The sequence below is a fragment of the Capra hircus genome, chromosome 19 (assembly GCF_001704415.2).
Source record: "Capra hircus breed San Clemente chromosome 19, ASM170441v1, whole genome shotgun sequence".
Classification (NCBI taxonomy): domain Eukaryota; kingdom Metazoa; phylum Chordata; class Mammalia; order Artiodactyla; family Bovidae; genus Capra; species Capra hircus.
Window position 1 is genome coordinate 57,924,931 of NC_030826.1, and position 144,179 is coordinate 58,069,109.

Consider the following 144,179-nt stretch of genomic DNA (forward strand, 5'->3'; position numbering starts at 1 on the left):
AAACAAGACGCAGCTGAGGTGGGGACGCTGTGTTTTCTCTGATATTACTAAGCAACCGTGTCCTAAAATCTCCGGAGCGGGCGACAGAACTTTGTTTACCAGGAAGAAAGCACTTGAAAAGGAGAATATTTGGCGGAAATGCGCTTTGGGATTAGCAGGTTTTTTCTTTCTTTCTTTCTTTCTTTTCTTTTTTTTTTTCTTTTAATGCTGTTTTGTTTCTCTTCTGGGTTGTTCAAGGTACTGACCTAGCACTCAGCGCTCTTTGCCAAGAAACTCTTTCCCTGCCTAATTAGCCTGCGGTATTGTTCGGGGGTTCTGGGAAGGGTGGGGAGGGGGCGAGGCGGCAGGAGGGAGGCAGGACCAATGGGGAGCTGCAGGGAGCCAGCGGGGAGGCGGGGAGGCCCGGCTGGTCATTAGATGCCAAGGTCTTGAAAATCCCTCTGTAATTAATTTTCTCCTGCATTAATTAGAGAAATGTTGGAACGGTCGGGAGAGGGAGGGATTTGTTGCCCCTGGGCTTCTTTTCAGGGCGACTTAAGGGAAAGATGGTAATCTGTTGGAGCGTTGGCTGTGTCCAGGGTTTTCAGGAGACTCTGTTGCCTGTGGGAGGAGAAACCACTTTAAATCAGGGGTTACGGGGATGTTAACTTGGGCTGGAGAATGGGACACACCTCTTCAGAAGCCGGGAGCCTGTGTGTGGACGCTCACTCAAGCCACTGCTTCTCAAACATTCACCCACGGATTCTGAATGCTCGCAAACTCAGCAGAACTCTCCAGAAAGAACTGCATTGCCCCTCTTGCTCCCTCACCCCCAGCCTCACAACTGGTCCCACTCACGTAGGAATTAGAGCATCGGCGGCTTATTGTTGTCCTTCAGTCACTCAGTCATACCCAACTCTTTTGTGACTCCATGGACCGTGCCCACCAGACTCCTCCTTCCAGGGGATTCTCCAGGCAAGAATACTGGAGTGGGCTGCCATGCCCTCCTCCAGGGGATCTTCCTGACCCAGGGATTGAACCTGAGTCTCCTGCGTTGGCAGGCAGGTCCTTTACCACTGAGCCACCTGGGAAGCCCCTCCCTGGCTTGCAGCCCCTCAAATGATTCATTTCTGGCCTGAGCATAAGACACGGGGCTGGGGTAGGTGGCAGGGCCAAGAGGCAGGGGATATATGCTGTCATGCCCCATTCACTTTGTTGTACAGCAGAAACTAACACGACATTGTAAAACAATCATACCCCAATAAAAGTATATATATAAAAAGGGAGGGGCTATATGTCTATGTATGACTGATCCAGTTTGCTATACAGCAGAAACTAGCACAGCATTGTAAAGCAACTATACTCCCATGAAATTTAAGCTAAAAACGAACAGAAAAGGAAAACGGTCATTTTCCGTGTGCTTTTTCTCTGTGTTTAAGCACCTAGCGCCCTGACTCTTGCTAGGAGAGTTTCTAGCCCTGCAAAAGAGAGGGCCTTAAGAAGGTTCTCATCACAGCTCCCGGAGTCTCACGGTCCACAGCTCTGCTATCCCGAGTCCCGATGTGTTGAAAATGACATTCGGAGGCAGGAGGGCAGTGCACTCCTAAAACGGGATGCCAGCTCTCTGGTTTTGTGGGCGGCTTTTATGGAAATTTGAACGGAGCCCAGCTTCTTCTAGACTCCAGTCCCATATGGATTTTATTAATTCAACCAATGGCTTAATAGCTCTGTTGGAGCTTGTGGGCCGCATCCAGCAAGGAGTAAGCCTGAGTCCTCAAACGCGTTCCTGAGGCCAGCACCTTTGGTTAATAATTCGATGGCCATCCCCCAAATAGGGAGGCCACTGAGTTTTAGTCTCCTACTGTTCTCAAAGCAGTCGGATCGGTGAATCAAAGGTCAAGATTTAGGTTCTGGGCTCCAGTGAAGGAGCTTGCTTTGCTGTGTGTTAGTCGCTCAGTGGTTTCTAACTCTTTGTGACCCAGTGGACTCTAGCCCGTCAGGCTTCTCTGTCCATGGGATTTTCCAGGCAAGAGTACTGGGTTGGGTAGCTCTTCCCTTCTCTGGGGGATTTTTCTGACCCAAGGATCGAACCTGCATCTCCTGCATTGGCAGGCAGATTCTTTACCATCTGAGCCACCAGGGAACTCTCCCCCGTCAAAAACAAGACAACACAAACCAACAAAAACCAGGTTGCTAAATAAAAGTAGTAGGTGTCTGGTAGAGAGCCGTGTTATGGGCTGAATGCCCCAAGGATTGGAATAGGAGTTGGTGGCCCAACAGCAGGGTTGTTGGGCCAGTTGGTCTGTGACTCAGCTCTATGGGCTGGATCTAAGGAACCGGACCATGCCACCCAAAACTTGCATGTGCAACCATTATTGCCCACTGTATGCACTGCTTCCTTAGACCTCTCAGACTGGGAGTTTTTGTTAACACCAAAGCTCTGAGAGCTCCCTTCCCAGCACCATTCCGTGGCCATCACCCAGTCTTCCAGCAGTGGGAAGCGTCCTCGCCCCTTTCTCCTCGAGCCGTGTGACTCATCGCTCTTGAGGCGGGGACTGGAGGACCAGAACAACAAGAGCAGTGAGCAGAGCGTGCGGGGTAGGGGGGCGGTTCTTGGCAGGAAATGGCCTTGGGAATTCAGGCGGTCATAGCTGGATGGAATCTCCCGGAAGCTGTCGGCACCCCTGGGAGGCGGCTGTGCCCTCTCTCTTCCCTGGCCCATCCCTGCACATTCTTCACAGCAGCTGTTTCAACTCTCCTCCCTGCTCAGGCCTCCAAGTCCACCCCCATCATTCGCAGATGACTTCACCTCCCGCTCTGCTGCGAGGACCAAGCCACTGGCCTATACTGACTCCAAGTGGCCTGGGAGCCTGGCTGTGCCATCAGGAGTCACGCGCGCGCGCGCACATGTGTGTGTATGTGTGTGTGTGTGTGCGTGCGTGCATGCGTGCACGCGTGTGTGCCTGCACACTCCGTCGTGTCCTGTTCTTTGTGACCCTATGGACTGCAGCCCGCCAGGCTCCTCCATCCGTGGCATTCTCCAGGCAAGAATACTGGAGTGGGTTTCTGTTTCCTTCTCCAGGGGGTCTTCCCGACCGAAGGGCAGAACCTGCTTCTCTTGCATCTCCTGCATTGGCAGGCGGGGTCTTTATCACTAATGCCACCCGGGAGGACCTGAGCTCAAATCTGAACTCTGCCCCTTTTACGGCGGATGGCGGGCCAGGTACTGACCCCTTTCTGGCTCTGTTACCTCCTGTGTAAAATGGGGTTGTCTCTGGAGTTACGTAAACAAAGGCAGGGAACTTCCGTGTCGACAAAAAAGTAATGATCATGACTAGCCGTTGGGAATAACCACCAGCACAGCTATTTCTACCACGACCGCCAACACCATCAGGCTCATTCCCTCTGCCATCTTATCATCCACCCACATCAAGAGGTTCCTGTGGTCCAGCCCCACTTCCTTCCAGCCTCCGCAAAGGTGGGCAGTCCTGCCTCTGGTCTATGGCTGGCCCCTCCACTCACGTGCACGCCATCTGCTCCCGTCTTGTTCCAAACGATTACCTCTGGACTCTCCCAACTCCTTTCTCTCCAGCATCTTCTTCTTGGTATTCACACGTGTTCACGTTCCGCTTAACTCCCCCACGTGCTTCCTTCTCTGGACTCTGCCCTCAAACCACAGTCTTTTCATGGACGGAACTGTCCCAAGACTCATGGTCGCTTCCTGGCCCCGCTTTCTGACTCGCCTCTCCCTCCCAGCCCACTGCAATTTGTCTTCTGCCCCCACTGCTCTGCTGAAGTGGAGCCTTCAGAAGTCTTCCTAATTGCCCTCCTCCGTGCTCCCTCAGTCCTTCGGAAGCATCTGGCTCTGTTGGTCCAAAGGTTCATCCTCCACCCGCTTCTCCCCAGGCATTCCTGAGTCTGCTCCTGCCCCAGTTCTCATCTTTTGCTCCTGAGTCACGATCTTTAGGCCCCGGGGCCTCGTGTGCCCTCAGGGCCATCAGCTCTGCCCTTCCCCGGGTGGTCTCACACACGCCCTCCGCAGCCAGGATTTTCCCCGGAGTCTGCCACGTCCGCGTCTCCACCTCTGACCTCTCCTCAGCCCCAGATTCTCACATTCAGCCCCTGCTCTTCCTTTACCCCACCCATTTAGCATTTCTAGTACTCAGATATCAGCCATTCTGTATGCCTGTTTTAAGAAAACATTGCTTCTTTCTTTCATAAGTATTTTCTTTTAATTGGAGTATAATTACTTTATGATGCTGCTAGCCTCTGCTGTACAGCAAAGTGAATCCACCATATGTAGACATATACCCTCTCCCTGTATGAGCTCCCTCACCCCCCCCACCCCCTAGGTCATCTCTACCCCCTCCCTGTAGGAGCTCCCTCACCCCCCCCACCCCCTAGGTCATCTCTACCCCCTCCCTGTAGGAGCTCCCTCACCCCCCCGCCCCCCAGGTCATCTCAGAGCACCGAGCTGAGCCCCTCTGCTCTACGGCGTCTTCCCACCAGCTATTTATTCACACGTGACAGTGTATCTATGTCAGTCCTAATCCCCCGGTTGATCCCACTCTCTCTCCCCGCTCCATCAGTTCTCTACGTCCGCATCTCTAGTCCTGCGCCGGAACTCGGTTCATCTTTGTCATTTTTCTGGATTCCACATATATGCGTTAATGTGTGATATTTGTTTTTCTCTTTTGACTTACTTCACTCTGTATGATGGACTCTAGATCCATCCACATCTCTCCAGATGACCCAGTTCCCATCCTCTCTATGGCTGAGTAGTGTTCCATTGTGTATATATGTACCACACCGTCTTCATCCACTCACCTATCTGCGAACACTTAGGTTGCTTCCACGTTCTGGCTGTTGTAGATGAGACTGCCCTGAACACTGGGGTATCACCTCACACCAGTCAGAACGGCCATCATCAAAAACCCTACAACCAATAAATGCTGCAGAGAGTGTGGAGAAAAGGGGGCCTTCGTGCGCTGTTGATGGGACTGTAAATTGCAACTACCACTATGGACGTCAGTACAGAGGTTCTTAGAAAGCTGAAAATAGAGCTACCATGTGATCCAGAAACCCCGCGCCTCGGGATATATCTGGAGAATACCCTATGCCTTCTTATTTCTCATACCTTCTCTGCTATATCAAACCACGTGTCTTACTGAATCTGCCTTCAGAGTGGGTCCTTGATCCGTTCGTTTCTATCCATTCCCGCAAGCTCCCTGTCTTCGGAAATTCTTATTACCCACTCAGATACTCAGAGGATAGGCTTTTGAATTGGTCTGTCTGGGTCTAGCCTTTTTTTTTGTTTCACTTTCTGTCTCCCACTGACAGCAAGATGATAGAAACATGAGGTGGCCGTGTAATCTAGTGTCCAAAGGGGAACACTCTGGGGCGTGGAAAGGAACTCTAGGAATAACGACAGGACGGGACTGTCCCGGGCAGACTGAGACGCAGGCTCACGCTGTGAAGATGACTTTCTGAGGATGTCACTTCCCGGTTTCAGAATCTCAGGGCTGCCAACGGTAATCACGGGTCCCCTTCTCAGCACAGTGGATCGCGGATCACCATGAGCCAGCCTCCTTGCTACTTTAGGCTTGACTTCGCTCTGGGTTCTCGGGTGCCTGAGTGTTGAGGCATCGGGAACGCTTCATTGTTTCCCGAGGAGTTCTGTCCCTCCCTGTCTGTCGCCCGAGCTCTAACGGTTCTCCCGCCCAGACGCCTCTCCTGCACCACCATCCTGTCCGTAAGGCTCAAATGCCACATCCTCCCGGAAGCCCTCACTAACGCTAGTGGTTAGAAAGAATTTCCCCCTCTCCTCTGTTCCAACAGCATGTCGTGTGATCATTCACAGAAGCCCAAGGCTGCAGTCATCTGTGTCCATAACCTGAAGACTGGGCACCTGGTGCAGGGCAGGCCAGGAAACCACATCCTTCCCTGCGTCCCCAGAGCTGGTAGCAGCATTTCTCGTCTCAAGAGTGAAGAGGGAATGAGCTGTCCTGAGCACCTGTGCTGTGCCAGGCGTCCCCATGTGGCCCCTTGTTCTGACTCTACGCCTCTGCTGATGGATTCGATCACGGCTCCCACCCCCACCCTTTCTTTTCAGCGAGCTGGGAGTGGGGAGGAACGTGACTGTACCCGGTGAGGACTGTGTGCATACAGGTGAGAGATGGAGGGCTCCAATCCCAAGAGAGGAGGGGACTCTTCAAAGCTTCCTATCACCCTTCTGCATTTACGTACGGGTGCCCAGCTCAGGGTCCGATTGGTCTCTCTGTAAAACTGAGCCCATTAAACAGCATCTCTTTGCCACCCATTGAGCACCGTCTGGGATGCAGCAAACTCAGTGAATCTTCCGTCTCTCTCATTGTTGCAGCCACACGGAGGGTAGAGGAATGGAATCTCAAACTCGTTTAAAGTCCGCAGCCCATTTCCTGCCATCGCTAGGATTTCTCACTTTCTTTATGCCCCGCCCTAACCTCTGCTTGCTGTTCAGTTGCTTAGTCAACCCCATGGACTGCGGTATACTAGGCATCCCTGTCCTTCACCATCTCCCAGAGTTTGGTCAGACTCAAGTCCATTGGGTCGGTGATGCCATCCAACCATCTCATGCTCTGCCGCCCCCTTCTCCTCCTGCCCTCTGAGTGAAGAGCTAAAGTGAATAGTGCAGAAAGACCAGCGTGGGAGGGGACCAAGTGATGCAGAAGAGGGGTCGCCGGTCCGCAGTGGATACACAGGCCCCTGAAGTGTGCCCCCCAGCTGAATGCTTCTGAATAAAAGTTTCAGGACCAGTTGAGCGGCTAATGCGGGACGGGGCTGCACTGCAGAAGCAGTTTCCCTGGTCCTTCCAGGCGGCTCAGCTGTGAGGACTCCGCCTGCAGGAGCTGCAGGAGGCGGGGGTGTGATCCCTGGATCAGGAAGATCTCCTGGAGGAGGAAATGGCAGCCTCGTCCGGTATCTTGGCCTGGGAAATCCCATGGACAAAAAAGCCTGGCAGGCTACAGTCCATCAGGTTGGATAAGACTGAAGAGACTTAGCACTTGTACTAAGGCCCTTCTAGAAGTCTCCCCAACCATGTTTGCTTGAAACTATAGATTTTTGGGGTCTGGTAGAAAATTAGGCCATTCTGTCTATGGGTCATCACAGTAAGGCCAAGGGCTAAAACGGACGCCCTGCCTAATTTATAAATAAAGATTTATTGGAACACAGGCATGCTCACTCATTGTCCTATGGCCTATGGCTGCTTTTGCTGTGCAAGAGCAGAGGTGAGTGTGTGCAGAGAGAGACTGTACGGCCCATGAAATGTAATGTAAAAGGGCCACTATCTGGCCCTTTTAAGAAAAACTCTGCAGCCCTCGACATTTTATTGTTTAGATTCCAGACAATAGGCCACGGCAGGCTGGGACCACGCTGAGTTCCTTAGCAAAACAAGTGTGAGGCCATGAGCGCTCTTACCCAACTCTTTTTATTGTAAAATTATAAAGAAGAAAATAAAAGGCACCCATAATTCTATCACCTTCTAATAAGAACTGTTAATGTTTTGCTGTGTTTGCATCTGGTCTTTCTCTATTTACGTATAAAAGTATATGTAACTGTGTCTTTAAAAACCTACTGTTTCAAGTTTTTCTATCCGGTTGTATATGCTTGTGTTTCCCCTTTTATGGCGACCACTTTGCATGTCCTTGAATGGTTCTCATGAACATGACCTTGCATAGCTTTTTAATAGGTGTCTCAGCACCATTGAACTTCTAGGCAGTTTCTAGTAATTCATAGATCAGAATATTGTGCCCTGGAGCAAATTCCACTGAGCAGAAAGCTTTGTCTGGGTCTTGATGATTTCCTTGAGATAGATTCCCAGAAGTGGAATTGCTGGGTTAAAGGGTAAGGACAATTTTCAGGGTCTTGATAACATATTGCCAAATTGCTTTCCAGAAAGATTGTACCAATTTATGCTCCCACCAGCAAAGTACGAAATTGCCCCCTTACCCTCCTCTCACCAGCATTGAGTACTATCATTAAAAAGAGTTACCAAATTGATAGGCAAAAATTGCATTTTGTTGTTTTGATTTGGATTCCTTTGATTACTGGTGAGGTTGAGCATTTTTTTCATATGTTAAACACTTCTTCATATGTTTATGGCCAAGGGGAATCTTAATAACGGTCTTCAAGTGTGCAAAGGGGTTATTTAGTAGATTGGGACCAGCTGTTCTAGAGAAGAAATGAGAAATGTTGAAACTTCAGCAGGAGAGCACTCGGTTGAAGGTCTTTAGATGGAGAACGATCCTAAGAGTGGTCAGAGGCTGCCCGGAGCCCCTTTCCTGGAGGTGCAAGGAGAGCAGGGCAGCGAGGGAGCCACAGACACAGATAACAGACACGGTGGACTCTGTGGGAGAAGGAGAGGGTGGCGCTAATGCAGAGAGGAGCGCGGAAAAATATACATCGCCACGTGTAAAATAGATAGCCCGTGGGGATTTGCTGTGTGATGCGAGGAGCTCAAACCCTGTGCTCTGTGATAAACCAGAGGCGTGGGATGGGGAGGAAGCTGGGAGGGAGGTTTGAGAGGGACGGGACTCATGTACGTCTGTGGCTGATTCGTGTTGGTATATGGCAGAAACTAACACAATATTGTAAAGAATTATATTCCAATTAAAAAAATTTTTTAATTTAAAAAGGAAAATGGCTACAAGTTGTTGGGTGCTTATAAGTGCTGAAAACATTGCTGATGTTGGCAGATGTTTGCGTTTCAGTTTAGTTGCTCAGTCGTGTCCGACTCTTTGCGACCCCATGAACCGCAGCACGCCAGGCCTCCCTGTTCATCACTGTCTCCCAGAGTTCACTCAGACTCACATCCATCAAGTCCATGATGCCATCCAGCCATCTCATCCTCGGTCGTCCCCTTCTCCTCCTGCCCCCAATCCCTCCCAGCATCGAGTCTTTTCCAATGAGTCAACTCTTCTCATGAGGTGGCCAAAGTACTGGAGTTTCAGCTTTAGCATCATTCACAAAAGCGCTGTGAGAAACACAGGGCTTAAATGTAATTTAGTATTAATTTTCCCAGTAGGATTGAAACCCTCACCCTAAAATCCTGGTTTGATAACCACTCTACTACACCGCCTCTAAGAGAACAGAGTCAATGAATTTTTCCGGCTTAAAGGGTTTTGCAAATTCTTCCTGAGCAAAATGAAGGCAGGGTGGACCTCAGGTCCTGGAATCTGCCAGTAAGACCTATTTTCTCTAGAACAAACCAGGCATAGTTTGCTATCAAGAACCCGCTCGCTACTCTGATGTTTGTGCTTTTTAATTCTTGCTGAATGCCTGAGCTTGCATAGATGGGCTTGTTTCCTTTTCCCCTCATTTTGGTCTTCTGTCTCCACCCTGCTAGGGAGGAACCACAGGTATCCACGGCGTGCCTCTCTCCAAATTGTCCATCTCAGCAACACGTTGGTCAGGTAAGGCTAGGCTTTCTTCCTCCAGCGTCCTCCCCTGGCCTTGGGGATGACGATCAGGGTAACGAAAACCCTCCCTGCACTCTCGCTCTCTTTGCCCAGATCCCCTCTCCACCGCTCGGTCAATGGGAGCTTTGTCTCTGTAAAGAGCAAACCTGAATCCCATGGACCACAGCCATTGTTGTCTGCTGGCTCCTGAGCCATTTGGATTCTGACTCTGTTAGAGATCTTGTAATTTAAACTCCAACCTGCTTATTAGAAATTCAAGGAAATCATCCAATAATATTTAAAAGCTAAGGAAAAGCAGACAGAGCCTTCTGTCCCCCGACCTCTCCTCCTGCACCAGTCTCATACCTTCCCGCATTTTTAGATCCGAGTTCCAAACTCTGCACTGGGGATGTGCACCTCATAAAGGATACAAGGAGTTGCTCAGGTAAGCAGTCTCCAGGGTTAGGAAGACAAGACGGCTGGAGCTTTTTGTTTGTGAGGACAAAGCAAAGGTGTCCACTCTAGGTCTCCTGTCCCCTCAGGTTTTCAGTAGAGAATTTCATCTCATCTTTTAGGTGCTTGATGGTCTTGATCCTGAATGGTCAAACACAAAGGATTGCCCTGACAAGCGCTGCTGTAAAAACCACGATCTTTCATCCTTCCCACCTTTCCATTTTCTGCCTTCTGTCTCTTTGGAGTGCTGGCCCCCGTGAAGTCCTGGGCGTGTGTGTCCCGAGCTGGCGGAGGAGAGCAATGCTGCTTTGTTCATATCATTTTGAGACAACAATTCAAATACTGTCACTCCCGTGATGGGCTTGATTTTGCCCTTGTCTCCTCTGAATGGAAGTGTCTATGCTGTCTCAAATAAGCAAGACTAGATTTGCTATTATGGAAGATCCAGAAGGGTTGATGAAAGCACTCAGCGCTAAAGGAAATCAACCCTGAACGTTCATCATAGGAGGGACTGATGCTGAAGCTGAAGCTCCAGTATTTTGGCCACCTGATGGGAAGGGCTGACTCACTGGGAAAGACTCTGTGTTGGGAAAGACTGAAGGCAAAGGAGAAGGAGACAGCAGAGGATGAGATGGTTAGATAGCATCAACCACTCAACGGATATGAGCTTGAGCAAACTCTGGGAGAGACTGTAGGACAGGGAAGCCTGGTGTGCTGCAGTCCACGGGGCCGCCAAGAGTCGGGCCCGGCCGAGTGACTGAATAACAGCAAGTCTGCTCCAGCAGGGCCTGAATCCGCTCCGCCCACAGGAGGACAGAGGATGCCGTCCCCCGTCTTTTCCTGCAGGTGATGAAACCGAAGGGGCGTGTCCCTCTCCTGCTGCTAACCTCTGAGACTGAGCAGAGCCTTGATCTCCTGACATGATCTCCTTGCAGACCAGGGGGACTCTCGGGCTGAGAGTCTCTAAATAAGCCTAGGCTCTTCAATTTTTTTTTTTCCTGGAAAAATGGGCTTCTCTCTGTTCTGGGATGTGGCAGCACTATTTTTTGGATTTGGGGAAATGGTTGCCTGCGAGTGAGAATGCAATTAAATTACCAGATGGAGGTTTTCAGTTGAGCCACACAATTAAACAGTAAGGGACAGTTAATAGTAATTATTATTCCTCTGACATGTATTATCTCAGAAACCACAAGGCATGGCTGAGTTGAAAGGAATTTAGGTGCAGAGAAAAGGCGCAGTCTACGACCCCAGGGTCAGGTTCAGTGTGGGGGTGTTCCGACTGCTGTTTTCCGGCAGTCAAGGGAGAGGGGCTGGGCACATCTCTTCCTTCATTCACAGTGAAAGGCTGACCCTTAATACAGTGCAGTTATTTATCAAATGTTTGTCTGCAGACACTTTAGTACTGAGCCCTACTGAAAACACAACAAAGAAAAAAAAATTCTCATAAAGCTAAATGTAGTCTGACCCTGCATGCCTGCTAAGTTGCTTCAGTCCTGACTGATGCTATGCGATGCTATGGATCGTAGCTGGCCAGGCGCCCCTGTCCATGCGATTAACCAGGCAAGAGTACTGCAGAGGGCTGCCGTGCCCTCCTCCAGGAGATCTTCCTGACCCAGGGATCGAACCCAGGTGTCTTACATCTGCCTGCGTTAGCCGGTGGGTTCTTTACCACTAGCACCAGCTGGGAAGCCCCCATCTTACCCTGTAACCCAGCGACCACATGCCTGGATATTGACCAAACTGATGTGAAAGCTTCTGCCCTGCACGCGAATGTTAATGGCAGCTTTAGTTATGTTACCCTCACACTGAAAGCAACTTTGATGCCCTTCATAGGCAAATGGATCAGGAAAACTTGATGCTATGGATGATGGGAAATTGCAAGGGTGTGCGAATGATCAGTCCTTTGTGACACCTTGGGCTGCAGCCCGCCGGGCTCCTCTGTCAGTGGCATCGCCCAGGCAAGAGTCCTGGAGCGGGTTGCCATTTCCTCCTCTGGGGGATCTCCCCGACCCAGGGATTAATCCCAAGTTTCCTGCATTGACAGGCAGGTGCTTTGGCACTCAGACACCTGAGGACCCTCGATTGGAATACTATCCAGTGACAAAGAGGGGATGAACTGGCAAGTTACACAAAGATGCGGATGCAGTTTGCTGAGCGAAAAGGATTATTCGGAAAACGAAAGCTGTGTGATCTCATTTTATGATATTCTGGAAAAGGCGAAAATATGAGTGGCACAGAAGAATCAGAGGTTCTTCTCAGAAAGAGAGGAGAGTTGAGTGTGTGAAGCCCAGGGAACGTCTGAGGGTGAGGAAAGAGTTGTGTCTGATGCTGTAGTGGTGTAGACATGTGCCCAAAGCGTAGAACTTTGCAGCACAAAGGCAAACCTTCATGCAGGCAATTGTTAAAAAGCTATTTAGGAAACTGGGGGAATCCCAGGATGGAATGCAGGATGTGACCGAAGAATCTAACTGGATTACAAATGTATGAAACAACGTCCTGGAAAGGCCTGGGAGGAAAAGGTGTGCCCCTGAGTAGCTTTGGAAACGAGTCTCTGAGACTAAAAGCAGTGGGGAAGTAGACAGAATTGTACTCCGCTTCCCGTGGGGGGAGGGCTAGCAGTCCTGACGCTTCAATACTCGGACACTGGAAATGGGCAGTCAAGTATATGGATGAGGGGGTGGTGGGGGGAGACTGGGTTCTCACTTTTGGAAGCACATTTACAGATAAGCAATAGAACCATCCATGGGGTAGTGGATTCGAGCTGGAAATAGCGTGAACTCATGTTTAGCTTAATCTGGACGTGAATGGCTACATACAGGAGCATTTATAAATGTGCGCGCGTATATGTGTCGGGGCTAGCACCCGCGTGCAGACCTCCTCGTCTGTCTGCTGAGCCGGCTTAGAAGGAAGCGCCCCAGTCCAAAGTGCACACCTGATGCCCAGGCCTCTGTGTCTCATACTGCTGCTGCTGCTGCTGCTAAGTCGCTTCAGTCGTGTCCGACTCTGTGCGACCCCAGAGACGGCAGCCCACCACGCTCCCCCGTCCCTGGGATTCTCCAGGCAAGAACACTGGAGTGGGTTGCTATTTCCTTCTCCAGTGCATGAAAGTGAAAAGTGAAAGCGACGTCGCTCAGTCGTGTCTGACTCTTCGCAACCCCGTGGACTGCAAACCACCAGGCTCCTCCGCCCACGGGAGTTTCCAGGCAAGAGCACTGGAGTGGGCTGCCATTGCCTTCTCCAGTTTCTCATACTATCCTCCAGTAAAAAGAACCAGGGCTTCTTGCAGAAAGGGCTGGCTTTAGCACCAGGGCATGGAATACTCAGGGTGATCCTGGAGCACAGAAAATAAGGAAATGATACCAACGACTAAAAGAAAAACTGGGCTTCCCTGGTGGCTCAGACGGTGAAAGCACCTGCCTGAAATGCTGGAGACAGGCGATCCCTGAGTCGGGAATATCCGCTGCAGAAGAGCACGGCAACCCACTGCAGTGTTCTTGCCTGGAGAATCCCATGGACAGAGGAGCCCGGCGGGCCACAGTCCTTGGGGTCACAAAGAGAAGGACACGACTGAGTGACTGAACGACAAAAAAGAAAAGTCAAAATTAAAAGATACATGCATAACCGTGGGGTCAGCCTGGGGAGCATGGGAGCCCAGTGAAAGGGCTCTCCAAGGCCAAAGCTGAGACAATGTGACCAAACGTAAATAGTGTGGCGCTGGATTATACATGTAAATATTCAGGAGTCCATACTGATGCAAGCGAGTGGGTGCGTAGATAATGAAATGGAGGAGGACGAGGATCCTCAGTGCGGAAGAATTCCAAATAATTTATGTAGATATTTTGCCCTTAAAGGGACAGGACTTAGTGATTTCTCTCCAAAGAGCATAGTAAGGGAAGGAGGGGAAAGAGAGACGAAGCGTGGGGACGCCTGAGGACACGACCTCAGCCGGGGGTCAAGGACAGCATCGGCCGTGGGGAGACGCCGGGGGCCGGGCTCTAGACAGGATGTGGTGGGAGTGGAGCTTTGCCTGTGTGGTCTTCTTCTTCTTTTTTTGATATGGACCTTTTTTTTTTTAAGTCTTTATTGAATTTGTTATAATATTTCTGTGTTGTGTTTTGTTTTTTCGGTCCAGAGGCATGTGGGATTTTAGGTCCCCGGCCAGGGACTGAACCTGGACTCCTGGCATTGGAAGGTGGAGGCTTAACCACTGGACCACCAGTAAAGCCCCTATCACTGTGGTCTTCTTTCCCCAAACTTGTAAGCCCAATACAATCACGACAAAAACGTCAGACACGTCAAAATTGAGGGGCATCCTCTGACCCTGCCAACCAGCACCCTTCCAAACCATCAAGGTCGTGAGAAGCAGGGCAAGTCTGAGAGCCACACAGCCCAGAAGAGCGTAGGGAGACAGGGCACCACATGCAATGCAGTGTCCTGGCTGGGACCCTGGGACGGAAAAGGGACAGAGGAAACTGGAGAAATTTAGGGGGCCTTTCTTTAATAACAAGGGCTTCCCAGGTGGTCAGTGGGCACAGAATCTGCCTGCAGCGCAGGGGATGCAGGAAACGCAAGTTTGATTTCCGGGTCAGGAAGGTCCCCTGCAGGAGGGCGTGGCAACCCATCCAGTGTTCTCGCCTGGAGAGTCCCACGGACAGCGGAGCCTGGCGGGCTGCAGTCCCATTTAATAACAAGGTCTCCGTGTTGGTTCATAAATTGTGACAAGCGTTCCACAGGGGTGTAAGGAGCTCCCAAGAGGGGAAACTGGAGTGCGGTGTATGGGAACTCGTGGTACCAATGTCACAACGTTCCTGTAAACTGAAAATTCTTTGAAAATGAAAAGTCATTAAAAGAGACCAGAGAAGATTCTCGCCCTTGAGATGAAAGTCAAGATCAAGGACGTTGATATGAAGTCATAATAAAATACTGAGAACAGATATGATATTGAACTGTCTGAATGAAAAAAAAGTAATGAAATGGATACCACATATCTTATGTCCAACTAAATACAGCAGCTCGTGTAAGCGCCATGAAAACACCACCTCCTCTGCTGGTTTAGCTGCTGTGTTCCCGGCAGGCGACGGGGATGGGGGTCCTGGGGGTGGTGAAGGAGCCGCCACATTAAATATGATTCCACATTTTCTCAGCCGTCCATCAGAAGTGCCATATAGCAATGGAAGCCTTTCTTTCCTCTTCTATTAAATGGGGTGGGGGGACAGGAGCATCCATCACTGTGAGGATAAAATGGGATGATCACGTAGAGCCTTTGTATGTTACCTAAGACAAGGTGAGCAGTGAAAATCCGGGTGGGGGGAGGGTGTGTCCACAGGCCTGGATGCAGAATGTGAGCTGAACCCAGTGTCCTTCAAAACCACACAGTGGTTGTTCCATGAACATCCCCCACGGGGCATCAGGGAGGGCTCGGGCCCAAGGAAACCTGTCAATTCCCAGAGACCTGTCACGGAGTAGAAGCTGTTACTGGTGTTGGTGTTAGCTCCCTGGGGCTATCACCACAAACCGCCCACTGGGGGCTTAAAGCAGTGGTCCCCAACCTTTTTAGCACTAGGGACTTGTTTCATGGAAGACCATTTTTCCATGGACCTGGGGAGAGGGGATGGCTTCGGGATGATTCAAGCTCCTTACATGATTCAAGCTCCTTACATACATAAACATGTATGTTGTTTATGTTATTATGGCATCAGCTCCACCCAAGACTGTCAGGCATTAGATCCCAGAGGTTGGGGACCCTCGGTTTAAACAACAGAAGTGTACTGTCTCAGAGCTCCAGAGGCTGGAAACTGAAGCGGAGATGCCCACGGGGTTGTCTCCTCCTGAGGCCAGAGGGTCAGAGCTCACCGCCCTTCTCTGCCAACCCAGCTCCTTGGGCTGAGACACTCGCTGAAGGCCCACAGAGAAGGCCAGCACTGCCCAGCCTCAAATCTGGCCCGTCTGTCGCCAGACACAGAGACCCAAGCAAAACCGCATTGCTGGCTGTCACCTTGAAAAGGGGACCCTCCCAGGAGAGAAACCTCCAGCACAGAAACCAGAACCACGTGGATCTATACTCGCCGCCACCTCTGAACCTCCCGCAGGGAACTCTGGCTTTTGGCTCGAGGCTGGGCCCGCCAACAGCTTTGCCTCTGAGTTACGTGCCCACCACGTGCAGTGGCAGCATGCAAATAGTTTTGCATTGAGTGTTCGCATTTGCTTAGGTCTCTTCTTGGTCCAGATTAGTTCTCTCTTGCTCTCCTGGCATGCCTCTAACCCGTATCACTTCCTGCTTTGGGACACCTTGGCTGTGGTGCCTCCTGGCTTCTGAATGACCGCTGTTATCTCATGCAAATAAGCGGGGGAGGAGTAACCTGGTGACAGATGGTGGCATCTCGGCAAACTTCCCCTCCTCTGGTCTGTGGGCTCAGCAGTTGGTATATGGATAGTGTGTTAGTCACCCAGTCGTGTCCGATTCTTTGTGGCCCACCACGTCCCTCTGTTCATGGGATTCTCCAGGCAAGAATACGAGAGTGGGCTGCCATTTCCTCCTCCAGGGGATCTTCCTGAACCAGGGATCAAACCCGGGTCTCCTGCATTGCAGGCAGATTCTTTACCATCTCAGCCACCAGGGAAGCTGACCATGCAGATCAAACATCGAAAAATAAATACCTGGTTCCTGCCTATGAAGCTCTGGTTCCTGCTCCCACTTCCACCTCACCATCTTGACTTTTTTTTTCCTCTTTGGCCTTATTGCTAAAGCACTCGCGTATGAGTTTTCTGAAACTCTGCAGCCAATATTTCAGAAAATCACCATATTGTACATTTACATGATTTGGAACAGTTGTCTGAGATTTCATTGTATGTCGCTGTAAACTTCTCTTTTCCAGGGAAAGGCATCTCCAGTTCTTGCAATAAATGTCATCCGGGAAATAAGATTTGATGCTTAAAACTGCATAGAGGAAACTTTCCAGGAAAGGGTGATGCTTCAAGTAGAATATCCCTATGGTAGACTGGGCGTGGTTTGGATAGATGATGCTAGATTCTGGTTTTATAACAGCATTTATTTATTCACTTATTCAATAAATATCTATCGCATGCTTATTATATGCTAGGCATGGAACATTTAGCAGGGAACGAAAGAAACCTGAGATCTGCTTTTAGTGAGGGAGACGGATAATAAATGAATTTGTACTATTCCAGGCATACATGATATGTGCCATGGAAGAAACTAAAGCAGGGAAGAGAGTAGGTGGAGAAACCACAGGACTGTTTCAGGTAGAATGGCCAGAGGAGCCTTCCTGGAGGGTCACAGGAGAGCAAAAACAGAAATATAGAGCAAGCCATTGACACGTTTGCAGGAAGAACCTTCCAGACAAAGGGAACAGAAAATGCCGGGTCTCTGAAGCAGAAACATGCTTAGCACGTTCAAGAAACATCGAGAAGACCAGTGTAGCTGGCGTAGAGTGAATGAGGCAAAATCAGTATGATGTGTTCAGAAAAATCGGTGGCTGTCAGATGACAGAAGACCTTAACAGTCCAAAAAAGGAGGTTGATTGTCATTGTCATTTAAAAATATACCTTTTATCTGTTGTCCTTATGGACTTAGGATGAAGATAACATGGCTTCTTTGTTTTTGCATTTTGGGTATCTAGCATCATCTGAGGACAGAGTGGGTACTTGGAATATTATATATGGAGTGACCTCTTCTGCTTCATTGCTTCTTAGCAATGCTTTTGAACTGTGGTGCTAGAGAAGACTCTTGAGAGTCCTTTGGACAGTAAGGAGATCAAACCAGTCAGTCCTAAAGGAAAACAACCCTGAATACTCACTTGAAGGACTGGTGCTGAAGCTGAAGCTCCAATACTTTGGCCACCTGATGTGAAGAGCTGACTCACTGGAAAAGACCCTGATGCTGGGAAAGATTGAGGGCCGAAGGAGAAGGGGATGACAGAGGATGAGATGGTTGGATGGCATCATTGACTCAATGGACGTGAGTCTGAGCAAACTCTGGGAGATAGTGAAGGACAGGGAAGCCGTCCATGGGGTTGCAGAAAGTCAGACACGACTGAGCGACTGAACAACCGCAAGATGGGAAGGACTTCTCTCCTCCATCTGCTCCTACTGGCCTGTGAGCTCTGAGGAAGGGTGTGGTGGCTGTTAGCAGAAGAATCCAGAAAGCCTTCAGGGTGCAGTTTGTACAGCAGAAACCCATATCACAGATGCCGCCCTTTTGCTATCGTTTCCTTAGAACTCCAGCAATAAATGCAAACAGCTTCCTGAGTATCCTCAACATGCTCTGTTGCCCTGGGTGTGTGTCTGGGGACTCGGGGGAGGGAGTCTGGTTGATTCGAAGGGGAAATATAACAGTCCCATTTTGCATAGGTCAAAAGGTTTTAAAGGACTCTTACCAACTCGTTGGATCCCAACTGCTAGTGTGTGTTTGTGTGTACTTGTAAGGGGATGTTGTTGTTGTTGTTGAGTCCCTGAGTTGTATCCAACTATTTGTGACCCCACGGACTGCAGCACACCAGGCCACCCTGTCTTCCACCATCTCCCAGAGTTTGCTCAAACTCATGTCCACTGAGTTGGTGATGCCATCCAACCATCTCATCCTCTGTCGTCCTCTTCTCCTCCTGACTTCAATCTTTCCCAGCATCAGGGTCTTATCCAATGAGTTGGCTCTTCGCACCAGGTGGTCAAAGTATTGGAATGTCAACGTCAGTCCTTCCAATGAGTATTCAGGGTTGATTTCCTTTAGCATTGACTGGTTTGATCTCCTTGCAGCCCAAGGGACTCTGAAGAAGACTGAGTGCCAAAGAATCGATACTTTCAAGTTGCAGCAAGGAGATGAGCGGAATTGAAATACAGGAACGAAACTTGCATGAAGTCTGTAGTGTATAAGAACCCCCACCCCCCAACCTCAGGGTGACGACTGAGAAACCACAGTCAGCATAAAGCGTTTTGCTTCTTGATTCCTTGAAGGCCCTCTGAGCGCCGGGCGGATGGAGTATGCAGATGACCACTTCCGGGGGGCGGGGGGGGGGCTGGCAGGGTGGAGATGGAGGCACAGGCCACAGATGGTGGACGTCTCTCCTGAATGACTGCGAGAGCCAGCGAGTCTCAGCCTCTAACCAGAAACTGAGATTTATGTCTCGCTGGCTACAAGAGAGAACTGTTTCAAAATCTTCTTCCTCTGTTACAAAACGCCCCCTGGGAGGGTGGTTGGCCGGAGCTGCCACGGTCTTGGTTTCTCGATCTTGGTTTCTCTTTCGTGCTTCTAGGGTTACATGGGGAAAATGAGTCTGTGGGCTCTGGAGGGGTGGGCTTGGGGTCCCGGCCGCCACCCCTGTAGCTGAGAGCTGGCTGCCTCTGGGAACCCGAGGCTCTTCTGCTGGTGCCAGAAGCCCCTGCCTCCCTGTAGAGCCTGCAGATAAATATTCATCTCAGCAGAGAAGCCAGTGCAAAGAAAAAGCAGACCTCTGGCAGAAGTGTGGGGTTTTGTTTGTATGTTTGTTTTTATGTTTTTATTTTATTTTTGTTTTCTGTTGCATAACTTCCTTGATAGAATGCTCAATTTTTTTAACCACAAATAACTATATTGGAGTCCCAGGAAGTTAGAGAATCTTGGCTTGAAGCAGCCTCGCCATCCCCTAGAGGGGTCATTGCCATCGCCTGCGTGCTTTTTTGAGTTGTACCCAATCTTCAGGTCCCTGTGTTAGGGTGATGTCTGGCACTGTTTACTGTTCTCTGATAGCCTGTATTATCATCTGAAGATATTTATATGTTTGCTTGGTGGTTTTTTTGGTGGGGGGACTGTTTTTCTCCCTATCCCTGTTTAGAACACATTTTCCATGAAGACAGAGATTACAACTCTTTTTCAATGTTTTATTTCTAGTACCTACAACAGGACCTGTCTAGAGCAAGTTCTTATCACATATTTTGTGAAAGGATGAACAAATGAACATTAGCTAATATCCGGGCTGAGGGCCAGGTTTGGCCCCTGGGCTGTAGTTTACTAATCCCTATTTGAGACTACCTTAGCCTTCTAAAGCACAGACTCAAAATTTCGTGTTGTTGTAGGTTAGTCGCTAAGTCATGTCCAACTGTTTTGTGATTCCCATGGACTGTAGCTGGCCAGGTTCCCCTGTCCATGGGATTTCCCAGGCTAGAATACCTCTGTGCATGGTGCCATTTCCTTCTCCAGGGATATTCCCGACCTAGGGGTCAAACCCATGCGTCCTGCATTGGCAGATGGGTTCTTTAGAACTGAAGCACCATGGTGGCCCCCAAATCTGCTGTAGGATGTTTTAAAACGCTAATTTCCCGGCCCCCATAGAAGGTCTTTGCCTAAATCCAGGCGAGCACCCAGGAGTCTGTTTTCCCCCCAAGCATCCCAGAATGGGGGGCTATTCTGATATTGGGAACCAGAGAGCCACACATTTAGGAACACTCAGCAGTCACCGGGCTCATCCACCGAGACCATAAGCCTTCCCCAGGGCCCCCAGCTCCAGAGATTTGCCAGACTACCTGGTCCCTTTCGGAGAAGGCAATGGCAACCCACTCCAGTACTCTTGCCTGGAAAATCCCATGGATGGAGGCGCCTGGTAGGCTGTAGTCCATGGGGTCTCGAAGAGTCAGAAACGACTGAGTGACTTCACTTTCACTTTTCACTTTCATGCATTGGAGAAGGAAATGGAAATGGCAACCCACTCCAGTGTTCTTGTCTGGAGAATCCCAGGGACAAGGGGGCCTGGTGGGCTATCGTCTATAGGGTCTCACAGACTCGGACACGACTGGAGTGACTTAGCAGCAGCACCTGGTCCCTTTCATCTTCCTCTCTCAGCTCCTCCTATCATCTCTCTCTCCTTTTCGGCCACACCACGTGGCATGTGGGATCTTAGTCCCCCAGTCAGGGATCAAGCCTCTGCCCCCTGCAGTGGAAGCACGGAGTCTTAACCATTGGACAGCCCGGGACATCTGTCCCTCTGTATTCTCTTATCATCTCTTTAAATCCTTCTCAGACTTTGGTTACTAACTCATACCAGCTTGAGGGGAGTTGCTGGCAGGCCTTTTGGCCGAGAAGATGGGGAGGAGACGGAGCGGCGGGCAGGGCCTTCTTGGTGCCCTGGGGACGGTGGGGGCCTGCCTCTCCTAGAGACTGTTTGGGGAGGGATCTGTGCAGCTTCCGCGGCCCCGCTTACCCACAGGATGGGCTCCGGCTCCCACGAAGGCAACGTTCTGCGCCTGCGTGCGTGCGGCATCCGGGCTTGTTTTCACGGGTGAGGCTCAGTGAGGCTCTTCCAGCTTTCTGCATCACGACGAGATGCTTATCTCCTCGCTCGTCTCCCCGCTCCCGGGTGATGGCCCCTGCAGAGGACCATCTTAATTAACAACATCTCGCTCTTTCATAATTAAATTTGAAGTCGACTTGAGCGAGAGGGCTTGGAGAGCTCGGCGGGCTGTGGGCCAGGGGTCTGAGCCATCATGGAACGGTGGCACCTCCCAGGGCCTGATCCCTGGGACACGTATGTGGATTACAAAGAAATCCCTCTGCACGAGGCTGGGCTAACTCTTCACTCTTGAGTGCGGAGTTTCCAAAGTCCCCGCTGGTCAGGGGCAGAGGGCCTGCCTTCGCTTGCTGAAGATGTGGAGCTTGGGGTTGCGTGGGGCCATGGGACTCAGCACGCCCTGGGCCTTGAGCTGTGATGCCCTAGGTCCTTGTGTCCTGAGGCATGATCCCGCATGGCCCCGGTGGACTGTGTCCCCCCAGTCTTTACTGGAGGATTTTCCCCTAAAGCGACTTAGTATGGATTTACCCAGAATAGAATGTTTGGGGCTAGAAGGGAAAGTACGGAGCACGGAGGTGGGGACGGTCCCTGAGTCTCACGCTGTCTTGTGTTCAGTTGCTCAGCCGTTTCCAGCTCCCCGAGACCCCATGGACAGTAGCCTGGCAGGCTCCTCTGTCCATGGAATTCTCCAGGCAAGAATACTGGAGTGGGTTGCCATGCCCTCCTCCAGGGGAATCTTCCCGACCCAGGGATCGAACCCTCTCCCCCTGCATCTCCTGCATTGGCAGGCAGACTCCACCACGGAGCCACCCGGGAAGCCTGAATTTTCATTCCTTATACCTATTTTTTAAGTTGAAAATGCACATCATACTTTCCTTGCATACGGAAACGTTTCCCTTTTAATTCTTAACCATAAAACCTTAACCTCTGGGGCTTTTATGGAGAAGGCGCAAGGAAGGAGGCGGACCCAGCTCACGGCCACGAGCGTGCAGCTCAGTTGGGGCACGTTGCTGTGTGTGTGTGTTTTTGGCCGCACTGTGTGAGGGTTTTCTCTCCTTGCGGGGTGTCGGCAGTGACTTGTTGCAGAGGACAGGCTCTGAAGTGTGGGCGTCAGTAGTCATGGCTCACAGGCTTAGTTGCTCCGGGGCATGAGGGATCTTCCTGGAGCAGGGATCGAACCTGCGTCTCCTGTATTGGCAGGTGGACTCTCAATCACTGGACCACCATCAGGCGCACACTTTTTAATATCGCCAAATGCACGGCACAACATAGATGCAAGGGAGCGGTCGCTATCTGTACACGCAGAGGGCTGCGGGAGGCACGCATCTGCACAGGGTGGGGAGCGCCCAGCCTTCCTTACGCAGGCATGTGTTTTCCATATGTCGTCTAATCGTTAAGATAACACAGGCAGTCACCACTATCTCCCTGAAGAGGAGGAAACTGAGGCACAGGTTAAGTCATCCGCCCAAGGTTGTGCAGGTGGTAGGTGAGGCAACAGGAAGCAGAGCCCAGGTTGGCCGGATGCCGCGCGAAGTCAGAGTGTGTTAGAGGTGACAGGACGCTTACCCTCGTTGCCACTGGGAAATATCTCCAAGGCGCCCCAGGAGCAAAAGCAGCATTGCCCGCTAGGCTCAGAGGAGGTTCAATCTGGCAGCAAATTATCAGGGCGACCGAGGGCTTTGGGAGATGGAGTTAGCGGACCAGCCTCCAAATTCTGCAGTCACGTTATACAGGGGTGGGGGGGCCACCTTGCCCATCTTCCCCGAGGGCCACACGCAGCGGGAAGAAGCGGCATCTCCAAACGTCACAGTGACATGAACGTGGTGGAAGGGCTTCCCTGGTGGCTCAGACTCTAAAGAATCCACCTGCCAAGCGGCCGCCGAGCCTGTGGTATTTGTCGCAAGAGCCCTAACAAACTAAAGTAACACACATCCTAACGTGAATATGGTTACAGCAATTTCAGGAGCATTTGTGATTTCAAAGAGCGGGAACAAGACAAAGATGCATGATTTTAGAGGAGAGCAGGCAAAACACTCTGAAATTTGGGGGACAGGCATTAGGGGGAGAGCAGCAGATTCTGTAGGCCCCGTGCACGTACGCTCAGTCTTTCAGTGGTGTCTGACTCTTTGTGACCCCGTGACCCCAGGGACTGAAGCCCGCCAGGCTCCTCTGTCCATAGGATTCTTCAGGCAAGAACACTGGAGTGGGTTGCCGTTTCTTCCTCCAGGGGACCTTCCCCACCCAGGGACTGAGCCCCTGGCTCTTTCTTGGCAGGCGGGTTCTTCACCACTGAGCCAATGTGCCCTGGGCATCACTTTATTTCTGCCACTCGCTGCAGGGGGTGGGGAAGCCAGCGTGGCAGCCTCGCCGGCCTCAGGCCCCATCGGACACATTTCCCTCCACATTCGTCCCCTCTGAGACCTCGGTGTGTGTTTAGCAGCTTTAGTTCCAGTATCCTGGAAACTGAGCCGTGCTCACACCACCACCCCAAGCAAGCGGGGCTCCTGAGAGCTGAGACTTCTGGATACAGAGTATTCCTGGTTTCCAGAAGGGGTCACATTCTTCTGAGCAGCTGATGTATGGTGTCCAAGCTTCATTCTCCCTCGTAGTGGGGCCTCTGGGGAGAGCTGCACATTTAAATGGAGGGGAAGCTTAAGTCATTTGGGGAGACCTTTGCTTGTGTCTCTACCTGCTCCTTCTGCTGGACAAGATTGATTCAACTGTTCAGCATTAATTTATTGAGTATCTGGGCTTCCCCAGGTGGCTCAGAGGTAAAGAACCTACCTGCAATGCAGGACATACAGGTTTAATCCCTGCGTTGGGAAGATCCCCTGGAGGATCCCACTCCAGTATTCTTGCCTGGAGAATCCCATGGACCACGGACCCTGGCAGGCTATAGTCCATGGGGTCACAAATCTGATCTCTTTTTCTTTAATCAAAGAGTCGGACATAACTGAGCGACCAGACACCAGCCGCGACGTTGAGCATCTGTCCCGGGCCAGGGACTGGGGAGGCAGTCATGAGCGAACCTGACCCGGAAGCTCATATCCGGGAGGGGGGAGCCACAGGGAAGCCGTGTTGTCGGGTCTGAAGACTCTCCTGAGAGGGGAGTGTCAGCTCCATGCCTCCTGCTCCTCACCTGCTGTCTGTGGTCCTTTACGAGTCTTTTCCCATCAACCTTCAATTATAACCTGAGGCTACAGTGGTCCGGCTGGCAGGCTTCTTCCTGCTCCAGGTACCAGGGAGGCAGTTTTTACTGAAGGTTAGCATCCATGATGATCACGTGGAGAAGGTGTGAAAATGCAGATTCCCTGGCCTTCTGTGTTGTTTTGTCTCTCAGTGATGTCCAACTCTTTTGTGGCCTCCTGGACTGTAGCCCACCAGGCTCCTCTGTCCGTGGGATCCTCCAGTAAGAATACTGGAGTGTGGGTTGCCCTGCCCTCCCCCAGGGGATCTTCTGACCCAGGGATTGAACCCACGTCTCCCACACTGGCAGGTAGATTCTTTACCGCTGAGCCACCTGGGAAGCCTGGCTTGGCCCTTAGAGGCTCTGAGTTAGAGGGCCAGAGGTAGGGTTTAAAAATCTGCCTTTTAAATGAGAATGCTGGAGGAGTGTGGAAATGTGTGCCCTGCAGTTTGAGAGCACTCTCCTAGAGCCAGAGGCCTCTTGCTCTTTTCCTTGGTATTCCCACAAAATGCAATAGGATGCAAAAAATCATGAAAGCTGAAAATAGCAAACAGTGGGGGGAGAAAAATTCTTTTGGTGAAATTAGCAACTCAATTAAATGTTGGTTGAATGGAATTGGATTCCTGTTACTGTAGGTTTTTTGTTTAAAAACTATTTTTTTTCTGAGTAATTTCAGGTTCATAACAGAACTGAGAGGAAGGTCCAGAGATTTCCCAAAGACCCCTTGCACCCCCACAGATGCACGGCCTCCCGCAGGATCCACATCTCCCGCAGAGTGGTACTCTTGTTGAAATTGACAAAGCTACACTGACACACCGTCATCACGTAAAGTCGGCATTCACAACAGGGTTCGCTCTTGGTGGCGTACATCGTATGCATTTGGACAAATGTATAATGACATGTATCTACCATTACAGTGCCATGCAGAACAATTTCAGTTCAGTTCAGTCGCTCAGTCGTGTCTGACTGTTTGTGACCCTATGGACTGCAGCATGCCGGGCTTCTCTGTCCATCACCAGCTCCCAGAGTTTGCTCAAGCTCATGTCCACTGAGTCGGTGATGCCCTCTGACCTCTCATCCTCTGCTGTCCCCTCCTCCTTCTGCCTTCAGTCTTTCCCTGCTCTAAAATTTCACTGCCCTAAAAATCCTCTGTGCTCTGCCTATCCATCCTTCCCTGCTCCCTGACCCCGGCAACCCCTGACCCTTTACTGTCTCTAGTTGTGCCTTTTCCAGAATGCCATGTAGTTAGAACCCTACAATCTGTAGCCTTTTCAGGCTGCCTTCTTTCAGTTAGTAATGTGCGTTCCTCCACATCTGTCTCATGGCTTGGTACTTCATTTCCGTTTAGCACAGAATAATACTGTTGCCTACTTGGATCACAGATGGTTTTCCTATTGCTTGTTTTTAAAGACCTTGAGGTAGAAGGTACCGTGTTTACATCAGCTCTAGGCTCCTTTTTCCTTTCAATAAAAAGTAGAAGATTCACATGTCTCGTGGTATTTGATTGAAAAACTTTCCATCACACTTGAATTTCTTAGGATTAACCACAGGTGCTGAGCCTCACCTGGAACAAGACAACAAGGCAAGTAGATGAGAAGGTCATGGCGGTCACCTGTGTCCATCCTGCGACCGACAGGTGAAGTGGTGGAGAGCTGCTCCGAGGGGAGTGTCCTCACTCTGGAGCTGGTCTTTGGACTCATGTACCAGCGTTTCTGTGTTTGGCTTGGGGACCAAGCAAAGTCTTGCCAGACAACTTAAGGAGCTGTGGGTCTTGGACAAATCCCATGCCCTCTCTGAGCCTTGGTTTGCTTATCCGCAAATCAGTGGTTCCCAAGATCTCCTCTAACTCTGACGTGACACAGCGTGGCCACATCAAAGCCAGCTTATCGCCGTAGCCTCCTTATCCCCATCCAGGCTGCCTCGGTCCTGTTGCCAGCCTCTTTCGGAGACTGGGATGAGACACAGGGAAACCCCACTCAGTGCTTATCGACAGACGGCTCCTTGGTTCTCAGGCTTGCCCGTTCTTCGTCTGGCACACTTCTGAAATATCTGAGTGGGCTGGAAGGAAGGCAACTGGAGACAGTTTCCCCCACCCCTCCGTGGGGATTCCCCCCTCCTCTTCCTGCGTCTCCATTCAGCTGCCAATGCTCAGGGCCCCTGACCCCGGAGCTAACTTCCCACCCACTTCTCGTGACTCATACCTTTCATCACGTCTCAGAAGAGAGGCGCCTGTCACCTCCTTCTCCCTGAGGTTGGAAGGGCCTTGGGCAGAATCTGAGCTGGAACCCAGTGCAGCGGCACCAGGAACCACCCTCGAGCAATTCGTGAAGCTGGGCGGTCTGCTTCCAGCTGAGTCCTGGGCGCGTTGGCCTGCAGGGAGTTTCCTGCTTCCCAGCGCCGTTCCTCCCTTCCTGCTTGAAGCCTTCGAAAGAGGAAGGAAGGCTTTCTCGCTTCTTTGGCCGCTGTCCTCTTTGAGACATGATTCTGAAGGACGCTGAGGATTCTTTGCTTCGGAGGGAAGAAGTCTGTGTTTTTCACTGGCAGTGTGCAGCAGGAATGGGCAGGCTCAGCGCTGGCCTTGAAATGCAGACCACCAGCGTCTCGCCTCCCTCTGCGGGGGCTGACCCTTTTCCTGCGAGGCTTCCGGAGAGGGTCTTCGAGCAAAACCCAACCAGAGCCCTTGCCAATGTGCTTGGGGGAGGAAAGCTTACTTGACATCAGCTTTACAGTGCGTTCCTGTAATTACAGCTCGATGCTAAAGCGCTAAATGGTTATTATTATGAAGCCAGGGTGTTTGCTGCCAAGGCTATAGGAAAGACACCAACACAAGGTTTAGGGAAATCAAGGGTTTTTACTGGATTTGAGACTAAGGAGGGGTGGCGAGAACAAAAGATAGAGGTCTTAGTCATGTATGCAAAGGTACCTTCGACTGCAGAACCTTAGACAGGAGGCAGAGCCGAGACTTAGAAAGTACGTATACAGGTTCAGGTGCCCATTTTCAAGGATTCTGGAATATGTAGGCAGCTTCAATGTTGAAATGTATACTTCCACAAACCCCAACTCAGTTCCAAGTGTTTACACAGCTCACCATGCGCTGGTCATCGTCCCAAGCACGCTACATATATCTGCTCATTCAGTTCAATTTCTGTTGAGTTTCGTCATTTCCAGACTCGTGGAATTTTCACCCAAAGACATCTAGTGAAATCTGGGGTCGCTCCTCCCCAAAAAGAGCTCTTGGCCTGGGGTCAGATCATTCTAGATTCCAGCCCACACTTTCCCTGTTAGCGTCTGCATCTCTGCCTGACGTTTCCAATCCTGGGAATGTTGAACCCAGGACAAGAGCTAGCTCACAGGAATGGGAGGGGGGGACAGCATGGAGAATGGAGAAGGGGGCATAGGAGGGATGGAGAAAGGACCGGGAGCGGAAATCAAGCTCGGAGGGAAGCTGAGGCCAACCCAGTTGAGGTTGTTTCTCCTGAGAGGGACCATCCAAGCAGCAGGAGGGAGACATGTTCTAAACGCTGAGATGTCTGGAGTTTCTGTCTGCGCCACTGCGCCCCTTAGCTTCTTGTGAGCAGGTTCATCTCATGGTGGGGAGCAAGCAGGCACTGATGAGCTAATGCTCCCAGGAACTCGGGAGGAGGGCCCGCCTTTCCAGCCAGGGCAGCGTCTGGATCTTTGGAGGACTGGTTTTGAGGAAGGGCCGGAGTCAGGTTTGATGCAACGTAACCAGGCAACAAACACCCTGGCTCTGCTCAGATGCCGTGAAGTGTCTCCGTCCATCTCTGAGCATCTTCTCTCTCCTTCCTTCCCTGCTTGGCACCGTTCATGCGTTGCTGGTGCTGACTGGAGGGAGCTGATGGTGACGGTCCAGGCATGTCGAGATTCTTCCCAGGAGCCCTTTGTTGCCATGGTCAAAGCAATGCTTCTGCCTGAGTGAGGGGCTAGGGTTGGGGGGCCCCGGGCTGGGTGGAAAGGGCCCTGGGTGAGGTCAAAGCAGAGGATGCCTGTTAACACGGGTCAGAGGTCAAATACTGGGAGGTGGCATCGGAGAACCAGAGGTAGGCCACTTAGGAAAGGTTTGGGATCCCGTAATGATGAAATGGTGCCTCGCTTAGGACAAAGCCAAGGGTGCCTGGGGCAGCCGTGGGGGAAAGCTCTCGGAAGCTGGGGTTTCCTTCACGGTTGCATTTGTGGATGGGTGAAGGGGTCAGAGGGAATGTGGGCAAGTTCTTGTCTCTCTTGTTTCCTTATAAAGGGACGCAGAGGGCTAAATGACACAGTGCATGTGGAGTTCCTGATACAGTGCCTGACGCATTATCAATATTCAATACATTAGCTTTCAGGGTTATGTTTTGTTAATAAATAATTGTTACTAATAAAAACCAGTTGGCTGTTAGACTCAGGTGTGCAAAATAATAGGTAGGTTCTCATTAGTTATCTCTTTTTTCTACACAGTGTTGGTACATAATATCAATAGTGTGTATATAGGTGCTTTCTTAAGACAGAAAACACTTAGTAGGTCAACGGACTAAGAGGTAAAGTGAGGAGAGAGAGAGAGAGAAATAAAGAATGCAGGGAACTTTCAGGGAGGTTATGGAAGAAACGAGCGTGAAGCTATGGATTCACCGGGGGTGGAAGGGCAGGTCTGGTTTGTATTCGAGATACCAGGAAGGAGGTACGGGTCGCGGTACAGGTAGGTTAGGTTCCGAGTGAGGAAGTTTATAGCTGATTGTTTCTTTTTTGTTTTTCAATGAAATAAGAAGCAGGGTCATCGCTATTGGGAAAGATGGCAGCAGGGGCTGAAATGTTGACAGTGTTGCTAGGAGAATGAGGGATGGGACTGATCTGAAAATTCTAGGCGAATTGCTGAGCACCGTGAAGGACTCAGCCAGGATGGGCTCTCGGCTTTGCCCTCCTGCCCACGTGCCGGGTCTGTGAGCAGTTCTCCGGCCTTGCCCAGCCGTCAGGAAGCGGGACCAAAGCAGACCTTTGGTTGGCCTGGTCCAGGAGTGGGGTTGGAAGTGAGAAGACAAGCAGCGTAGCTTTTGTTACTGGCAGAGAGTGGCCATAGCAGATGGGCTTAACGGGGAAGCAAATGACACCAGGAGGGAGGTGACAAACTGGGCGAAGAGGGAGGAGCCCCGGCTTTGCAGAACATGATGAGGTGAGAGCGTGGGCAGAGAGGAAAGCGCTGGAAAGATAGGGCGTTGTGCCAGAGATCTCAGCCTTTAGAATATCAGACCGACGGGGGACCACTCTGGGTGATGGCAAGTCCAGGACGCCCTCAGAAGAGTGGGTTGGGTGGTGAAGAGCAAAGACAGTGAAAAGACACTGAAAGGGAGCTCCAGGAACCAGAACACTCTCGTGTCCACTGGACAAGGAGCCCCTCTGGGATGGCTGAAGGGTTTGTCCAAGAAAGACCCTATAGGGCATGAGAGTGAAGGACCCGGGAACTAAAAGAAAGCAACCTCATCTTAGCGAAGATAACACCCCAATTCTAAAGTCAGGGTTCTTGATAACATGGTCTCCTGGGCAAGCAGGGAGGGTCCCCATTCTCTTCTGACTCCTTGCCTGTTTCTGCCCAGCCACTGGCCGGGGGACCAATGCTGGCTTTTAACAGCAAAGGGGCACAGCTGGCTGTTTCCAGTGTACAGAGAAATGGAAACTTCGACCAGAGCCTCAAGGCTTTGCCCAAAATGACACCCCCGTGGAGCTGACCTCAGTCTGTCCCTTCATCTCTCCGTCCTCCCCACTTGGCTCCCACTTTCGCGTTTAACCTATTGCAGCAAAGCTGGGTCAGCACGGGCCTCCTCCTTGCACGCCCTCCGGAGATTTGGCATTTAATTTGATACAGGGACCTAGAGGGAAATTTTCCACCTTGGCAGAGGGGTATACAAATCAGGAGGGACTGTTTTTCCTGCACAGCAACAAGAGGAATCAAATTATGACTTCTTCTTTCTCCCGTCCAACTCTCTTGCTATTTATGTAGATGTAACGGTTCCGTAAAAATACCTTTAGCTCAGAAAAAGCCCTCTCTTAACCCAAAGCATCCCAAGTTGCTATATTTTTAATTTTAGTAGTAGGTATGCTTTCATCTCTTTCCACTTCCACTTAGAAAAAAGTGGTCTATCAATGCATATACATCCCGCCTCCCTAGGTGTGTCTCATTGGAAAAGACCCTGATGCTGGGAGAGATTGAGGGCAGGAGGAGAAGGGGGCAATGGAAAATGAGATAGTTGGATGGCATCACTGACTCAACGGACGTGAATTCAAGCAAAGTCCGGGAGACGGTGAAGGACAGGGAAGACTTGCATAGCAGTCTATGGGATCGCAAGAAGTCGGATACAGCTTAGTGACTGAACAACAACAAAATTAAAATTTAGTTTTTTAAAAAAAGGATCAGGTCCTGAGATCCCTGGGTTTCATCCCGGCTTTACCATTGGCTGTGTGGCCTCGGGTAAATCTTCAAAACTCTCTGAATGCCAGTTTCTTTATGTGAAAACAAAAGGAAATCATAACCTCTTTATTCAGTTGTCAGGAAGATTAGATTTGACTGCACGCAGCCGGGTAACCGAAATGTAGAAACACGCCAGTTAAGGGAAGATCCTCAGTTCCCATCCACGTAGACGTCCATCCACCCATCTTCTGCCCTCAGGGCATGTGCTTCTGAGATGTTGAGCTACTTAAGACATGCTCCCCAAAGCTGTGGATCAGCTTTTTTGCTCGGTACAAATTAATCTGGAATGGATTTCATGACCAGGACCCATGCTCTGAAAACACTGATTAGTTCAGATGCCCGTGTGGGTGAATGGAAGTTTTGGAGACAGGGTTTTCTCTAGAGCGTAGTCCATCACGTCACTAGAAAACCATCTGGGTAAGAGCTTGACAGGAAGGTCCTCTGTCCTGAAAGCAGGACCCTCCCTGCTTGCCCAGGAGACCATGTTATCAAGTAGTGGTGGCCAGGAGCCTCAGATATGAAGACAAGAACTAGGGCTGGAGCTTACTTCAAGCCCTCACTGTGTTCTGGGCGCTGCGCTAGCTGCTTCCTATTTTTAACATTTTAAAGGTATTTAGTAACATTCCTTTAAGGAATAGGGAAAGTGGGAATCCTGGAGAAAAGGAATTCCGGATAGTCCAGCTTTTAAACTACCTTTGCGTTTTAAAACATGAGTACCGACTGGTTTGTTCAAAGTCGTTTTCTGCAAACAGAATTGAAAGGAACAGGGGTCCCCATAGGTGGGCATGACCCAGGGCCACCTCTGGACCAACGATAGACTATTAAGTCCGAAGAAGTCAGGGATCTCCAACTGTTTGGCTCATCCTTGTACAGTGCTTAGCAGATGATCGGTGATCGATACAGGATTTGATGTCCAGGGCTGCAGCAGCCATTTGGTGACCATGAGGACAAGGGGAGACAATTTCAAGGGAGGTGACCCAGAGCCCTAACACCTCTGAACTGCCAAATTAACCCACTCCGTGACCATCTGTCTCCATCCCTCTTGCTTTACGCATAAATGTCTTCAGTTCAAAGTCATCTTTCCCCAGTGGCTGTTTTTCTAAACGCACGGCCAGAGAGAACCTAACTGACCCAGTCTCTAAACCTGAGCTTGGATGGGTCACCGTCTCAGCTGGGCGATCACTCCTGATGGAACACAACGGCAGCCACCTGTTTCTCAAGGCTATGCTGTGAAATCTGCCAGGACCCCTGGGCTGATCTCTCCCACTTTGAAACTCTCTCTTTGCACGTGAGAGTCGAGTTCCCCACAGTGCCGGTGGCAGAGAATGAGCCTGGCAGTTTTGTGTTTGGTTTGTCAAGGTGCCACGTGGCGCTGGGTGCCAGGGCCATGTTATGTGATCTGAGCCATCTAGCTGACCTGCCTGTTGCTATGGCTCATGCGTGAGGAGCATAGCTGACATTCTTCCCCTCCTGGAGAATTCTACGCAGAAAGACACCTGCCCTGGTCCTCTGGGCATTTCCTCGTTCCTTTTGCGGCTGGATCTGCCATCTCTGAAACCTAAGCTGGGCTCGGGGTTGCGGGGGTGGGTGGTGGCGGGCAAGAGAGCATCAGTGTGTTCTGAGGTTTTATTAGCCAATCGTCAGACAAGACCGTGAATTTCCATAAGCATTCAGGTCAGAGTTGTTGTGAGTACATCTGTGTTGCTTGGAGATCAAGAAGCTCAGTTTGGGGGCTTCCCTAGTGGTCCAGTAGCCAGGACTCTGAGCTTCCAACGCAGGGGGCCTAGGTTCCACCCCTGTTCACATCAGTAGACCCCGCAGGCTGTAATGAAGATCAAAGACCCTGCGGTCTGCACCTAAGACCCAGCACAGCCAAATAAGTGAATACATAAAAGTAAATATTTTTAAAAGAAGTTCAATTTCAATTCCTCAAACATGTCACCCTCATATGGGGCTGGTTGTCTGGGAAGAACCATCTCTTTCCAGTAACCACTGAATCTCCTCTAAGTCAATTCAGTTATATCCTACTCTTTGTGACCCCATGGACTGTAGCCTGCCAGGCTCCCCTGTCCATGGGATTCTCCAGGCAGGAATACTGGAGGAGGCTGCTGCGCCCTCCTCCAGGGGATCTTCCCGATCCAGGGGCTGAATCTGCGTCTCCTGCATTGACAGGTGGGTTCTTTACCAGCGCACCACCTGGGAAGCCCTCCCTACCCTTTCGTCACTCCTTTTCCCCTGTGTAGTGAATAAATATTTTTCTTGTGTGGGGAGGCACTTTGAGACTCAGCAACCATTCATTCCATTTCCCATCACTGTTCAGTTCAGTTCAGTCGCTCAGTCGTGTCTGACTCTTTGTGACCCCATGAATCGCAGCACGCCAGGCCTCCCTGTCCATCACCAACTCCCGGAGGTCACTCAGACTCACGTCCATCGAGTCCGTGATGCCATCCAGCCATCTCATCCTGGGTCGTCCCCTTCTCCTCCTGCCCCCAATCCCTCCCAGCATCAAAGTCTTTTCCAATGAGTCAACTCTTCTCATGAGGTGTCCAAAGTACTGGAGCTTCAGCTTTAGCATCATTCCTTCCAAAGAAATCCCGGGGTTGATCTCCTTCAGAATGGATACTTTGGAGTTATTTATTTAGGTCAGGTTGGACTCATGGGTTCTCATTTTTACTAGTCATGGGCTGTTCTGTCCTTGGGCTCCCAGGTGGAGCCTGGGTCGGGGAGATCCTCTGGAGGAGGGCATGGCAACCCACTCCAGTATTCTTGCTGGAGAATCCCAAGGGCAGAGGAGCCTGATGGGCTCCATGGGGTTGCAAAGAGTCGGACACGACTGAATCGGCTTAACACCGTACAGCTCATTCCGTCATTAATTTTTGTCTCTCAAATGATCTCAGATTTGGCAAGTGGGACCGCCTTCAAGCTGATTTGAGGCCCTTTTGAGATGTCCTCTCCATGTTTTAAGTACTTTCTTTATTTGTGGCAGAACAGAGTGGTCCATGGTCACCTCCTGCTTTCCCTGCCCAGCCCTGAAATCGGTGATTCCTTCAAGGATCCCGGGTCCCTTTATTGGAAAATGATGTGCCGGTCTGGGAATGTCCTCATCACTTCTAGGGTGTTGCTTCTCCCAGACCATCTCAGTGGAAGATGTGTGCACACACATACGTGGAAGAGTTTACAACACTCGTTTAAGTATATACTTAAATTTACATCCCTCTTGATTTCTGCATCCCTCTCCATCCAGTGAAAACTACAGGTTTCATCATCTCCACTTTCAGTCCAGCACCACAGGGCTCATTCTTGTTTTCTCCCGTTCTGCAGCTGTAGCTCTCTTTCCCAACAGGGAGAAATTTGGCTTCTGTTGTCTTCATGACAGTTACCCATTTGATCAATCCCTTCATGTACAACCCAGATCTTATCGCAACTGCCACTCCTCCTCCTCCTAATGCTCCTTGATCTTGCTTGAGCTCCAAGGCCCCCATGACGAGTTTCTCCTCCTATGTTAGTTTAGTCGATCAGTTGTGTCCAGTTCTTTGTGACCCCACGGACTGCAGCACGCCAGGCCTCCCTGTCCATCACCAACTCCCGGAGCCTACTCAAACTTGTGCCCATCGAGTCGGTGATGCCATCCAACCGTCTCATTCTCTGCCATCCCCTTCTCCTCCTGCCTTCAATCTTTCCCAGTATCAGGGTCGTTTCCAATGAGTCGGTTCTTGGCATCAGGTAGCCAAAGTTCTGGAGTTTCAGCTTCAGCATCAGTCCTTCCAATGAATATTCAGGGTTGGTTTCCTTCAGAATGGACTGGTTGGATCTCCTTGCAGTCCAAGGGACTCTCAAGAGTCTTCTCCAACACCACAGTTCAAAAGTATCAATTCTTCAGCACTCAATTTTCTTTATAGTCCAACTCTCACATCCATACATGATCACTGGAAAAACCATAGCCTTGACTAGATGGACCTTTGTTGGCAAAGTAATATCTCTGCTTTTTAGTGTGCTATCTAGGTTGGTCATAACTTTCCTTCCAAGGAGTAAGCATCTTTTAATTTCATGGCTGCAGTCACCATCTGCAGTGATTTTTGGAGCCCCCCAAAATAAAGTCTCTCACTGTTTCCCTTGTTTCCCCATCTATTTGCCATGAAGTGATGGGACTGGATGCCCTGATCTTAGTTTTCTGATGAGTTTTAAGCCAACATTCTCACTCTCCTCTTTCACTTTCATCAAAAGACTCTTTAGTTCTTCTTCGCTTTCTGCCATAAGGGTGGTGTCATCTGCATATCTGAGGTTATTGATATTTCTCCCAGCAATCTTGATTCCAGCTTGTGTTTCATCCAGTCCAGCATTTCTCATGATGTACTCTGCATATAAGTTAAATAAGCAGGGTGACAATATACAGCCTTGACGTACTCCTTTCCTGATTTGGAACCAGTCCTTTGGTCCATGTCCAGTTCTAACTCTTGCTTCTTGACCTGCATACAGATTTCTCAGGAGGCAGGTCAGGTGGTCTAGTATTCCCATCTCTTTAAGAATTTTCCATAGTTTGCTGTGATCCACACAGTCAAAGGCTTTGACATAGTCAATAAAGCAGAAGTAGATGTTTTTCTGGAACTCTCTTGCTTTTTTGATGATCCAGTGGATGCTGGCAATTTGGTCTCTGGTTCCTCTGCCTTTTCTAAATCTAGCTTAAACATCTTGAAGTTCACGGTTCATGTAATGTTGAAGCCTGGCTTGGAGAATTTTGAGCATTACTTTGCTAGCGTGTGAGATGAGTGCAATTGTGCGGTAGTTTGAGCATTCTTTGGCATTGCCTTTTCTGGGGATTGGAGTGAAAACTGACCTTTTCCAGTCCTGTGGCCACTGCTGAGTTTTCCAAATTTGTGGGCACATTCAGTGCAGCACTTTCACAGCATCATCTTTCAGGATTTGAAATAGCTCAACTGGAATTCCATCACCTCCACTAGCTTTGTTCATAGTGATGCTTCCTAAGGCCTGCTTGACTTCACACTCCAGGATGTCTGGCTCTAGATGAGGGGTCACACCATCCTGGTTATCTGGGTCATGAATATCTTTTTTGTACAGTTCTTCTGTGTATTCTTTCCACCTCTTCTTAATATCTTCTGCTTTTGTTAGGGCCATACCATTTCTGTCCTTTATTGTGCTCATCTTTGCATGAAATATTCCCTTGGTGTCTCTAATTTTCTTGACGAGATCTCTAGTCTTTCCCATTCTATTGTTTTCTTCCATTTCTTTGCACTGATTGCTGAAGAAGGCTTTCTTATCTCTCTTGCTATTCTTTGGAACTTTGTATTCAAATGGGTATATCGTCCCTTTTCTCCTTTGCTTTTTGCTTCTCTTTTTTCTCAGCTACTTGTAAGGCCTTGTCAGACAACCATTTTGCCTTTTTGCCTTTCTTTTTCTTGGGGATGGTCTTGATACCTGCCTCGCATACAATGTCACGATGTCCTCCTGTATAGGAGGCCCCTCCCAGGCCCTGGGTCATCACGGCTTACCCCTGTCCTCTTAGTGTGGACAACTCCCCCAACGGCTTGTGCAATTCAGGATGAGAACTGAAAGAAGGAAAGGAAAACATCGGGAAAGTCGTAACCAGCCTTGGCAGGGGCGATTTCAGCGCTCAGCGTGGATACAACTCTGTCAGCAGTTTGATCTATTCAGTCTGTCTCAGGAGGGTTTCTGTGGGGGTGTGGCTACATCCCGCTAAGATCACACGTGTCTTCTCTCTCTCCTCTCTGCTTCTTTGCCTTGACGACACTGTGAATGCTCGGGGCCGTGATCCAAACTTCCCAGGTCTGGGACTTCAGAGCCTCCTTCGGTGACATGAAGGGCACACACCTCCCGGGGAGCAGTGCCTGCTGCCCATCCCTGCTTGAACTTTCCGCTCCCCTGCCACCACCCTCGCAGGCTGAGTGCCCAGCTGTTAGCCCATCCCTCCCCCAGCAGAGGCCCCTCCAGCTGCTGTGACAAAATGCCTGGGAGTCATGGGGCACAGGATCAGTAATGGGGGAGCCAAGGCCATTCCCGTCCCTGGCTGGCTGGTCCCGTGCCTTAAGGTCACATATACTCCCTGGGGCCAGCCTCATCCTGCAGAGGTCTGGCAAGAGTGGGGTCCCCTGTTCGGCACACTGAGGACGGGCCCTCTCCTGACGCTGGTGGATTTGGGATTAGCCTGTGTGAACGAAGGTCATGTGACCCTGCCACCACTGCCCTTTCTGCTTTGTGGCAGCTCAGGTCGCTGTGGCCCCCATCGCTCTGAGACACTCCCTTCACCCCTCTTCCCTGCATCCAGGCCCATGGCTTCTGCTCCTGCTGGGGCATTTAGGGGAGGGGACAGAGAGGTGCACACCCGGGCTGACAAGCAGGCAGGGGCCACAGAGGAGGAGCCAGTGCTGAACAAAACCCAGTTCTCTCTTCCCCAGAGCACGTGGGCACAGAGGGCAGCTTTGCACACCAAGGCTGGGCTTTCTGGGCCTCCCCAGGCCCTGTTGGGTTGGAAAATGACCTGGAAGATGGGGAGAGCTAGCTCTCTTCTCTGAGTCATGGGACGGAAGAACACGACTCCTTGGGGGCTACTAAAGGCTAGAGGCAGAGCCCTGGAAGACACGCTGCAGAGAAGCACAACATGGTGACGTTCCCACCTCGCTCGCCATCCCGTCCCTGCTGGGCTCCGAGATTCTTGAACGATGTGAATCCTTCCCCTGAGAACATAGCGGCATGGTTATAACTTGTTAAATACCGTAATTAAAATAGTTCTCTTATTAACTTTGTGATAACGCTTTTTTCCCCCTCTCCCTCCTCCTCCAAATTACATGTTAGCATTTTGTTAATTAAATTTCCAGTTCCAACAGAACTGCTTGCTGCTGCTGTGAGTTGTACAGGGGGCCGTCTTCCTGGTGGGTGGGAGGGTGGACCAGCAGGTCAGACAGGTTTCCATCTTTCTTACTGGAAGCCTGCGAGGAGGAATCAGGAGACAGCATCAAGAGTCAATGCCTAAATAAGGTGCAAAGAAAAATAAGGGGCTCTCAGTTCAGTTCCTTGAACAGCAAGAAGACCAAACCAGTCCGTCCTAAGGGAAATCAGTCCTGCATATTCACTGGAAGGACTGGTGCTGAAGCTGAAGCTCCAATGCTTTGGCCACCTGATGAGAAGGGCTGACTCTTTGGAAAAGACCTTGATACTAGGAATGACTGAGGGCAGGAGAAGGGGAAAACAGAGGATGAGATGGTTGGATGGTATCACGGACTCAGTGGATGTGAGTTTGGGCAAGCTCCAGGAGATGGTGAAGGACAGGGAAGCCTGGCGTGCTGCAGTCCATGGGGTTGCAAAGAGTCGGACAGGACTGAGTGACGGAACAACAGTTAAGTTGGAATTTCAGATGTATGGTCAATAATTTTTTTAGTGTGAGTATATCCCAAATATTGCATGGGACATACTGATTCCCAAACTTCATTTGTTATTTCTGTGGATTTCAAACTTAGTGGGGTGCCGTGTACTTACTCTGGCCATCTTACACCTACGTCCCCTCCCGGCTCCAGAGTAGGGAGGTCATCTCTTCTTTCAACCCATCTTGGCTCTTTAATTCCTGAATTCACAGCGGAGGTTGTTTTTATTGTTTTGGTCAGTTCCTTAATGCATACACTAAAAATCTTACAGTGATGTATTGTATGAATACTCTTTTGATGTCTATCATCAATCCATTGATCTATTAATCATTCAAAGAGTGTCTAAGATGCACCAGGTGCTGTGTGAGGTGCTAGACACAAGAGTCAAGGAGACATGGGCTTTGACCTCAAGGAGTTCACTGCTCAGAGCAGGGGTCCTAGGCATGGCCAAATCCAGCCTGCCATCTTGTTTTATAAGTAAAACTTTATTGGAACACAGATATACCACCATCTTGTATTTAAATAAAACTTTAATGGAACACAGCCACACTACCATCTTGCTTGTGAATAAATTTTCTGGAACACAGACTCACCCAATCACTTACTATTGTTTGTGGCTGTTTTCACCTACCGTGGCTCACTGAGTGGTGGTTATAGACTATGTTCCAAAATAAAATATTTACTTTCAACTTTTACAAGGAAAAGTATGCTGATTCTTGACCTAGAGGAAGAGCTAGCCAACGATGCATTAAGCAAGATGTAAGTCAGGTGCGTGGGGCTCGCAACACAGGGAGCCCAATCCGACTTTTGTGTGCCAGTTTCGGGGAGCCGCCCTGACAGCTGGGCTTTAAAGGGGATGTGGAAGAGGCGGGCTGAAGATGGGAAAAGGTGGCCTCTTGAGGGTCTCAGGACGCCAAGCATTGACAGGGTTTTACTGATGTAACCCGCTGTAGGTACCCGTCACTCCTAACAAACCACGGGCAGGCTCCCGGAGGGCAGGGGGCGTGTTTTATTCTAGAGCAGTAGGTCCCAAAGGGGATTAGGTTGCCCTCTGCGGGACATTCAGCCGCGTCTGGAGACAATTTCGGTTGCCACAGCTTTGGGGAAAGTTGCTACCAGCAACTAGTGGGTAAAAGCTAAGGATGGAGCTAACCATCCTATGAGGCATGGGCTAGGCCCCACGACAAAGACACGTGTCCCCCAGACATCAACAGTGCTGCCTTTGAGAACCCTTGCCCTGCGCCCCTGTGCCCAACATGGGGCTTGGCAAATAAAGGGATACTTGATAAAGTTGGTCGACTGGAAAAAAAAAAAAATGGATGTGTTTCGGGAATGGTGAGAAGTTCGGTGTCATCAGTGAGTAGGCTGTAAGACGGCAGGTGGAGAGAGAACGGAATGTTGGATCGGGGTTGCAGCAGGCAAGGGCTGACACGAAGGGGTTTTAGTGTATTCTAAAGGCAGGGCGAGTACCAGGGAGGCCGCTTGGCCCAGGACAGGGGCGCGATGAGGAGGGCGCCTCGCAGAGTTAGGCGCGCGGCAGCGCGGGAAAGAGATTGGTGCGAGGAGACCTGCCAGGTGAGCTCAGCTGCGGCAGCGCCAGTGGGAAGAGGGAGGGGAAGCGATTTGGGGCAAGGCTAGCAGGTAGACGCAGCAGGATTTGGGTGCATGGAGCAAGACAGAGGGTCATGAAGGCACTTGTTTGAGCAATTACAACACGGTCTGAGGTCAGGGCTGCAGGAGGGTAGGCCAGATGCATGCATGGCGGTGGGGGGGATGGTTGGATTAGCTCATTTCAGGGTAAATCCATAAAACAGCTTTAAAAAGCACTATATTCTAGATGCCAAAGTCAATCACATTAAAAAAAAAATTTCATCCGTTACCACTATTTATTTCCTCTTCAGTCTGGCAGCAGGATAAGCCCAGAGGAGGGGGCAAAAGTAGAAATGAAAGTCGCTCAGTCGTGTCTGACTCTTTGCGACCCCACGGACTATACAGTCTATGGAATTCTCCAGGCCAGAATACTGGAGTGTGTAGCCTTTCCCTTCTCCTGGGGGTCTTCCCAACCCTGGGATCAAACCCAGGTCTCCCGCACTGCAGGCGGATTCTTCACCAGCTGAGCCACAAGGGAAGCCCAAGAATACTGGAGTGGGTAACCTATCTGTTCTCCAGCAGATCTTCCGACCCAGGAATTGAACTGGGCTCTCCTGCTTGTAGGCGGATTCTTTACCAACTGAGCTATCAGGGAAGCCCAGAAGTAGAAGTTGGTTTAAATCAACAAATATTTATGTGCTGAGCACCAGAGTCACTTTTCACTGGGGATTCTGGACAAGTGACAGCTGCATCTGTCTTAGCCTTGATGCCTGAATAAGACATCTCATGGTGTCCTGGTAATGGCAAGCCCCTGGGGGTCTAGGTATGTGCTATGCTCAGCCCCAGGGAGCTCCTGAAGCCAGAGTTGAATCTGGTCTTCTCCTTGACTTCTGAGAGGACCCAGCACAGGGTGCAGAGCTCTGTAGATGTCTCAGCACCCTGTGGAGTCACACGGAGCAAGGAGGCTCCCCTCTAAGCCTGGAGGCTCCTCACTGTCTGACCCCAACCATCTACCCTCGATTCAAATTACAAGTAGGATTGGAAGCCGAGAGCCAGCCAAATGCATCATGGTTCCCGCTAAGGAGATAAACCAAGCTGCCAGCCAGCAGGGCTTGGCTACAAAAGCCCACGAAGCTGCAAGCTTATCCCGAGAAGGTGATTTGGGGTGTTTGTTTCTACATGCAGCCTCTCTCCCTGCAGATGCTACGTGTTTCTTCAAGTGCTTTTATATGCATAGACGAGCGCTGTTGTTGGCGATGTCTTTTGGGAAGCTGTAAGTTGCATGTAACTGGCTAATCTCACTGTCTTCACTTAAGATAAGGACACCACCATTGATTTGGTCTTCTTTAAGTATAACTAGCCTGGTTCTCTCCTGGAGCCACAGAAGGCACTGCTTAGTTGAGATGATACTTTTATTTATGTATTTATTTTTTTTTTAAACTTTTTATTTGGATTTGGGGTGCGTGTGTGCGCGCTTAGTCACTCAGTCATGTCTGACTCTTTGCAACCCCATGGATTGTAGCCCAGCAGGTTCTTCCATCCATGGGATTCTCCAGGCAAGGACACTGGAGTGGGTTGCCATGCTCTTCTCCAGGGGATCTTCTTAACCCAGGGATCGAACCCAAGTCACCTGCATTGTAGGCAGATTCTTTACCATCTGAGCCATGTATGGCCGATTAATAAACAAAGTTGTGATAGTTTCAAGTGAACAGTGACGGGACTCAGTCGTACATGTACCTGTATCCATTCTCCCCCAAACTCCCTTTCCATCCAGGCTGCCACATAACGCTGAGTGGAGTTCCCTGTGCTGGACAGCAGGTCCTTGTTTGTTACCCATTTTAAACACAGCAGTGTGTACATGTCCATCCCAAACTCCCTCCTGTCCCTTCCCCCACGTTCGTTCCCCAAGTCTGTGAGTCTCTTCTGTTTTGTATGTATATGTATCCCACACATAAAGGATGTCATATTTAATACAATATTTCTCCTTCTTTTTCTGACTTTCTTCACCCAGTATGACAGTCTTTAGGTGAGATGCTACTTTCATAAATGAATAGCCTTGGTCCAAAATGGACCTGCGAGGCAGGATGGGTAAGGATCACCGGCTCACCTACTCCCAGCTGCGCGGACAGCTGCCCTCCTCACCACCGTCTGGCCTCAGCCCTCGGCACACACTTGGGGCGGCAGCTGCTTGATGTTCCTGTGACAGGCATGGGGGCGACTCGTGGAGGGGAACTCTGGCACTTCTCAGCAGAGGAGGCTATGTCTGGGGTCCTGGGAGCAGCTGGCTCTGGGTTGTGAGCTGTGCAGTTAGAGACGCAGTTCTTGCTGTTGGCTATTTTGTAGATGTGAGTAGACACTGAAGTCCAGGAACCTTGGAAAGAGTTGCCTATTCTCTGTATCAGCTGCAAAGTATTATATTATAGGATGGATAAACAACAAGGTCCTACTGGAGGGTACAGGGAACTATATCCAAAAACCTGTGATAAACCAAATGGAAAAGAATATGAAAAATGATATATGTATATATGTATGTATAACTGAATCACTTTACTGTACAGTAGAAATTAACACAACCTTGTAAATCAACTATATGTCAATAAAATAAAATTTTTTAAAATAAACATTCTTTAAAAAAGGAAGACAGCTTGTGATTATGGAGGAATTATGAAGCAATCCATGAACCTTCATTTTTTCAGACAAAGTATAATTACAAGGCTTCATTTCCCAGAAGATTCAGATGGACATCAAGGGCTCAATTCAGAATACGTTTTGCCATATTCTTTTTTTTTTCTTCATGAATTACATCTTCCCTATGTTTTCTGAAACACAGAATATAAAAACACAAGCTCTTTCTCATATTTATTTAAAAATCCTATTATATCATTTTGAAATGAAATATGGATAGGCTTTTTATTCATATCAAGTGTTGTAAAATATATTTTTGCCACTACATGAAGTCATAAAATACGGGTAATAAAAATAAAGGGGCTTCCTTGGTGGCTCAGCAGTCAAGAATCCACCTGAAAATACAGGAGACTTGGGTTCAATCCCTGGGTCGGGAAGATCGCCTGGAGAAGGAAATGACAACCCACTCCAGTGTTCTTGTCTGGGAAATCCTATGGACAGAGGAGCCTGGCAGGCCACAGTCCATGGGGTCACCAAGTGTTGGACACGACTTAGCGGCTAAAGAACAGCAATGAAAGATGAAAGAAAAGCTCATAAAATAAAATTTAAAACGTTTCCCGTTCTCTATCTTATCTTATAGTCACTCACTGATTCATCAGACATCTGTTGTCCTGCCTTGTGTGGGGGGCAGGCTCCATGCTTCCTCCGTGAAGTATGTTGGCTTCCTGGGCGATCCTGGGTGAGGTCACTGTCATTTCTGTAGCAAAGCTCTGGTTGGGAGTCAGGAGACAAAATCTGCCTTCTCCGGGGGGACCGTGAGCCAGTCTCTTCCACCCTAAGAAGGTACGTTTCTCACTCAAGCTTCCTGGCATCTCTGATGTTCTCTTTCTGTTCTAATGGCGTGGAGGACCGGATTCTTGTGTCCGGACAAACCTAGTCTTCCTGTCTCCCCCTCAAAGGTGAGGAACAGACGAAAGGGGGTTGAGGGGCACCGAGAGGAAAACAGACAAAATGCGGAAAGCTCATGACTTCTTGCAGGGAGCTGAGCCACCAGGTTTGAACTTGGACGCTGCAGTGCCCCCGTGCTCCCTGGCCACTACCAATGGTGCAGTCTGGATGGGTGCTCTCTGTCAAGTCAGCGACTGTGGCTCAGAGCGAAGACCGACTCACATACACATCGCCTTGGCAACGTTTAGGTAAACCTACTCAGAGGCCAGAGGATACGGGACAGCTTCCTGTCTTCCTTTTTTCTTTCCTCTCTTAACACTAGCCTACGGTAAAGAGCGGTTGAGCTGGATTAACTCCCTCCTTTTGAAAAAGATTTCTTACCTAGGGATATATTTGGCTCTGAAATTGCCAGTGAAAATTCATCTAAGACGTCAGCCCAAGGCATTCTGGGGTCTTTAACTTTTACTGATAACTGGAGGGTGGAGTTGATGACTCAGTGGGATCCAGGGACACTTAAGTGGTGTTTCATCTATGTAACCAGCATCTGAGCCATTGCCTACCTAGGGCCGCAGGATCCCACACCACCAAGATGCTGAAACACCAAAATGGGCTTCCTCCAGAGGGGCCCAGAGCTGATGCAGGAAGCAATCTCACACCCCCATCCCCTCCAGAGGTTGACACTAGAAACTCCAAGAACTTATTTATAAGGCATCGAGTCTCTTGGACTCCCCTGACTATTTTATTTTCTTGCTTTTCTGACTTGGACCTTGAGGCTGCATGCTTGAAGCATCAAGCTTACCTGGGGGCCAAAATATGGGTCCAGTAAATACAGAGGTAAGGGTGTTCCAGGTAGCTTAGTGGTAAAGAATCTGCCTGCCAACACAGGAGAGGCAAGAGACACAGGTTCGATTCCTGTGTCGGGAAGATACCCTGGAGAAGGTAAGGGCAGCTCGCTCCAATATTCGTGCCTGGAAAAGCCCATGGACAGAGGAACCTTGCAGGTTACAGTCCATGGGTAGCAAAGAGCCGGACACAAGTGAGTGAGTGAACATGCATGTACAGACACAAATGCAGCTTAGGGCTTTCTGAAGCTCAGCTTCCAAAGATGGGTGGGCAGCCTCTGTGCAATGTGAGAATCTCATTTTCCAAAGATAAAACGTCTGAAAAATTAAAGCCTCTATGGATATGAGCCTTAGCTTTGCAACAGACAGGTACCTAGACATCCTAGTGTGTAGATGTGGAACGCTTCTGGTGGGACGTTTTTAAAGACATTCAAGGAGCTCATGGGAGGAAACCCTTGGTGATTCCTCTGTAAAGTTCATTGCTTCTTTTCATCTTTCTGTTACCCAGACTTTTCTGCCTTGGGTTATCTTAGAATACTGTGTCCTATAGCGTAGAACAGGCATCCCAGGTCAGTGATAAAGAATCTGCCTGCAAATGCAGGAGATGAAGGAGATGAGGTTCAATCCCTGCCTGGGTCAGGAAGATCTCCTGGAGGAGGAATGGAAACCCAGTCCAGTATTCTTGCCTGTAAAATTCCATGGACAGAGGAACCTGGTGGGCTACAGTTCATAGAGTTACAAAGAGTTGAACATGACTGAGCAACTGAACACGCACAGCTTAAACAAACAAAAAATGGGCTTAGTCTGAGTAAAATTCAGAGCTCAAAGGTCTTTGGCACCGCCATACCTCTCCTTTTGAGATCTGCTTAGCATTTTGGGGATGTGTGGACAGCCTTTGTTTTGGACTCTAAAGTTACTTAAGTCATATTTCTTCTTTATGAATCAAATGCCCTTGTCAGAATTTTTTCCCCTGTATTTTAGAAGGTTCTATAGCACAGAGCACAGTATACTCAAAGCGATGGTTTTTCTAGTAGCCAAGTATGGATGTGAGAGTTGGACCAAAAAGAAGGCTGAGCACCGCAGAATTGATGCTTTTGTATTGCTGTGTAGGAGAAGACTCTTAAGAGACCCTTGGACTTCAAAGAGATCAAACCAGTCAATTCTAAAGGAAGTCAATCCTGAATATTCACTGGACTGAGGTTGAAGCTGAATTGCCAATACTTTGGCTATCTGATGCAAAGAGCCAACTCATTATAAGAGACCCTCTTGGGAAATCTGTATGTAGGTCAGGAAGCAACAGGTAGAACTGGACATGGAACAACAAACTGGTTCCAAATAGGAAAAGGAGTACATCAAGGCTGTATATTGTCATCCTGCTTATTTAACTTCTATGCAGAGTACATCATGAGAAACGCTGGGCTGGAGGAAGCACAAGCTGGAATCAAGATTGCCGGGAGAAATGTCAATAACCTCAGATATGCAGATGATGCCACCCTTATGGCAGAAAGTGAAGAAGAACTAAAGAGCCTCTTGATGAAAGTGAAAGAGGAGAGTGAGAATGTTAGCTTAAAGCTCAACATTCAGAAAACGAAGATCATGGCATCTGGTCCCATCACTTCATGGCAAATAGATGTGGAAACAGAGAGAGACTTTATTTTGGGGGTCTTCAAAATCACGGCAGATGGTGATTGCAGCCATGAAATTAAAAGATGCTTACTCCTTGGAAGGAAAGTTATGACCAACCTAGACAGCATATGGAGAAGGTGATGGCACCCCACTCCAGTGCTCTTGCCTGGAAAATCCCATGGACGGGGGAACCTGGTAGGCTGCAGTCCATGGGGTCGCGAAGAGTCGGACACAACTGAGCGTCTTCACTTTCACTTTTCGCTTTCATGCATTAGAGAAGGAAATGGCAACCCACTCCAGTGTTCTTGCCTGGAGAATCCCAGGGACGGGGGAGCCTGGTGGGCTGCCGTCTATGGGGTCACACAGAGTCAGACACAACTGAAATGACTTAGCAGACAGCATATTCAAAAGCAGAGACATTACTTTACCAACAAAGGTCCATCTAGTCAAGGCTATGGTTTTTCCAGTAGTCATGTATAGATGTGAGAGCTGGACAATAAAGAAAGCTGAACACCAAAGAACTGATGCTTTTGAACTGTGGTGTTGGAGAAGACTCTTGAGAGTCCCTTGGACTGCAAGGAGATCCAACCAGTCCATCCTAAAGAAGATCAGTCCTGAATATTCATTGGAAGAACTGATGCTAAAGCTGAAACTCCAATACTTTGGCCACCTGATATGAAGAACTGACTCATTGGAAAAGACCCTGATGCTGGGAAAGATTGAAGGTGGGAGGAGAAGGGGACGACAGAAGATGAGATGGTTAGATGGCATCACCAACTCAATGGAGATGAGTTTGAGTGAACTCTGGGAGTTGGTGATGGACAGGGAGGCCTGGCGTGCTGCAGTCCATGGGGTCACAAAGAGCTGGACACCACTGAGCGACTGAACTGAACTGAACTGAACTGATGCCGGGAAAGACTGAAGACAGGACGGGAAGGGGATGTCAGAGGACAAGACTGTTGAATGGCATCACCGACTCAATGGACATGAGTTTGAGCAAGCTCTGAGAGACGGTAAAGGATGGGGAGACCTGGCGTGCTGCAGTCCGTGGGGTCGCAAAGAGTCAGACACGACTGAGACGGAACAGCATCAGCAAATAGCACAGAGACTTAAGAATCTGAGATTTTCTATAACCACCTTTAACATATGTTGACCCCTGCTTGTTTGAGACATTCAATTTTTTTTCTTTTTTTTTTGCCGTCTCTGATAACAACCCCCCTTTGACTACTCTGTCTTTAGTCAGCAACTTCCCAGGGAGAAGCAACCGAGGCTACAGTGGGAGACCTCGAGGAGAATGGGCAGGGAGGACGTAAACCCACTGCCGTCTGCAGAGCGTCTTCCATCTCCAGGTCTGCGTCAGCATGGAACCTCCAGGGGCCTCCTAGCTTGAAGAACTAGTGGCATCTCTCCCTGGCCTTGCCTGGGCTCCGACCAGTTTTCACAGAACTCTGATCTTGGCAGTGCAGGCTTGGAAGCCAAAAGTAGACTCTTTATACTTTGATCCTTAAAGAAACTGGAACAAATCTCGTTGTTTATTAAAAAAAAAAAAAAAAAAAAAGAGGCAAGGGTGAGTTTCCCTGGGGTGTGGGGAGGATTGTGCTGGGAAAGAAGGCACGTGGTCCAAGCAAAGCCTGCTGAGAAAAGTCTTCCAGTTGGATGGGGTTCCTACGTTTCTCCGGGCAAAGGGGAGATCTACTCGCAGATAAGAATCAGCTCATCACCCTCCGAGCAGCAGCTGGGCGGGCAGCCAGGTTGGGAAGAACAATGATTTCCTCACTTTTAAATCTGATTATTATTTCAGAGTTATTGGAAGTCTGTGATGCGTTTGGCTCAGCAGCCAACATGCAGGAGGAGGAGGCAGCCTAGTGGGATTCACGCTTTCCTCTTTGCTTTTTCCATTTTTCATCAACTGAGTCAGCATCTCACTAGTTAAGAGACGCTGAGCCAAATCTCATGGGATCGCCAGAGAGCCACCAAAATGGTACCCGCCTCGCTCTCCTCCCAGCCCCCAGGTCAAGTCGGCCTGCTCCTTGCACTCATGCCCACCCCACCTCTTTCTGCATCTGTGTCAACGAGATGAAGTGTCTATTTCATTTAAAACGACTCTAGGATGGATGGTTTTCTATTGCCTTGAAACAAACCATCCCGGTGATTACCATGGCATTATAACTTGAAAGAGAAGAGAAAAGGTTTGGGACGGCAGACATTCTCTTTTCCTATTTGCTTTTAATATTTATTGAGCACTACTGTCTGTTGGACTCAATGTGTTATGGATTATTTAGCTCGCTCCTCGGACCTCCTTACGAGACAGGCCCTGTGTTATCGGCCCCATTTGACGACTGTGGAAAGAGGCTGGGAAAACGACAGGGGCTCCCTGAGCCAGGAAGTTCACGTTCATCTTCTCATCAAGTCCCCGGATGAACCACTCTGCGTCCTGCCTCCTGCGCTTCTGAACTTTGGTCAGAGCCTGATGTTCTAAAATATCAAAAGCCGATGGACAAGTTTTCAGGAACTGAATTAAAACTTGGGTTTGCAGAAATGTTTATAATTAGTGGTCTGACACGTCAAACATCTTGAAGTTGAAAGCATCCATTTAAGGATGCATGCTTATGTTTTATTTTTGCTTCTGAGACCAAACTGGAGCTCTCTTATCTTCACGTTGGAAAAGATCATTGGAAAACCAAGTTGTCTTGGGATAATCTCAGTGCAGTTCACTCAGGGATGGAGCAGCTGGTTGGCTTGTTGAGCAAGCTATCCGAAGGTGGGATAATCTCACCCACTGGATCCAAGATGGCACACCTGTTGGTGACCCTCCGGGAGATTACTAGTCCTGGGACTCCCTGCGAGTGGCTCTCATGAGGAATTGTTTCACCCCCACCCCCTCCATGTGCCCATTAGAGAAGCTCAGGATGAAACAATCTGGATATGAGTAAGTGCTATAGGTGTTTGCAGATGAAGCCAAGATTTTTGCAGTTGGTTGGGATTGTGGTTTATGGCCAGGTGCAGAGTTGTTTATGGACTGTTAGTGGAAAGAGCAGGCAGAGTAGAGGGAGCCGACGGCAAATACTGTATCCTCCAGGGCCAGGAACGCCAACCTCCGGGATCTAACGCCTGATCATCCGAGGGGGAGCTGATGCAATAATAATAGAAATAGAGCTCACGATCAATGTGATCATCCCCAAACCATCCCCCACCTGAGGTCCGTGGAAAAACTGTCTTCCATGGAACCAGTCCTTGGGGTCCAAAAAGTTGGGGGCATTTCATGGATGGCTCATGGATGCCCCTGAGAAAGTTGAAGTAGAATATTTAAGTCAAGTTTCCATATAAATCACTGTTGATCTCGAAGAGATTTATCATCAGGAGATGAGTCAGTCACATTGCTAGGTCCTGAGTTAGCACTGGGTATTGCTAAAGCTGAAGCTCTGATATTTTGGCTACCTGATGCGAAGAGCTGACTCATTGGAAAAGACCCTGATGCTGGGAAAGATTGAGGGCAAAAGGAGAAGGGGGCGGGGGCGGTAGAGGATGAGATGGTTAGATAGTATCAGCGACTCAGTGAACATGAATTTGAGCAAGTTCTGGGAGGTAGCAAAGGACAGAGGGGATTGGAGGGCTGCGGACCAAGGGCATGCAAAGAGTCAGACACGACTTAGTGACTGAACAACAGCGAGGACACTATTCAGTGGGATTTTAACAGAGGAACAAGTCAGATAGCAGGGAGCGGGGATGATTTCTTGTTTTCCAAAGGAGTAATCGATAATCACGGCCTGGCCGGAGTTGCAGTGCCCATGGGGTCGATTCTAGGAGACCATTTCTGAAATAGCCCTTCAGAGCAAAAAGGTGTGTGCGTCACTGGGCTGAACCCAAGAGTCTGAGCGAGGCAGACCCTCAGGTTGATGACCGCACCCCGGCACGTCTGGAAGGTCCTTTGTCAGGTTGACAGTGTCTGACAAATGCGCCCGTGACTCATCAGCTGTTGAGCATCACTCCCGAAGCCTCCCCACCTCCCAGTCTGCGTCCTTTCCAGGCCCTCATCAAGGGGACCAAAGACTCGGATGTGTACAGCGGATGATCTGTTCTGGGATGCAGGCTGCACCATCGCGCAAAGAAGCCACTCAAACGGTGACCAGGTCTGGCTTCCTCGGCACCACTTCCCCTCGTCTGAGGGACCAGTATGGAAGGAATGGTCCAGGGACCCAGGGAGAGCAGAGCTACTCGCCGCCTACCGGAGTCATTCACGAGAGTATAGGTGTACTTCCAGAAGGTACAGGAAGTTGGCTCAAATCCCTTCCCGCACTTCCGGAGAGCCAGGCCCTAGAAAATGCGGGTGCACGTGTTCGAGAAGATGTCAGGCATCTGCCCAGTTTTTTGTGTGTTTTCGTTCTCCTTCCACAGATGCTCTTCTTGAATTTTATTTATTTATTTTTGGCTGTGCTGGGTCTGTTGCCGAGAAGGCTTTTCTCTATTGCGGAGCTCAGGTTTCTCCCTGAAGTGGCTTCTCTTACTGCGGAGCACAGGCTCCAGGCACACAGGCTTCGGTATTTGCGGCCTGTGGGCTCAGTGGTTGCAGTTCCCGGGCTCTAGAGCACAGCCTCAATAGTTGTGGAGCAAAGGCTTAGTCGCTCTAAGGCATGTGGGATCTTCCCGGACTAGGAATCGAACTTGTGTCTCCAGCATTGGCGGGTGGATTCTTAACCACAGAGCCACCAGGCAAGTCCTTCATGGATGCTTTGATGCCCAAAGTGTCCTTGAGTTGGTTAGTACAATAAGCTATTGCAATTATTGAGGGAATAAATGGGATAAATGAGAGCACTAAGGGAGCAGAGGTCAGCGCTTATAAAAACGACTGAGGGACTTTCCTCGCAGTCCATTGTTTAGGGCTTCATCTTCCAGTGGTGAAGTGGGGGGGTCTGTGGGTTCGGTCCCTGGCTGGGGAGTCAAGATCCCACAAGCTTCACAGTCAAAAAAAAAATAAAACATAAAAGAGAAGCAATATTGTAACAAATCCAGTAAAGACTTTTAAAAATGGTCCGCATGAAAAAAAAAAAAACTTAAAAAAAAATAAAAGCAATTGAATCATTTCTCCTCACTCTTTCAGAACACAGTTTAAGGTCAGGGCCAAGAGAAGACATTTTCTGGGAAATTGGTAATGCTTGGAATATTGCTGGGAAAATGAAAAGTTTAATAGCTATCATTTTGAGAGTATGATATGTAGCAGGTATTGTACTAAGAGTTTGGCTTTGTTTGTTTATAAATGCATTTATATCTTGCATAAATCAGAAAAAGAATGGCTTCTCCCATCAAGAAGTACTATTTTTCCAACCCTTGAAACTGGGTGTGGCTTTGCGTCTTGGGTTAATGTGTTTTGGTTTGTTTTTTAACTGGAGTATTGCTTCGCAATGCTGTGTTGGTTGCTGCTACGCAGGAAAGTGAATCAGCTACACGGGAAACTTCTTGAGTTGCATGAAGTGTGTCAAGTACCCTTTCGAGTTTCAAGAGGGAACATGGGATATCTCTCGAGACACTGCAGCGGAAAAGAGCCTCATTTCGCGTTAAGGGGAGAATCTCCTGGCTTTTCTCCAGTTGCAGCGGGCAGCTTGGGGTTCCTCTCGAGTTGCGACGGGGACCTCGGGGATTTTTGTATTTCTTTTCCATTCAGGTCACCACAGAGCCCTGCAATGTCTGTTCTCATTTGTTGTCTTTAACGTTTAACATGCCCTGTCTCATTTCATTGTTACCACTCTGAGGTTGGTAGAATTACCCCCATTTTACAGATGAGGAAGTTGAGGATCCATCCATGAGAAAATTTGCGTTTCCTCCCCATTTGCATTTCTAGTAATAGCAGCGTTCGGATGGGAAGGCAAGTCTGTCCGCAGACCTTAGGACTTCGGCGGATTATTTAAACCTCAGCCTTGGACGCCTGGCGTCTGTGGTCTGTTAATCTGACTTGTGGGCACGGTGTGGATGCTGCAGTGACATCCCACCGCACCGATAACCTCGCCACCCAAGGCATCTCTCTCCCCACATGATCCCTTCTCACCCCGTCCCCCCTCTTCTGAGGTTTCTTGCTCGCCAGCTTCCTCTTCTCCTCGTTGTGAAATGGTTCTGTCTCTGTTGCTGCCTGTCCCAGCCCTTAGGCGAGAGGCGCTGAAGTCAATTCCCTAGGTCTGCCCTGACCTGTCTGTCGCATCTCACACCGCACCGGGGAGGCTTCTCCTCTCGGCTTTGTTAATCACTTCCATTTGGCATTGTGTGAGTTTTATGGTCTTTACTTCCGCCCTCGCTCTGCCCTGTTCAATTATGTTTACCTTTGAAAGCAACACTGGAAGGGAAAAATCTCTGCCTTCTGCCAGATGTTAAACAAGAAAAGCGCTCCTTAGACACACACATTTGCACATTTCTGCCTCCAGTTTTTCTCTTTATTTTATTTAAGATTTTTTTTTGATGTGGACCATTTTGAAAGTCTTTATTGAATGTGTTACAATATCGCTTCTGTTTTATGTTCTGGTGTTTTGGCCCCAAGGCATGTGGGATCTTAACTCCCTGACCGGGGATTGAACTCGCACCCCCTGCCTGCACTGGGAGGTGAAGTCTTAACCGCTGGACCGCCAGGGAAGTCCCTTCTTCTTTGACACACATGGATAAATAGAGAGAGAGCAAAGACCAGCTCCTTGTTTTTAACAATGAGCAGAAGGCATGTTGTCCTGGGGTATGTGTGTTCATGCCTGCTCAGTTGCTCAGTTGTATCCAACTCTTTGCGACCCCATGGACTGCAGCCCACCAGGCTCCTCCGTCCCTGGGATTTTCCTGGCAAGAATGCTGGAGTGGGCTGCCATTTCCTCCTCGACCCAGGGACCAAACCCATGTCTCCGGCTTCTCCTGCATTGACATGGGAATTCTTTACCCCTGAGCCACCTGGAAAGCCCTTGTCTTGGGGTATGAGGTCCCTAAATTAATGCATCTCACACTTGAATGCACATAGAAATCACCAGGGCTCACAGAAAATACTGATTCTGATTCAGTAGGTCTTGAGTCTGAGATTCCACATTTCATGCCAGGAGGTCACAGATGATGCTCTACCTAAGGATCCAAGTTTTCCCTGCCCTCTTCCTTCCGCTCCGCCCTCTCTGGCCCTGGGGTTTCTCGCTCTCCATCTTCCAAGGAGTGCCCTTGCCTCGGGAGCTCTTCTGGGCTTCTCGGTCATGCAGGATCTCCCACGAATGCTGTGCCCATCTCAGCGGGATCACCTTTAATGGCCAAGAACCTTTTATGGTTTAGGCTGGAGTCTCCCCACTAAGCCCTTCCCAGGATAACAGTTAGTTGTGCCTGGCTGGTAGACAAAAGAAGCGCATTTTGTTGGAGCCAGTTTTCCCCAAAACGTTAAAGGCACCTTTATCTCCAGGTAATTAAAGCTCTGACTGATGAATGCATAATTACGCATAAGCCGGACTCAAATGATCACCTTGGTCTTTCATCTCTGAGCTTACTTCACGCAGAGAGGTAACCGTCCCGGGCGTGCTTTAGAGAATAGCTATTTGGAGGTGTCTGAGTTGGGTGGAGCCCTCCCGGGGCTGGCCGGCCCCACGATGACTGTGATCTGTGAAGGTCAGAGTTGTGTCTGTCTCCATGGAGTTGTGGCTTTGGTGGCTGCAGGGGCCTTGGGGAAGGTGTAACACTGCTCAGGATTTGCCAGACTGTTTGGAGGTTCAAACTCCAGCTGGTGGATCTGGCCCCGTTCTGCTTGTGGATGAAAGGGCAGACGGGGCTCTGCCGTCTCTGGCACCTGGATCTCTGACCTCCCCCGACCCCCTCGCTGCTTGAGAACAGGCTCGTCCTTCATCTGGCCATCCTTGGCCCTAGCTAAGCCGGTTTCACTGCTGGCCTGTGACTGTCTCACCCGGATCTGGGTCAGCGCTGACTTCTCACCTCCTGGGAAGATGTTCGTGGAAGCAGGGGGAGTGCTGGGTAGATTTCCAGGTCTCAGAACACCTGAACCAAAAGAGACCCATCGAGTGAGGGTGGAATTCCCGGGTTTCAGAGGCCAAATGAGTTCAACCCACCCCCCACCGTGAGCTCTGCAGCGGGTGCGTGCTCAGCCTGTAGCCCGCCAGGCTCCTCCGTCCATGGAATGTCCCAGACAAGAATACTGGAGTGGGGTGCCGTTTCCTCCTCCACGGCATCCTCCAGACCCAGGGATCGAACCTTCTCTTGCATTGGCAGGAGGACTCTTTACCGCTGGATCACCGGGGCAGCCACAGATCACATCTGCAACAGACGACCACACGTTCAGCTCTTCTGAGTCCCCGGTTTCTCAGCTGAGATGGACACTGAGGCATCACCTTCAGGGGGTGGATTTGGTGAAAGGAGGTCTGCTTTGGCTAAGCACATGGTCTGGCTATGTTTCGGTATTACTGTACCTTTGCGTAGTGGAGAGATGTAGAGATAGTGCAGGACAGGGAGGGGCTTCCCAGGTGGCACAAGTTACAAAGAACCGGCCTGCCGACGCAGGAGACCCAGGTTCGATCCCTGGGTAGGGAAGATCCCCTGGAGGAGACCATGGCAACCCACTCCAGTTTTCTTGCCTGGAGAATGCCATGGACAGAGGGGCCTGGTGGGCTACAGTTCATGGGGTCACAAAAAGTCAGAAATGAGAGAGCGACGGAACAACAACAAATACTTCTGAATGCTCCTTGGCTGCTGTGGACCAACAGGAATTGTTTGAGTCACCGCTTTGAGGGTTCCTTCCTCCCTAGCAGATCCTCGAAAGCTGTTGAACCCCACGGGACGGGTGCAGCGGACTGCTTCTTTGAATGGTTGGTATGGGGGTTACAGCTAACTCTCGTCTGATCTCCACAAGTGCAGGGTCTCATGTGGGGGCCAATTAGCTGGGTCTAAACATACATGATAAAATAAAGGAAATCATCCGAAGGCATTCACGGGTAAGTAGCCCTTTGATGCGTAACTGCTACCTGCCATGCTCGGCGCTGTGTATTTTTCAGACGTTAATTTACCCTCTACTTTCACTGGCCTACTTTTGAGGCTTAGAGAGGCAACTCCTCCCAGTTTGTATTACAGTTAACTCACCCATACAGGGATCCCGCTCCCAATAAAGAGATTTGACACCACTGTTCTTTTAAGCCTGAGGTCTTGGCTATTTTTTTTCTTTTTTCAATTCATAGACAAGTTTCTCAAATGTACCTCCCTTCCCGTATAAGACATTCATCCTTCAATTCGCCTGAAACGAGGCTTCCACTCCCAGCTGTCTGCTGACTGTCACTGAAAGGCCAATAACAGCTCTTCGTTGTCCCGTTCAATCATCTTTTCTCCTTGAGGCATCTCTTTCTTTTCTACATTCCACTGTTGATGGAAGCATTTTCCTTCGACTCTAAGACAGTGTTTCCAGTTCATCTCCTCCCTCTTGCCTCACTCCTCTCTTTGCTGCCTTTTTCCATCTTCGTACTTAGGATTTCGGTCTGATTTCCATAGCACATTCCTTGAAGAACTCATCTGCGGTCACAGTTTCAGCTCTATCTTTTATGCCAACCGTTGTCTAAACTTGCATCTTCAGACTTCTCCTCTAATGAGCTACAGGCATGGGCACCTGAACCCCTCGAGATGTCTGGGCAGGACCTCCACAAGCCTAAGATACACTCTCTGTCCCTCTGTGACTCTCCTTTCACTTTCTGGTATCTGTTTTTCCCAAGGTAAAAGGCCCTCCCCGCCGCCCACACCAAGGAGAAATCCGTTACCTTTGACCACTCCATGGTCTGACCCTCATGTTCAGCTTTGTACCCTAGACCTACAGGCCCGGTTCCTGACCACACAGCCCGTCCCTCTATGAGGCCCTGAACACCTCACATCTGGCTTACTGGCACGATTTCCCAAATGCTTTAAATTCTTTCATCCGTTCTCCAGACTGGGGCACTCTATGCCACCCAGCCAAAGTATTTCTTCTTCTGGAAACGCCAACTTTATTATATTTGTCTGCCTGGAAAGCCTACGAAACCAGTGACACAAGCCTTGACTTGACTTGAGAAGTTCTCCGTGATCTCTCTTTCTTTCCGAACTGCCCCGCCACTGATCACCCACAGAAACACTTGGCTCAAGTCAAATTAGACTGCGTTCTAATTAGGATCGAGTTCCATTGCCAGTAACAGGATAGCCCCAAATAACAGAGACGTAAACCACTCAGAGGCTTGCTTCTCTCTTATTTCAAAGACCCGGTCTAGGCAGCCCAGGACAGGAATGGTGTTCTGCATCCAGGTGCGCGGAGACCCAGCCTGCTTCTGTCCTGTTGCTTCCTTGTGTGACCTCCAGTGCCAAGGTCACCCTAGATAACGATTAGCCATTTGACATCAAACTCTCCAACCCGCAGTCCAGCCAGAAAGGAGGAAGGAGCAAAGGATACAGGTTTTTCCTTTGAAGATATTAGTTGAAAATTGGACGGATAGTTTCCCCTTAAATCTCATGGGTCACAGTTAAGTTATGTGACCATATGCAGGCGCAAAGGAGACTGAGAAATGTGTATTTACTGTTGGGGGGGGAGGGGGCAAGTTCTTGTTCGTGCCAGGCTAAGATTCAGGGTTTTGATACGAAAGCAAGAAGTAGGAATAGCCAGTCATCCTTGCTGTTGTCCAACTCTTTGCGACCCCATGGACTGCAGCAGGCCAGGCTTCCCTGTCCTTCACTATCTCCCAGAATTTGCTCAAACTCATGTCCATTGAGTCAGTGATGCCATCTCCTTCTCCTCCTGCCTTCAATCTTTCCCAACATCAGAGTCTTTTCCAATAAGTTGGCTCTTCGAATCAGGTGGCCAAAGTATTGGAGCTTCAGTTTCAGCATCAGTCCTCCCAATGAGTATTCAGGGTTGTTGTCCTTTAGAATTGAGTGGTTTCATCTCCTTGCAGTCCAAGTGACTCTCAAGAGGCTTCTCCAGCACCGCAGTTCAAAACCATCAGTTCTTCAACACTCTGCCTTCTTTACAGTTCCCTCACATCTGTACCTGACTACTGGAAAACCATAGCTTTGACTATACGGACCTTTGTCTGCAAAGTGACGTGTCTGCTTTTTAATATGCTGCCTACGTTTGTCATAGCCATGCCGTGCAGGGCTACCCCAGACAGACTGGTCATAGTGAAGAGTTCTGACAAAAAGTAGTCTACTGGGGGAGGAAATGGAAACCATTCCAGTATTCTTGCCAAGAGAACCCTACGAACAGCATGAAAAGGCAAAGAGAAAGCTGTGATCCCTGCCACAGCCAACCTTTTCTTTTCCTCACAAGCTGTGATCTTTTTGTCACCGTGCTGATACAAGATGGCCTTGCCTGGCATGCTCTCTGACTTAACCTGAATCCTACTCCTCAGAGAAATGGGCACTGATTTGGATTTGCTCACATTCCAGTTTCCTCATTGATTCGATGAGTTTGAGCAAGCTCCGGGAGATGGTGAAGGACAGGGAAGCCTGGCATGCTGCAGTCCATGAGGTCACAAAGAGTCAGACACGACTGAGAGACTGAACCTCAGCTTTCTCACCCTCACTTGCCATGAGACCTTGGATAATGTCTCTGAGCCTCAGTTTTCCCCTCTGTCGAATGGTGTGGCAAAGCTAGTGTGGATAATGATGATGGTTATTATTATTATTATGAGGATGACACAGGCAGTTTTCACAGAGCACTAGCAGAGAGCCTGGCACAGCCTATGCCCTTGAGAAGGAAAGCTCATCAAAAATCATGAGCTTTATAATTTATCTCAAAAGACTCAACCCAGGTCCTTTTTCTTTCACAGACAGCTCCTTCTGCATATTAGATTAGGACAACTGTTCTCTGCATTAAACTCTTCCAATAAAATAGATATTGTTTGAGACACTGATGTGAAAATGAATAGGAAATCTTCATCTTATTTTTTTAAGTTTCGAACTTTCAGAAAAGTTGAAAGAATAATTGCTTCGACGTTCTTGACTTGTTCCCTTACGTGACGGTTTCTCCGTGTACCCATGCCCAATTTTTTCTCAGTCAGATGAAATATCTCTTGAAGGCAACCACCGTGTGCTAAACAGGATGTTGCCTTGGTTTTTGATCTTTGCTTTCTTAAAAAACCTGCTGAGTCCCTCCAGTGCCGCTTAATAAATTTACACCCTTCACTTTGCCCTGTCTTCTGTCTGTGATGATTTCGGTGGGTGTCAAAACAGCCTAAGGCAGCAAGGAAGGCACGGGGTATGATTTTTAAGACTTGTCAGAATTGTCTCATCATTTTAAGAAGAGTTCTCTAGTCAGGGGAGTCCTTCTGGTACTTCTCCTTTGCACGTATCTTAACTTCCAGGAGTATTCTCTTTTGAAAAATTGTAGGTGTCTTTTTTAAAGTAGTTTACTTTAGCCACACTGCATGGCATGTGGAATCTCAGTTCCCTGACCAGGGATCGAACCCAGGCCCCCTGCATTGGGAGCCTGGAGTCTCAGCCACTGGACCCCCAGGGAAGTCCCCCAGAAGTATGCTGAAAGCAAACAAGCAGTTGAAATACACAGGTGCTAAGTGAATGAATGAATGTGCAGCTCAAGGGATCTAACGTATGATGATGGGGAAGGGACTCAGGTGGTCAGTGACAGGGCACAGCCTCGGCCCTGCATGAATCCAGGGGTGTAAGCTGCATCCTGTAGAGAGCAAGCTCACCTGGAGTCAACAAACGGTCCTGAGGATGTCTTGAGCATCTCCCCATCTGTCTATAGGGAAGTCTAAGTTAACCAATTTTGATGTCAATCTTGTCTCCTAAGAGAATTATATTACTAAGATATAACATATATATTCTGAGCCTCTGGGGCAGCTTGATGGATTAGATTTCACTGTCTTTCCTTCTTGGACACTGCAAGGGGTTAAGATGGCCTCCCAAAGGCAGTCAGAGAGACTTAATCTCCTTCAGCTCTTTTTCCCTTGGGGTGGCTGTTGTCCCATCTATTTTGCAGAAGGTAGGAAGGACAATCTTAGAGGCAAAATCACTCCCCTAGTGCATCTTTGTAAATATGAAATGATAAAGCTCTGTGTAGCATATTGGGTCATAAGGGACCTTCACTTTATGCAAAACTTGCAAGGTAGGTATTGCTATTCCATTTTAAAAATGAGCTCACCAAGAGCCAAAGAGGGTTACACCAGATCACACAGCTCCCAAGGGGTAAAGGCAAGATCTGAATCAGATTTCTTTAAGCCTCCCAATTTTTTTCTTAAGTTCTACTATGGAAGCCTCTCCATGAAAATTTCATTAATCAAGAAGATCTTCCAGAAAATATAAAAATCTGCAGACTTGCTGTTGTAGGTCTGCAAGCAGGAAGTGAACATGCAGTTGTGTGATACTCAACCTCAGGAATACTCAATATTATTGAAGAAATTGCAATATCTTCAACATCTAGTTGTTTTCCCATCCCGTTTTTCTCTCGTCCACAACTTCCAGAAAATAAACTCATGTCAAGGAAGGTCATGTTGCTTGTTCTTTGTCCAGGCTCTGGAACTTGAGAATTAGCACAGTCTTTTTTCTTTTAGTTTTAAAAAGTTATTTCTGGGACTTCCCTGGTGGTCCAGCAGCCAAGACTCCAAGCTCCCAGTGCAGGGGGCCTGGGTTTGATCCCTGGTCAGGGAACTAGATCCCACATGCGGCGACTAAGCGTTTAAACATTGCAACCAGAAAGATGACACGTGATGCAGCTAAGACCTGGCACCTGGCTCAGCCAAATATATAAAAAAAGAAAATGCTGCGGACGTAAAATAACTGACAAAAATTTTTACATAGTAATTTCTACTTCGTGAAATGACTTCTCCGAAACTCTCTGCTTGGGATGCTCATTGCAGTTAGGGTGCAGCTTGCCTAAGAGAAAGCACATTCTCACTGAGTCAGAGGCCTTTGCACTCTCTCCTCTCTCTGTCTGGCACATATGATATATATTTTATAGCCAGTAATGTGCATGTACACCTATGACACACACACATCATCAACGGAACAGATAAAGTGCATTATTATCCCCCGTCTAGGTCACCAAATAACGTGCCGGCGGAACAAAGGCTCCCGGTGGGAAAGATCGCAGAGCCCGTTGGCGTTTGTCTTGCTCCCCCTTGGCCTCGCGCTCCACCCGCCCCCCTCCCCTGGCGTCGGCGCTCCATGTCGGGCTGCAGAGCATCGCATTCCTCCGAGGTTTAATCTCTGCAGCGTTCGGGCATGCGAGTTATTAAGAGGAGATTGTGAGGGCTCTGATGACGGCTCGATGGAGACTTTTCCTGGATAAAAGGCCCTTGCCCGGGATTAGCCTGACTTCATTTGTGGTAATCCCACCGCCCTCTTGCTGGGTTTTGCTTTCCTTGGGGCCGGGGCTGGGGAGCAGGGGAGGCAGGTGCAGAGAGAGGACTCTGCGGGGATCAGCAGGGGCTCCACAGGGGTGACCTGAAGGCGCTGTTGCTGTTCTGTCGCTCAGTCGTGTCTGCCTCTTGCAACCCCATGGACTGTGGCCCGACAGGCTCCCCTGTCCTTAGGATTCTCTAGGCAAGAATACCGGAGTGGATTGCCATTTCCTCCTCCATGGGATCTTCTCGACCCGGAGATGGAACCCGAGTCTCCTGTATCGGGAGGCGGGTTCTTTACTGCTGCTGCTGCTGCTAAGGCTGCTGCTAAGCCGCTTCAGTCGTGTCCGATTCTGTGTGGCCCCATAGACGGCAGCCCACCAGGCTCCCCCGTCCCTGGGATTCTCCAGGCAAGAACACTGGAGTGGGCTGCCATTTCCTTCTCCAATGCATGGAAGTGAAAAGTGAAAGTGAAGTCGCTCAGTCATGTCTGACTCTTAGCGATAGCCCTCATTGGAGGAGACGGAAGAAGGGTTTGAGAGCTTGACCCTGTGGCCGGGGCAGGGGGCTGGGGGTTGAAACAACTCCCTGCTGGAACAGCCCAGGTTAGGGGGCCAGCCTTTTAAGGCTTTTTGATACAATGTCATACAAGGCCAAGCTACTTGCTTGACATTGAGGTTGACATTGACTCTAGGTCCCAGTATAGAGTATGCAGTACCCATGTCCTAAAAGGGCAGTTACTTATTTGGAAAACAACAACAACCCCAAAACATATAAACAGAAATGATATTGTAACAAATTCAATGAAAACTTAAAAACAACAGCAGCAACAAATGGAGTACCTGAGAGAACAGAAAGGGGGTAGGGAATCAGAGGAATGATTTTATTGATGGATACAGGGAGACTGGGATGGAGACAGAGTTTGAAGGAAGATAGTCTGGATATATTAATATGAAGGAAGGTTTAGAGACTAATGCAAATACCCAACAGGAATCTGGGGTACAGGGAAGCATGAGCTTGGATAGACGTTCAGAACGTGACTTCTAAACATGAAAGCCATCTGTTCTTGGGTCGTCATTAAAGCTCTAAGAATGAATGAGCTCTCCCAGGGCTGGAGAGAAGAAAAATCACATCCCTGGACTGAGACTCAATACTTCAGTCATAAGCAATTTAAAGCAATGGAGGGAGAGGAAATGAAACCAAACAAGAGGAGCCCTTTTTGTGAATTCACATAGTGAGTCCACTGGGTCCTCAGTGTGCAAGGACAAGGCAGTGTCTCCCACAGCCTAGGGCATACCAAGGCCCTGCAGAGTTCTGGGAGGTACCAGGCGACCTTGACTGTGGTCTCCGCAGGCCTCCTTCCTCTTGATGCAGAGACCGGTTTTGAGTGTCTAACATCCTCCTCACTGAAGGACATCTGGCTCTTCAGATTTCCTCCTTGATGTCTTTCCTGGAAATATGCAATCCTAGTTTCTGCCTCCCCTCCAAAAATCACAGGGTTTGAAACCCTCTCGCTGAGTGTCTTTGCAGATGCCTTCAGCTCACGGCATTGTCTGTAGAACCATGTTTCTCTTCTAAATGAAGGCACATAGGTGTTTTGTATCTAGAGACAGGTTTCTTGACAATTTCTCTTCATCCTTGTTTCCTCGTCTAGGTATAAAGGAGATCAGATTAGATTTTTTTAGCCGATCACTTTCTCTTTTGACAGTGTTGTATTTATTACATGTTTCTTTACATATTATTTATCTTTGCATCACCCATACCCCTTATCCATATTGACTACTCAACAGAGCTTGTTTAGTGAATAATTGGGTTATTGAATTCCAAAAGTCAGAGTAAAGTAGAATACGGTTTACTCCTGAGCCCCAACTATACCTCTTCCCTTCTCTTTTTCCTCCGGGTTTCCCCAAATCTGTTGAATTAAACAGTGGTAGATTATGGTTGCTGGGTGGGGGAAAGGTTAGGGGGAAGGGGTGATTAGGGAGTTTGGGATGGACATGTACACACTGCTATATTTAAAATGGATAACCAGCGAGGTCCTACTGTGTAGCACACGGAACTCTGCTCGATGTTATGTGGCAGCCTGGATCAGAGGGGAGTTTGGGGGAGAATGGATACATACTTATGCATGGCTGAAGTCGCTTCACTGTCCACCTGAAACCATCACAAGATTGTTAATTGGCTGTATTCCAATGTGAAATAAAAGGTTTGTTTTTTTTTTTTTAAGTGCTAGAATGTGTTTGTGTGTGTGTGTGTGTAATTTCCTGTAGGGAGAGACTGTATTGTAGTTACTTTGGGAAATTCTGTGTTCACAACAGTGATGGGCAAGGCTCCCTTCCTGCAGGGTTTCTCAGTGCCTTTATTGCACTAATGTATATTGTGAATTGCACCGTTTGAGTAGGGCAGTGTATTGAATAGGCAGCGTTTATGTAGGAGACTATCTTGGACTGCAGAAACCACTCCCCATCCTTCTTAAAAGATTATTTTGAGGAACCATTTCCTGTCTATTCCACTTTGGAAACCACTCACTGGTTGCCATGATCTAGAGTCATAAGAAAAAAAGATATGCATACTGGATTTGAGATATAACAACTTGAGTTGTTACTTTAGTTAAGATCTTTCAGGATCCCCAATTTCAGATGTTTTCTTTTCCCCAAAGTAAAACCTAGCAGAAGAAACTCTGAAATGGGCCTTTCGTGGTGCAGAGAATCAGAGTATTTCAGCCGAAGCCTGACAATATTCCTATGGATGGTTGAAGGATGTTTCATTCCATTCAAAATCGTGTTTGTCCTGCAAGTTTGAGGCTCTCGTAAAGAGAAGTCAAACCCCGGCACACCCTGGGCGCTATAAAATTACTCATGAGAAACTTGTTGTCAATTACCAGAGTAAAATAATAGGGTGTTTTTTTCTCTCTTGATTGAAAATACCACTTCTCAGCCAAGAAGTCATGAGAGTGTCGTCAAGGGCCGGATGTGTTGCTTCCCAGCAGGGCTGGACCCGTGGCGGAGACTCACCCGATGGGTGGATTTATAGCTTACTGGGTGTTCTGGGCGGGCCACAGGAGACGGTCTCACAAGGAGCTGCAGGAGAGCGCTTTTGCTCATGGTTGGTTCCATTTTCCTTTCTGAGGTGGTCCCCACCTCTCGGCCCCACGGAGCTTGCCTGCAGCCCCGAAGGGTTCTGATGTCCTTGATAGGCTTTCTGTGAGCATGCTGGCGTGCCATCCCCTGGATGCCCAGTCCCCCGTCCTCACAGCCGAGCTGAAAGTTCCCACGGCCCCTGGGTAGCTGGATCTCTGGGGGAAGAACTCCTTTTCTGTACCCTCAGAGTGAATGGGAAGAAAAAAAATGCCTTGGCAATTGCATTGGGGTTGATTTTTTCACGTCTCAGTCCGTAAGAGATGTGAATTCCACCCTTGGGTCAGGTAATCCCCCAGAGGAGGGCATAGGCAACCCACTCCAGTATTCATGCCTGGAAAATCCCCTGGACAGAGGAGCCTGGCTCCTGCAGCCTATGGCTACAGCCCATAGTGTTGCAAATAGTTGGTTGGACATGACTGAAGTGACTTAGCACAATCTAGATGGCAAAAGGAAGCTTCTCAAAAAATCGCCACACTATAATATTTATTAACCCCCTTGAATCATTGGTTCTCAACTAACAAGAAGCATTAGCTAAGTTATGGTCTTGGCTATTTTATTAACTAGCCATTTGAGCATTAGTGAATTTACTTCTGAGGCTTCTCAGGTGGCTCAGTGGTAAAGTATCTGCCTGCCAATGCAAGGAGACACGGGTTCGATCCCTAAGTCAGAAAGATCCCCTGGAGGAAGAATGGCAACCTACTCCAATTTCTTGCCTGGAGAATCCCATGGACAGAGAAGCCTGGTGGGCTACAGTCCATGGGGTCACAAAGAGCCAGACCCGACTGAACGACAGGGCACACACCCTGATTTGCCTCGTGGTTCTTGATGCTCTGAGATGAATGATGCCAACACTTAGATAACGTCTGGCCCTGAGCACTTTTTACGCATGTTCTGCAAGTATGATGCTGACAACAGAATTGTGTGGTGAGTATGATCACTTGTGTCATACACAACGGAAACACGGGCTCAGAGAGGATTCCAGAGTCATACAGTGAGCGAGAGATTCGGGAGCGAAACCTGTCTCTCACTCCAAATCGTGTGCTCTTCTTGATCATCAACTTGAACTTGACAACAAGCAGGTCTTTTTAGCTTTTCACATCACCTTGCTGTAGGATCGAGTGCCTCCTGGGAGGCTGTCTCCTACATGTGGCACCTGGAATGTAGAATTCAAGAGAGCCCCACTGGGGGTCAGCTCAGCCTCTCATCCAGGTAGTAAATGGAGTTCCCTCTTCTGATGCTCTCCTGGACTATTTGGCCTCTTGTAAAAGCAGCCTCAGTATTGATAAGGCACCTTTTCTTTATTCTTTCCTGCCACAGCTTAAGACAATTTTTAATTTTTTTAATTACTCTCCCCTCCCCACCTCCATAATGGCGCTTGTTTATACAGATCATCACCTGAGGAAATGCTACTGATTTTTCATCAAGGACTGGATGCATAGACGAAAGGGGTGACAGAGGATGAGAGGGTTGGATGGCGTCATTGGCACAATGGATGTGAGTTTGAGCAAACTCCATGAGGGGGTAAAGGACAGGGGAGCCTGGCGCACTATAAAGGACATGGGGTCACAAGGAGTCAGACACGACTGAACAGCAGTAACAACATTGATTCTTCCATCTTTGATTAGACTTATTTTTCTCAGAGATAGATATTTATCTTGTAATTATTATAGTAATATTATATTATTAATTATTATTATATTATTATTATATACTTATATTTTTATCTCTTTCTTATTTTTCTCATAGATAGATACTTTCTATGTCTTTGAGTCCCATGTCCCCTCCCCCGTGGAAGGCTGCAGATACACCCAGGTCAAGCGCTGACATGGCAACCCCATCAGACTGTGTGCTCAGCTGCATCCAGTCTCTTGGGGTCTGTACTTGCCCACACTCTGCCTCTCCCCTCAAGCTCTCTGAGCTGTCCATCAGCTTTTAATCTCCTCTTCTGCCTCTGCCACTTTCTCTCTTCCTGTCTTGGTGTCAGTTCTCAAGCCTACGTGCTGAGAAGAGAAGTGAACGAGTGGAGTTTGAAATCTGATGCCCAGCCAACCTGTCGAGTCCTGTTCCCTGGTACAGCCGGGGCTGAGATGCCTGCCCCATCGAGCAGTAACCACAGGACATGACAAGGGAAGCGGGGGAGGGCGCCCGCTCCATTTCATTCATTCATTCCGATACGTGCCCGTCGACACTTCACAAGGATGCCTCAAGGTCAAGAGGACAAAGCAATTCTAGATGACCATGTCCCTTAGTCTAGCTTAAAAACAGCCCTTGCTCTCCTCAGACATGGGGCAGCCCAGATGGTAGGAATTAACCAGAGCCCTGTGTTTGGGGAGCAGAGGAAGAAGTCAAGTTTCAGCAATGTGGGTTACAACCCTGGACGTAGCTCCCGCTAGATCATGTGACCCCGAGACAGCTGCTTGCCCTTGCTGTCTATTTTATGTCTTGAAACCTACAGGTAGTAATGTCTTCACGATGAGCTTCGTAGACTGTGACGTTGAGAAACTAGAGATGTGGAAAGGCTTTGAAAGAATACACACATCACACAAATACGTGGTGTGGGGGCTGGTCTTGCAGGCATCGCCTCTGTCGGTGGAGCTCTTCAAAGGGAAGTATCAAGTTCCCATGGGCTTTCCCCGTATTCTTTCATGGTTGGTTGAAAACGTTCAACCGATTTTGATCTATTTTGCCTATTTCGTGTCATCTCTTCATATCTGTTTGTAGTTGGGAGAATGATCTGTCACCCGCTGATTCCAGGGGCTGTTTGAATGATCTGGCGAAGTAGCACTCCATTTTTTGGAAATGCACCTCTCTGACGTCAGCTGGGAAGAGCATTCTTCCTCCAACGAGAAGGCCAATTTTCCCGTCAAGTTCTGTGACCCCATGCACTCCCCTGTTAAAACCCATCCCGCTTGCTTGCGGTCATTTTGCGGCAATGTAATACATATCACACAACAGGGGAAGCTTCCTGGGTTCTTTCTGTTATTAGCTTTACTTATATTTCATCTCATCATGAGAAGGAGCTCAAGGCAAGCTTTGTTCACAGGAAGAAGACTCCGCAAAACCACCTCTGACTGATCAGTTTGCAGTGAGGTAAATCAAGGAAAGATGAGGTCACCAGCACTCTCCAGGGAACTGTCACCATCCACCTGGAGGAGCAAATTGCATCTACTCATAACGTTCTCTAATTATACAAGCAAATCTCTGGAATCGAAAACATCTTAGTACAATAATTCCAGAATTACTGTTTTCAAAAGAAACTGAATTTAAGCTGTACTATTAGGAGGGAGGTGCATTCTTCATGCAAGTCCAGATGCGGGCTTATCTGATGGTCCAGTGGTCAAAATCTTGCCTTCCAATACAGGGGGCACAGGTTCAGTCCTTAGTCAGGGAACTAAGATCTCATATGCTTCAGGGCCAAAAAACCCAAAAAACAAAAACATAAATCAGAAGCAATGTTGTAACAGATTCAATAAAGCCTTAAAAAAAATAAAAGACCAGATGGGTCAAGTCTAAGAAGGTAATAATGAGGCTGGTCGTGTGAAGGAGGGCATGCTTCTCAGGTAGCTTGTAAACTTATCAGCTTCAGCTTTCTATACAAGCTGTGATGTGGACTTGAATGCCCACCTTCTTCTCAACTCTTGAGACTCATTTTCTTCTGTTTCCAAACCCATACAGACAAGATAGATCCTTCACTAGCATGAAGTGGAATTCTAAATACACAGGGCATGAGTATGGAGTGAGGAGAAGCATGGATTTCTTGAGGAAAACAAGAAGATGTACAGGTCAGGAGAAGGAGCATTCGAGCGGGACCCCTGCTTTCCTGGGCTCTAGGATGTCTCGGGGCAGTGTGCATGAGCATGCTAAGTCACTTCAGTCGTGTCCGATTCTTTGCTATCCTGTGGACTGTAGCTCTCCAGGCTCCTCTGTCCATGAGATCCTCCAGTTTCCTCCAGGCAAGGAAACTGGAGTGGGTTGCCATGCCCTCCTCCAGGGGATCTTCCCAACCGAGGGATCAAACCCACATGTCTCTTATCCCTCCTGCATTAGCAGGAAGGTTCTTTATGACTAGCACACCAGGGAAGCCCCTCGGTGTGGTAAAAGGAAAAAGTAAGGTGGAGGTCCCAGTGTTACTTTCTGATATCTTCCTGACCCTTCCGTGAAAAGGTGTAGATGCTCATGTGATGGTTGGGAGAAGCCCAGAAAGGCAGAAGGAGGAAGTCAAGTTTCCGAGATGTGGATGACAGTCCCAGGCTTACTCTCAGTTAGGTCCCTGGAGCAAGAAGGGACGCCTGCTTCCCACCAGCTGGAGGACTGCTCCAACAGGTCTGGGGCTGAGGGGTCAGCCCCGGGCATCCTGTGGACCCCCAGCCACGTCACCTCAGCGAAGCAGCAGTTGTGGAGGGACCTGTGGGCCAGCAGTGGCTGAGACGATTCCCTGGACATGAAAGTGAAAGTTAGTCACACAGTCATATCCAGCTCTTTGCGATTCCATGGACTGCAGCCTGTCCTGTTCCTCTGACCATGGGACTCTCCCGGCAAGACTACGGGAGCGGGTTGCTGTTTCCTTCTGGGGACACAGGAGACAGTAAAAGGAATTCCAGGCTCATGTCCTCCTTTCGCTGGTCAACAAAGAAAACACTGGTGAAAGAGAACCAGGGCCATATGTCTTGCAGGCTACTCGCGCATGCGATTCCAAGTTGTATCCTTCACCTTCAGCCTACGTTCTCCTCTCATCACCTCTTCCCCGCCCCCCCATTGCACAGCTGATGTGTGATCAGGGGCTGCATAGGGACATACTTGTGAGCCAAAGCGACTCTAAGTTGGTAGGGAATTGATTGCAACGCAAAGCATGTTTAGTTCATCTCAACATTAAACACAAGTACCTCTTCACACAGGGCTTTCCTGGTGGCTTGGTGGTTAAAAAAAAAAAAAATCTGCTTGCCAAAGCAGGAGGTGCGTATTCGATCTCTGGTCTGGGAAGATCCCTTGGAGAAGGAAATGGCAACCCACTCCAGTCTTCCTGCCTGGGAAATCCCATGGACAGAGTTGCCTGGTGGGTAGAGTCCATGGTGTCATAGTCCATGATTAGGAACTAAACAACAATAACAAGCTCTTTACACACTCTGTGCTAGGGAATTCTGCTCAGGTGGAAAATCAGGAGTAGCCTTTAGATCTTTAAGTATGAAAATGAGGTGTCTCTCTTGGTCTTTGGTTTCTACGTGGTTCAACTAAAATGTGCTCAGAAATGAGAGGCGGTTGTGAGTAACACCCTTTCCCTTTTCCCGTGTCTCTGGGCTTCTCCAAGGCCTCTTTCCTTCGTCTTAGGAGATGGGACAGGTTGAGCTGGTTGTCTCCAGCTTCTTGAAAGAATTCCCAGATCAGAGTGAATGTCCCTGCCAGGTGGTTGGAACAGGAAGAATTTCTAGGGCGGCCTTCATGTCGTGTCTAGTTCCCTCCACTAATTAAAATTTGTAGGTAATGGGTTACTAATTTGTTGGTTCCTTTTATCATGTTATTGCCTTCTCAGGACTCAGGGGATGTGAGTGCGTGTGTGTGAGTGTGTGTGTGTGTGTGTGTGTGTGTGTGTGTGTGTGTGAGTCACTCAGTCGTGTCTGACTCTTCGAGACCCCATGGATGGTAGCCCGACAGGCTTCTCTGTCCATGAGATTCTCTAGACAAGTATACTGCAGTGGATTGCCGTTTCCTCCTCCAGGGGATCTTCCTGACCCAGGGATCAAACCCGGGTCTCCTGTAATGCAGGCAGATTTTTCCCGTCTACGCCACCAGGGACTCCAACGTTATTGTATAGCTCTGGTCTAACGGGAGCAAAGTGAAAGTGAAAGTGATGTCGCTCAGTCGTGTCCCACTCTTTGCGACCCCGTGGACTGCAGCCCACCAGGCTCCTCCGTCCATGGGATTCTCCAGGCAAAATACTGGAGTGGGTTGCCGTTTCCTTCTCCAGGGGATCTTCCTGACCCAGGGATTGAACCCAGGTCTCCCACATTGCAGGCAGACACTTTAACCTCTGCACCACCAGGGAAGCCCAGCTGGGGAGGAGGAGTCTAGCAATGTTCGTCAGAATCATCTGCCTTGGTTCTCTTCCTTGGATCCAGTGTCCTGGGTGGCAGAGTTCAAAAGGGCCTTTCATCTTGGGTCCCTAGACAGTGGGAATCTGAGCTAAACTGAACTGAGCTATCCTTAACTTCAAGTGGAAGATAGCAACACTTCCCTTCCCATGGGGAAATTCGTAATTCAATGCTATCGACCCCATTGCTCGTCCGCTTTGCAGAAAGTGGGACCAAGTAGGAGAAAAATGCCAACTTTTTTTTTTTTTTTAAGAACACGCTAGGTAAAAAAATCACCTTCAGTGCAGGAGATATGGGTTCTATCCCTGGAAGATCCCCTGGAGGAGGAAATGACACCCCACTCCAGGATTCCAGCCCGGGAAATCCCATGGACAGAGGAGCCTGGCGGGCTGCAGTCCATGGAGTCTCAAAGAGTCAAGAGTTGGACATGACTTAGAGAATAAAACAACAGCAAGGTGTAAGTATAATTATGGCTGACTCATGTTGTTGTACGGCAGAAACCAACACAACACTGTAAAAATTAAAACAAAACAAAACACAAAGAGCAGGCTAGGGACTTCGCTGGCGGCCCAGGGGTTATGACCGCCTTCTAGTGCAGGGGCCGTGGGTTCAGTCCCTGGTTAGGAAGCTAAGATCCCACATACCTCCTGGGCCACAAACCAAGACAGGAAACAAATAGCATGGTAACAACTCCAATACAGACTTAAAACACTTTGCTGGGGTGGAAAGTCTGAGCCCTGGGCTTGGTGTCAGAAGATTTGGCTTTGCGTGTGGTCCTGGCCATGTGAATCTGGGGAAGTCACGTGAACTTTTCCGAAAGGCGATTTCTTTATCTGTCAAGTCGGAGTCCTAAAATACCCACTGTTGTCAGCTTCGGAAGGGCTGTTGGAGGAAGCAAAGTTAGAATGAGATATAGCTTGTGAATGAATGGCCAAGAGAATGACGAAGAGAGAAACACCTCAGGATGTGAAAACTGCCCGAGGGATGAGAGACGTCATAACTCAGAAATGGAATCCAAGTAAAAGACTCACCACCCTCCGTGCTCCCTAATATTAATAAATCCTCTCTTCTGAAGCAACCCTGTGAGAACTTTTGCTAGGAATGTGAAGAACTGAGTCCCCAGAATAACAGATTTGTTTTTTTTTTAACTGTTTATTTTATATTGGAGTATAGCTGTGATAGCTTCAGGTGGACAGCAAAGGGACCCAGCCACACATATACATGCATCCATGCTCCGCCAGACGCCTCTCCCATCCAGGCTGCTGTTTAACTTTGAGCAGAGTCCCCTGTGCTACACATTAGGTCCTTGTCAGTTATCCACTTCAATACAGCAGTGTGTTCACCCCAAATGCCCTAAATATCCCTTCCCTCATTCTCCCCCAGCCCTGTCAGCCATGAGTGCATTCTCTGAGTCTCTGAGGATGCTTCTGTTTCATAAATCAGTTCATTTGTATCACTTCTTTTTAGACTTCGGATATAAGGGATATCATACCCTATCTCTCCTTCTCTGTCTGAGTTGCTTCGCTCAGCATGGCAATCTCTAGGTACATCCCTGTTGCTGCACACAGTGTTATTTCTCCTTTTTAATGGCTGAGTTAAGAACTCACTCATTGGAAAAGACCCCGATGCTGGGAAAGACTGAAGGCTGGAGAAGGGGCCGACAGAGGATGAGATGGCTGGATGGCATCACTGACTCGATGGACGTGAGTCTGAGTGAACTCCGGGAGTTGGTGATGGACAGGGAGGCCTGGCGTGCTGCGGTCCACGGGGTCACAAAGAGTCGGACACGGCTGAGCGACTGAGCTGAACTGAATGGCTGAGTAACATTCCACTGTATACACACACCACATCTTTATTTAACACTTCTGCACCTACGTGCCCTCCAAAGACAGCTCTGTCCTCTTTATGGACGACCTCCTGGGGGCTTTTGGGGTGACTTCATAACAACTTGGAAGCTTCTAGAGTGTGACAATCTCACTCTGTTAATTCTTCACTTTGGGGGTTTTGAATGCCAGTATCACAGCAGAAGCCGCTTCAGCGGCAAATATTCCAGAGGTTTGTGGCCCCGCTACTATCTGCAGTGGAAATCCAGGCAGATTTCAACAGGCTGATGAGTAGGCACGTCGGGCGCCAGCCACAGGAAAGGTGTTCCGGCCAGCTGCCAAGTTTCAGCCAGGAAGGAACATCTCTCGTGGAGTTTACAACCCTGCTGAGGAGGCAGTCGGTAACGAACCCCAGCACCACACCCTGGATCCCACCACATTAGCTGTGAACACCGTGGTATTAATTCATAGCGGTAAATCCCACAGTGACTTCATCTGGCTTGCCTTTCAGGCAGCAGCACTGAGACACTAGATGGGGAACCGAAGGGGGGACCTTATCTTTACAAGTTTCTGGAGGTCTTGCTGACCAATACTGCAGCCATCTAATGGGTGTTCTCATCCAGGGCAAAGGGATCCTTAATTCTGCTGCCTCGCTTTTGCACCAAATGGGCGCATATTCGGGTATATGACTGTGACTTCTCTGGAAAGTTCAAGTTGGAACCTGCTGGTTCTTGAACACTCTGGCAAGTGCTTATTTTAAATAAACAAGTCTCCAACCGTCTGTGAGCCTCCCTGCTTCCTTTCCGGGCCTCCGGAATGACCGGGTGGCTCTTACCTGGTGTTGACATGGCCCACAGCTAAGAAGGTCTGACTCAATGAGTATTTTCTAGCTTTCTGCCCAAACTTGGTCTTTCCCATAGAGACAGATCCCCACTGGATGCTTGAATGGGACATGATGTATAATAGTCTTTCTGCATTTTTTAATCCCCCCAAAACCCCACATGTATTGAAGACTTCTTCGTGTCAGATACAAGAGAGACATAAATAGAAAAGGACCCTAGGCTTCAGCAGCTCATTGCCAAGTAAAGCAGATAGACAGGTAACAAGTTCAACCCGAATAGTAAATTACACATGCGATGATGGCGCAGGTGCAGGGTGCTATGGCGATCCACGGGGAAAACCATCTTTGGGGGGGTAAAAGATGAAATGAAAATCAAGTTTTGAAGGCTGAATAGGAGTTTTCCAGGGAGAGAAGTCTTGTCATCTCAGAGAGAGAGTACCTCCGACTGCAAAGACCTCAAGGTAGCGGAGAACAAACACGTCCTGTCGAGGGAGAACAAGTCTGTGGGAGTTGCTTGTAGGGTGGTTGCTCTTCTCATGAGTTTGCCTGGTTCTCTGATTCCTGCTTCCCTGTAGGACAGTGGTTCCCAGCCCCTTTGGCAGCAGGGACTGGTTTCATGGACGGCAACTCTTCCATGGACCGGAGGTGGGTGGGGAATGGTTTCAGGATGATTCAAGCACATCACACGTATCGTGCCCTTTATTTCTGTTATTATGACATCAGCTCCATGTTAGATCATCAGTTAGATCTCGGAGGAGGGGAACCCCTGCTGTGGAACATATCCTGGGTTTGCTTTGTATACATTTTTGCACAGGCTGGTGTGTTTATGCCAACGCGTTGTGCATGCTGAAACATTCTTGTATCACACTGCAACCATGCTGAGCTTCTTTTATGCTTTGCTTTCTCCCTTCCCTCACCTCCAAATGTGGGGCGCACTCATCCCATATCTATTGCCCTTAACGGTAACGAGTTCAAATCTCTTTCAAAATGTACCCCAGCTCCCCCTTGCGAACTGATGTCTGGAGGCTGGGTGACAGGAGGGGAGGAAAAGAGGCCCCGCTGCTTTTCCTCCAGCCCCAGTTCACCCCTCCCTCCCTCCCTTATGAGACGTTTGTGCGGCTCATCTGGTGCGTGTTTCTCCTGCCTCGTGGCTCCCCAGCGACAACGGCAGCCTCACATCGCGCCTCCATGCCCCCTGGGCAATGTGAGTGTCGTCAGTGAGGTCAGTGTGACAAGCATAAGGGTGGGGAGAGCTCCTGGCACAAGCCTCTGGGACTCCAAAGCTCCACGCAGTGCTCCTGATTCCTTCACTCACTCAAACATTCCTTTGCCCACCTATTGGGAACCAAGCAACCCGCTAGGCGCCAGGATCACCTCACTGGACAAAGCAAACGGCACCTGCCTCCGTGAACCTTACCCTCATAGCACCCTGATTGGGAGCACTGGTCAGGCTCAGATTTGGGAATATGGGCTCCCTGGAACCCAGCCACCTTCCAAGAACGGCTCTACCTGCAAAACCACGTTTCCCTTTGAGGAGGTGGGGTCAAGACGCCCCACTGGGCACAGCTTCCAGCAGGGAGTCTGAACTGTCTCAGAGATGCTGCGGAGCAGGGCTGCTGCGAAGATGCCCAGGGCGAGGGAGGGGGTGATCCAGGCTGGACTCAGGGCTTTATTTGTTTATGTTTTCAACTGGAGTAGAGTTGCTTTACAACATTGTATTCCTTTCTGCTTACCAGCTGTAAGAAAAGACATCGCCCCTCCCTCCGGAGCCTCCGCCCACTTTCTCAGCCCACCCCTCTAGGTCATCACAGAGCCCCGAGCTCACTGTTCCTTACAGCAGCTTCCCACCAGCTGTCTGTTTACGTATATTAATGTCTGTATGTCCATCCTAGGCTCCCAATTCATCTCACCCTCCTCTTTCCCCACTATGTCTGCGTGTCCATTTTCTACACCCGCATCTGTATTCCTGCCCTGCAAGCAGGCTCATCTGTACCATTTTTCTAGATTCCAAATATATGTGTTAATCAATGAGATTTGTTTTCGTTTGACTGAACTTCACTCTGTATGACAGACTCCAGGTTCACCCACACCACTACAAACGACTCAGATTCATTCTTTTTTATGGCTGGGTGGACGTGAGTCTGAGTGAACTCCGGGAGTTGGTGATGGACAGGGAGGCCTGGCGTGCTGCAATTCATGGGGTCGCAGAGAGTGGGACACGACTGAGCGACTGAACTGAACTGAGCTGAATGTTCCATCACACGCATGGACCACGTCTTCTTGATCAGTCATCTGTCACTGGACATTCAGGTGTGGTCTCAAGCCTTGGCTATGAATTCGTGGCTGTAGACCAAATCTTTCATTTAGGCCAGAGATCTGGAGCGCCATGAAGCATCCGATTCCTCCATGGAGATGACGCATGTCTCATGTCGAAACTCAGACGCCTTTGCCCACTGGCCTTGAAGCTGCAAATGTCTGAGCCCAGAAAGTGGAGTCCAGAAAGGGAGGCATGAAACGCACAGACCACTCTCCAGCAGGCTGGCCACCCCAGACACGGCACGGGGGCTCTGCAGGTGGGCATCGGCCTCCGGCTTCTGCCCCAAGCTCCCCCGGGCCACTCTCCACTCCTCTTGGGAGCGCGTTTCTGTGGCTCGCCGCCACACCTCCGGAGCCTAGAACAGCGCCTGCGACATCCAGCGCTCAATAAATGTCTGGAGGATGAGTGTCTGGATATCCATTTTGACCCAGACACAACCGCCCAGCTGCCAACCACCTTGTGAAAGGGAAGGTGAGGTGCTTGTTCTCCTCTGGCTTAATAACAGTCTGCAGGACTGCTGTCTTTTATGCGCCGGCTGAGCTCATTGCGAAGGCCCCGTAAATATTAATTGATAGATGGGAAGCTCTAGGGTTTGTCTCCAGACAGATCCAAGTCCTATTTTCTGAGGAAGTTTATAAGGGCAGGAGAATGTGGGGCATTACTCAGAGAGTCTGGAGGCTCTCAGGAACCCCCTTCCACCTTCTCCCGAACCCAAAGCCTGGGAGAAGTGGGTGGGAACAGAAAGGAAGCGCCTAATTACACTCATCGGTTATATAATTACAATGTCACGTTCCCACTGGTGGCGGGTTTTAAAGGAGCTTTGAGTAATTTCGTTTTTGAAAGGTCTTGTTTTTCTAGGCTTTGTTTTCCTCACCCTTTATTCTTTTTTTTTTTTTTTAACTTTTTATTTTTTTGTTGGGATATAGCCGATTAGCAACCAATGTTGTACTAATTTAGGTGGATAGTGAATACACGTGTATCTGTTCTCCCCCAAACTCCCCCTCCCATCCAGGCTGCTACATAACACGGAGCGGGGTACCCTGTGCTGGACAGTAGGTCCTTGCTGGTTATCCATGATGAACAGAGCAGTGTGTATGTGTCCATCCCAAACTCCCTAACTGTCCGTTCCCCGCCTCCTTCCCCTGATGGCAACCGTAAGTTCATTCTCCAAGTCTGCCCTCGCCCACCCTTCATTATCCTTGATCTTGGCCTGGTGCCTTCCAGGAAAGACCAGCTGACATGAGGTTACCCAGCTGAGCCCCTCAAGAGACCTGGTGTCTACACACAACCAGACAGATACTTGGAACAGCTGTCTGTCTTGCCCATGTTTTAGCAACAGGACTCAAGAGCTCAGACCACAGCAGCTCCTCTGTCTCTTTGCATGTCCTTCCTGGGAGGACTTCACGATCCACTGAAATAGTGGTTCTCACAGTCCTGTGCCCAGGCCAGGAGTCTCAACAACACCTGGGAACCTTCTAGAAATTCACGGGTCCCACCCCAGAACTCCCAGAAACTCCAGGGAGGAGCCCAGCGATCTGTGTTTTAACGAGCCCTCCCTCCGGGGCATTCTGATGCATGTCCACGTTTGGAAATCCCTAGATTCTGGAATCTAACCCAGTGGTTCCCAGACAAGAGTCTGTGGACAACATTTAGTGAAGCAGCTCCTCTGTCCATGGGATTCTCCCAGCAAGAATGCTGGAGTGGGTTGCCATCCCCTTCTCCAGGGGATCTTCCCGACCCAGGGCTCGAAGCCGGATCTCCCGCTTTGCGGGCATATTCTTTGCCATTTGAACCACGGCACTCCCTTTGGCAAGGCCTGGGAGGGGGAGTGTTATCACATTCCACACTGCAGCAGAGACTTATTGCATCTGGGGAAAGATTCATTCTGCTGAGCCCTCAGCAGCAGGGCCCCCTCGGAAGGCAGTCCATCCACGTTAATAAATGTCTCACCTCCCAGACAACTTCAATAAGGTGAACTGCCAAGGGGAGGTCATGCTTGTCCGTTTCGTTTTGCTGAGACATGGAGGTCCCGTCTGACAAGGCTCTGGAATGTAGCTGTTGTCCTGAAGGGAAGACAGGCTGGCAGGGTCTTCCCAGAGATCTGTCCTCCCCCCACCCCTCCTCCCAGACAGGCTTTCCTTCTGTCTCCCCTCTTGGAGGCTAGAGACGCTGGAGTCACATAGCCCTGTGTGTGTGTGTGTTAATTATGTATAATATGTTTGTGTAGAGCTTTTCCATTTAGAAAAAAATGGGTGAAACTATTTGGAAAGCAGAAATAGAGGCAAAGACGGAGAGAGCAAATGTATGGACACCAAGGCAGGACAGCGAGGTGGGATGAACCGGGACACTGGAATTGGCACAGAAACGTTATGAACACTCTGCATAAGCTAGGTAGCCAAGGAGAACCTCCTGTTCAGCACGAGGAACCCGGCTCAGAGCTCTTTGGCGACCTGAGTGGAAGTGGAGCCTAAAAAAAGAGGGCTTATATATAAGTGTGTGGCTGATTCACTTTGCTTTACAGTAGAAACTGACGCAGAGATGGAAAGCAAATATATTACAATAAAAATTAAAGAAAAAAATCGCAAGCAGTCATCTCTTTCATTTTCCCAGTAGGTAGACTGGATAGGGCTCACTTCATCCATTTTACAGGTGGGTATGATGGAGTCTCAGCATTACCTGGTTCCCCCCTCACTCCTTAGGGTTACGATGGCCAGCCTTCCGACAGCCTGTGTTCTCCTATTGGACATAGCGTCTCTCTGCATCATGGAAGATGTCCCAAGCTTGGGCATTCCCAATACCCTATGAGAGGGAAAAGGAAAGAAAAACAGAACCGGTCAAGCCAGAGTTTGGACAATGCCGGAGACTGTATGAATTGTTCCATTCAGGCCCTTCATTTGACAGGTGACAAAACTGAGGTGTGTACTGGAAAGTAAGTGGATAGAACATGGCAGTGGGGAGCGGGCAGGGGGAGGGGAGTTTGGGAGAACTGGGAGATTAGGATCGACATGGGCTTCCCTGACAGCTCAGCTGGCAGAGAATCCACCTGCAATGCTGGAGACCCCGGTTCAATTCCTAGGTCAGGAAGACATAGGTACGCTACTGTGCTGTGCTAAGTCGCTCAGTCGTGTCTGACTCTTTGTGACCTCATGGGCTGTAACCTGCCAGGCTCCTCTGTCCGTGGGATTCTCCAGGCAAGAAGACTGGAGTGGGTTGCCATACCCTTCTCCAGGGGATCTTTCCAGCTCAGAGATCAAACCCAGGTCTCCCACTTGGCAGTAGGATTCTTCACCATCCGAGTCACCAGGGAAGCCCAAGAATACTGGAGTGGGTAGCCTATCCCTTCTCTAGGGGATCCTCCTGACCCAGGAATCGAACTGGGGTCTCCTGCGTTGCAGGTGGATTCTGTACCAGCTGAGCTACCAGGACAGCCCCATAGGTACACTACCATGTGTGAAACATAGGTTGTGGGAAGCTGCCGTGTAGCACCTGGAGCTCAGCTTGGCGTTCTGTGGTGACCTGGGGGGTGGGTGGGGGCTGGGTGGGAGGGAGACCCGAGAGAAGGGATAGATACACACACATGTGGCTGATTCAGTGTGCTGTACGGCGAAACCAGCACAGCACTACAAAGCAATTGTACGCCAGTGAAAAAACAGCAAGTGACCAGCGTCAGGCAGGCCAGACCAGACCACGGCCGACTCCCACCATCGCGTTTCTGCAGGCTGATGGCCCGGAAGGGCCTGTCTAAGTCCCGTGTGCCTTGAGCGGGTGGCGGCCCCTGTCTGCGTCCCTCCTTCCTCTGCAGAGGTCTCCCCTTATCTCAGATACGCCAGAGTTTCTGGGCCTGCTTCTCGGTCAGCCTCATGCTTGCTGCAGACCCTGGCCACCTGGCCCATCATCCCTTCCTGCCCTGGCTGTCCCTCTCTGCTCGCCGCCCCCTGCCCCAGGTCCCCAGATGGTTCACCCGCCTCCCTAGGTCTCTCCTCTTCTCCCCCAGCCTCGCCTTCCCTCTCTCACTTTGTCAGGCCATGAGTAATGCGCTCTCTCCTTCAAAGCGGAAGCAAGATTGATGACAGGCAAAAAGGCCAGTGAGGGTTTTGCCCTGCTCCTCCAGCTCCAGCAGCAAACGCGCGTGTTCCTTGTGGATTTATGATGCAGCCCCGTCTCCCCCATCCAGATAAAGCCCTGCCGAGACTCGCCCACCCATGATCCTGTCTCCTCTAGCAGCTGAGCCCAGAGAAAGATGCTCCAGGGCGGGTGTGCGGGTAAGACCACCCGTGGGCGGCAGAGGAGAAATCTAGAGCGTCACTCAGACAGGGTCTGCTCTTTCAGTCAAGCCTGATTAAGTGAGATTAAGGAGAGGTCTGCTTTTTTTGATTTCAGGTCAAATCCTGCTCTAAGAGAATGGCATATTTCTGCATCAGGCGAACATCTGTTCCCTCTCGGGTTTTCCCCAATGCGATTACTTCTACCTGAAGACCGTATTGCCAGAAAAATATGGGAGGTCCAGGTAAATCTGAATTCCAGATCAACCACCAGTAACTTTTTAGTATCCGTATGTCGGGAATACTACACAAGACACACTAATACAAAAAAATGGTCGTCTTTGTTAATAAATCTGACAGCCCCACCTGAAGAGCCATTTTGCTGGTTTCTTGTTGGTCGTTGTCCTAAGGATGAGCTTAGAAATGCTTTGGGGGCATAAAAGCATCCTCCCAAGAAGGAACCAGGCACCCTTCTGGTTTCTTCCCTGTCTGTGTCTCTGCCCCCCACCCGCCCCTCCTGCCTGTCTAAGAAGGCCAGCACAGTCAAGCTGATGGCAGCGACCAGAGGGGGCGAAAGGGAGAAGGGTGTAGGGCAGGGGTTCTGAGCTGGGGAGGATCCTGTTCCCCGGGGGACATCTGTCTGGTTGTCCCAACTGTTCGGGGGATGCTGTTCGTGTCTCATGGGTGAGAGCCAAGGGTGCTGCCAGACACTTTGCAAATGTGCACACACACGCACACACGCGGCAAGAATTATCCATTCACAAATGTCAAGAGTGGGTCTTCCCAGGTAGTGCAGCGGTAAAGAACCTGCCTGCCAACGCAGGAGACGCTGAAGATGTGGGTTCGATCCCAGGATCAGGAAGACCCCCTGGAGAAGGACATGGCAGCCCACTCCAGTACTCTTGCCTGGGAAATCCCATGGACAGAGGAGCCTGGCGGGCTACAGTCCACGGGGTCACAAAGAGTTGGACATGGGTGGGTTCTTGAGCACGCACGCAAATGTAAAGAGTTCTGCAACTGAGAAACTCAAGAATAAAGCAAGAGCCAAACTCATTTTAATGTACAGGCTTGAGATCAAATACAAGCCCTCGGGCCTCCAGCAGGACCGCTGAAGACTCGCCAGCAGCCTGGTCTGATCCCCCAGCTCCTCCACTGAGAAGCCCAGGACCCTGCCTCCGCTCTGCCTCCCAGGCTGCCCCAGCTTCATTCTGACCATCTCTCATGCACAGGTGGGTGTTGGGGGTGGGCCGTCTACACCGTGTGGGGTGGGGCCCTCAGCTCCAGGTCCCTTCCTCTCTGCCCAGCAGCCTTGCTCCACGGGACCCGTCCACTCCTCCCCAGGAGGCAGGCTGAAGGAGAGAGGGCGCCTTGCTGCCACCTGATGAGAAAGGCAAAAGCCTGAAGGGCAGCAATGGTAGGCCTGCCCTCCCCTGGAGCCCGTTTCTCTCCTCCCCCAGCAGAGGCCCCGGGCAGTAGACTGCCTTTATAAATCCTAGGTCCTTAGGACAGGAGAACATGGGTGGAAAGTCACCCAAGCGAAGGAATAACCTTGTCTTCAGCAAACGAAGTCAGTTCTCAGTAACTCCTAGTGCAGAGCGGTTTTCAAGGTCTGCCTTTGTGTTTGCCTGTCCGTCTTTACTTTCATGGACAGCTCAGCAGAGATGCCAAAGAGCTGGGCCCTCACACTCAGCGGCCTGCCTGCCTGCCAAGGATGGGGGCACTGCAGATGCCCCCATCAGCTTCTTTCAGCAACCCCCCACTCCATGTGATGGGGCTAAGCTGAATCCAACGCTCTGTTTAAAGTGGGGGAACGCCCCCCCCGCCCCCGCAACAAACAAAGAAAAGATAAAAACAAAGATAAAAATAACCAACCACCAAAAGCAGGGGTCTTGGTTGCAGCAAGATCATAGAACAAATCATTTGGAACTTGCTTTTTAAACAAAAAGAGTTCAGAAGTATTTTATGAATGAGATACTCTTTCCCACAGCCTCCTACTTTTCCGCCTATCACTGGAGAAGCGGAAGACTTCATGTTCTGTGCCATGTGGCTTTCCCCGCCACCGAAGAGCCTGTGGGCTTCAGCCTAGAAACTCTCCTAGCAGCCCCTCCTCTCTCCCCTGACCCTTTTTCTGTCTGTCTCTCACTCTGGTTCCCCCCTCCCCACTCCACCCTGGGCCTAAAGATTTATAGAGCCGAGTGGCTTGAGAACAAATGGGCAGACTTTAGGCTGCTGTGTCCTGCATACTAATGACAAGATACTGCTTCTGTACCTAGGGGCAAAGCCAGGTCAGGCCAGTTTAACCATAAACTTTATTTATGGTCTTATAACTTTGCAGCTGCAGTAGCCTGGTCCAATCTCGGGGCTGCGATCTGTCTCTCTCTATAGATTCATACATATTTCTTTAAACCCACTTAGGGGGTAGGGAACGAATGCTGGTAGCTCGCTCTTTATGATCCCCTGAGCAGCTTTCCAAGGAGAAATGGATGCTGAAGGGAAAAGCGAGTCAGAGAAGGAAACAGTAGCAGGAGTGATAGAAGTCATAACACACCCCCAGCAGCAACAGAAATAATAACAACACTTCCTCTCTCAGAGTTCCCAGAGCAGGAATCCATATCTGTGATGTCTGAGAGTTTCACAAGTTGATGTTTAGAGATTACAGTCTTGAGGTGGAGAATGAAACGCCTGCTCTGAAATGGCTCAAGGTCCTTCCTCCCTGCGCGGAATCGTCTAAGCTTGGCCATCTTTAATGCACCTGTAGGCTGGTCCTCTCCGGTCCCGACGGAGTGATGCTCTGAGCTCCATGGCTGCTCAACTTCACTCCTCGCCACGCCCCTCCTGCACCCCAATTCTCTGTTGCAACCAAGCTGGTCCAAGTTGTTTGTGCAGCATGAAAAAGTGGCTGGGGATCCGAGGTTCAGATCGTGTGGAGATGGTGGAGAACAAGCGGTGGGAGGCCTCTGCCCTCAGGGAGCACAGCACAGGGAGGATGCGTTTCAGAGCCTCTGCTGCTCTGGTTCTGGGCCCTGGGCTCTTATTTGTCAAGCATCTTATCTGAATTACAAGATGAGCACATGGATGGCTGATTGGACGTCAGCCTTAGTATCCCGGGGGTTGGATCGTAATCCCTGCTCATCCATAGGACAGTTAATCCACTGAGCCGTTACGCACTGCAGCCTGCGCTTCAGAAAGGATCAGAGACATTGGCGGGTGAGTGCTTAGCTGCTGCTGAAGGAAAGTAGCGCAGGAATTGCCATTTATTCTTCCAGGGAGCCCACCCATTTCCATCTCCCCCTCTCTTGCTTAATCGCTGGAAGTAGGTCTCTCTTTGACTGGAAGACACTGGAAGGTCACGGGTGTGGTAAGACAGTGTAGAGCTGGGAATGGGTGTCAGGTTTGAGAGAGGTCATGAGGGAATGGGTTGGGGTCACAGACCTTCAGAATTCAAGCAGATCCACCGGCCTTGCGCTGAGAGGCCCGTGGCTGTGCTGGGAAGGCTTCTGTGGCGCCTACCTGCTGTCCACGCTGGAGAAAACACACCAGCTAGGCTAGTGCGGCTGGACTCTGCTGCTGCTCCAAACTGGAAGATGGGCTGAATTAGCACTGGTCCTTGGAATTGGCAACATCTCATTTCACTGGACACGTGTGTGCTCAGTTGCGTCCGACTCTTTGCGACCCCATGGACTGCAGCATGCTGGGCTTCCCTGTCCTTCACTGTCTCCCGGAATTTACTCAAACTTATGTCCAGAGGATGAGAGGGCTGGATGGCATCGCCGACTCGATGGACATGAGTTTGCATAAACTCAGGCAGTTGGTGGTGGACAGGGAGGCCTGGTGTGCTGCGATTCATGGGGTCGCAAAGAGTTGGACACAGCTGAGCAACTAAACTGAACTGATGTCCATTAAGTTGGTGATGCCATCAAAACGGTCTAGGTCATCAAAAATGCAAAAAGTCAGCCTGAGGAATTATCGTAGCCAATAGGGGTCTCAGGAAATGTGATGACTAAAGGTAACGTGAGATCCTGGATAGGATACTGAAACAGAAAAAGGAATTAGGGCAAAACTGAGGAAATACGAAGTCTAGCCTTTAATTAATAATTCATCAATAATTTAATTGATAAGTATTTATCAATATTTGTTCATTAGTTGTGACAAGTGTATACCACACTAACAAAAGCTATTAACGAAAGGAGAAACCGTACGGCCGAGTCCCTTTGGTGCTCACCTGAAACTGTCAACATTGTTAACTGGCTACACCCCAATACACACTAAAAGCTTAACAGAAAAAAATTAGAGGAAACTGAGTGTAGGATATTTGGGGAATTTCTGAGCTGGAGTGTCAATAAGTTTGACAATTTAAAATTATTTTAAAATAGATTTTTTTTTAAATTAAGGAAGCAGGCTGGGTTTGGTCCATAGGTGTTAGTTTGCTGATTTATGCTCTAGACAAATGTCTTCAAACCTGACAACTCATTAGAATCATTTGAGGAAGTTTTAAAGAATTTTATTCTTGAAAAGAGGTGATTTACCTGTCAAGACACTCCAAAAAGTTACCGCTCCATCCATATCCCAAACATTCTGTCACCCACTGTCCCCAGAGTCATCACTTTTATTATTTTCTTGTACAGGATTTCCCTGAAGGTCCAGGGGCTAAGATTCCCTGCTGGCAATGCAGGGGCCATGGGTTCGATTCCTGGGCTGGGAACTAAGATCCCACATGCTATGCAGCATGACCAAACATTTAAAAAATTACTATTTTCTTATATGCTTTCCCAGTGTTTCTTTACACAACTACAAGCAGTTTAAAAGTACATTTTTTTGCTTTCTTCCCCTTTTCTTACACAAACAATAGTATCCTATCAACACTGTTCTGACTTTCCAGATACCCTAACCGTCTCTCCATGTCAGTGCAGAGAGACATTTCTCACTCTATTTAAACAGATGTATAACATTCTAGGTTGAGGTTGGACCAGAGTTTACTTCATGACTCTCATAGATAACTTTTACATTGCCATGTCTGACATGACAATGTTATCACAAATTCTGCTGCAGAGAACGATTCTGTGTATACATGGGATTACAAGTTTGTGGCAGCATCTTTGATCCTGCAGCCCCACTTTAAGCCAGTTAAATCGGGAATTCTGAGAGTGAGTTCCAGGCATTCTCATTTTTATTTGTGTTTAATTTAAAAATTTTACTGGAGTACAGCAGATTTACACCGGTGTGTTAGTTTCTGTTGTATGGTAAAATGAATCAGTTACACATACATCCACTCTTTTTTAGTTTCTATTCCCATAGAGGTCATTACTCAGTACTGGGTAGAATTCCCTGTGTGACACAATAGCTCCCTGTTAATTATTTATTTTATATATAGCAGTGTGTATATGTCAGTCTCTATCTCCCAATTTATCCCTCCCCCTCTCCCTCCCATGACATTAAGTTTACTTTCTATGTTTGTGTCTTTATTCCTATTTTGTGAATAACTTCATTTGTGCCATTGTTTACGATTCCACATATAAGTGATATCACATCATATCTGTCTTTCTCTGTCTGGCTTTTTTCAATCAGTATGACAATCTGTAGGCTCATCTGTGTTGTTGCAAATGGCATTAATTCGTTCTTTTTTATGGCTAAATAATATTCCTTTGTGGGGCTTCCCTGGTGGCTCAGTGGTAAAGAATCCTCCTGCCAATGTAGGAGACTCGGGTTCAATCTCTGGGTGTGGAAAGTTCCCCAGAGAAGGAAATGGCAACCCACTCCAGTATTCCTGCCTGGGAAATCCCATGGACAGAGGAGCCTGGCGGGCTACAGTCCGTGGTGTTGTAAGAGTAAGACACGACTTAGTAACGAAACAACAGCATCAAATATCCCACTGTATCCAGGCCCTGCATCTTCTTTATCCATCCCTCTGTCAATGGACACTCGGGTCGCTTCCATGTCCTGGTTATTGTAAACAGTGTTGCAACGGACATAGGAGTGCTCCTATCAGACGTCCTCATTTTTAAAAAGCCCTCCAGGCAACCCCACCATCAGCCGAGAGCGAGCAGCGCTGCCGCAGATCAAACACACCCTGGAAAGGAAGAGGATGGTGGGGGTGCTTCTGGTGGATTTTCCAAGCAGGATGATGGTTCTCAAGCCTGGCTACACCTCAGAATCACTGCAGAGCAGTTAATGAGGAGTGAGCCACTATTTATGGGCACCTTGTAGTCCCACAGTTGTTCTAAACTTTTCTATTTCTTCCTTTGGGAAGAACTACAGTGAGTTAGGTCGGCCCTCCGCAGGCTTTGTGGTATGTCACAAGAACCTGAGCCATTACCGTCATCCCACTGAGTTATTGTGAAATGGCCTTTTCTGTGTGTGCATTCTGGAAGCAGTATTGATGGTAGAATATACTATGACATGGATCACCTCTACTTCTGTATTGATTTATGTATTACTAGACCTCAACTGGAGAAGGCAATGGCACCCCACTCTAGTACTCTTGCCTGGGAAATCCCATGGGCGGAGGAGCCTGGTAGGCTGCAGTCCATGGGGTCGCGAAGAGTTGGACACAACTGAGCGACTTCACTTTCACTTTTCACTTTCCTGCATTGGAGAAGGAAATGGCAACCCACTCCGGTGTTCTTGCCTGGAGAATCCCAGGGACGGGGGAGCCTGGTGGGCTGCCGTCTATGGGGTCGCACAGAGTCGGACACGACTGCAGTGACTTAGCAGCAGCAGCAGCAGCCCTCAACTACAGCCTTCCTTCTTCCCTTCCACTTCTCTTTGCCTGTAAGATGTACTGTATATAGTCACACACTTTGTAATATATTAGAAATCTGCAAATCCTTTTCTTGCTTTTCACATACTTTTGGATACTTATAATCAAAATTTTACTAGGATATTGAATAAATTTAGTCTTATTAGAAAGTTCAAAGAATACCCACATTCAAGGTTCACTCCTAGAAAAACTGACTTGTAACCCATGGGGGCAGTGCCTCAGCATTATTTTTTAAAGCTTCCTCTGTGATTTTAATTTACAGTCATGGTTGAAAACCATCCTTGAAGGGGCGAAAATGCGGCCTTTTCAAAGGGTTGTTGGTGGAGTCAGAGCTCTCTCGTCCGCTAGTCCACGCTCTGTCTCTCTACCCGCTTCCCCAGCCCTGTCTTGGAGATCAGTCTGGAAGTGGACGTCGAACTGGGGACACCTGGCGTGTCATGCCGAGTGCCCCCAGCGCCAGGGCGGGGCGGCGGGCCGGCTCAGCCCACAGGCAGCCTGAAAGTGAAGGCGGTGCCCACTGTCGGGGCCGCACATCACTGCCCATCCATGAGCTCCCAGATTAATATTTTCCAGCCCTTGATGAGCTTTCCCTTCCTTCCGGCGGCCTCTCTTTCCCATCAGCAGTGGGAGTGACCATGGGGAGTGACGAGGATGCTGGTGGGTGAACAGAAACTGCTCTTCCCTCCTTTTTTTTTTTTTTTTAAAAAAAAAAACTTGATTTCAGTGAATTAGCTTGGAATCTAAGACAGGATACCCTTTGGGCATTGCTTCCTCATTGTGTCATGGGGAAAGGCAAGGGGGAAAAATGTATTTTTAAAAGAGAAGCAAGAACTAGCCCTTAATAATGGGCACATTGGGTGCTGACTGGCAGAACCTCTACATAGAATGGGTGAGATTTTTATCATCCTCATTACAGTGGGAAACTGGAGCACGGAGAGGTTAAGATGTTTATTCAAAGGAACACAGCCGGGCAGTTTCCAAGCAAGTGGATCTCAAATACAGATCCATCCAGCTCCCAAACCCAAGCCCTAGGTGCTATAATGTCTTCTAATAGCAGTTGCTGCTGCCAATGCCCCTGTCCCCACGGCGGGCCATTGCTGACCCATGCCTCCGCAGGAGACCGTCAAACACTCACAGGCAGGTCTGACTCTGTCTCTTTTTTGGGGGGGATCACTTCTCCTTTCCCTTGGTCCTGGTGCACATGAGGTCTTGTTGTGCCCTCCGAGAATCTCTGGCGGGTACGGGGTTTGATTTTAATGCGATTGCACCCCTCCTACCATCTCACTGCGGCTTTTCCTTTGTCCTTGACATGGGGTCTCTTTTCTCGGTGTGTTCCAACACCCTCCTGTCAGGAGTTGTTCCGCTGCTAGTTGCGATTTTGGTGTTCACGCAGGAGATGAGCGCGTATCCTTGAACTCCACCATCCTGATTCTCCTGATTCCTGGAGGCGGATGGTATAGTCTTGAGGGCTGCCATCTTTGATGGAATCAGAGACCTTGGTGGTTTCCACTTTGGAAAGAAAGAAAAGTAGTCTTTATTCAATATCTGCCCTTATTCTAAGGTTCATACACTCTGTATGAAGCAGCAAGGACTGCTTCTCATCTTCAGGAAAGCCACAGTACTTTTTCACAGGGTTGTACCCAAAATGCCTTTGTAACGTTCCTCCTGAAACACCACAAATGCCACCTGCCAGCCCGTAACCATAACCACGATGGTCACCATCGGCAGAGAGTTACCTTCATTACCGCGTCAAATCCTCATTCCACCCCACTCCATGAACAAACTGAGTCCCCGAGAATTTAAGTACTCTGGTGTCTGACGTCACATCGCCAGGGGGAAGGAAGATGGACTTAAGTCCACGTCCCGCCTGCGCCCGGCCATTCCAGCGTGCTTTCTATGGAAGTGTTTTTTCCCATCCCTGGTGCATCTTTCTATCTTCCTCTCTCTCCTCCCAAACACATTCAGAACTTCTAATTCTCTTTCTCTTTCTTCTCCTACCCAAGCCAGAGAGAATTAGGCCATAGCGGATGGATTGATACACAGAGTTAACCCATATCTTGCCCACCCGGGGCCAGAAGAATCCCAGACATTAAGAGTGGGTCCAAGAAGCTGGAGTGAGAACCCAGGGGTTAATATTGCTCTAGTGGGAAAGTTATCTGCTTTGTTGTAAAACACAGCTTCCCAGCCCTACAGAAGGGGCCATTAGCATGCAAATGGACTTTGCCTCACGCTTTTTAATGTTTTACTTCTCTTAATTGCTGAAACCGGTTGTAATTTCTGAGCACTGTTGGCTTCAGGGGAGCAGTTTCCTCTAAAGGGATTTATCAACGCACCTGGAAAGATCTGGAATTCTAATTTTATTAACCAGTTGGGTGAGGCATTTTCTCTTCTTTCAAAAGGGGGAAAAAGTCCAAGTTTAAGTTGGAAACTTTATTTTCTCCTGGTGCCTAACTTACTCCAAATTCTTTTTTTAAAAAAATATTTATTTATTTGACTTATTTGGCTGTGCTGGGACTTCACTGCAGCACGCGGGACCTTTAGTTGCAGCATGAGGTATCTAGGTCCCTGGCCAGGGACAGAACCTGGGCCCCCTACACTGGGAAGCCTGTCCTCCGAATTCTTTGGTGTGGACTTTGACAGTCACTGAGAGGTCGAAAATCATGTGATATCTGATGGAGGTAAGAGGGGCTTCCTTGGTGGATTAGAAGGTAAAGAATCTGCCTGCCAAGCAGGGGATTCAGGTTCAATCCCTGGGTTGGGAAATCCCCTGGAGGAGGAAATGGCTACTCACTCCAGTATTCTTGCCTGGAGAATCCCATGGACAAAGGAGCCTGGTGGGCTACAGTCCATGGACTCGCAAAGAATCAGACACAACTGAATAAGTTTCACTTTCAAGAGGAAGCTTATTAAAGATTTTATGTGTCAGACCCTTGGTTATGAATTTCCTGAATGCTACCTGAATTGGAAAATAACCCTTTCTCTCACCCCAGAGGTCCTGCAGATAACTGCATTATTTCTAGGATGCTCTGTGACTCTCTAACTACTTTCAAATTTCTACAAATTCGAATTTGAATTTCTGCTTCAAACTATGAAGTAGAAATGACTGGAGAAACTCGGTCACCATAACACAAATCTTAGCACCAACCAAGACACCCTTAGCCAGTTTAAGAAACAGCTGCCTTCCCTCCCCTCATCCCCATACCTCCCAAATGCATTCTTTTCCATGAGTCAGTACAGAGAGAGTCCCATGGAGAGACACGCTACGTAACCCTTGGAACTCTTGAGCACAATTAGCCTGACTTGGCACTTCTTTCTGGTCAAAAACCAGTCTTAGGGAGCCTGAAATCTCATCAGAAGCACTCAGCAATTCTGTGAGGATCGAGGACCACTGTATGCAGAGGTCTGTACCCAAGAGAAAGTGGGAGTGGCCGGCAGTGACATCACCACTAGTGGCAAGAGGCCGTCCTGACCCCTCTGGGTCCAAAAAGTCAGTATCAATACAGATATGGCCACGGCTAAGTTCGCACTTGGTCTTGTCATTTGCTACATGGAAAGAATCATTCGTATCTTTGTTGTGGCCGTTCTTTATCCACCTTGACCTTTAATTCCACCCTGAGTTTCTGGGAATCCCAGGTACGCTGAGGAACGGCAGGAACACACGACCTGAATGAAAAGAGCAATAGATCGACACGTGCGAAGGTCGCAAAAGTTCACTTCCTTGTCTCCCCTGTAGACCCTCCTGCATCCCGGGGAGTCCATCCTGTACAGCTTCGTCCCACAATGACGTCATCGTCAGTGTGTTTATAAATGTGCACGGAGCAATGCAAAGCAGAAAATAGCTCACATATCTGTTGATTGATTTATGCACAGGTTTTCAGGGTTTGGGAGACTGTAATGTCTGAACGGAGTGAAGTCTAAGGAAGAGGACATCGTGACCAAGCTGAGGTCCGGATGGAGGTCTGAAGGAAACTGCAGAGAAGACAGGGCTTCCCTGGGGGCTCAGCGGTAGAGAATCCACCTGTCAATGCAGGAGATGCAGGTTCGATCCCTGGGTCGGGAAGATCCCCTGGAGGAGGGCATGGCCACCCACTCCAGTTCTTGCCTGGGAAATCCCATGGACAGAGGAGCCTGGTGGGCTGCAGTCCATGGGGTCACAAAAGAGTCGGACACAACTGAATGTGCATACATGTACATGCAGAAAGCAGGAGAAGGGACAGTCACTCACTGCATCGAAGCCTGCAGTCTTTGATTCGGCCTTTTCAAATGTCTCTTTAGGGGTCCGTTGTTGGGAGTGGGGCTTCAGGGGGAGAGGAGAAAGGCTTTCCCCTTTTTGAGCCCCTCATTTGTACCTGGCACTTGAAGCTCACTGAGGACTCTATAGGGTCTGAGGAGGTGGGTTTTATCTCCGTTTGGCACGAATAAGAAACCGAGGCTCAGAGTCACATGGGGGCTCCAGAGAGACAGCTGCTGAACCGGGATTCACCTTCGTTCCTCCCCGACCCCCAAACTCTCCCCTGCTCCACACCGCCTCTCAGATACGCACTAGAATCTTCCACCTTCCCTGGCAAAGCCCCAGAGTGGAACTGGTGGTGGGGACCCCGCCCCCAGAAAGTGGCCTTAGTCTGTCCCCAGCCACCCACTGGCCCTTCCCCTCCCCCACAATTCCGGTTTGTTTTCCTGGGAGCAAACATGCCTTTTCCCATTGATGGAGCTCCTGGGCCAGCAGCGCACCGTCACAGGCTCCACCACTCCCAGAGCGTCCTGGACCAAGCTCTCAGGCTGGCCGCCCCCTCCCCTCCCCACCTGCCCTGCCCTTCCACCGCCGGAGGAACTTTCTGAATAACAATGTGTAGTCCCTGCGGCCTGCCAAGCTGCCCTTTTGCTGTTAGCGCCTAATGAAAATGTAACCGTATTTAACCCCCCACCGTCCTAGATTAGCAGGAGAGGGCCCGAGAGGCTTGAATTCCTTTGTATGATAAGCATCCTGGTCTCCATTTGGACGGTCCCAGCCCCTTCTCCCTGGAGAGGATGCTGCGCTGCGCCGGGCTAACCCGGGATCCCTCAGCTGTCCCGGGCACAATGGGGAAAGTATCTTTTGTGGCATTAACGGCTTTGGGGAGGGGAGAGGGGAGGGTCCGGGCTGCCGGGGAGGGGGTGCCGTTGAAGAGAAGGAGAACAATGTGTGAGAAGCCGAGGCTGTGGGTTTCCCACACGGACCACTACGTCCCCCCCACCCCCCTCTGGGAGAGACAGCGCCGCAGCGACCAGCCCACAGCTGATCCTGCCTTGATTGGCTTTTTTTTTTTTTTTCATTGTGCTCTCAAGGGACGAAAATCCTTTTGTGGCGTGAAAGGAGAGGCGTTCCTGCCGTTCCCCTCCCTCGAACTGATTGGCTGTGTCACGAGATGGCCAAATCCATCCGGATTAATGCGCGGCCGCCCCGGCCCCGAGCGAGGCCGTCTGAGTCCGCCCCTTCGGGCCCGCGAGCGTGTCTGGCGCCCTGGGGAAGGGAGGGGACCCCGAGGGGCAGGCCACCACCTTCCTCGTATTTATTATTCCCCCGCCCACCCCCTCCCGGCCCCGCAGGGATGTTTATTCATGGACCACATCTGCTGGCTGGCGGACGCGTCTCTCTCTCTCTCGTTAGAATGCCTGAAGTCCCCAAGGAGCCAAGAAAGCGGGGCACATTCCTCAGGACCTGCCTCTTCTCTCAGCTCAGAGACCTGTGGCTCCTCCAAGGCACCTGTAGCCCTAGCTCTCAGCCGCCCCCCTCCCCACCCCACCCCACCCCGGCCACACCTGCGCGGCCTCCCGCCCTTACCTATTCCAAACTTCCCACCTGGGCATGCTGGGCGCTCTCTGCTGTCTCTGGTACCCAGCGCCTAAAAGAGCATCCTTTCTTTCTGCTGTTTGCCCTTCTGTGGCTTCTTCCGGAACCTCTCTTCCTCCTGTTGATTCTTATGTAATTACATCCCAGGTCTTCTTGAGCCAGCTCAGATTGTGGCTTTCCCATTCTCTCAATTGAAAGGAGTCATTTATTTCCCCCACCTCTGACCTCTCATATAGTTTTCTCCATCGTTCATTGAAGAGCCAACTCATTGGAAAAGACCCTGATGCTGGGAAAGATTGAAGGCAGGAGAAGGGGGCGACAGAGGATGAGATGGTTGGATGGCATCAGAGACATCAGTGGCCTCTTGAGCTTCAGTAAACTCCAGGAGATAGTGAAGGACAGGAAGGCCTGACGTGGTACAGTCCACCGGGTCACACAGAGTCAGACATGACTTGGCAACTGGACAGCAACAACAGAGATGAAATCCACAGTATGTGTGATTTTGCGGCTCCTTTCACTTGACCTTTGGTCTGATGGTTGCATCAAGTTGGAGAGGGTTTATTCCTGTGGTGGTGAAATAGTTCATTGTGTGAAAAACCCCACAATTTATTTTTCCACTCTGCTGTGGATGTTCTGTTGGATATTTTCCAGTTTGGGTTGTAACTATCACCAGAACATGCACAGAACGTAAAGAATCAAGCACGTGATAAATCTTGTGAGAGGAGTGCATATTTTTATTAATTTTTTTTTCTTGCTGAAGCCTAGTTGATTTACAATGTTGTGCTAGCTTCTGGCATAAAACAAAGTGATCCACAAATAATTTTTTTTCAGATTCTTTTCCACTATACATTATTACAAGATATTGAATACAGTTTCCTGTGCTGTATAGAAGGTCCTTATTGTTCATCTGTTTTATATATAGGAATGTGTATTTGCTAACTCCAAACTCCTGACTGATTCCTCCCCCCACTTTCCCCTTTAACCATAAATAATTTCCCCAGTAACCATAAATAGCTTTGCAAATCTGTGAGTCTGTTTTTGTTTTGAGAATAAGTTCGTTTGTATCGTTTTTTTTAGGTTTCACATATAAGTGATATCATATGCTGTCATATGTTATGGTATTTTGTGATATCAAATAACATGATATCATATATGTTGTGATATCAAATAACATGTTATTTGTCTGTCTCAGTCTGACTTACTTCACTTAGTATGACCATCTCTAGGTCCATCCCTTATGGTATTTTGTGATATCAAATAACATGATATCATATATGTTGTGATATCAAATAACATGTTATTTGTCTGTCTCAGTCTGACTTACTTCACTTAGTATGACCATCTCTAGGTCCATCCCTCTTGCTGCAAATGGCACCATTTCCATCTTTTTTTGATGGCTGAGTCATGTGGGCTGGTGTCTATGGGGTCGCACAGAATTGGACACGACTGAAGCGACTTAGCAGCAGCAGCAGCAATACTCCACTGAAATTTCCCAGGTGGCGCTACTGGTAAGGAACCCACCTGCCAGTGCGGCAGTCGATCCCTGGGCTGGGAAGATCCCCTGGAGAAGGGCATGGCAACTGACTCCAGTATTCTTGCCTGGAGAATCGCATGGACAGAGGAGCCTGGCGGGCTGCAGTCCATGGGGTTGCAAAGACTCAGAACTGAAAAGACTCAGTAAATATCCCGTGGTATGTATGTACCATATCTTCTTCATAATTCATTGGTTGAAGACATTTAAGTTGCTTCCGTGTCTTGGCTATTGTAAGCAGTGCTGTGATGAACATGGGGGTGCTTGTATCTTTTCCAAGTAGGGTTTTTGCAGATGTACACCCAGGAGTGGGATTGCAGGATTGTATGGTAGCTCTATGTTTAGTTTTTTGAGAAACTTCCATACTGTTTTCCATAGTGGCTGCACCAATTTGCATTCCCACCAATAGTATCGAAGGCTTCCCTTTTCTCTACGTCATGTTATTAAGGCAGGAGTGAAGAATTTCTCTCTTCTCTTTGGTGTCTGTCTCAGTGCTAAGGACAAACCAGAGTCCCCAGTACGTTTGCCCAGTCAAGTCTCATTTCGTTAATTTTACAATGCAGATAACTATGGGTTCCTATTTTCAGTTGTCACCTGTTAACATGTTTTGGCATAGATGAAGGAATGAACCTCTGCAGAGAAGGCTTTGTTTATCAAGGAGAGGAGGGACAGTGTGAAATTGCTGTTGTCTAGGAATGAGAGTAAAGTCAGGAATTAGAGCAAGCCCAGATCAGGAAGGCAGTGATGGCAAGCACAGAGGCAGAGTGCCTCACCGTTTGCGCCTGGACTGTCCTGGCCCCAGTGGCCACGGTGGTCGTCAGAGGGGCCCTTCTCGGGCTACGCCAGCCCCCTCGAGGCCATCGACAACACCCTCTTCCCTTCCTGGGCACTCTCCCACTTTCTCTTTCTTCTGAGTTAATAGGTATTTCCTCTGTTTCTCTTACGGGCTTAAATGTCATAATTAATCACTCTAGCCTTTTAGGCAGCGGTCTTACCCTTGGAGCAGTCACTGCTGGGGTTACAGCCACATGTCTTATCCCTGAGTACACCCCAACATGGATCTGCTGGTCCATTGGTCTCTCCAGCCTCTTCCCGAGCTCTCATTCTGGTCTCCCCGGAGCATTACCATCCACTGAGTGTCTCCTTGTGCCAGGCTCCACGTGTGTAGGCACGTGTATGTATGTGTTCAGTCGTGTCTGACTCTTTAAGACCTTGTAGACGATTAGCCACCCCCAGGCTCCTCTGTCCGTGGGATTCTCCAGGCAAGGATACTGGAGTGGGTTGCCATTTCCTCATCCAAGGGATCTTCCCGACCCAGGGATTGAACCCAGGTATTCTGCACTGCAGGTGGACTTTTTACCATCTGGGCCACCAGGGAAGCCCCATAAATTGAGGTCTCGCATTCAGTAAGTAGTCGAGTCGGAATCCAGACATTCTTTCAACTGCACCGCACTGTCTTGCCCTTTGCTCTTTCCACCAAAGCCACAAAATGATCATGACAATCACATCTCGCTCAGGTCTGTTATCCACTTTTATTCTCAGGTTAGCGCATCCTTGCTCCCCTGGTCCCATCCCATTCCCAGCCTCTGGCCAATCATGTCAGGCCTCTGCTCTCCTGCCCAGTTATCAAGGTGTAGCAGTCGTTTTCAATGGCTTTTCCTGCCATCTTCCAACATGAATGTGAAAGTTTCATTCATTCCAAGAGTGGAACTGGCATTGTACAGTGAAACCTGGGAAGCGGGATTTGCTAATATTTTGATGTCAATGGGCAAGTTACTTGGATGGAGAGAAAGTCTTGATCTGAGGGGTCCATGTCATTTCTTCATTCTTCACTCATTCATTCAAAAAGGATGTTCAAGTTCAAATGAAAAACAAAAACTCTCAGAGTCGGGGTTCAATCACCCTTTTTATTGTTGTTTTTATTAGATTTTATATTTTATTTATTAAATTTTAATTGGTATTGTCACAGTTTATGCCATGCATCAACATGAATCGACCATAGGCATACATGTGTCCCCTTCCTCCTGAATTCCCATTCCCACCTCCCTCCCCAGACACACCCTTTTCTTGAATTTAAAAATATATGCAAATTCAAGGTGGTAACAGTCTAGTATTTTGAAAACACTGATGTTGAACAAAAGCACAGTTTTGACAACATTCGCAATTGCACGAATGCCCCAGGGCTTCCCGGGGGGCTGAGTGTTAAAGAACCCGTCTGCAAATGCAGGAGACCATGAGCTTAATCCCTGGGTCGGGAAGATCCCCTGGAGAAGGAAACGGGAACTCACTCCAGTATTCCTACCTGGGAAATCCCATGGGCAGAAGAGCCTTGTGGGCGACAGTCCATGGGGTTGCGAAGAGTCAGACATGACTTAAGGACTAAACAACTACAGCGACGGCTGCAGTGATTTCACATGCAGCTCACATGCAGTTAAGTCAGAACTCTGAATTTAGGGCGCTTCAGAAACACGGTGTCGCGTCTTGTGATCAGCTCTGGCCATAAAAAGAAATCTTCCCAGATCAGTGGTCCTGCTACTGCCCTGGGTCTCGGGGAGTCTCAGCTATTATCCGAGAGGAATTCCAAGGCTTGGTTGGGGCTGAGGGATCAGAGTGTAGCTTTTCAGGATTCCAGCATGAAATGCTTTACCACCCAGAAACTGCAACAGCCAAATCTGAGCTCCCAGATCCCAAACTGAGCCTCTGCAGTGCCTGTAGGGCACCCCTAGCCTTGCCCTGGGTCTCTCTTTGTGTGCGTGCTCAGTTGCTAAGTCGTGTCTGACTCTTTGCAACCCCATGAACCATAGCTTGCCAGGCTCTTCTGTCCATGAGATTTCCCGGGCAAGAATACTGGAGTAGGTTGCCGTTTCCTTCTCCAGGGGAGCTTCCCAGCCCCAGGATGAAAGCTACGTCTCCTGCACTGGTAGGCGGATTCTTTACCACTGAGCCACCAGGGAAGCCCAGGGTCCCTTTCTGTTGTTGTTCGTTGTTCAGCGGCTAAGTCATGTCCAGCTCTTTGCAACCCCATGGCCTGCAGCACGCCAGGCCTCCCTGTCCTTCACCATCTCCCAGAGCTTGCTCAAACTCATGTCCATTGAGTGGATGATGCCATCCAGCCATCTCATCCTCTGTCACCCCCTTCTCCTCCCGCCCTCGATCTCTCCCAGCATCAGGGTCTTTTGTAGGGAGTCAGCTGTTTGCATCACACCCTCGCGGTCCTGGAGCTCCCCTTCAGGGCTCCTCTCCACTCCCCCAGACACACAGCTGCCTGTCCACCTCTGTCCTGCTGCTCTGGGTCCCTGCCGGGTCAGGGCTGTCTGGACACCAGGCGACGGAGGCGGAGTGGCCTCCAGGTCCCTGTGGGAGGGGCTGAGGGGGCCTGTGTGGACGTGGCCGGCTCCTTGTTCCTCAGCTTCAGGGAGCTCTGAGGGCTCCCTGGGTGTAACACAACGTGAGCGGCGGCGGGGTGAGCTCTGTTCGCCCGTGACAGCTGCCTTGGTCTCTAGCAGGACCTGTCTGATTGCACTCTCCACGTGAGGCCAGCTGCGGTGGCCTTAATTCTTTCTTACCCACCCCCGCAGGCCCTGCCCTTGCCCTCTGCTTCCTCAAAATGCCAACTCTTCCAACGACCTTTCTGGGGGCCTTCCCTGGTGGCTCGGTGGGTGGCAATCCACCTGCCCATGTAGGGGACGTGGGTTCAGTCTCTGGTCCAGGAGGAGATCTGGGATCCTCAGTTGTTCCCACATGCCGAGGAACAACTCAGCCTGGGCACCGCAACTACTGAGCCTGTGCTCCAGAGCCCAGGAGCTGCAACTACTGAGTCCACACTCCCCAAGTACTGAAGACCGAGTGCCCTAGAGCCTGTGCTCCACAGCAAGAGAAGCCACTGGGATGGGAAGCCCAGGGACCACAGCTAGAGAGTTGCCCCCACTCGCAGCGACTGGAGAAGCTAGTGAAGACCCAGCACAGCCAAAAAGAAATCAATAAATAGTTTGAAAAATTACCTTTCTGGGCTGGAGGATGGCCTGGTGTCAAGTCGGCCTTGGATGCTCTGGGACCCTCAAGAGAGTCCCTGGCCTGCTAGGTCTCATTTTGTTGGCAGGAAAGGCCATCTGGCTTGAGTCTGGCACAGAATCTGACCACTCGTCTCTGCGCAGGTGTTTGGGGTGATTTGTTCCCACCTGGCAGAAGCGACTGGAGGCAGACGGATAGGAATTTTAAATACCTGCTCGCCCCCTGAGGGTTCTTCAGCTCTAAAACCGGAGGCCATCAGGTCAGGGAATCCAAGGAGAAGTCCAGCAAGTGAAATTGTCAGAGCCCTGGGTTTGCAGGCAGGTGGCCCATCGATGGGGCTGCGCTATCGGCACTCGATCTCGGGCAAGCTGTTTCGCTTCTCCAGGCCTAGGTTCATCCGCACGGATGCAGATGGTTGTGACAGGGTGGAGGTCAGCGTCCACTGCTGAGGCTGCAGCGCCAGAAACTTGCTCCAGAGAGAAGATACCGAGGCTCCAGGAAGCATGGACGAGGTGAAAGCTGGGAATGTCTTGTAAATAAAATTATTACTCAGTTTCAATTTGGCTCTGAGCTAAGAAGGCAGCCAAAAGGAAGTTGCTAAGACTTATACTTGTTACCAAACCAACTGTTATTGTTCAGTCACTCAGTCGTGTCCGACTCTTTGCGACCCCATGCGCTGCAGCACGCCAGGCTCCCCTGTCCTCCACTATCTCCCAGAGTTTGCTCAGATTCATGTCCATTGAGTTGGTGATACTATCTTACCGTTTCATCCTCTGCCACTCCCTTCTCTTTTTTGCCCTCAATATTTCCCAGCATCAGGATCTTTTCCGATGAGGCAGCTCTTCCTATCAGGTGGCCAAAGTGTTGGAGCTTCAGCTTCAGCATCAGTTCTTTCAATGAATATTCAGGGTTGATTTCCTTCAGGATGGACCGGTTTGATCTCCTTGCTGTCCAAGGAACTCTCAAGAGTCTTCTCCAGCACCACAATTTGAAAGCATCAATTCTTTGGCCTTCAGCCTTCTTTATGGACCAACTCTCACATCTGTACATGACTACTGAAAAAACCATAGCTTTGACTGTAGGGAACTTTGTCGGCAAGGTGCTGTCTCTGCTTTTTAATACACTGTCTAGGTTTGCCACAGCTTTCCTTTCAAGGAGCAAGTGTTGAACACCAGCAATACACTGGGCCTGAGAATAACAGAGATGGCTGAGATGGAGACCTAGCTTCAAGGAGCTGAGATGTGGGGGTGGTGGGGTGGGGAATGTATGGTTTGGACTCTCGGCTGTAAATATAGAAACCCGAGTCTAACTGTTACACATAAAATGGGAGCGTGAAAAGATACAGGTGTGGCTCATGGGATCCAAGGAAGAGCCTCCCAGCCACACACCCGGCAGTGCAGGGATGTAACCTGGCTTCAGAAACAACCAGGCCAAGAGAGTCAAGTGTGGGGCCATCTCCACTTAAATGCCACAATTGCTAAACTAAAGAGGAAAGAAGAGTTTTTGGCGTGTGCGTGCTAAGTCATTTCAATCGTGTCCGACTCTTTGCGATCCTTTGGACCATAGCCCACCGGGCTCCTCTGTCCATGGGATTCTCCAGGCAAGAATACTGGAGTGGGTTGCCATGCCCTCCTCCAGGGGATCTTCCTGACCCCGGGATTGAACACGTGTCTCTCAGACTGCTGCATTGGCAGGTGGGTTCATTACCACTAGTGGCACCCGGAAAGCCCCAGTTTTAGGAGATTCAGTTATAATTTCTACTACAGTTAAGGCTTTAAACACTTGTCAATATTCAATAAAACAGCATGTTTTGATTGCCTTATACAAGCAGCAAACCCCAATAGGTTTTGGCAACTGACTGCAGAAATCCTGGTCTTGACCTCTGTGGCTTCTCCAGTGACAAAGCAATGGCCTGTAAGCTTAGAGCAGCAGGCCGAGTCGGTCCTCCAGCTGCTGTGGGCCGCGTGTGGAGAGTAGCTTGTTACAAGACTCCTGATGTGTACCTAGAATTTGAATGATTCAAATGACCGAATTTCAAAGCACCGACGTAGGAACATGTTATTTCCATTTTGTAAAATGTAGGAGTAACTGAGAGGTTTCTTTTCTCCTTTCCTATGTTTATGTTTGGTGATGATCGTTGGTTGGAAATTATGTCCACCGAGTCTATTGAGCTGTGATAAAACTCCAGTTAATATTTGACTATTGGCTTCCTGTTACACACAAAAACTCAAATAGTGAAGAATATACTACGATATAGGTTGACTCTTCTCTTCTCTCTCAAGCTTTGGTGTCGCTACCCTTTTATTTTTAAAAGTTTTTCATTTTATGTTTTCATTGGAGTAGAACTGCTTTACAATGTTACGTTAGTTTCTGCTGTACAGTGAAGGGAATCAGCTCTAGGCATGCGTATGTTGTGTCCCTCTTGAGCCTCCCCCCAACCCCCACGGCTCTAGGTCATCACAGAGCCCTGAGCTGCTCCCTGCGCTCCTCAGCAGCTTCCCTCCAGCTCTCTGTGTTTCACGAGGCAGGGTATACACGCCCGAGCTACTCCCCCCAGTTCATCCCCCCGCCCCCTCCCCCCTGCACTCCACCTGTCCACTCTCTATGTCTGCATCTCCCTTCCTGCCCTGCATATAAGTTCGTTTGTAGCATTTTTCTATATCCCATATATATGCGTTAACATATGAGCTTTGTGTTTCTGACTTGCTTCGATCTGTATGACAGACTCCAGGGCCATCCATGTCACTCAGTTCAGTCACTCAGTCGTGTCCGACTCTTTGCGACCCCATGGACCGCAGCACCCCAGGCCTCCCTGTCCATCACCAACTCCCGGAGTTTACTCAGACTCATGTCCATTGAGTGGATGATGCCATCCAGCCATCTTGTCCTCTGTCGTCCCCTTCTCCTCCTGCCCTCAATCTTTCCCAACATCAGGGTCATTTCAAATGAGTCAGCTCTTCGCATCAGGTGGCCAAATATTGGAGTTTCAGCTTCAACATCAGTCCTTCCAATGAACACCCAGGGCTGATCTCCTTTAGGATGGACTGGTTGGATCTCCTTGCAGTCCCAGGGACTCTCAAGAGTCTTCTCCAACAGTTCAAAAGCATCAATGCCTTGGTGCTCAGCTTTCTTTATAGTCCGACTCTCACGTCCATACACGACCACTGGAAACCATAGCCTTGGCTGGACGGGCCTCGGTTGGTGTCCACATCACTACGATGGCCCAGTTTCCCCCGTTTTAGTGGCTGAGGAACAGTCCCCCGTGTGTGCGCTCCGCATTGCCTCTATCCGCTCATCTGTCGGCAGATAGTTTGGCTGCTCCCACGTCCTGGCGGTTGTGAACAGTGCTGCCTCTTTCTGAGTTGCGGTTTTCTCAGAGGATGCCCAGGAGTGGGACTGCTGGCTCGTATGGTGGCCCTACTTTTAGTTTTTTAAGTAACCTCAGCTCCCCTTTCGTGGCCTCCCTGGGGGCTCAGACAGTAAAGAATCTGCCTGCAATGCAGGAGACCCCGGTTCAGTCCCTGGGTCAGGAAGGTCCCCTGGAGAAGGGAGTGGCACCTCACTCTAGTATTCTTGCCTGGAGAATCCCATGGACACTTATAAATAGATGCCTCTCTGCCTGTAAATGCAGAGGGTGTGCTTACTTAGTCTGTCCTGAGTGGAAAGAGTGGATGGTATTCAGGTTTGCTGTTCACTCTCCAAAGTGGTCGAAGGGGCTCCAGTGACCTTCTGTCAAATATCCCGCCTCCTTCCATACCTTCTTGAGCATATACCCAGCTGCCCATCTTCGAGGCTCTCTAGACTTGTAGGTGAAGTTAAAGAGGGAAGAAGAAATCAACATGTTGGAAAGAAAACACAGCTTTGGTGTATGGTGTCAACAATGACCAGAATGCTACAATGCTCTGTGGAGAGGAAAGAGGTGTCTAGTCTCGAGGACAAAGCCCACCTGTTTGAACCTTAGCCCCCTTCCCCCCGTCTCACTGCCTGCTCCCCTTCAACCCTCAGTAGACTGATCTGATGGATCTTGTTGGTTCAAACTGAGTCCCCAAATACCTGCGTCCACCAGACTGTCACTGATGGATATTTCCTGATCTCCTGGCTTTGGCTGGCTGCTGTTGCCATGGTAACAGAGAGCGAGGGGGACCTGGGGCAGCTTGGTCCATTTGTCATCAGTTGCCACTGTTTTGTTCCGCCTGGTGTGTGCTCTCCATTGAGTTCTGGGGGAGGCAAAGTAGAGTGGAGGGATTTGGCTGGAGGGTTGTGCGCACCCTCGGATACTGAGGACAGAGCCAGGTAGCCTCGGAAACTACTTTCAGAGACGCCCAAGACGCGGAGATTATAAACAGCCTCTCACCTTCTCTGGGAGAATGATTTTTCTGTAACTCAAGATTTTGTTTTAAGAGGGAGGGTGGTATCTGTGTCAGCCTGAAGACCTTTACTTTTTTGTCGAATTAAGAAGGGAAATTTACCACCTCCCCCACATAGAGAATAAAATCTTCCCTTCCTTATTCTGGGTTGGAACTTTAGAATTTTCGACGAGGCTACTATTGTCTCATGGCTTTAAACAGAGCGTGCAGATGTGTGAATCTTGTTTCATCTTTGACCCTCTCTGGAGGCTATGCATGCATGTTGAGAAGTCACAAAAAGAGTTTCCTGGGATCAACTCTCCCAGCCCCTCCCCGCCCTGCCCCCAATCAGGCTTAACCAGTTCGAGCCAGGCCAGCAGAGGGGCAACCTTCTCGGTTGGATCAGACCTAGGAGGCCCCTTCTTGCCACTGTTCTGGGCCTGGCGTACTCTGTGCTTTGAGCACAGTGAAGACACAGACCAGGTTTGACACAGGCTTGGGGCAAGCTGGACGGAGCCCTGTCTGTCCCCACACAGGTCTCTCCAGTGTGGTCAGCCAGAACGGCTCCTTCTCTGTGGTTTTCTATTGGCCCCTTGGCATCCTTTCCAACACGCTCGGGTCCCATCACACGGACGCATCCCGTTCTCTCTTCCTCTCCGCACCATCCTCCGTGGCCCTTTCGTCTCCTCCACGGTGAGCAAGTTGGTGTTCTCTAGGGACCTGCCCAGGCTCCCTTGTCCTTCACTCCCTGCAAGGTTGCCACCTCCTACAGCCTGGACGGCGGATTCCAAGACTGACTCTCCAGTCTGCCTTCAAGGCAGATCCCAGGGCCGCACGGCCAGCCTGAGGACCAGCTCTGCATGAATGTTACAAGCAGACTCCTCAACGCGAATTCCACTTCTCCTTGAACGCTTCCTCCGTGTTCTTTGGTGTTATTAGCATCCCTGTTCTCCCAGATGCTCAGACTCAGAAGCTTTGTATCATCTTTAATTATCCCCATACCTTCCATCTGGAAGAGGAGATGGCAACCTACTGCAGTATTCTTGCCTGGAGAATTCTATGGACAGGGCAGCCTGGCGGGCTATGGTCCGTGGGACTGAAAAGACGTGAGTGAAGCGACTTAGCACACCTACAGTCCACGGCTCCAACTTATTTCCCTCCTCCTCTGCTTCCTCTATCTCCTTCTCTGCTTTCTCTTTCTTCTCTCTCCTCCCCTCTCTGTGCCCCCCACTGATACAGCCCATCTTGGTACCCTTAGTTCTCCGCTTTCCCTTTCCATCAGTTGCTCAGTTGCTCAGTTGTGTTCGACTCATTGTGACCCCAGGGACTGCAGCGCACCAGGCTTCCCTGTCCTTCACTATCTCCCAGGGTTTGCTCAAACTCACACCCATTGAGTCTATGATGCCACCCAACCATCTCGTCCTTCCCATCACGGCTGCTTGCTATTCCAGTATCCCCCTCTTCCAATCTTTCCTTTCTTCTGCCTTTGCCATTAGCCCAGTCAATCTCTGCTCAAAAACTTTGTGTGGGCGACCCCCTGGACTGCAGCCCACCAGGCTCCTCTGTCCAGGGGATTCTCCGGGCAAGAAGACTGGAGCGGGCAGCCGTCTCCTCCTCCAGGGGATCTTCCCGACCCGGGGATGGAACTCAAGATTCCTGCAGCTGTCACGCTGGCAGGCGGATTCTTTACCACTTGAGCCAAGAGCGAAACCCCAAAACTTTAATATCTCTCTAACCCCTAGAATCCAAATCCCATCTTTGCTTCATGTCATGCAAGATCCCCTTAAACACAGCTGGCATGCTGACCCCCTCCTTCGGGCTCTCCCCAGACTTGCATGTCCTTCCACGAAGCCTTGACTCCTAGATCTGGCTGCTGGGACTGGATGTGAAAAGGCACACCCTTTGGCAAAACAGATTGAAAATCTTGGTGTGTTTTGACCAAGTTATTTCACTTCCAGGAACTGATCTTAGGGAAATAATCAGACAGCTGTGCACAATGATATGTGCATAAGAAACTTCATTACAGCAGAATTTGCAATTATAAAAAAATGAAAACAGTGTCAGCGTCCAATAATATCAATACAATAGAACATGAAGCAATCATTAAAGAATAATATAAACCTATCCACTGACCGGGAAAGATAGTTCCAGCATACATCTATGTTTCTAAGTGGAAAAAAAAAAAAAAAATAAGAAGAGCTACGCAGGGATCTATAAGAATACACAGTGCATATACATTAACGTGTGATCTTATATATAATATTTATATACATAAAAAACTGAACGACTCTCTAAGGAAACGCAAGCACATATATCTGTAGGTGCGTCCCAGGTGACACAGTGGTAAAGAACCCACCTGCCAATGCAGGAGACACAGGAAGCGCAGGTTCAATCCCTGGGATGGGAAGATCACCTGGAGTCGGAAACAGCCACTCGCTCCAGTATTCTTGCTCGGAAGATTCCATGGCCAGAGGACTCTGGCGGGCTGCAGTCCCTGAAGTTGTGAAGCGTTGGCCCGAACACATACGCCCGTCTGTATGCGCACATATACAGTGGCCTGAATTATGGCTGATGGTTTGTCTTTTCCTTTCTCTTACCAGCCTTTTTAAAATGTTCTGCAATAACCACGGACCAACTACTTAGAGTAACGAGCAATTAGCTTTACAATATGCTCAGGTAAAGCAATTCAAAAATTCTCAAAAGGAAGATGTCCTCCACTCGTCTGTCACTTTGCCTTTGTTAATCTCATCATTGTGCCTTTAAGTCTTCAAGTCCATTTCCAAGTAGGATTAAATCTCCTCTGCAAAGAAGGAGCAAAGGCTCTGGGGTCGGAGCTCCAAAGTGTGCATCCTCATTCTGCTCTCACTAAGCTGAATGTCCTCCTTTATAAAAGAGAAAGAGTTAGCAATATCCAACTCACAGATGTGGCGTGAGGATCAGATAATATACACAAAAGCCTTTAGAGAACAGCAAAGCGTCACTCGGCGGTCAGGAGTGTGATTTATCGTTAGTATGACTGAGGCCCTTGGGTCTTTCTCTGGATTAAATTGGCACCGAAATTGGAGGCTTTTCAGCCTCAGCCTTGAGCCCAGCATGGACACAGCCCAAGCTGCAGATCACTGTGAGCTCTGGTCCTCAAGAACTGGCCATGCGGGTGAAAAGGGGGCAGGATTCCTCCAAAATCCTGCCAGCACTTTCTGTCCCTTCAAGTGTTTGCAAAGCCATCCTTAACGCTTAGAAGGCTCAGAGAAAACATCGTGTCCTGGACCAGCCTGTCTGGTACCCACCCAGACTACTCAGAGCTGCCTGGGAATCTTTGACCTCATCCAGTCATGTACCTGGACTCCAGGAGCTGCTGGCTGTGTGGGTGATAAGAGGCCCCCAGTTTCGACCAGAGCTCCGGCTGGGCTGCTCTGCAAGTGCATGTGTGTGTGTGTGTGTGTGTGTGTTTCTTCCCAGTTTAAAATCTTCTCTGAACACAAGAGGGTTGGGTCTACTGTATGCTTGTAAGTGACTCAAGACTCAAAACCACCCACTCAGGTCCCAAACTGTTTGAGTGGGAAGAAGAGTGTCTGGGAAGAAGAAAGAAGCAGCCAAGCTCTAACTAGATGCTCTAACTCGATGCGGGAGGTGGACTGCGATCCAGGAGGACTTGGAGGCACAGGGAGGTGGGGGGTGCGGGTGGGGAATGTCTGTGCAAGAGCCGGAGATCACTTGTCTTGGCTCCGATGGGATGATGCTACTTGGCCAGCCTCACCGAACCTGTCAACAAGCAGAGAGTGAGGTCAGCTGAGGGCTGGAGGCCTCATTAGCTATCACCAGAGCTCGCATCTCAACCCCTTGAATCATCCATGATGAAACTCTTTATCAGCCCGGGAGGAGGCAGCCCTGGGGGATAAGACTCCTGTGTAAGGCTTGATTTTGAGCAAGGCTACATCCGGATGGACCGGCCAGGATGAGTTATCCCCAGCACACACTCCAAGATAACCAAACAAGTTGATTTGCGGATGGGTGTTATTAAGCATCCCCCATCTGGGACCAGGGAATGCCATGCCTCGAGGTTCCTCTTTCTGCTTCTGCAGCCAGGCTAACTTAACCCTCTGAGTCCCAGGCTGCAGACTAAGCCTCCCTCCTGACCACCCTCCCTCCCCGAACCCCACTCTCACGCTCAGGAGAGGCGGGAGGAAGCCCCAGCTGAGGGTTGAGACACGGCAACAGTTTTACATCTGTGGAAAGATTGGAACTCATTATACCATAGGGAGTGATAACGCAGGAGGAGCTTTGTCAGAGATGTTCTGCTAAAAGGAAACAATTGGAATCCTCAAGTAACACGCTGGAGAGATAGGCGAGGGGAGAATGTCTCCTATCTTCCTTGTCTTAAATGCTTCAAGGCCACCCCAGATCGCATGGGGATGGGGGAGGCTGGGCTTGCCAACCGTCTCGAGAGTGACAAGGAGGTACCGGCTGACGGCAGTGGCGATTCTGGGACTCAGAGGGATGAGGGAGGCAGGAATTTTTAGTACAGCCTTGAAAGAAAAATATCAGCCTGCCCCACCTCTGGGATGGGAACAGGGTAGGAGTCTAGAAAAACAAATAAAATCTGCTGTCCGAAAAAAACCAGGCAAAAAACCAGGCATAAATTGTTACTTGAATAGCGAAGGGGAGAAAAAAAAGTGTCAGATACGCTTCCTATGCTTGTTTTCCATTTTTTCATCCTGTGTCCTTTATCTAAGTGTTTCTAGAAGAGTCCCAAAGTGGGCAGTTGGGTGAAGGCCAGCTCTGGGGTCCTGAGGCAACACCCTCAGGTCAGCATGCCCACCCCAGGAGACCGCAGGGTGGGGAGCTGGCTCTGCTTGGTCAGTGCCCAGATTTTCCCCAAATCACCCAGGAACACAAGACTAGCCAGACAAATAGGAGAAAAGTACACTGTGCTGTTTTTTGATTTACCTCGTGTTTCATGCTTCAAAAGGAAATTCAGTCATCATTAAAGTAATTAAATTTGCAGCCCCGGGGAGGTTTGAATTATCCTCCTTTGAGTTTTAAGTTTACATTCTCTTATTTCTTTTTCCAACGTTGCCTTCACCAGGGTAGGAAGGAGATGGCTAACAGCGGCTCCTCGCTCCCGGATTTTCAACCTTGATGCTGCCATGAGCCCTCCGAGCCGGTGTCTGCTCTGTTGCTTTGGGGCTGAAATTAATTAGAAAGGGACTGTACGCTCATGAGGTTGTTGTATTGCTAGGCTGATCCTAAGAGGCAGGCCAGACACCTCGAGGGTGTGTTCACTTATTTCAGGGTTGCTGGACATCTGGGCTGGCATGGAGCGCCCCGGGTGGGTGGCAGAGATGGTTGATTGTTGCTTGGACTCCAAGAGCACAAAGTGACAAGAAGCAGTTTGTGGTCGTTCAGTAGTGTCTGACTCTGCAACCCCGTGGACTGTAGCCCGCCAGGCTCCTCTGTCCATAGAATGTCCCAGGCAGGAATACTGGAGCGGGTTGCCATTTCCTCCTTCAGGGGATCTTCCTGACCCAGGGGTTGATCCCCGGGCATCTCCACGTCTCCTGCATTGCAGGCAGGTTACCACTGAGTTAGAAGTAGAGGAATGTATAATAAGGCCTCTGACCCCTTCCTCATGGGGACAAGTCGGAAACTCTGCGGAGTGTGGTCCCTGGGAGAGGTCTCCTAGATTGTTCTAGGTGCCTTGAGCTGATGAGGCAGTGTGGGGACTGAGACTTGGCCAGGGAGCCTGGGGGTGAATTTGCTATGAAGGTTCAGAGAAGTGAGCTTTGCAACCTGGATGTTGGCTAAACATCCTGTGTTTTGTTTTCCTTTCGGGTTTCCTTTCTCAGTCTCTCTGTCTCTCCACCTCTCTTTCTGCCTCTTTCTATTGAAATGCCAGCCTCTCAGTTGGGCTGAAGGGAACCAAGAGAGCAGATGGCAGCTCACCCTCGGGCCCGAGTTCTGCAGGACGAGCAGTAGTTCACAGCGGGGCTGACAGGACTGCGGGTGTGGGAGTCAGAGGGAGAGACGGCGGGGAAAGGGGCGGCTCGGCAAAGACGGCAGCTGGCTGGTCAGCCCTCCCTTCCCGCCTGGAGAGCCGGCCTCCAGTTTTGAGGCTTTGGGGACTCTGTTTTGTTTAACTAAGAGAAGCTGTCTCCCTTACATCTTTCCAAAAATAAATAAATACAAGTCTGTTGTATCGTCTTACAGATGCTCCTACCAGCATACAAAGGTTCGGAACTTGGGACATGTTTTACAAAATCCAAAGATGAGGAAGTGGAGTGTGGGGTGCAAGGGAGGATTTTAGAGACAGAGAAGGCCAACTGGCTGGTTTATTTATGTCTTGGATTATTCCAACTGTAACAGGAACATGGAACTGTCACCACCTTTGTCCTCATTAGACCACCATGAGCACCATCCTCACTGTTACCATCACAACCACCATCAACTTATCATCATCGCCACCACCGTCCCCATCACCAACGCCACCACCATCACCAATCACTGTTATAATCACCATGAGCTCCTTATCACCACAATCTCCACCACCATCACCGCCGCTGACACTCTGTCTCCACCCACCTCGCCCACTACCATTACCCCTATCAAGTAGCTCCTAAGAGCATCAGCGTTAAGGACTGCCACCGTCAGCCGAAATGACGCATGCAGATTGTTTACCTGGTTTAGATGGGGGCCCCTGAGCCTATAGATGGCTTAGATGACGGGACTAAGTATGTAAATTATAGGGGCAGTCCCAGAGCTACTGGCAGTAGCAGCAACTTGATGGAAAGTTTCTGACTGTGAAGCCAGAAGGCTCAGGTTCTGCCTGTTACCAACTGAGTGACCCTGAGCAAGACAATTGTCTTTGGGGCCTCAGTGTCTTAGATATAAGATGAGAGTAATCAATACTTATGGGTTTATAGAGTTTAAAGGGGAAAACACAAGTAAAACATTTTCTACATTATCTGACTTATTGTTATTGTTCAGTCGATCAGTTGTGTCCGACTCTTTTCAACCCCATGGACTGCAGCACGCTGGGCTCCTCTGTCCTTCACTATCTCCAAGAGTTTGCTTAGACTCATGTCCATTGAGTCGGTGATGCCATCCAACCATCTCATTCTCTGCCATCCCCTTCTCCTCCTGCCTTCAATCTTTCCCAGCATCAGGGTCTTTTCCAATGAATCAGCTCTTTGCATCAGGTGGCCAAAGTACTGGAGCTTCAGCTTCAGCATCAGTCCTTCCCATGAACATTCAGGACTGATTTCCTTTAGGATGAACTGGTTGGATCTCCTTGCAGTCCAAGGGACTCTCAGGCGTCTTCTCCAGCACCACAGAACACTCTCCCGTTTCTCAAAGAGGACAGAGTGAATCCCAGGATTCAGGCACCCAACACATAGAAGGTGGAGGAGAATCGCAGCAGGAGTGTGGGGTGGGGGTGTGTGGGGTCCCAATCCCACAGAGCATGAGGTCAGGCTGCAGGCGAGGGCTAATGAGAAGGTTCGGCCCGGATTCTGGAGTCTTCCAGGAGGGCTCCCTGGGCGAGGAGGCGGGGGAGGCGGCGGCTTCCTGGAACAGCCTGCCAACCCGGTGCTGCAGCTGCTCGCTGGAGTTCTGGCCCTGCGAGCTGTTTGTTTTGGCCTGATGAGCCACACGGAAGCAGCAGCAGGATAGCATGGGGGTGGGGGGTGGCAGGGACGGGGCAGGGGCGCCTCGTGCAGTTTCCACGGAGAGAAGGGTTTTCTTTCCGGGTGGTGTCAGGCCTCGGGCTGCCTGGAGGAGCCGGCTGTGACTGGGGTTTGCGATCCCAGCAGGGAGGACAGGCACGATGCAGGGGCTGAGTGTGGCGGGAAGGACAGCTGTGTAGTCGGTGCAGAGGTGGGTGATGGGCCGGATGGAAGTGAAGCGAGCATCCGCCGGAGAGCCATATGCTGGCTTTTTGTGTTTGGGGTTGTTGTTTTGTTTTTGCCTGTCTCCTTTTGGGTTGAGTTTTCATGGGGTGAAGGGATTGTGGCTGGTGGGCACGCGGGGGCTCTTGGCCCAGAGAGGAGACGACTTTGAACGAGGCAGGAGGAGCGATATGGCCAGGAGATGGCACTGGGAGACGCGGTGGGTCCAACAGGCGCTTCCGGGTGTCACTCTTGCGGAGGCAGGCTGGGACCTGGGGCCCTTTAGCTGCATCACTTGCACCTGGACAAATGTCTGCTCCAGCAACAAAACACAAAGGAACTATTAGGGACTAAAAATAACTGCACGCACGTGTGTTTGTGGCAGATTCTGAATGACAGCCCGCTCCAGGATTCTTGCCTGGAAAATCCCATGGACAGAGGAGGCTGGCGGGCTACAGTCCATGGGGTCGCAAAGAGTCGGACACGACCGAGCGACAAATCCCCCACCACCATCACAGTATAACAAGATACAAAAAGACCAAAAAGTCCAACCGCCACTTCTGAAGAGCCAGGAGCAAAAGCTGGGTCCTGTGCATGCCCACTACACATCACACCGTGAAAGCAGCGGGTGAGCCACCTAAGCTCCTCCTCCGGCCTGACCCCTGGACACACCCCTACTCACCCAGTAAAGGGAACCGGCTCCCCCCACCATCTCGGGAAACAAGCAAGGGACGCGTTGTCTCCTCTCTCTCCCTCCTGCAGCAGCAGGGGCCCCAGCAAAGCTTTGCCTGGATTTCTTGTCTGGCCTCTGCTCCATGTCTACTTGTTGCAAAAGGCTGAGAACGCTGGTTGGGAACGTAACCACTTTTGACTTTATTTGCAATAATAAAGTGAGATTTCTTGAGCGCCTTGTGCACGCTGCATATTCTACAACATTACATACATAATCTCACTCTGTCTTTTAAAAATTAATTTAAAAAACAACTTTAGGGATGATGACCCTAAAGCATGCAATGTTCAGGTAAGATGGGTTATGCAGATAAGAGAGAGAAAATTTGCACAAAGACCTCTCTGCCTCTAGGCCGGGCATCTCAGTAGCGCTGTTATGCTGTGCCAGCCGGTGATCATCACTTCCCAGCCAGTTTGACAATGCATCCCAAGGACCAGGCAGGCATGAGACCAGTGAAGTGTGGGAGACACTGTGTATAACCCTACAAAGGGGAGAAACTGGGGTGAAACCAAAGGAAGGCTTGATGACTCCCACTCCAGATCCTGGGAATATTCTCCAGTATCTCGAAGAAACAGCATCTCTTTGAGCCCATCTTGATCTGCAAGAACATTCTGATTTCTTTCGGTGTTGCTGGGGCCAGAGGGAAGAGAGGGCTAAGCCAGGCGGCAGAAGACAACCTGGTGCCTCCAGTTCCTTGAGGGGAATTGCTGAAGCTGACTGGGATTGCACGCGTGGGGAACAGCTCTGAGATGCCAGACTCTTGCCCCTGGGCAGAGCTGACTAAGGAAGCCCCAGATTGTGTCTGCCCCAAACAACAGACTAGGGCTTCCCTGGTGGCTCAGGGGCTAAGAATCCACCTGCCAATGCAGGAGACACGGGTTCGATCCCTGACCCAGGAAGCTCTCTGATCTGGGAAGATCCACATGCCTCAGAGCAACTAAGTGCGTGCGCCACAGCTATTGAGCTAGTGCTCTAGAGCCCTTGAGCCGCAATTACCGAGCTCATGCGCCGAAACCACTGACGTCTGTGTGCCCGAGAACCTGCGCTCTGCAGCGAGAAGCCTCCGCTCACCACAACTAGAGAAAACTCCACGCAGCAGTGAAGAGCTAGCCCAGCTGAAGATAAATAAATAAATGACATTTTTTTGAAAAAGGAAAGAACCTCCTGGTCCTGGTCCCTTGGTGATGTACCTTGCGGTCCCTCCGGGGGAAATCCACATGCAGGAAGGATTTTTCAACTTTGCTTTCCTGGAAGAATTCAAAACAGCTGGGAGGGGAAGCAGCCGTGTTGGGGGTTGTTGATGGGGGGCGCTGAGAATGAACGAGGGTGGGGGTGGGGGTGGAGTGAAGATCGGCCGGCGCAACGTGCAAGGAGACCCCAGCTGAGTCTGCAGCCTCCTCACTTCCGGTCACCACGGTGGGTCCCTTTGGCCTGCCCAGCCACCAGCTGCTCCCTGCAGAAAGGCTGACCACCCTCCCCTCCTCTGACTCACAGGCTTTAGCCCAGAGCCTGACCCCAGCCTGCCGCACGGCTGTCATCTTCCCCCGCCTCTCCTTCCTCTGGTCTCTCTCTGTGTCTCAAAACTGAGAGGCTAACACACCCTTGGCAAGTGCTGAGAGGAGGGAAATGTGTTTGACACATGCTCACCCCGAGAGCAGGGAGGGCTCCCAGCAGGATACAATTAATGACCAAGGGGGAGGTGGGGATTGCAACAATATGGGGCTTACTTTTTCCCTCCCCATATCCCCCTGTTCCTGGACTTTGGCAACATTTCATGATGGAAAGAAGAGCATCCCAACCTTCTCTAAATAAATAACCGGGGCTCATCGGTTTCAGGGCTTCCCTGGCGGCTCAGCAGTAAAGCCTGCGATGCAGGAGGTGAGGATGCGATCCCTGGGTGGGGAAGATCCCCTGGAGGAGGAAACGGCAACCCACTCCAGTGTTCTTGCCTGGAGAATCTCACGGACAGGGGAACCTGGTGGGCTACAGTCCATGTGGTCACAAAGAGTCGGACATGACGGAAGTGACTGAGCCCGGCCATGGAGATCCAAGGATTTGAGAGGAAAATGGGCTTTTAAGTGGGAAACCAGCTGAAGGGCAATGGGAAAGGTTCCTCAAGTTTAATCTTTTGAGCCTCCTGGCTACTTTATAAAAAGACAGAGAGAAGTGAAGCAGGATCATTAAAGTTATTAGAAACTGTTTAAAGTTGGGCTAAGTAATCCACGGACATCTAAAGCTTGACAGGAGGCCAGCATCCAAAATGGGAACAGGACTTTCTGTTTCATCTTAATAGGTAAGTTTGGTTCTTGGGCATCGTAAGACCATGGAAAGTCAAAACCCTACTCCTTTGGGGAAAATCTTCTTTATTTTAGAGTCACCGAATCACAAAGGGCTTTCTTAAGCCATAAAGTCATGATGAGTTATTGTCCCCATGGGTCAGGCATGTATATCCTACCAGCTGTTAAAGAAGCTGCATGTAGATAGAAAAAAACCAGGAATCCCTAGTTCTTTTTTTTTTTCTCAGTATCCTCCAGGAAAGAAAAAAAAAAGGAAATAAATAAAAGAAAATAAATGAAATGGATCATAAAATGTTCAAGGGAAATCAAATTCAGGATGATCAGAATAACTCTGAATTTGTGGACAAGTTGGAAGAACTTTTAGGGATGTCTGTTTTTAGAGGCATGAGTTAAGCCAGGGACCTTGCTTGATAGCTGTTTGTTCCCATCAGCACCTGTGAGACCCCTCTTTGTGCTTCTTGACCACCTTGGGACGGTAAGTAAGGCACACTTTTCAAATCTCCATTTCATCAGGAAGATGGACAAGCAAAACCCCTGAAGGATGAAAATGACTTGAACAAGTACCACAGCTTCCAACCGTTAGTGTTAAGCCTAGACACCGGTGTCCTGGTTTTGCTCGTTTGCTTTCGTCTCATCCAGTTCTCTTGCCCCTCGGCCGTGACTTTCTGGAGTAGAGGGATGACCTATTTGATTTTATGAAGACAAAGTGAGCGGCGCCTCATGAAGCCAAGCCAGGAAGGTCTCCCTGGCTTGGCTTCACTTCCCCTTCACTGCCCTCCTCTCTCTCCTCCTCTCAGAGCAGGCGTTCCTGCAAGCCGGGTGCATGAGGTGCTCAGCTGCCCGCTTAGCACTCAGTAGGCTGTGCACATAGCGGACCTTGGGGAGAGAGAGACAGGGGCCTTGGACGTTGCTCCCCGATTCCTCTTCTTCACTGTCCTGCGGGATGTCCACTCGCCTCTTGGAAAATTGCTTCCTTCGTTTGCTTTACAGGGATCTTTCTTGGTACAATGCAGAAGCTGAGGTTGGGCCAGCTGGGTGTGCACTCTGAGAGCTTGGGTCAAGGCAACTAGCTCCAAGCCCAAAACACGGGGGATTCCAAAGACCCCGTTGGCACTGGGAGAACAAACGGTGGGTGGGAAGGCACATTTGGAAGCCCCGAGTCAGGCCCGACACTGGGCGCTGCAACGTGACTATCGACCTGGCCAAGTGCTTCTGAGTTGTTCAGTTGCTCTATCGTGTCCAACTCTTTGTGACCCCATGGACGGCAGCACACGGGGCTTCCCTGTCCTTCAATATCTCCCGGAGACGCTCAAACTCATGTCCATCTAGTCGGTGATGCAGTTCAACCATCTCATCCTCAGTCATCTCCTTCTCCTCCCACCTTCAATCTTTCCCAGCATCAGGGTCTTTTCAAATGAGTCAGTTCTTCACATCAGGTGGCCAAAGTATTTGAGGTTCAGCTTTAGCATCAGTTCTTCCAATGGATATTCAGGATTGATTTCTTTAGGATGGACTGGTTTGATCTCCTTGCAGCCCAAGGGACTCTCAAGCGTCTTCTCCAGCACAGCAGTTCAAAGCATCTATCTTCAGCACTTAACCCTCCTTTGGAGAAGGAAATGGCAACCCACTCCAGTGTTCTTGCCTAGAGAATCCCAGGGACGGGGGAGCCTGGTGGGCTGCCGTCTATGGGGTCACACAGAGTTGGACACGACTGAAGCGACTTAGCAGTAGCAGCAACAGCCTTCTTTATGGTCCAGCTCTCACATCTGTACATGACTACTGGGAAAACCATAGCTTTGACTTTGTGGACCTTTGTCCGCAAAGTGGTGTCTGTGCTTTTTAATACACTGTCTAGGTTTGCCATAGCTCTTCTTCCAAGGAGTTCCTGTCCCTTATTTGAGGACCAGGTAAGGCTTGATAGCTTCGAGTTGAAAGAGGTTCCTAAGTGAAAGCCTTTTAAAGGACTTATCACGGTTTCCTGGGCAGAGGGTAATGGTGCTGGGGCCAGTGGGAGAAATCCACATTCCTTCCTGCCCATCCCTCCCCTTGTCCACTCCAGTCACGCCCCCTCTTTCCCCCACGTGACAGTGGCTGTCACAGAAAAGCCTTCCACAAATATTAGCTGAGCCTGGACCTGGCCTCAGTACATCTCCCTCCCAGGGTCATCCCAGGCGCTGGGGAGGCCAACCCTCTGGTCCCTGGCACCCTGCAGAGACTGACAGAATTCCAGAGCTGGGAGCAACTTTAAAATTCATATTGTTCAGCCTCCCCTCCTGGGAGCCAGGACAGGGAGCCCCATCCCCTGGCCGCTGGCCCCCCCTGTTTCTCCATCATCATCTGTATCCTTTTCACCCCCCTCAGTATAGAAAGAGCTATTTTAGGTGCCCCTGAGCTTCTCCACAGTGGGAGCTGAACAAAACTACCGTGGGTGGGACCAGTCCATAACCTTAATCTTGGCTCTTGAAGTGAGAGCTGCTTGAATACATCGTGCTGTTTATGCAAATCCCATGCAAATCAGGGTGACTGGATTAACTGGGAAAGAAAAAAAAAATACCATGATGTGTCTGAGCCTTCCTAGCACTCCGTGTTGGCTCCAGAAAAGATGATTTTTTTTTCAAGTGCTGTTTTCTGTTAGAAACTTCTCTTCTGCCCTGGGAGCCTTAGCCAGTATCCCAAGTTGGCTCTTTCCATCCACCGAACTCTTGTGTGAACAGGGAGGTTTGTTTTAGGCTCTGTCAACGGGGCCTTGTTGGAAGTTGCCACACCTTAGGCAGGCTTGCCAAGTACTCGGTGGGGGTTGAGCGTGGGGAAGTGGCTGGCAGTGACCTGGGCGAAGGGAGGGCCCGGTCCAGGGACGTTTGCTCATCCAGATTCGGGGTGTCTCCCCATAACCAGGACAGATGAAGAGTCTTCTTCTGGGGTTGGGAAACTGTTCGTCAGATCCTGAATGTCCTACTTGAAAACACAGTCAGTTGCCATTTGACATACTTAGAGACACCAGCTAGGCCACTCAGCTCGCATATTTATGCAAAACAAATGCAAATGAGCCCATTGAACCCTTTGTCTGTCTCCTGCCAAGCTGGGAACATGGGTCTCCTGACAACCTCCTCCTCCAAGCCTTTATCCTCTCCAGAAGAGTTTTTCTAATTAGGGCATGGAGCCTCTGAAACTTGGCTTGCTCAGTGAAGTTCAACTCAATAAATATGATGATTGAACTCCTACTAAGTGCAAAGCACCAGGTTAGGATCTTGGCCAGGAGTAAAGAAGAAAAAACTCTAGTTATTGTTCTTGAAGAGCTCATGACCTTTTTTCAAAATTAAATTTTAACTTTTTAATGAAAGTAGAGTTGATTGACAGGGTTGTGCCGATCTCTCCTGTACAGCAAAGTGACTCAGTTACACGCACATATATTCCCTCAAAATGGGCAGAAGAACCTTAATAGACATTTCGCCAAAGGAGACATAGAGATGGCCAGCAGGCATGTGAAAAGATGCTCAACATCACTAATTGTTAGAGAAATGCAAATCAAAATGGCAGTGAGGTACAACCTCACACCAGGCAGAATGGTCATCATGACAAAGTCTACAAGTAGCAAGTGCTGGAGAGGGTGTGGAGAAAAGGGAACGCGCCTACGCCGCTGGTGGGAACGTAAGTTGGTGCAGGCACTAAGGGACAGTAGGGAGCTTCGGCAGGGAACTAAAAATAGAGCCACCGTATGACCCAGCAATCCCACTCCTTGGGGACACACCCAGACAAAACCGGCACTCAGAAAGACACACGCGTCCTTATGTTCTCAGCGGAACTACTCACAGAGCCAGGACGTGGGAACAGCCTACATGTCCAGACAGAGGAATGGATAAGTAACTCGTGGCAGATATATACAGTGGACTAGTGCTCATGATCTCTTTTAATAAGATTTCCAGCTCTGGTTACTTTCTTATTCAATTATCCATTCAACACATGGTATTTTGGGCACCCACTGGGTGCCAGGCCATCAGCTCAGCGTTGGGGATACAGCCAGGAACAAGTAGGAGAAAGTTCCTGCTCTAGGTGAGCTCACATCTTAAAATATATGAGACAGATGAGAAGGGGGTAGTGACGAATACAATCAGATAATTACAAGTCGTAATAAGGGCCTGGAGGAAAAGGAGCAAAGTGCTGTTTTACTAGGACAGAGACGAGTTTGGTGAAACTGTCTACCAGTTAAATCTTCTTTGTTAAGATATTTTTTTTAATGTGGACCATTTTGAAAGTCTTTACTGAATCGGTTACAATATTGCTTCTGTTTTATGTTTTGTTTTTTTGGCTGGGAGGCTCGTGGAATCCTAGCCCCCCAACCAGAGACCGAGCGTGCACGCCCTGCATTGGAAGGTGAAGTCCCAGGAATGTCCCTAAACCTTTTGAAGAATGAAGAGCAGTTACACAACATGGCAAAGTACAGAAGGTGATTTTGCTTATCCGCCACATCAGCATCTTCATTTGTCTTAACTGGAATAATGGTGTTCCATCCGTTAATGAATTTGATAAGGACTGACTGCCTACTCCGGACAGGAAGTGTTCTCAGCACTGTGGATTCCATGTCGGACAGAGCAAGCCAAGCGCCTGCTCTCACTGGGCTGCAGACACACGGCACGTGGATAGGACACACCATGTGATGTGTGCAAGAGGGCAGAGAGGGGTAAGTGGGGCAGGGATGGTGGGCGTGGGGTGACGGGTAGGTGGCAACGGCGGCGTCCGAATGAAGCGCAGCCCAGGGGGTCAGCACAGCAGAGGTAAATGGTCTAATGGACCTAGTGTGTCGGAGGGACAGCGAGATGCCTTTCGCAGCTGGTTGCAGCTGGGAAGGGAGAAAGTGGAGTGAGGCAAGATGGCCCAGGTGAGAAGAGAAGGACCAAGGGAGATGGTGAGAATCTAATTATACATGCGGTGTGAAACTCTTGGCAGATTTTGAATAAGGGAGAGATCTGATCTGATCGATGTCTTCGAAAAGATTATTCCTTAGTTGCTGAACAGCGATTAGACAGTAGGAGGGTGAAGAGGAAGCTGGAGATGTAGAAGACGCCTGATTAGCTCAGGCACGAGGCAGCGGCTGCTGTAACTAGAGGGACCACAGTGGAGCTGGTGGGAAGGAGAGCTCAGCCGGGTATTGCAGGTCAGATTCACCTGACACGTGCATGTGGGGTGCGGCAGAAATCGAAGCACCAGGAATGACTCCCAGGTTTCTGTCTTGAGCAACTGGATAAACAGGGACGTGTTTAATGCTTCGGGGAAAAGTTAGGGGAGGGATGTCTTAAAGGGCATTGAGAGTTGTGTTGAAGACACAGTGAAGGTTGAGAATGAGCTGTTCCTTGGATGCCTGACTGGAGACATTGAGAAGGAAGCTGATAGGCTTGGAGCACAGAGCACTCTGCTGATTTAGAGCCGGTCTCTGAAGCCTCATTCCAGCATATTTCCCATCGTTTCATAAACATGCTGAAAGAAGGGAAGCGAGGCCTTCCTGATCCATAGGAAGGACAGGAGGGGCTAAAAGGGTGAATGAGATGGGGCTGTTCTCGAGGGCTGAGGGGCAGGGGTATCATATGTGCTTTTCTGGGGCCTGTTCATGGCCCATCTCCTGACCCTCCACTGGTTTTATCAGGGCTGTGTCAGAAAGGTGACTTCCTGGAGATGATGTAAGGAAATGCTGATTATAATCTGAGGACGTGCTTGGAGCCCCAGGTGTTCATTCCTGGGAGAGCATGAAGTGAAGCCAGCCAGAAGGTGGCCAGAGACGCTGAAGACGAGGAAACAGAGCCTCAAGAGGAGAGATGCTCAGACCAAGGTGTCCTGTTCACCTGTGTGCAGAGCGGGCCCCGATCTTGGAGGCCACCTCGGTTCCTGCATTTCTTCATTGAGGGCTTTGTGGACAGGAGCATCCACCCTGTGATTCCTCCTCGACAGTATCTTGTGACGAAGAGTTGCAGGAGCACTCGGGTATCTCAGTGTTAGCGGCCAGTGACCGAACGGCCAGTGGTCCAGCATCTGAACAGTTCATTTTCCTGTTGGTCTTGCCTGCGCCTATGAGTCTGTCCATCAACTCACCTGTAAACCTTCTGAAACATAAAAACAAATCAGACCAAAGACAGCAAAGGGAACAAAAGAAAAACTATTTTGGGAAGTAGCAATCACTTGTTTTCACTTGCGAAGGTTTTCCTTGGGAAGACTGGATCTATCGGATGCCTGTGCCAGCTCTCCGTGGAAAAACCGCTCTCGCTCCCTGAACAGTTCTTGCTCTGGCTGTCAGGAGATTTCATTAGATATTTAATTTAAAACTTTGAAATTTCCGAGTGCAATCTGGTGACGCATGTGGTTAAAAGAGACTCAGTAGGGAATTCCCTGGCGGTGCACTGGTTAAGATTCTGTGCTTCCAACGCGGGGGCGCAGGTTCGATCCCTTGTCGGGGAACTAAGATCCCACGTGCCGAATTAAAAAAAAAAAGTAAAAGAGACTCAACAACAATCCAGTGCAAGGTAGGAAATTTGATTGGCTCCTAGTGAAGAGGACTGACCGTTCTAGTTTACCTAGGATGGAACTGGGGGGGGGATGTTCCCCCAGACTCGCCTTGGATGGGACAAAATTGCAGGCAGGCCAAGACGTTTGTTGTCTTACTCCTGAGTAAGTAGGGGGCACAGGTTCAGTCCCTGGTCCGGGAAGATCCGACTTGCCACGGAACAGCTAAGCCGGTGAGCCGCAGGTACTGAGCCCTGCTCTAGGCTCAGCGCTCGGCAGCAAGAGAAGCGTCTGCAGCCAGCAGCCCACGGACCACAGGGAAGAGTCGGCCCTGCTCGCTGCAAGTAGAGAGAGCAGCAGGAAGGACCCAGCGCCACCCAAAGCGAGCAAGTAACTGATTCAAAAAATGACACGCATACACAGACACAAAGCAAATGTGCACATACACCAACGATTGTTGAGTGAAGGGACCAACTCTACAGATGCTCCCTGCACTATCCTTTCTCATTTCCTGTAAGTTTCTACCAAGAAGCTTGAGAAAAAGCTTCTGAGTGGAAAGACCACCTCTCCTTTTCGGATGTAGTATCTTGGATAAGCTGAGATTTGGTATCTCAGGTCTTTGTCTCAATTCAGTTATAAAGTGTGTCAGATACCAAGAGTATGTGTATGGTCATATTTTAGTAAGTGAAGACCTACTGCAGTTATCCACCAGAGGTGGGGAAAACCTAACACGAATCTCTACCCGATGAGAAGTGAAAGGGAAGAAGATGGTTAAGGCTAGATACTGGGAGACGGCTGGTAACAGGAAAGACGAGACTTTAGGGCTCATGCTGACAAAGGGACAGAACACAACAGATTTCTCTTTATGCTTCTTCATGGAAGAAAAAGCGGCTAAATGGAGGGAATAAAGCCACCACGGGGGGAGTGGGCTGGAGGGGCTGGTGAGCAGGCCCAGGGGTGATTGTGTTCTCCGAAGTAAACAGAAGACAGTCTGAGCTCTAAAGCAGTTGTGTGCTGGTTGTTCAGTCCTGTCCGACTCTGAGACCCCACGGACTGCGGCCCGCCAGGCTCCTCTGTCCATGGGATTCTCCAGGCAAGAATGCTGAAGTGGGTTGCCATTTCCTTCTCCAGGGGATCTTCCCAACCCAGGGGATTGAACCTGCGTCTCTCATGTCACCTGCTTTGGCAGGAGGGTTCTTTACCAATAGCACCATCTGGGAAGCCCAGTTCCATGGGGTTGCTAGGAGTCGGACACGACTGAGCGACTTCACTTTCACTTTTCACTTTCATGCATTGGAGAAGGAAATGGCAACCCACTCCAGTGTTCTTGCCTGGAGAATCCCAGGGGCGGGGGAGCCTGGTGGGCTGCCGTCTCTGGGGTCGCACAGAGTCGGACACGACTGAAGTGACTTAGCAGCAGCAGCAGCAGTATGTATTTGTCAACCCCAATCTCCTAATTAATTTTAAAAGATAAGAGGTGAAATATGTTTATTCTGATCTTGCTTTCAGATTTAAATCAAGGTAACCACAAAACAAACCTTAAACTGACTTTCTTGGGGGAACAATGTAGACAAGGTTCCAAGGTTCTGTTGATCACACCATTTGCTAAGCTGGACAGTCTATGAACTCGATTCAGAACATGAGCCCAGGTTCACACAGGCCAATGAGAGAATTGCAACTCTGCACCCTGCTTGTCTGATCTTAAACCAGCTACTTAACCCCCTACAAACTTCAGTTTCCTCATCTGTGAAATAAGAGAATAAATTATATTCTGCATAGAGTTCCCGAGGCTTAGAGGTGTCCATACAGGGAAAGGCATTAGCATAATGTCCAAAACACAGTCAGCTTTCAATGAATCTCACCTGTTCATATGTCACTTGTTGCTGTTTTTCAGCTGTGTCCGACGCTTTGGGACCCTATGGACTATGTGGAGCCCTCCAGGCTTCTCTGTCCATGAGATTCTCCCAGGCAAGAGTACTGAGTGGGTGTCACTTACCACTAATACAAAGAGAAAACAGGTCTGACGGACTGCATCAAACTTGCAGCCTTAAATATGTCTCTTTGCAGGGGATGATTTAGCCATGTCGGAGAAGCAGGCCAAATCCAGGAAAGCTCACTCTGAGGACCCCTGAGAACTTGTTGAGACATATGCTGTGATATTCTGAGAGTATGACCTTGTTTAAATATTTGGCTCTTAAAACACAGTGTGTTTTTTTTTTTTTTCCTGTGACACCACATGCTCTCATTTGAAGGACTTGAAAATGCCCAGGGTCTTGGAATTTGGGGTTAAATCCTGGGAATGAGGGGAATGAGAAAGCAGGACTGAACCAGGGGAGGCAGTATAAGAAAAGCAAAGAAATCATCCTCCGCCCGAGCGCAGGAATACCTGGCCCCAACTCTGGCCATGGAGGGCAGGTGAGTGAGAAAAGGCTGTCGGGACCCTTTATGGTGCGTAATAACCGTCGCAGCTGTGCAAGCAGAGATCAAAGATCAAATCAAATTTCAAGCTGCGGGGACCTCAATCCGATCACCTGCAGAGGTCAGAGAAAGGAATTTTTCTTCCCTGAAGAGCCTCAAGATTGGCTGAATTCCCAACAGGGGGGTTTGGCGAGGCCTTGAAGGATCGCGTTACTGGCTACTGCCCAGAAGCAAGGGGACACGGCCTCGGGGTGGATGAGACGGGTGGGACCCTTCTGTTATTCCCCGCAGGGTGTCTGCCAAGCAGCACAGAGAAACTCAGACAAAGCCCAGGTTCTGGGCATCGGTCCAGGGGCTCCGGTGTAATGAGTGCTCAAAAGCCTGCCTTTGAGTGCCTGTTCTCAAGGTAGGTCCCTAGAATGCCGAGTGCCAGCGCTTTTTGTGGGTGCTGTGTTGGCCTCCGTCTCCTCCTTCTCTGCCGAGCCCAGGCTGGGATGGGACTTCGGCCAGAGGAGGATGGTGGTTGACTGCAAGGCCATTTGCACTGCTTGCGTGCCCCCAGCCCCAGCCGTCACCCCCAATCCCAGCACACACACGAAGGGCGCTGGGAGACTCAGCCCCGCGCCCAGATTCGGGGGTGCCCTCCAGGGCACCCTGCTGGAGACAGCGCCATCTGTGCTGAAGAGGCCTCCTGCATCTTTGTGCTGTTCAAGGGAAGCAGGCGGTCCCCAGCGTCAGCTCTGAAAGGCTCCGTGGAACTCTCCAAGCTTGGATCTTCAACCCCCTCTTCCCTGCCTCTCCTCACTCCCACGACGACATTCCGCACTGGGGGAAAAATTAGGAAGACTCCCTGCGATGGGGGAAAGATGCTAAAGATAACTAAGTGGGGAGAAAATTGAGTTCTTGAGAGATTTAGTAGATTGTGTTTGAAAATATGGCCACAATTGGGGGACTTCCTTGGCAGTCCAGTGGTTAAGACTTCACCTTCCGATGCCGGGGGCGGGAGTTCGATCCCTGGTCAGGGGACTCAAGTCTCACACGCCGTGAGGTGCGACCACAATTTTTGTTAAAGTCCCCCCAAATGGTATGTCAATGGTCTTTATTAGAGAGTGTCCTTCAGGGTGAGGGGACATGTGTGTAAGGCGTTGGAGGGGATGATGCTGGGTGGAATTAAATGTGTCATCAAGTGAATGTGGGGAACCAAGAGAGAGTGAACTTGGCCACTTAGACTGTGGACGTCAGTCAAGCTAATGTGTTGGGGGAAGTGGGGGAAGGAATTTTGTCACTCGTTTTAATATCAGAAATTCCTTTACGTGGGTGGTAACTGGGGAACAGCTGCAGGTAGCTGAATTTCAGCCCAAATCCTTGCAGAAACGCTGGTGGGACCCCTGCCAACAGCTGAGCAATGGCTTTTCAAGCTGGAAGGGAGCAAGCAAGCCGGACCGAGGAAGGCGAAGCCGGGAGAGGGGGTGGGGGCGGGGAGGCAAGGTTTTGAAAAGCTGAGTTTGGAAGCCGGTGCATATTTAATAGGATTAGAACACATGAGTTCCAGGCTGAAAATTCTCAACCTGCCTCGTTAAACAGCCAGCCCGAAGGAACGCCTGGCTCTCTGAGTAGCAGCAAGAAAGCCGGGAGGAGGGGACGGAGGCGAGACACCTGGGGTCCTAGCCGGGGAGCTGGGGGGCGGAGGAGGGGTCCTGGAAGCCCTTTTCTCTCCTCTTGTCTCCAGGGAGTGTCCGCCAGTCACCGTCTGGTCCAGGAGCACACCCGGTTTGTCAATAACGCCTCTGATGGCCTGTCCCTGCCTGGCCTGGCCCACCTGGGAGGAAAGTGTTCACTTTTGCCGCCTAGTGTAATTGAATGTGTGCTCTGTCACTTCAGTGTCCGCCTCTTTGTGACCCCAAAGCGGGGGTAGCCCGCCAGGCTCCCCTGTCCATGGGATTCTCCGGGCAAGAATCCTGGAGTGGGCTGCCCTGCCCTCCTCCAGGGCACCTTCCCGACCCAGGGACCGAACCTGCGTCTCTTCTCTCTCCTGCGCTGCAGGCGGGTCTTTACCACTAGCACCGCCGGGGAAGCAGGTCCAGCTCAAGGTCCATTTGGTTGTGTCTTGCATGTGGCAGCTCTGAGTCTGGGGGTTTGGGATGACTGGTGGTGAGAAAGGGTTAGCGTAAGCTGGAACATATTTCCTCTTCCGAATCTGGATTTTATACACCGGCCTGATGATTCAGCCCCCTGGGTTAGAAGGCTATTTTGTCCCCGTCTGCCCAGCCTGATGGCCTGTGATACTCAGAATTAAGTGGGTCCTCCCTGGCTTCAGGCTCTGCACGAACTTGGTGAGTGACATCAGACAGGACCTCTCACTTCCTTGGTTTCTTACTTTTACAGAAACCACAGCCTGTCTGAGCCTTCCTGCTGGTGGCCTTCGGTGTCACTGAGATGAGGAACAAGCCGTAGCGTTGCTACAAATATTTCATTCGAGACACAACGCCAACCACACAGATGCTCAAGGCTCACAGAGGCCACCGTGCTTACAAGGGCCTCTGCTGGGCCCTATACTTGTTTAAGCTCTAAACCATCTGCTTGTTTGTCACAACATCCTTAGTACTATTCTTAGCAGCTGAAAGAAATAGAACCTCATGGAGAAGAAGCACTAGAAGCTGTCAAGTTTCATGGATATCACCCTTCCTTGATTTTTCCTTCTATCAAGGGTCATCTTCTCAGTGTTCTGAGTTTGAAGAGTCAGGCATATCATAAGACTGAGAGATGTTGCCTCGATTTTATCTCTTAAATGTAAATAGAGCCTAAAGCATTCAGACTGATGCTTGGGTGCAAATTCTGGCCACCTCTTATTAAATGTGCCAAGCTGTTAACAGTATGGAACTTTCTAAACCTCAGTATCTATACTCTAAAATCTGTCAAAAATGGAAGTTCATGGGAAAACAAGCCTGCATGCTTGGAGAACAAGAAGAGTTAGTTGCTCGGTTGTGGCCGACTCTTTGTGACCCCATGGACTGTAGCCCACCAGGCTCCCCTGTCCATGGGATTTCCCAGGCAAGAAGACTGGAGTGGGGAGACGTTTCCTTCTCCAGGAGATCTTCTCTACCTAGGGACTGACCTTGGGTCTCCTGCATTGCAGGCAGATTCTTAACCATCTGAGCTACCAGAGCTGCCAACATGCTCGGGGTGCAGGTATAGACTTCAGGTATCTGGATCAGAGCTGTAGCTGTGATGCTTCTTAATACGAGCCGGCCTCCAGGGGACTTTCTCCTGTGTGAGCACCGCAGGCAGATGTCATGTGATTCATTCACTCATTTACGCTCAGCCCAGCGACCTACTCAGCCGGTATTGCTTCCCTTCTTGGTTGAGCAAACAGCTTCCAAAACCCTCCTTCCCAACTTGACCCCCAGGCCCAGAGCTCGGTCTAGATAAACTCTGGACCTGGGCTGGGGAGCTCCTGGAAGCCCCTGTCTTCAGATAACCCAAGGGAATGTTGAGGCCTTCTGAGAGGTGGAGCCCCGCCTCCCGGATGCAGGGGCCTCAGGAATCCAGGGAAGCGGGGACCATCCCGACAGCTCTGGGGGTCCCTGAGAGCAGTGTGTGTCCTGCCGGCTGTGTAAACACAGTAACCAAACGCACGGATGGTTTCCAGGGCTCTGCAGACAGCAGGGAGTACAGCGGGCGCCGCGGCTTCCCGTCCTCCTCTTTTTTGCTCCTCTCGCCTCAGGGTAGGACAGGACGGGAGACCCCAGGAAGCCTTGTTAGAAGCCCTAGACCTCACTCTGCGGATCTGCACTCCCCCTGGTGTGGTTCTCACATGTCACCTCCCCCGGGCAGCACTCTTGGATCCAAAGCAATGACTTCCCAGCTCTCCACAGCCCCTCCCTCTTCTGTCTCTTCCTCCTTAGCCCTCCTGTCCTATCGTGCCTGCTCAGTCACTCAGTCGTGCCCGACTCTTTGCAACCCCATGGACTGTAGCCCTCTGTCCGTGGGATTCTCCAGGCAAGAAGACTGGAGGGGGTTGACGTTTCCTCTTCCAGAGGATCTTCCCAACCCCGGGACTGAACCTTCGTCTCCTGCACGGGCAGGCGGATTCTTTATCACTGAGCCACCTGGGAATCCCAAGCCCTCACTATCTGCCTTGCCATATATTTGAACTATTTCTTTTTTAAAGTTCTGTTATTCTCCTTTCCCCCTTAAAGGAAGATAAGTTCCTAGAGGGCGAGAGTTGTGGTGTTGTGTGCGTGTGTGTACGGGGGAGTGCGTACCACCACATCACAGAGTCGATAACAGTCACTACATTTTTTGAATGAAGGAATGGATGTCCCTTCTGGGCCAGCCTGGTCCTCCTGTAATATTTTCTGGAGTCTTAGGGACATCACTTGCTACATTTCCAGATTTTCCCAGGAAACCTGGCAACCAGGGTCAAACCAGAGTTCTTGACACTCAAGTTTCTAAGATAAAGGAAGAGTTCTTTGCTGAAATGCATGGAACAGGGAATATACTTGAGTCAAATTGTCATGACCACCCTCAGGTTTCTTTTTTCTGGGGTAGGGGGGTCCTAGCCTCGAGCACCCCCTCCCACCCAGCTTTTCTTGCTCTCACAAGACGTTGGAGCTGATGATGGCCCTCAAGGTCATCGAGCTTCAGGGAGCAGCCTACAGCCGCTGGGTGTCCCAGCTCAGGCTTTTTCTCCTATAAAGCTTTAATGCCCAGAAGTGAAATGCACTTTTTGCTTTATTTTCTGTATATTGCTTTCACTACTTTGGGCTTCTCTGGTGGTAAAAAAATAAAAAAGAAAAGAAAAGAAAAATCCACCTACAATGCAGGAGCCCTGGGTTCTATCCGTGGGTTGGAAAGATTCCCCTGGAGAAGGGAACGGCTACCCACTCCAGTCTTCTGGCCTGGAGAATCCCGCGGACTGTATAGTCCACGGGGTCGCAGAGTCAGACACGACTGAGCGACTTTCACTTTCACTACTCTGGGCGGTGGGAGCCGTGTAACAATGGTGACTCAAGTCATGCTCACCACGGTCAGTATTCCTAGCGTCCTCCACCCACCCCACTCAGTGTGAGCTCATCAAAGAAAACAGAGCAAAAAAAGGAAACTGGTCTGGGAGCAGACGGAACGCTTTAGTAGGAAAGCTGGGAAAGGGGCGGGAGGGGCGGAGCAGGGGCTGCAGGCTGGGCTGGGGTGATGCCGGGCTTCCTGCACGGGCTTGGCAGTGGGGACGCCAAGGCCTCAGCTGGACCTGAGGCCTCCTAATCTCCCAGCTCAGCCTTCCCATCGCTCCAGAGAAACAGAAGTCAGAGCCCAAACTGATGTCCAGGTGATTCTGGCTTCTTGCCATCTGCATTCGCTGGACCTGCCCAGCAGCTCTCCATGGTGGGGACAGTCATTCTGCCAAGCTCTCTGTCATCTGAGTTCAGGCTTCAGTTATGTAATCAATGCAACAGAAAGCAAAGCCAGTTCTTTCTTTTCTTCTCACTCTGCTGAAAATTTCACCTCTTAGTAGTCTCTTTATTTTTTTCTTTTCTTGTTTGAAATTTCTATTTTTTTTTTCTAAATAAGATAAGAGATCTCAAGAGAGGGATGTAAAAAGGAGAGTTGAAAGATTGAGGGTTTTCTTTTTTCTTTCACAAGCTTTGTTTTATAAGAATGCAAATAAAAAAGAGTTTTCCAATGCTAGAAACATTGTTGTTCAGTCGCTAAATCATATCTGACTCTTTGCAGCCCTGTGAACTGCAGCACGCCAGGCTTCCCTGACCTTCTCTATCTCCTGGAGTTTGCTCAGACTCATGTCCATTGAGTCGATGATGCCGTCCAACCATCTCGTCCTCTGTCGCCCTCTTCTCCTCCTGTCCTCAATCTTTCTCAAAATCAGGGTCTTTCCCAATGAGTCGGCTCTTTGTGTGGTTATGAGATAGTCTCTGCTCCTAGACCAAGGAAGCACATAGACAAGACTTGTACCCAGGTGCGCACTCTGCACTCTGCAAAGCCCTATGATCTGCAGTAGAAGTGTCCAGGGGACACTAAGGAATAAGGGATGGCTTTCCAGAGTTTGCCCAGCAGTCAAAGGGAGTAAAAGCCCAGTGGAGGCTTAGAAACTACCCTTCATGAAGGTATGGAGGCCAAGAAGAGCACGGCACGTTTGCGGAGCCCACAGTCATTGCGCATGGCTGGTGTGTTGGGTGAATAAGGCCTAGGGAATTGGAGGGGAGCTTGGAGACAAGGCTGCAGAAGTGATGGGGTCAGGCCATGCATTCCATGGTTGCCATGGAGACATACTGGAGGCTGGACCAAATGGAAGCATTTGCAGCAGTCCCTTTTCTTTTTGATTCCAGCCAATGAGACCCCTCAATATTCAACAAATGAAGATCATGGCATCGGGTTCCATCACATCATGGCAAATAGACAGGGAAACAATGCAAACAGTGAGAGACTTTGTTTTCTTGGGCTCCAAAATCACTGCAGATGGTGACTGCAGCCATGAAATTAAAAGACAGTTGCTCCTTGGAAGAAAAGCTATGATCAACCTAGGCAGCATATTAAAAAGCAGAGACATCACTTTGCCAACAAAGGTCCATCTAGTCAAAGCTATGGTTTATCCAGTGGTCATGTATGGATGTGAGAGTTGGACCATAAAGAAAGCTGAGTGCCGAAGAACTGATGCTTTTGAAAACTGTGGTGTTGGAGAAGACTCTTGAGAGTTTCTTGGACTGCAAGGAGATCCAACCAGTCCATCTTAAAGGAAATCAGCCCTGGATATTCATTGGAAGGACGGATGCTGAAGCTGAAACTCCAATACTTTGGCCACCTGTTGGGAAGAACTGACTCATTGGAAAAAACCCTGAGGCTGGGACAGATTAAAGGCAGGAGAAGGGGATGACAGAGGATGAGATGGTTGGACGACATCACCAACTCGATGAACAAGAGTTTGAACAAGCTCTGGGAGTTGGTGATGGACAGAGAAGTCTGGCATGCTGCAGTCCATGGGGTTGCAAAGAGTTGGACACGACTGAGCGACTGAACTGAACTGAATGAGACCACTTACTAGGCAGAGTCAAGTCTTTCCATACTTTAGAATAAGAGAACAGAATCATAGACTTTTAAGGCAAATATTCAGAGGTTCTATCCCAGTTCCTGTCTTTCTCTCAGCCGAGTGACATGGACGGAATGGGTTTCAGAGGGTGAGATGGCAAGGAACAGGGCAGGGTAGGGTGGAGAGCTCCAGCAATCAGAAGCAAGAAGAGAATTCATGTTCAGTCGTGTTCAACTCTTTGTGACTTATGGACTGTGGCCCGCCAGGCTTCTCAGTCCATGGGATTTCCCAGGCAAGAATACGGGAGCGTGTTGCCATTTCCTTCTCCAGGGGATCTTCTCGACAGAGGGGTCGGCTCTGTGTCTCCTGAGTTGGCAAGTGCACTCTTTACCACTGAGCCACCTGTGAGGCCCCTCCTGTACCTTCAGTTCAGTTCAGTTCAGTTCAGTCACTCAGTTGTGTCTGACTCTTTGAGACCCCATGAATCGCAGCATGCCAGGCCTCCCTGTCCATCACCATCTCCTGGAGTTCACTCAAACTCACGTCCATTGAGTCGGTGATGCCATCCAGCCATCCCATCTTCTGTCGTCCCCTTCTCCTCCTGCCCCCAATCCCTCCCAGCCTCAGAGTCTTTTCCAATGAGTCAACTCTTCGCATGAGGTGGCCAAAGTACTGGAGTTTCAGCTTTAGCATCAGTCCTTCCAAAGAACACCCAGGGTTGATCTCCTTTAGAATGGACTGTACCTTAGAAGAATGTAATTCAAACAGTGTGAAAAGCTGTTTCTAGGTGCCCAGCCTCTGCTACTCAGAGAGAAAGATTTGGAGACAAAAAGTCTGGCCATCAGCCTGACCTTAAATCTATTCTAAGCAGCTCCTGCATTCTGAAGACCAGAAGAAAATGATAAAATTGATGACAATTTCAGTCTATCTGGAAATTGGTGACAACTAGTTTTCTGAGCTGGATTTTTTTTTTTTTTTTTGAGTTGCAAGTTAAGTTTTATTTGGGGCAAAATGAGGGCTGCAGCCAGAGAGAGAGGTGCCTGGAGACAGCTTTGAGAAGCTGCTCAAAAGAGGCAGGGGTGGGAGAGGTCAGTATGTATGCGATTTTGGTGAAGCGAGAGTGTATGCAATCAAGCAGATATTTTTTCTGGAAGCTTTCTGCTAGTCACAAGGAACAGTTGTCACCACGAAGGATTTTAGTGCTCTTCTAGATGTGAGGAGATACAAAAATTGAGCTCAGAAAATCGTGAGCTGGATTCTTGAAGATTTTAAACCAAAACGTTGCCACAATTTAAAGATCTCTGTACAGCAAAGTGAATCAGCTGTAATAAAGCCCCTATACAGAAAGATCCCCTGGAGAAGGAAATGGCAACCCACTCCAGTATTCTCGCCTGGGAAATCTCGTGGACAGAGGAAGTCGGGGGGCTACAGTCGACGGGGTTGCAAAGAGTCGGACACGACTGAGCGACTAAACAACAACTCCAATAAAAATTAATTAGAAAATAAATACCTTGGCTTTCTTAACTTAAAAAAAATAATAAAGATTTCTGAGAGATCTTTGTGCAACTGTCCAATAGGGTCAAAGACTCACATTTTCCCCTTCACCCGTGCCCTGAAGGCTGCTCATGTGTTCACTTAAGGGGACGCTAATGGTTCTTGAATTGCTGACATATCTTCCCGTCATTTTGCTAATTACACCGTGGCTTATTTTCCCTGCTGTGCAATTGCTCAGCAGGGAAGGGTGACTCTTAGCAAAACTACCCTTCCGTAGGGCAGGAGCCTGCGTCAGAACCTGCACGGAGTGGCTGGCTTTGCTGGTGCTGCCCCACAACGGGCCAGTCAGTGACCCATCCCGGCTTCTGAGCTCTGCTATTGCGCCATCTTGATTCGTTTCCACATGGAACCAGAGAGGCTGGCCACCTTACAGTGTGGTCACCTTTGCACTTGTTTCCCAGCTGGGGTGAGAATCCTAACCAGGCTGGGAGCCTCCATCCTTCCCCAGGTTGATCTGCAGACTCTGACCCCCCGTCTTGGTCTTCTTCCCACGGTGCCTGTGGGGTCAGGGCCTCTTGTGGGTGGCACGACATGAAACACTCTCTGATTTGGGAAGACTTTTAGTGTGGATAGAAGTAAAATTTTAACTCAAAGTAGAAGGGTGTGTCTTCTCTGGAAGAACGTGAGGAAATGGGAAAGTCGAAGGCGGTCCCCAGGGCGGCCCTCTGTGCCCAGGCTGGGCAACAAAACCCAGAGGGCGCCCTCTGGGGCCTCCTGGCCGGAGGAGCCTCTGCCTGCCTCTCAGATTCGTTTTGTGCCCTTCCTCCCTTTGGCGATTGTTTGTGGTGGTCAGTCATTGGGTCGTATCCAACTCTTTGCGACCCCATGGACTGCAGCACGCCAGGCTTCCCTGTCCTTCACAATCTTTCAGAGTTTGTTCAAACCCATGTCCACTGAGTCAGTGATGCCTTCCAACCATCAGTCCCCTGTTGCCCCCTCTTCTCTTGCCCTAAATTTCCCCCCAGCTTCAGAATCCTTTCCAGTGAGTCTGCTCTTCGCATCAGGCGGCCACATTGCGGCTTCAGCTTCAGCATCAGTCCTTCTAAAGCATATTCAGGGCTGATTTCCTTTAGGATTTATGCTCCACCAGTTTTGGTCCTGGGCTTCCCTTGTGGCTCAGATGGTAAAGAATCTGCCTGCAACGCAGGAGACCTGGGTTCGATCCCTGAGTTGTGAGGATTCCCTGGAGAAGGGAAAGGCTACCCACTCCAGTCTTCTGGCCTGGAGAATTCCACAGACTGTATAGCCCATGGAGTCGCAAAGAGCTGGACACGACTGACTGACTTTCACTTCACTTCACTTCAGTTTTGGCCCTTGATCATTGTTTCCCTGACCACACTGCGCGCTCTGTGAAGTCAGGGGTCATATTTATCTGCCCACCGTGTTTATCATTAAATGAGTAAATGGATGGCTGAATGGATAGATGGGTGAAAGACTCGGCAAGGCTGCAGTTGGAAAACTACCCGAGTCATGTTCAGGCACTTAGTCTTCCAATGCGGGATTCAAAGAGAGGCCCTTCTCTAATCAACTACCCAGGATTGAAAAGGCTGCATGCTCCTTTCAAAAAGGAGATGATGTCTTGGAAACACTTAATCCCGTGGAGACGTGGTCAATGAAGATCTTGATCTCCAGGAAAGGAATTACTCCAGGATCCTTCTGAGTGTGGGGCCGAGTCTCAGGCTTTGATTAAATAGCCCCCACGAAAATGGACAGGAGACGGTCCAGTCTGTAAGAGCAAGGCATGCATGTGAAAGAGCATTTAGTAGCCCTAGAGACGAGCATACGATGTGAAGTAAGTCAGACGGAGAAAGACAAATAGCATACGATATTGCTTATATGTGGAATCTGAAAAACAAATGAGACAAAGGAATTTATTTACAAAACAGAAATAGATTCACAGAATAGAAAGCCAACTTATGGTTACTGGGGGAAATGAGGGGAGCGCTAAATTGGGAATTTGGGATTGATATATACCCACTACTACACATGAGAGAGAAAACAAGCATCTACTGCATAGCACAGAGAGTTATATTTAATATCTTGTACAGGGAGGCCTGGCGTGCTGCGATTCATGGGGTCGCAAAGAGTCGGACACGACTGAGCGACTGAACTGAACTGAACTGAATAACTTAAAATGGAAGAGTCTGAGGAAGAATATATGTATAAGAATATATATGTCTATTGTTACTGCATATATATAAGAAGAGAGATATGTGTCTGTTGCTGTTTAGTTGCTAAGTTGTGCCCACCTCTTTGTGGCCCCATCAACTGTAGCCCGCCAGGCTCCTCTGTCCATGAGATTTCCCAGGCAAGAATACCGGAATGGGTTGTCATTTACTCCTCCAGGGGATCTTCCTGACCCAGTGATCAAACCCGCATCTTCTGCATTGGCAGGCAGATTCGTTACCGCTGAGCCACCAGAAAAGCCTAAATATGTATAGGCTGTATATATATAATATATGTGTGTATGTATATATATAATATATGTATAGGCTATATATATACTATATGTGTGTGTATATATATGTATAGGCTATATATATAATAAATGTGTGTGTATATATAATATATGTATAGGCTATATATATAATAAATGTGTGTATGTATATATATAATATATGTATAGGCTATATATATAATAAGTGTGTGTGTGTATATATATAATATATGTATAGGCTATATATATAATAAATGTGTGTGTATATATATAATATATGTATAGGCTATATATATAATAAATGTGTGTATGTATATATATATAATATATGTATAGGCTATATATATAATAAATGTGTGTGTGTATATATATAATATATGTATAGGCTATATATATAATAAGTGTGTGTGTGTATATATATAATATATGTATAGGCTATATATATAATAAATGTGTGTGTATATATATAATATATGTATAGGCTATATATATAATAAATGTGTGTATGTATATATATATAATATATGTATAGGCTATATATATAATAAATGTGTGTGTGTATATATATATGTATAGGCTATATATATAATAAATGTGTGTATGTATATGTATAATATATGTATAGGCTATATATATAATAAATGTGTGTATGTATATATATAATATATGTATAGGATATATATATATGTGTGTGTGTATATGTAATATATGTATAGGCTATATATATAATAAATGTGTGTGTATATATATAATATATGTATAGGCTATATATATAATAAACATGTGTGTATATATATAATATATGTATAGGCTATATGTATAATAAACGTGTGTGTGTATATATATATAATATATGTATAGGCTATATATATAATAAATGTGTGTATGTATATGTATAATATATGTATAGGCTATATATATAATAAATGTGTGTATGTATATATATAATATATGTATAGGATATATATATGTGTGTGTGTGTATATGTAATATATGTATAGGCTATATATATATGTATATATAGGCTATACATATATAATATATATGTATATATATAATACATATAGGGTATATATATTATATATATAAAGTGATGTATTTATCACTTTGTTGTCCACCTGAATCACTGTAAATCAACTATTCTTTAACTTTAAAGACATTTTTTAGAAATGAAAGAACATTTAGGCTAAACACTATACCAACCATTGAAAGAGAACCATGAGAACCTTTTAAATAATGTAATTCGGCCTTCACTTGGAAGTTTTCAAAACAAGTAAATTAAAATGCAAACTCACCATTGCTTTTGCAAAAGGAAAGAAAAATGAAAGCGGGTTGAATGTTAATGCTAAGGCCCGTATCTCCCTGACAGGTGGGTTTACTATGTGTATAAGCAGCAAGGGTCTTAACAGGTGATTTTCTTCCGTTGGGATGCTGGTACCCTCTGCTGCACTGGAAGAGAGCTGAGCCACAGCCTAGACTGCAGAGAGGATCCTGCTCCTTCCCCCAGAGAGAGAGGGGAGCTGGGTTTACAGCCCTGTAAAGGATGGCTTATCAATGCTGACTTCCTTCTAGCAACTTTCATCTTTTTATACTATTTGTCTTGCGACTCCTTGAACCTCAAAGGACCTTGGAGTTGAAAAGCAAGCTTTCCCAAAGATAGAATATGTTTGCACTGGGATTAGTGAAGCTGGGGGAGGGGTGGCACCTGGCTCTGACAAGTACCTGGGTCACACCTGGGCTCTGGGCTGGTGGAGGTCCAGCCCAGAAGCTGTCAGTTCTGTAGAGTCTTCTGTACACAAGTCTTCTTTGCTGGAATCTGCTTCGAACGTGGATCTCTCTCCGGGGTCATCACTGCTGATTATTTAGAACTGCCTGCTGTAAATACTCCTGCGAGAGTCTTACATAGTATAGGAGAGAGGAGGCTCTGACAGGGAGGGCTTGTGGAGGCGGTGGCTGGAGGCGCTGGACATTGGCCCGCCATCTGGGACTGTGCGTGGGGGTGAAGGGTACTGGGCCAAGAGTCCAGTCCCTGAAATTCCAGCCCTGCCGTCCTCATGACTCGGCAGGTGTGACTCACTCTGATCAGGCCATTTCTTCCTTCTTACAGATCTCTCACCCGAGTGCGCGCGCTCGGTCACTCAGTCATGGCTGACTCTCTGTGACCCCATTGCCTGTAGCCACCAGGGTCTTCTGTCCCTCAGATTTCCCAGGCAAGAATCCTGGAGTGGGGAGTCATTCCCTTCTCCAAGGAAACTTCCCAACTCAGGGATTGAGCCCTGGTCTCCTGTGTTGCAGGCGGATTCTTTACCATCTGAGCCGCCAGGGAAGCCCATGTCTGAGCTTCAGTTCAGTTCATTCGCTCAGTCGTGTCTGACTCTTTGCGACCCCATGAATCGCAGCACGCCAGGCCTCCCTGTCCATCACCAACTCCTGGAGTTCACTCAGACTCACGTCCATCAAGTCAGTGATGCCATTCAGCCATCTCATCCTCGGTTGTCCCCTTCTCCTCCTGCCCCCAATCCCTCCCAGCATCAGAGTCTTTTCCAATGAGTCAACTCTTTGCATGAGGTGGCCAAAGTACTGGAGTTTCAGCTTTAGCATCATTCCTTCCAAAGAAATCCCAGGGCTGATCTCCTTCAGAATGGACTGGTTGGATCTCCTTGCAGTCCAAGGGACTCTCAAGAGTCTTCTCCAACACCACAGTTGAAAAGCATTGTCTGAGCTTGGGTACCAGCATAACACTCAAGTCAGAAGGGTGTGTAGTAGCCAAAGGCAGGTGAGCTGTTCGCTGAGGTCAGAAGCTTCTCCCATATTCCCCAAGCCTCTGCTCCTTCCCAACCATGATCCTCCCCATCCCACTGACTGTGGGTTGTCTCACGAATGGGAAGAAGGCCCCGAGCTCCCAAGCCTCACGGTGTTGACTCCCACCAGCTCTGCAGCAGCTCTGACCTCAGCGAAGCCAGCAGGCCTGAATTAAAGGCTGTTACTGAAGGCAGACGGTTGCAATCAGGAGTTGGCCAGCGAGGCCATGGGTCACCAGAGGGGTCATCTCTGACTTATTTCCATGTCCCCCAGTCCTGTCAGGAGGTCCGTGAGGGCACAGAAAGCAAACACTGCGGACGGCTGGGATCAGAAACAGCCTGTGACCTTCCCGGCCCAGAGCGTTCACGATGGTCCAACTCCTGCAACTCTTCGAGCCCTTGGGTGGAGGCGAAGAGCTGGTATCTGAGAGGCCGGGGCCTGGCCTGTCTTCGGACTTGGTGCCCATCTGCGCAGGCGTGTGATTCTTTGCCTAGTGCGCATGAGCGTGCACCCAGGCCACTTAAGCGAAGAGAGCCTTGGAGGAATGCAGAAGCTGGTAACAGTCCTGCCCGCGGTGCTAGCGGGTTCAAAGTGACCAGCCTCACGGGCTGTCTCGGGGTCCCCTGCCCTTTTGTTGGGAGTCTCGCGGGAGCCCTCCTGAATAGCGTGGCGAATGGACAAGCGGATCAGGCGGTCTCCCTGTCACTAAGGGGATTTGAGCAATCGGTAAGTATCAGGTCTGATCGGTATGGGAAGGTGATGGAGGGGAACTTGTTTTGAATGCAGCGCTGACAGGGAGGGGGAGAGCAGGGCAGGAGACTGTCCTGGCTCCTGGTTTCACCGGCCCTGCTTCATGCTTGGTGACATTCTTTGGCAGTAGCGCTCTGTCTTTGACCATCAGCCTCCTTTGGGAATGGAAGGCTCCCTGCTAGTATTATGAGCCTCTTCTGGGGCTTTGGGAGCTGTTGGCCTGTACTTTTAATATGCACAGTCCCTCAACTATTGACTTCACATAATGGTCCCAATTTGCATGTTGCTTTGCGTGTGATTTGCATCACACTAGGTCCATTCCCCCTTCAATGAATATTTATCAACAGTCACATACCATGGAAGATGCTACATAATGAGAAAGTGGACTAAGGATGCAAAAATCCTCTCCCGGAAATCTTTGTTGCTTTTCACCAGCAGCCTCTCGCGCCTTTCCAGTCCACTAATCCATCTCGCCACCTACTTCTCTCTGACAGCTTCTTAATAGAGGTGGATCTTCTTGAGACGCATGCATGCTCAGTTGCTTCAGTCGTGTTCGGCTCTTTGTGACCCCGTGGACTGTAGCCCACCAGGCTCCTCTGTCCATGGAGTTCTTCAGGCAAGAGTACTGGAGTGGGTTGCCGTGCCTCCTCCGGGAGATCTTCCCGACCCAGGGCTCGAACCCGTGTCCCCTGAATCTCCTGCACTGGAGGCAGATTCTTTACTGCTGAGCCGCCGGGGAAGCCCCCTCGTTTGGCTTCTCAGAGTTTAGCCCCACCTGGAATAGGTACCTGAGTCAGAAATTGTACACACATGTGGTTCTTTAAGTTATTTCTACCAAAAGTTTCCTGGGTTTCCTTGTAGATTGACTGTCTGCCGTGCAGCTCTCAAACAGAACACTCCAGAAGGAGATCCGGGGGCTTTATTACGCTGAAGAAAGAAAGAAAATGAGACATGAACCTTGGAAGGAATTTACCAAAGGCTATTACACCAAGTTCAAGCCCAACTTGAAGCAAGACTAGCTTAGTAAGATTAACTTCAACATGCATTTTCTGGATTCTATTATGTCTGAGTGCATGTAAGTTGAAGAGGGAGGCAGACACACATATGGAAATCAACAGAAAGCAGGAGTAGCAATACTCACCTCAGATAAAATAGACTTTAAAATAAAGACTGTTACTAGAGACGGTTACAGAAGACAAAGAAGGACATTACCTAATGATTAAAGGATCAATCCAAGGAGAAGATACAACAACTATAAATATATATGCACCCAGCGAAAGAGCACCTCAATACATGAGCCAAACACTGGCAACTATTAAAGGGGAAATCTGCAGTAATAATAATAATAGTGGGGGGAGGGACTTTAACACCCCACTCACACCATCCAGACAGGAAATTAATAAGGAATCACAAGTTTTAAATGATACATTGGACTAATTGGACCTAATTGATAGCCATAAGGCATTTCATCCCAAAACGGTAGATTTCACTTTTTCTCTCAAGTGCGCATGGAACATTCTCCAGGATAGATCGCATCTTGGTCACAAATCCAGCCTGGGTAAACTTTTAAAAATTGAATTCATTTCTATGGTCTCTTCAGAAAACATCTGCCCGGTACTGCCCTGGTGGTCCAGTGGTGAAGAATCCGCCTGTCGCTGCAGGGACGCGGGTTCAGTCCCTGATCTGGGAAGATACATTCAGTGAAGCAGCTAAGCCCGTGGGCCACAACCACTGAGCCCGTGCTCTAGAGCCCACACCCCACAATAAGAGAAGCCCCCGCAATGAGAAGCCCTCCCACAGCCACACAGAGTCGCTCCAACTCGCTGTAACTAGAGAAAGCCTGCATTCCAAAAGACCGAAAGACCCTGCAACCCAAACCAAGAAAACAAGAACGTCTGTCCACATGCGATCCTTCTGACTCATCTTGGGGTCGTTTTTGCGCTTGATTGTTGCGCTAGACACGACAGACATGTGTAATATTTGTGTTCACTGTTTCAAAGATTCCTCCATGACTCCTTAGGGTATCACAGACCCTGTTTGAAATGAGACTTTTGTATAAGCAAGAGTAGTATACATCACGGGTTAGTAACTAACTCAGAGAATATCCGTTTGCACAATCCCAAATGATGGCCATCTCTCCTCCAAGTCATGACTCAAAGACCCTGGTTCCTTCTACCTCACGGGTCAACCATCCTGGACTCATCGGTGCAAGAATGTGAAGACGGGTTAGTCGCCCAGCTGCGGGTGGCGCGCATCGCTTCTGTCAACAGCGTGCCCAACACAGCGGCCGAGAACTCCGGGAAAGGCAGAAGCGCACAGAAGCATGAGTAACGTTTAATGATCTCTGCCATACATACTTCGCGATGGGCCTCAGGCAAATCTGTTTTCTCCAAGCCGCGCTTCCTTATCCACAAGATGGGGTAGGTATCCTCCTGCTTCTGGAATTCTTATGAGGGTTATATAAGATAATGCACAGATCAGCACCCACTAGAACAGTGCCAGGCGCTGAGTAGAGGCTGAAGAAATGTTCCCTTTGCTTTCCAATCCTTCCCCTCCTCCCCGTTACTTGTTTCTGGGAGCCCACAGGAAAAGAGGAAGCAGGATGGCCCACATATGGTTTTAATCGGATAAATCAGGAGGTGAGGAGATGCCATTTGCATTCCTTGCTGATCTTCTCAAGGCAAAGGAGTAATATCAAGCTGTTTGGGAAGAAACTGTCAGCCCACGCTGAGCCCATCCTCACCGCTTCAGTGGCTGTGTTTCCAGGCTCTGTTGGAAAGGGTAACGATGCAGAATGGTACTGCCCCTCAGCTCTGAACACGGACGTCTAAAGCCAGAGCAGTCTGCTGGGCTGAGAGAAAGGCAGGCGGGGGGCCCTCCGAGTTATGAACACAGGTGCTGGGAGCTGACTCAGTCAGACTCTGCTTACTGGATAAGCTGAAGGTGGGCGGAAGTTGTGCGTGCAGATGGCTCTCTCTCTGACTCATGTCTCAGAAGTGTTGACACCTAAGGCACAGCTTTGAGAAATGCTCTGTTTAGAAAAGGTTGGCAGGTGGCCTAGACTGTGTTCCCATCAGCTAGAATGTGTTAGAAGAGTCGATCAGATTGAAATTCTGGCCTTCCCCCTCCTTTGGACCCTCATCCCCTAACTCCCCTACCTCCCATTTATGCTGGGGGCATGACTCACTTTTTCTCTGTGACCCCTTGACAATTTAGATTTACATCTTTATCGGTCTTTTCTTTTTAAGGTCCAGTGTAAGGCAGTTGTGGGAATCAATATGGGTGCAATGCCTAAAAAAAAATTTCTAAATTATAGTAGTAAGATAAACAGTTGTATGGGACTTCCCTGGTGGCTCAGACAGTAAAGACTCTGTCCACAAAGTGGGAGACCTGGGTTCAATCCCTGGGTCAGGAAGATCCCCTAGAGAAGGAAAAGGCTACCCACTCCAGTACCCTTGCCTGGAAAATCCCAGGGACTGCAAATAATAAAACTTTTATAGTGGTGGTTTCATAATGCAAGGCATTTAATTGCCTCACATGGAAGCCTGGAGGATGGTCGTGCAGGGCTAATTCAGTGCTGAATAATGACCCCAAATTCATGCTCCCTTCTACTTTTCTACACTGCCCTAGCTTAATTTGTTGGCTTTTAACCCTCACGGATATTGTCACGTGGTCACAAAACAGCTTCTGCAGCTCCAGGCATTACATCTGCATTCAAGGCAAGAGGAATGAAGAAATTAATAGTACTAGCTGTATCTATCCCTTTTATCAGGACAACAAAAGCCAATCTTAAAATATAGATCATAGCTGACAATTATTTTCACATAAGGCCAGTGCAATCCAAGGTTAGTTCCAAATTCTGGGTTCATTCATGTTTCTGGAACTTTTTCCCTCCTCCCTTCCATTCTTATGGAGGGAACCCTAGCCTATAGGTCAGGGCTAAGTTTTCCTCTTTTCTGCTTTTTTGTTCAGTTGCTCAGTCATGTCCAGCTCTTTGCCGCACCGTGGACTGCAGTACACCAGGCTTTTCCTGTCCTTCACTATCTGACTTTCTCTGGCATATCTCTTATAGATGGAAAGAGAAACTTCCAAAGATGGGAGAAAGAGACAGAGAGAGAGACACAGAGACAGAGATAGACAGAAAGAGACAACAAGAGAGACAGACAGACAAAGAGGGAATTATTCAGTACACAGAGAGAGCTATGTTGGTCTTTTCCAGTCAGTGTAAACTAATGCTTTTTATTTGTTTCATTTTCTTTTGCTTTATTCTCCAGCCGTATCTTTAACATCACTTGCTGAGAATATACCTGCTTCCCCAGAGAAGTTCTGAGCCTCGTTCATTGATAGTAAGATTTCAGATTCTCATGTGGTGATGCAAGAATGTCCTCAGTGGAGTAGGTGACTGGAAAGTCAAACTTATTGATAAATAATTTTAGGGAAGCAAAAATGAAAACTATTACAGATGTGGAAAGCAACGTTTACAAACCTCCCTAGGATTGGGGCTGGTATTTGGACATTTTCATATCTGCTTTCACATGTATAAATAAAAACTGAGCTTAGACTCCAGGGCTTCCCTGGTGGCCCAGATGTTAAAGAAATTGCCCACAATGCAGGAGACCCGAGTTCAGTCCCTGGATCGGGAAGATCCCCTGGAGAAGGAAATGGCTACCCACTCCAGTATTCCTGCCTGAAGAATTCCATGGACAGAGGGGCCTGGTGGGCTACAGTCTGGGGGGTCTAAAAGAGTCAGACATGACTGAACAGCTTTTGCTCACTTTCAGACCTTAGACACTAGTTCATTCAAACATTTTTTAAAACATAATTCTTCTCCTCTCCTTTTTATAGTCTACAAAAATGGAAATAAAGGTCCAGAAATTTTAAGAAACTGTTTAAAGATTCCTTATGGTCATATTAAAAAACTAGGAATTTTGTTTTGAAATTATCAAAGGCACGTACCCAAGGCAGATACTCAGGACAGACACTGCTAATCAATCACTGTCAACTTCCTCCCTCACATATGGGAGACATTGCTAATCAATCAGAGTCAAATAACAAAAACATAGTGCTGGTTTATCATTTCATAATCCATCTTAATAGATTGCTTCCAGAGTCCAGTACCGAACCATCAGGGTTGGTCGCCAAGAGGTGATGAAACCTATTTGCCACACATGTCACAGACATCTTCCATTGCTTTCTTTGAGAAGATCTAAAAACTTCCCAGCTGACACAGGGGTAAAGAATCCGTCTGTCAGTGTAAGAGTCAGAGGTTCACTCCCTGGATCGAGAAGATCCCCTGGAGTAGGAAATGGCAACCTGCTCTAGTATTCTTGCTTGAAAAAGTCTATAGACAGAAGAGCCTGGTGGGCTACAGTCTGTGGGGCCGCAGAGTCAGACATGACTGAGTGCGCATGTGAACAGATAAACCAGGATGCTATTCCCGCGTTAAAATTCAATCTAACTGCTTTCTAAGATGACACATTTCCTTCAAATATAGTCTCCCCCAACCCCCCACGATAAAGATCTCTATTAAGTTGCAGAGTCAGAGACTGTATGGGGTGTGCCCCTGAAATCTGTGATTATTACCCGGGGTGCGCTCAGCTGGCTGTGGAGATGCTCTTAGGCGAGGTACCAACTTCTCTACAGAGAGGACTACCCAGAGGGGGATGCAGAGAGGCTGCACTGTCCTTGCCACAGCTGGGAACATTTGCTGGTGGGTGGAATGGATGTGTTGCATAAAGAGACATTGCCCCAGAGTTGGCAATGACAGACTAACCCCTTTCCCACAGTGCTGCGCCGGAACTAAGCCTGACACCTGGGGAACTGATCCCATGGAGCCAGGCTGAAAGGACTTGAGAATTCCAGATCATTAGATTATGTGAGAATAGGGAGGAGCCCAGTTGGAAGCGGAGGGACACAGGGGGTGATATTCCACTGAGGGTGAGAGCAGCCAGATGATTAAATAGTGGCTGATGTTTCGTCCTCATTGGCCAGAGGACAGGTTAGGACACGGCCACAACCTGAAAGGCCGAGCAAATGCATTAACCCTTTCTGGGGTTTGTTTTTCTTCTCAAGGCAATTATTTTTGTTTTTTCAGTCGTCTTCAACCTCCCCTGGATGGGTGGCTGGGCCTGGCTTTAGATGTGCAGAAGGAGGTCTCTGAAACTCTCCTGTGTTTGTACAACACAATTTTCCTTTGCAAATTACCGTCACAGGATACTGTTTGTGTCTAAGGACTGGGAACACAGCCACGGTGCTTTTGACTTCCTCATCTTCCCTAAGGTGGACACAGATGTACAGTTACTCTCACAAATGAATGTCCAGATATGAACAGTCTTTTCATCTTTATGCGTGCTCAGTCGTGTCTGACTCTTTGCCACCCATGGGATTTTCCCGGCAAGAGTATTTGAGTGGTTCGCTGAGCCTCTGGGAATCAAAATAGTGGTTAACATTTACTGAGTGTGAACACTATATGTGTATCTTGAATTCCCACAACCCTTGAAGACAGGTACTACAGACAACCCTACATATAGTAGAAAAAATGAAACACATAGGAGGTAAGTGACTTTCCCAGGATCACACAGCTATGAACTGGCAAAACCTAGATTTGAACTCAACGAGTATGATGACCTCAGAGCCAGTAAGCTGAAACCCAGTTCACGTCCCTGTCCTTTTCACCTCTAAAATGCATCCATTGTGACTCAACGTCTGTTTTTCTTGAATGAAGGTGAGGAGATTTCCTGTCCAAGTAGCAGTGCTGTTTCTGGGTAGCCCTCCTCCCCCGGGTTATTCTCTCCTGCCTCTTTCTTGCAACAGAGAACATCGCCACCGCCACCCCCATCTTCAAGGCATCGAACCGGTTTCTGGCTCTCTCTATTTTCCCAGCTCGCATGAATGCACTGCTCCCGTTTCTCTTCCGTTTCCTCACCAGGTCCACAGGGCTAACATTCCAAGGGCAGAAAAAAAAAAAAAAAAACCTCTAGCTGGGGAGCCCCAGTTGTTGTTGTTGTTCAACTTCCTTTGATCCTATTTTGCGGTTGACTTGGCCAAAGTCCACATCCGTCACCAGTGGGCTTTCAAGCGGCTGCAACTCAAAGCCCGTTTCGGGTTTGACCTCAACACGCCCAGTGTGGAGGCATCCCTTTGCTTTCAGTCCTGGAGGCCGAAACGAGGTTTCTCTGATTCCGCGTTCATCCTTCTCGCTCTCTGCCTCCCCCTCCGTAACCCATCAGCCTCAGGAAGGACCTTCACTCGCGGCTGCTGCTGTCCGCATATGCGGTGTCCTAATCCTCCCTGTGTTTGCTGTAGGTATGGCCGTTCTCCAAGACAAATTACCGATGTTGTTGAGGAGGTCACCCGGGCATCATTCTGCTGGGGGATGGAGGGAAAGATGTCTCTGCTGATCCATCTCGGAGCCGGCTCTGCCTCGGGGACGGTTCCCTGCTTGTCTGACGGCTGAAGTGCCAGACCCTGGGACCCCAAGCTGCGAGCTGGCAGGAGAGGAAGGAAGAGACCAGCTTTACCTCCTGGCCCTTGTCATCCGATGAAGGGGAAGCTTGTGTGGGGCAGACTTTGGGTGACAGATGTTGGTGGAGATGATGCCAAAACCATGTTGAGGGTAAGGGCGTGATGCATATGCTATTTGACACCGGAGGATTAGGGAAACCAGGAAGAAGCCTGCCTCGGCCCTTCACGCCGTGACACCTCGGGGAAGTGACTTATGAGGATAGAGGCGCGCAGTCCATGCACGGACAGGGGATGGCGGGCTGGGGACAGGCAGCTGGAACCACGATGCCTTGGTGTTTCTCTCCCTTTTCCAGCCCCCCACCCCCACCACCCGCACCCCCAGGCCTGGCGATCAGCAGGCGTGGTGAGATGTGCTGTGCGAGCCGCAGGATCAGAAGCAGGAGGCATTGGAAGCGATGCCTTCAGGGCTGTGTTGCCTTGCTCTGCCTAGGAAGTCTTCCCCGCCCACCCCCACACCAATAAGAGGATGTGAAGCGATGCCCAGTTCTGTTCTCTGGATTTTGCAAATGAAGTCACATGGAAGGCGGCCAGTAGCTCCAACCATTGGTCTTTGTTGATGGCAAATGGGAACATCGCTGGAAATGAACACTATTCAGAGAGCGCAGGTTGTCAGAGAAAGCCAGCAAAATGAGACTGGGAAGAAGTGGGCTAGATTCCACTGTTCCTTTCTTCCCCTCGGTTAGGGTTTCACGGGACTGCAGGTCCTTCTGGTGGAGCTAGAAGCAGGCCAGGGATGCAGGCACCCGCGTGAATCCCCGACCTGTGAAACGGCGGTGGACGAGAAGAGAGAGAGGGAGAAGGGAAAAGAGAGGCAAGGGGGTCAGTGGAAGGCTCGCGTTGGGGGAAGTACACTTTGGTAAGGAAATGGCTTTTGGAAAGCATTCCAGAATCTAAATTTCCAACCACCAGCAATCTCATTCAAGGAGGAGACAGAAGGACAAGCACGTTGAAGTGCATTACTAGGCCCATAGAAGCCAGAGGGATTCTCAAAGCTGGGAGACCCTCACCAAGAGAGGTCAAGGTTGCTCATGCCCACCGAATGCAGCCAATCTGTAGACACAGCCTTGGTGGCCTCTCATAATTCCAACTTATTCCACCTGGGACGCGAGGAGGAGCAGAGAGGAGGGAAGCCAGCCTCCCTGCCCGCTACCAGCTAGATGCCAGCAACACACGCTCTCTC